General features: G+C 41.5%; 12 protein-coding genes and 1 non-coding gene across 24 annotated transcripts in view; 6 read left to right on the top strand and 7 right to left on the bottom strand.

The window, feature by feature from the left end:
• Positions 1-969: 969 nt before the first annotated feature.
• Positions 970-26575, bottom strand: LOC137598813 (mothers against decapentaplegic homolog 6-like). The gene is made up of 4 exons (XM_068319307.1): positions 25166-26575; positions 23840-23893; positions 23520-23594; positions 970-2203 (listed from the first exon to the last, which is right to left on the bottom strand). Exons 1-4 carry the CDS (start codon positions 25887-25889, stop codon positions 1557-1559), a joined length of 1500 nt encoding a protein of 499 aa, XP_068175408.1. The 5' UTR covers positions 25890-26575; the 3' UTR covers positions 970-1556.
• A 10696-nt stretch (positions 26576-37271) lies between these two features.
• Positions 37272-42205, bottom strand: tmem208 (transmembrane protein 208). The gene is made up of 7 exons (XM_068317663.1): positions 42101-42205; positions 41573-41759; positions 39949-40044; positions 39302-39361; positions 39072-39208; positions 38114-38198; positions 37272-37995 (listed from the first exon to the last, which is right to left on the bottom strand). Exons 2-7 carry the CDS (start codon positions 41576-41578, stop codon positions 37858-37860), a joined length of 522 nt encoding a protein of 173 aa, XP_068173764.1. The 5' UTR covers positions 41579-41759; positions 42101-42205; the 3' UTR covers positions 37272-37857.
• Positions 42206-46892: 4687 nt separating this feature from the next.
• On the top strand, positions 46893-51703 carry slc39a1 (solute carrier family 39 member 1). Its single transcript, XM_068314273.1, has 4 exons — positions 46893-47139; positions 48760-48890; positions 49119-49430; positions 50433-51703. Exons 1-4 carry the CDS (start codon positions 47025-47027, stop codon positions 50784-50786), a joined length of 912 nt encoding a protein of 303 aa, XP_068170374.1. The 5' UTR covers positions 46893-47024; the 3' UTR covers positions 50787-51703.
• A 2908-nt stretch (positions 51704-54611) lies between these two features.
• Positions 54612-60276, top strand: LOC137596348 (retinaldehyde-binding protein 1-like). Of its 3 annotated transcripts, none has more exons than XM_068316765.1 (8): positions 54612-54661; positions 55581-55621; positions 55967-56095; positions 56201-56405; positions 57393-57571; positions 58311-58469; positions 58567-58677; positions 58774-60276. In XM_068316765.1, exons 2-8 carry the CDS (start codon positions 55613-55615, stop codon positions 58918-58920), a joined length of 939 nt encoding a protein of 312 aa, XP_068172866.1. In that variant the 5' UTR covers positions 54612-54661; positions 55581-55612; the 3' UTR covers positions 58921-60276. The 3 variants fall into 3 exon arrangements, with proteins under 3 accessions (XP_068172866.1, XP_068172887.1, XP_068172878.1); XM_068316786.1 differs by lacking the exon at positions 54612-54661 and adding an exon at positions 54684-54742; XM_068316777.1 differs by lacking the exon at positions 54612-54661 and adding an exon at positions 54701-54816.
• A 2534-nt stretch (positions 60277-62810) lies between these two features.
• On the bottom strand, positions 62811-76415 carry LOC137597977 (monoacylglycerol lipase ABHD2). The gene is made up of 11 exons (XM_068318379.1): positions 76236-76415; positions 74697-74769; positions 73719-73934; positions 71410-71585; positions 70772-70939; positions 70066-70249; positions 69063-69155; positions 68492-68593; positions 68241-68310; positions 68066-68150; positions 62811-66457 (listed from the first exon to the last, which is right to left on the bottom strand). Exons 3-11 carry the CDS (start codon positions 73925-73927, stop codon positions 66252-66254), a joined length of 1293 nt encoding a protein of 430 aa, XP_068174480.1. The 5' UTR covers positions 73928-73934; positions 74697-74769; positions 76236-76415; the 3' UTR covers positions 62811-66251.
• Positions 76416-80479: 4064 nt separating this feature from the next.
• On the top strand, positions 80480-89130 carry LOC137594164 (lactadherin-like). Of its 2 annotated transcripts, none has more exons than XM_068313471.1 (10): positions 80480-80637; positions 82810-82935; positions 83014-83145; positions 85395-85508; positions 86209-86390; positions 86478-86633; positions 86774-86918; positions 87447-87631; positions 87716-87871; positions 88408-89130. In XM_068313471.1, the coding sequence occupies exons 1-10, from the start codon at positions 80574-80576 to the stop codon at positions 88549-88551; spliced, it is 1404 nt and encodes a 467-aa protein (XP_068169572.1). In that variant the 5' UTR covers positions 80480-80573; the 3' UTR covers positions 88552-89130. The 2 variants fall into 2 exon arrangements, with proteins under 2 accessions (XP_068169572.1, XP_068169563.1); XM_068313462.1 differs by having other exon boundaries at positions 87429-87631.
• A 4056-nt stretch (positions 89131-93186) lies between these two features.
• Positions 93187-93260, bottom strand: trnai-aau (transfer RNA isoleucine (anticodon AAU)). Its single transcript has one exon. It is a non-coding gene; the product is annotated as a tRNA-Ile (tRNA).
• Positions 93261-97121: 3861 nt separating this feature from the next.
• mibp2 (muscle-specific beta 1 integrin binding protein 2) lies at positions 97122-99436 on the top strand. 2 transcript variants are annotated; one of them, XM_068311987.1, is made up of 8 exons: positions 97123-97386; positions 97872-97962; positions 98140-98188; positions 98365-98551; positions 98643-98714; positions 98796-98902; positions 98991-99085; positions 99174-99436. In XM_068311987.1, the coding sequence occupies exons 1-7, from the start codon at positions 97361-97363 to the stop codon at positions 99074-99076; spliced, it is 618 nt and encodes a 205-aa protein (XP_068168088.1). In that variant the 5' UTR covers positions 97123-97360; the 3' UTR covers positions 99077-99085; positions 99174-99436. The 2 variants fall into 2 exon arrangements, with proteins under 2 accessions (XP_068168100.1, XP_068168088.1); XM_068311999.1 differs by lacking the exon at positions 98140-98188 and having other exon boundaries at positions 97122-97386.
• Positions 99437-107553: 8117 nt separating this feature from the next.
• On the bottom strand, positions 107554-119873 carry bloc1s6 (biogenesis of lysosomal organelles complex-1, subunit 6, pallidin). The gene is made up of 5 exons (XM_068312031.1): positions 119458-119873; positions 117485-117635; positions 115938-116025; positions 109063-109149; positions 107554-108958 (listed from the first exon to the last, which is right to left on the bottom strand). The coding sequence occupies exons 1-5, from the start codon at positions 119519-119521 to the stop codon at positions 108839-108841; spliced, it is 510 nt and encodes a 169-aa protein (XP_068168132.1). The 5' UTR covers positions 119522-119873; the 3' UTR covers positions 107554-108838.
• Positions 119874-120029: 156 nt separating this feature from the next.
• polr2l (RNA polymerase II, I and III subunit L) lies at positions 120030-121943 on the top strand. 4 transcript variants are annotated; one of them, XM_068312047.1, is made up of 3 exons: positions 120030-120210; positions 121238-121352; positions 121688-121943. In XM_068312047.1, exons 2-3 carry the CDS (start codon positions 121258-121260, stop codon positions 121794-121796), a joined length of 204 nt encoding a protein of 67 aa, XP_068168148.1. In that variant the 5' UTR covers positions 120030-120210; positions 121238-121257; the 3' UTR covers positions 121797-121943. The 4 variants fall into 4 exon arrangements, with proteins under 4 accessions (XP_068168148.1, XP_068168155.1, XP_068168140.1 ...); XM_068312054.1 differs by lacking the exon at positions 120030-120210 and adding an exon at positions 120569-120681; XM_068312039.1 differs by lacking the exon at positions 120030-120210 and adding an exon at positions 120609-120741.
• Positions 121944-122399: 456 nt separating this feature from the next.
• LOC137593317 (cleavage and polyadenylation specificity factor subunit 7-like) lies at positions 122400-127179 on the bottom strand. 3 transcript variants are annotated; one of them, XM_068311977.1, is made up of 10 exons: positions 127164-127179; positions 126176-126335; positions 125716-125919; positions 125164-125267; positions 124936-125081; positions 124513-124855; positions 124190-124293; positions 123641-123785; positions 123277-123515; positions 122400-122692 (listed from the first exon to the last, which is right to left on the bottom strand). In XM_068311977.1, the coding sequence occupies exons 2-9, from the start codon at positions 126254-126256 to the stop codon at positions 123281-123283; spliced, it is 1362 nt and encodes a 453-aa protein (XP_068168078.1). In that variant the 5' UTR covers positions 126257-126335; positions 127164-127179; the 3' UTR covers positions 122400-122692; positions 123277-123280. The 3 variants fall into 3 exon arrangements, with proteins under 3 accessions (XP_068168078.1, XP_068168077.1, XP_068168076.1); XM_068311976.1 differs by lacking the exon at positions 127164-127179 and adding an exon at positions 126577-126624; XM_068311975.1 differs by lacking the exon at positions 127164-127179 and having other exon boundaries at positions 126176-126635.
• A 56-nt stretch (positions 127180-127235) lies between these two features.
• Positions 127236-130239, top strand: sdhaf2 (succinate dehydrogenase complex assembly factor 2). Of its 2 annotated transcripts, XM_068312020.1 has the most exons (4): positions 127236-127364; positions 128250-128473; positions 129447-129556; positions 129695-130239. In XM_068312020.1, the coding sequence occupies exons 1-4, from the start codon at positions 127338-127340 to the stop codon at positions 129823-129825; spliced, it is 492 nt and encodes a 163-aa protein (XP_068168121.1). In that variant the 5' UTR covers positions 127236-127337; the 3' UTR covers positions 129826-130239. The 2 variants fall into 2 exon arrangements, with proteins under 2 accessions (XP_068168121.1, XP_068168112.1); XM_068312011.1 differs by lacking the exon at positions 127236-127364 and having other exon boundaries at positions 127371-128473.
• Positions 130240-135823: 5584 nt separating this feature from the next.
• Positions 135824-139849, bottom strand: part of syt7b (synaptotagmin VIIb) — a 62945-nt gene continuing 58919 nt past the window's right edge. For both annotated transcript variants that reach the window (XM_068314924.1, XM_068314917.1), the window contains 5 exons: positions 138172-138439; positions 137911-138080; positions 137508-137622; positions 137164-137363; positions 135824-136111 (listed from right to left, as the gene is read on the bottom strand). In XM_068314924.1, coding sequence (XP_068171025.1) covers positions 136007-136111; positions 137164-137363; positions 137508-137622; positions 137911-138080; positions 138172-138439 — 858 coding nt within the window. In that variant the 3' untranslated portion in view covers positions 135824-136006. The remainder of the gene's footprint in view (positions 136112-137163; positions 137364-137507; positions 137623-137910; positions 138081-138171; positions 138440-139849) is intronic.

Here is a 139849-nt window from a genome sequence, read left to right as displayed (position 1 = left end):
TTATTGTTTTTTGGGGGGGGTCTACTGGACACACACTATCCTCTTCTAAGAAGATTCTTTTTTTTTTTTACTAATCAATCAAACACTTGGTACTGCTACACATACACATTGAATGAAAAAGTGATCTCCAGTCATGCGGATCCATCTCCAGAACATCTCCAGTCTTCACAATAGGGTTAATTTATTCATGGCATACTTCATAAATGGGTGTGTAAACTGGGCTAAACAAAGCATTCTTTCAGTGGGATTTGTACCAATATCTTTGGCTCTGAGCTTGTTCTGTAGTTTTTAACCACTCAGTGTTTTCCACTACTGCCCTGCATTGAGGTGTGTTTGCCAGAAAGACAAAGTGATATGCCTCCATGCTCTGTGTTAAATTTGGAAATGGTTCAAGGTTTCCTCAGACACTGGTTCCCATTTGACTGATACTGCACAGTAGTCTGAGAGCTAGCTTCACACCCACAAGCAAGATGAGTGACAGTTTCCCAGGTGTGGCAAGAAGCCAGTTCTGTTCTACATGTGGCAGCTGATACAGAAACGTCTACCTCAGGCGCAGATTGCAGATTAACTGTATCTCATCTATCAAAATGCTGAATGCTTGGTGGAAATCTGAAAATGAAAGGTGATACACACCGATGTCAAAGATGTGTGTAAGCCAGTGGTGTGTGTCTTGCAGAATTATGCTCATCAAATGTCAGCTATTGGACTATCTTACGGAACATGTAGCTGGGTGAGTTAGGAGTTAACTGGGAAAGTTAGTTTGGGTTGTATCAACTGTTCAGCTCAGCTTGGTTTTAGATCCAGGAGCAGATGGAATAAATAGCATTGACCATTCATATTAACACTAAGAGCCACATCGGGGATGCAGGCCAGAGTCTCACCTTGCGTGCCCCTCAGATGGCAAAGAGGACATGTAAATCCATTGCTAAGGCAAAAGAACTCCAAACGATGGCGCTCAGCTTCATTTGATACAAATACTTTATTGACAATGAGTGTGTATGTCATACTTTTGATGAAATTGCTAAGTCATGAGAACATAAACCAGGTTTGTTTAAGTTTGACAGCTTACATTTGCAAAATGACACTGAGAAACTGTAATGCATATATAGAATCCAAAGTGCATATCCTCATTCCTTTTTATTTTTTCCATATACACATTACACTATACATAAATAATTGCATTGTAAAAATGACTCAGGTATTTACAAGTATAATATATTTTATATAATATATAAATTTTATATTAAATCTAGATAGTTTACAACTCGTGTGAGTCTGTGTTTGTGTGCTATCTGTGGTTGTTGAATGCCTCGCCAGCGGACACAACCTCCCATGGCCGACCTGGAAGACCCTCAACAGACTGCGAGTAGAGCAGGGGAGGCACAAAGCACTGTTGAAGGCATGAAACTCCCTCACAGAGGACATGTGTGGCTGTGGAGCAGTACAGACAATTCCCCAACTTCTGGAATGCCACAATGCCCCCCAGTGAAGCCCCCAGAGCCTGTCTGAGCCGACCCCATCAGCTGCATCCTGCGCCAGACACTGGCAAACGACGTCTAAGATTGCAAAGGACTCGACGAAGACGATCTGTGGTTGTTGAGGAGCACCTCCAGCCAGCAAGGACAGGAGGTGATGAACTGTCTGGAGTAACAGGGGCCCCATCCTTTAGCAAAACTGATACGAACACTGTGGGGGTCCCAGGGCCCCTCCAGGCTGTCGGGCTTCACGCTGTGCTGTGCCATCCAGCTAGAGTGCTCATAGTCAAACACCTTGAGGGAGAATCCTGGCATCACCCTCTTGACACTCAGCCCCCGAGTGTTGGGTGGATCCAGAGTAGGTGAGTGAACAAACACTGGGTGTTGGCTGCGATTGTAGACCCACACTCCATCTGGCTCTTGGCTGAGCATGATACCGTAACCGATTTTACTGCGAATCTGTTGTACACTGCTGCTGCTATTCCCTCCATGTCCGTGGCTGTGATGTCCGTGGCTGCCCGGGTCATCCCGGCGGCTGTGGTAGGCATTGGCGTGGAGCTGGCCGAGTGAGAGTCCAGTGCCCTGAGGTAGGTCATAGAAGATGTTGAGCGAGGACTCGTGGGCTGGATAAAGGCGACCTACGCGTGTGCGCTGCTCCCAGTAGGCCACACTGCACCAGTGAGAGCGATGTCCAGCAGAAGTTGAGGAGCCGAGGGAGGTACCAGTGTCTGAGGGGAAGAACAGAGGTGGGCGAGTTAATATTAGAAGGGCTATTGAAATTATTGTGTAATATAACATCCAACAGGGGCTTGTGTTCAAGTACACATCAGCAAAGGTTGGGGACCAGCTAAATGTTTGCGCAGACATCATCTGATGGCTAGAAAGATCATAATTTCAGTCGATGATGATAATATACAAGGACACTGTTGTTTCTCTCCCAGTCGCTGTTTCAATCATTAGTTATACATCATCGTGTTTCAAAGGTACGTATTGTTCCTTGAAGAGAGAAAACAAGTGTCGTACGCTCTGGATCCATGTGCATTTTTAAAACTACAGTATGATAAAGTTTCAGCCCTCAAACCTTTTAAAAATTCAACAATAGAGACTGAGAACCTAGACAGACAACAATAGAGACTGATGTTGTATTGGCCACGCCCTGTCGCACATGATTGTGATAAGACAAATAACCTCTGGCAAATGGGCGGGGGGAAAAAATATACGAGACCTTGAGAAAATTACACTTTGAAATATTCAGTGACAGGACAAAATACAAACATTGATATATGACGCATGCAATGATTTAAATTGCTTAGCATCCAAACATTATCAAAGAGACAGACTTGTATAATTTTCTAAAAGATGTTAAAAAAGTTGCACTTTCACTGTAAATGAGCCTCATGAAGATCTTTAAATACTAATATAAGAGTTTCTTCGTTCAAATTAATATTGATCTTTGCATACTGGTTGATGGTTGTTTGGTTGGTCGGTCGGTCGTACTTAAAACACATTTTTAAGTAACTTTGTAGCAGGTTGGGTTTTAAGTCAGAACGGATCAGATTTATGCCATGAGTCATAAAAGGGCAGATCCTTTTTTTTCCCCCACTTTTTTTATCAATGTCAGATTTATTTTGTATCAATATTTTCACTAACTTCTCAGGTATAATGCATGGATGAGGATAAGAAAAAAATCAATTATGTTTTGGAGGTTGAAATAGTTGCAAATAAAAATCTTTACCCACTGGCTTTAAAGGTTTGTTTGTTACAAATCCAAACTGTGTTCACAGAGGCCTGAGCTGATTGAATTGGGGGGGGACTGTGAGGCCTCGGCGGCGCTGAGTGCCAATATTCATGTATTTCCTCACTCATCTGTGTGTTTTGAAAAGGTGCCAACTCTGAGCAGCCCACTTCCTCCATCCTCTCCCTGTGTAACACTCCTTCAGGTTGAGCGTTAAAGAGGAGGTGGAGAGCATGAGAGAGAAGAATTGGGATGAGGGGGGAGCATTCAGCTCTCTGTCAGTCTAGCACAAGACCCTGAACCCTTGACCCCCCCCAGTCCTCATGCTATCAGCTCACATTAACTCCCACACAGAGTGATGCCATTATTTTGCTCCAGAGACTCCACTGACACAGAGGATTTGAAGACCCATGCGCCCATGCCCCCACTTCTTTAATATTCTAGGGTGCCCCCCCCCCCATTGACCAGAGGCCAGACTGGCCGTGCCCTTTCCCCCATTAACAAACTGCATTTGTGTGAAACCAGGACCAACATTGGGCTAGGTGTGCTATGTTTGCACAGCAGCCATTTTTATTTTGGGTAGATGGGGTAAAGGCGGTAGTGGTGGAACGCAGAGCTGGGAAGAGGGGGGAAAGACGTGTGTGTGTGTGTGTGTGTGTGTGCGTGCGTGTGTGTGTGTGTGTGTGTGTGTGAGTGTGTGTGTGTGTGTACAGAAATGCACGCACAAACACACACCAAAGATGATGAGATAGGGCCTCACAAGCACATGTACACACACAAATTGGGTCTTCTGATGCAAACAGTATGACTATAACACACACACACACACACACACACACACACACACACACACACACACATACCAGCACACACAAAATTGCACTTCTCATCTGAGGCCCACGTGTGTCATTAGTGAATTCCAGGCTGGCAACTCCTGCGGTCTGGAGTTTTTACAGCTCTCCAATAAGAGAGCAGGCTCAGCAAGGTCGCCCTCTTCTCTCACTTTATCTATTTCTACCTCCCTCTCTCTCTTACGCACACACACACACACATGCGTGCACGCAAACACACAAACACATATACACAAACACACAATCCCTTTTACAAGCCATGCTCTTCCCTGTAATAAGGCAACACAAACATGTCTGGGGAAACACAGCGAGACTTTATAAGCTCACCATCAAATTAATTACCACGAAATAAAACAAACTGGGACTTTTCAGAATGTTATACTTTAATTTCTATCACATAATGAATGACGCTGCAAATTAAATAGAATTAAATCCAAGCTTTTAAGTTCCGTTTTCAAAGCTTAGATAAAATTTTGTAGACAAACAGACGAAAACTCAAGAAAATGATAAGATCAGGAACATACACGGAAAACTAAAGCTGCTCTCCATCTCTATTTACCTTCTAGGTCATGGTTTTACTATTAAATTAAAAGTCAGACAATTTATCTACATCCTGAAATCTGGGTTTGATATTATTTGTTCAGTCTGTCTTATTTTGCTTCATTTAAGCCTATTAAAATGTTAAATTGAGCTATATTGACTTTTGTTTCGTTTTAATAATCCAATGTCTTATTTTAAGGTGTTCAAATTCAATATGCAAATAAATTCTCATTCCCTTTACATGATTCCTATTTTAAAGTCACTATTCAATATATACTAGGATGTGTTTCTCTTTTGTAAATTTAATTCACCAGCTAACATTTTCTTATTAATTATACTACATTCCTGTTGAAAGCATGAGTCTTTACTTCTGTTATATTTCTATGATGTGTCGTTTTCATTTTCTACCTCACAAGACCTTCATGGATGCAGGAAAGAGTCCAGATAGACTAGAATAGTAATCAAAAGGCTTAAGACCTGTTGAGCATGAAGGAGAACATTCCTCCACATTCGACACGAGTACAATGGTGTTCTGTATGATTGACAGGAGATGATATGCTTTTCACCAGTGTTTGACAGCGCGAGTGGTACCGCATGTCATGTTTAATGTTTCTGGCACAGTCCTTAGTGTCATCATACACAGCCTGGCTGCCATCCAACTGAAGGTATGAGCCTGTGTGAGAATCAAGAAGGAGTGCGGGGAACGAGGGACGTAGAGGAAGGAGCAGGCGGTGGGGGATGTCAACCCACTTCTTCAGTGGAATTTTTAAAGAAGGGTTCAAACTGGAGGTTATCACTGTGTTTATGTTCAAGTGGAGGAGGTTGAAGAACTGTGTGAACGTGCATGCCTGCATCTGTATGTGACGGCTGGCAGCAATTACAGTGTTCTGCAAACGTTTAAGTCAACCACCATTTAAAGACTCTGTTTACCAATTAGATAAGTAGCCTTTGTTATTTCATTTCAAAATCACTGTCTCTTAATGCCAATCTGGTGGAAACGCCTGCTGCACTTCACAGATGTTTCATCAGAGGCCAAACAGAGGTGGGAAGATTTAAAGCAAACAATATCCTGCAGTTAAATAATGAATACACAACTTAAACATGTGGACTAGTTTTCCATTTGGACTGATCAAAAGCAGCAGACGTCAAAGTTTAAGGGTCAGACAATCAGTTTATTCCCTGCTATTCACAGTGAAACCTGGACTTCAAACATACATGTTTCCTCTGGTACTTCCTCCTTCTTCTTCCGCCTCCTGTCAAAACTGACCAGACACAGGATCAGTTAAAGCATTCTAGGAAACCCTGTATTTGCTTTCTTCCTGGGAACTTGATGAGAGGACTGATGCCAGTCCTAAGTATGCACTAGAATGTGTAGTTAGAGTTAGCAGATGGTTGGCTTATGAAACTAATACAAAGACTGGAGAGAGAGGAACTTTTAAAATGTCGCTGATGGGTTGTCACAAAAAACACCGGACTCATTTCCCACACACTCTGGTCAAAGGAAAAGACATGGGGCGGCAAAAAAAATCCATGAAATTGTGGCGTGGATTCAGGTAAAATCCCTTTTTTTTTTAAAAACTTAAATAGTTGAGAAACTATTTAAAACTACTTACTTCCACAAAGCCTTTGGGGGGTGTAGGGATTGGTGATGATATGTACTCTACTGCCGTTCTAGTTCCACTTTTTCTTTCCAACAATTACAACCAAGTACCAAATGGGTGTGTTTTACCATTTAGGATGTTTGTTTGTTTTTGTTTCTATGGTTACAAGTTGAACTGAGGCTCTCTTTCTCTCTGTGAGCTGGATTTGAGTCAGATGAGGGTTTCTAGGAAATAATTTGAAAACTGTTCAATATTTTTTTCACAAAGCTTTATTTACCCGTCCAACGCAAAATGATGCCTGTAAATATACTGTATTTCGTGAGTTCTACACATTTTTTAACAGCATTTAAAAACTTTTTCGCAGTTATGCACTTAACAATGACTGCAGTTGACGACATAAATCACTTCTTTTGCGTCTGTCTTCACTGACATGCCGCTGTCATGAGGGAATCATGCTTGTCCAGCTTCAGCAGCACTCCTAGCTGGATTTGAACCTATGGACAGAACTGGACGAGCAGTGTCCCCCATCTCAAGTCTTGATACAAAATGAAGCAAAAGCCCGTACGACTGTAGCTCCACATTTAACAAATCATGAATGAAATGAATGAATGATTTACTCACATAATTATCTGGTCTAAATGGAAAATAAACCCATTTATTAAATTGTACAACTTGCTTTGAATGCCCTAGAGGACTTGTCCAGACCGTTGGAGACTTCCTCCCCTGGTTAACCTTAACTTGCACAGAAAGGAAGAATTCTCAAGGCAAAAGGGGGGAAGTACAGGAGGAAAATAGAGAGACTTGGTGAAAGAAGGAGCAAGAAAATGAAAGGCAGGGAACCTGCCAAGCATAACCAGCATCAATCCACGTAAAAAATGAAGAGAGAGAGAGAGACTGTGAGAAAGAGAGGGAGGGAGAGAGGGAGACCCTTGTCTTTCATCCAGCGCCAAGGATTAGATTCCCCTCCAGTTATTAGACTCTTCCACTGTGCTGAAAGAAGTGGGTATGTCTGGTAGAGGGAGGAGGGTAGGGAGTGTTGGCAGGGGGTGGCAGAGAAACGATAGAGGAGGATAGAGTTCAGTTAATGGCCATTGTCTTCCAGGAGATGCTTTGTTTTGATTTATCTTTCACAAATACATTCACAAGATTCTAAAAAAGTTACAAATGAATTTTGAAAAAGGAGAAAGAAAAAAAAAAGAAAACACCCCTCCCTGCTACAAATGGTAGATTCTGTGTTGTTTGAGACAACTATCATTACAGGACAACTTCAATCCAGCAAGCCACATTTAAGCTGGCGTCTCGACTATCTCTGCCATCAGAGGGCTGTGTTATCACCAGACATGGGCTTTACAGTTGAACACACACACACACACACACACACACACACACACACACACACACACACACACACACACACACACACACACACTCCTTCCGTCTCTTTTTTCCACAGTGAAGCGGATGATGCAGTCCATATAACACAAGAAATACAATTCCACAACATCGCTCCATTATCTCACAGAAACAGCCAACTAAACTCCCTGAACCTGCACTGCAGCTGAACCACAGGAAAGTTACTGTGTCCCGGTAAAATTCCTAGGACGATGTGTTTGGAGGCAGTTTAGAAAACTCCTCAAACAGGAAGAGAGAAAGTGACCAGTTTCCTGCATTTCTGCTGTTACTTCAAAGTGCCAGAAAGCGCGAGCCAAGGAACATTTCAGGTTTTGCATTAATCATTGCATCCTGGACAAAACTGCTGGAATGCTGTATATCAAGAAACAAGATATCGACTTCACTTTGTCCCTGTGTACAGAAAAACACTAGAATAATCATAATCTAACTGAGGTCCAAATGCTGTTCCAGGACGACAGGCTGCTGGTTCTTAATTCATACTGACGATGGCTGTTTTGAGTTTCTTGAAAGCTGGAAATTACAGCGGGTTTCAAGTGATGTTACTTGTTAGTCGTATCCTGAAATAATCATACACCAATGTTGAGTAGTGAGCATCTATTTTCCATTAATGCTACATATTAAGTCTTCATGGCGGCCGACACAAAGATGAAACTGTAAATATTGTTTGTTTGTGGCACCAGGACCCATGAATGCCCTGCGTCTGTCTTGTCTTCATGCAGTGGGTTTATAAAGCCGTAAAAGCTGGGTGACATTATTTTCCTGAAACTCGTTTAGTGTCAGCATTACCAACGGTAGAATTTCAGTTAGACTGCATGAGGAGGGTGGGACTCATTTTTAAATTACAGTCCTTCAGTCGGATGTCACAGCGGAAAGGATTTATTGTTCTGTATGTCGAAATTTTTTGTTCGTTGTAACGTCACTGTCAAAGCAGACCGATTGCTGTGCACTCCTGCCATTCCTTGTATAATCACGTGCATTTGGACATTTGCACTCCAAAAAGTTTGCACTAGAAATATCTCTGCAAGAAGAGAAAAACGTAATCAGATGAATACTTTTAATAAAATGAACACTGGTCTGTTGGTCTTGACCTTTCATATGTTCAGTAACACCTGGCTCCTGTTTTCAATAGGTATAGAAAAGGCTTGTCGACCTCCAGAGAAAACAACTACTGATGAATCAGGAAGTGCTGCAAAGGAGATTTAAATCAAACTGAACTGAGACACTTCACTGCATGATGGAGGAAGATCTCACTCATGATTGGAAGAAAAAAAGATGATGTGAACGCGATTAGAGAGCAGAAACACGCAGAGCTCTACAGACAAGACTTCCCTCCCAACACATTCTTGGACAGGCCTTCTTCCTCAACACTTCCTCCCCCTCCCCCCCTTCAACCAGTCACAGGGGTCACATTCACAACTCTCCCACTGGAACTCATGTTGTCTGAATCCAGCGCCTTATCTCCTCGCAGCATAAACTCACTGATTGGTGGAACTGATCACTTTGTGTCAAATTCTTTTGACTATTTTAGGGAGAATTATTTGAAATTCTCCAGGAGTCTGTTCAAAACGTGTTGGTTTAGAACAGGCTTAAAATGATCAACACCATAACAATGAAAATCAAATGAAGTGACATCTCCTGATTTAATCTAATCAAGTGAATTTCCAGAATCGATAAGGCAAACACGTTAGCATAAAGTCGCTTATCACCTCCATTTCAATCAGGCATCCACCCTACTTTTAGCGATACTTTGGTCTCTGAGAAGAATCAGGCTCTCCAAGCTGCTCGACTATGTTTACTGGCTAGTCACTAAATCTGGGTGTCATTTATGAGCTGGTTTCTGAATCGGTCATTATTCTGCAGAAAACTGTGACCTGGCTCAGTTTAGAAACATCCCAGTGAGAATGAGATCCAAAAAGTTAAGTTATGGGCAGTGAAACCTAAACAATGAGCTGAAAGAAGCTGCTGATGAGGGGAACCTCTGGGTGTGATTTTAGGATCCGTTGCTACTAGCAGCCTCCAGTGATTGTTCACAACGTGATAGTTGACAGTCTGACTGTTTGCATTCAAGACCTGTTTGTGATCACAATTGTATTCCAACATTTTGTAAGCACACAGCACTTGACTGCTTCCAATCAATCACAAACATTAAAATAGTATTAATTTTAACAGCTCTTCTTCTTTTCCTTTTGGCTTTTCTCTTCAGGGGTCGCCACAGCAAATCAGTTGCCTCCATCCAACCCTGTCTTCTGAATCCTCTTCTCTCACACCAACTACCTTCATGTCCTCTTTCACTACATCCATAAACCTCATCTTTGGTCTTCCTCTAGGCCTCCTGCCTGGCAGTTCAAAACTCAGCATCCTTCTACCAATATATTCACTATCTCTCCTCTGGACATGTCCAAACCATCTCAGTCTGGCCTCTCTGACTTTATCTCCAAAACCTCTAACATGTGCTGTTCCTCTGATGTACTCATTCCTGATCCTATCCATCCTGGTCACTCCAGGACAAACCTCCACCTCTCTAGCTTCTCCTCCACCTGTTCCCTGCTCTCACTACAGATCACAATGTCATCTGCAAACATCATAGTCCATGGAGGTTCCTGTCTAACCTCGTCTGTCAGCCTGTCCATCACCATAGTGAACAAGAAGGGGCTCAGAGCTGATCCCTGATGCAGTCCCACCTTGAACTCCTCTGTCACACCTACAGCACACCTCACCACTGTCTTACAGTCCTCATACATGTCCTGCACCGTTCTAACATACTTCTCTGTCACTCCAGACTTCCTCATACAATACCACAGTTCCTCTCTGGACACCCTGTCGTAAGCTTTCTCCAGATCTACAAAAACACAATGCAGCTCCCTCTGGCCTTCTCTGTACTTCTCTATCAACATCCTCAAAGCAAATACTGCATCTGTAGTACTCTTTTTTGTCATGAAACCATACTGCTACTCACAAATGCTCACTTCTGCCCTAAGTCTAGCTTCCACTAATCTTTCCCATAACTTCATTGTATGGCTCATCAGCTTTATTCCTCTGTAGTTGCCACAACTCTGCACATCTCCCTTGTTCTTAAAAATGGGCACCAGCACACTTCTCCCCCATTCCTCAGGCATCTTCTCACTATCTAAGATCCTGTTGAACAACCCAGTCAGAAACTCTACTGCCACCTCTCCTAGACACTTCCATACCTCTACAGGTATATCATCAGGACCGACTGCCTTTCTACGCTTCATCCTCTTCAATGCCCTCCTCAGTTGATTCTGACTGATCTTTGCTACTTCCTGGCCCACAACAGTCACCTCTTCTAGTCTTTGTTCTCTCTCATTTTCGACGTTCATCAACTCGTCAAAGTACTATTTCCATCTTCCCATCACACTACTGGCACCTGTCAATAGACTTCCATCCCTATCCTTAATCACCCTAACCTGCTGCACGTCCTTCCCATTTCTGAAGTCTGCACCAATGATAACTCACCTCTAGGTATGCTCTGCATCACTTCACCAAAGTCCACCCAGAATTTCTCCTTCTCCTCAAGCTCACATTCTACCTGTGGAGCATACCCACATAGCACCCGACGCCCACGGGTATCCACCCTCACCCGCCCTCACCCAGCAGATCACCCGCTTCGGGGAAGCTAACAGGAAACGGACCAGTTGCAGGCAGCTCACCGTCATACAGCGGGTTCGGTACGGAGGCCGGGCGGATCCGCAAAGCGGATGCCTTGCGAATCTGCCCTTCTCAGTTGTTTCGGGGATGCACACAGAAGCCGGGCCGGTTAAGTGCAGCGTAACCGGGCAGTTGCCATTGCGTGCAGTGTTGTGGTTTATACACAAGGCGGAGCACTACTGACTTCCTCCATCGAAGGTACACAGGTAATTTAGAGAAGGTGCCGTTGATGAGCAGCAGGTGTGTGTGAACAAGGAGACGCAAACACTTTGTTGATCATGTGCGTGAAAGTTATCTCACATAGCACCCGAAGGCAGATCCGACCTTAACATGGGCAGTTCCGCCTCGGCGGCTCACTCATTTGGGGAAGCGCACAGGAAACGGCCCGATTGCGGGCAGCGCACTGTCATACAGCGGACTCGCTACGGATGCCAGGCGGATCTGCAGAGTGGATGCCCCTACCAATATAGCACCTGATACCGATGATGATGAGCTGATCGATGATGAGCTCCAACACACCTGATCCTCATTCAAATGATCAGGTGTGTTGGAGCGGGGAGACGTCTATCCGGGGGGCGTGCCCCTGTGACGAAAACCGGCTATATCCTGACATACAAGAGCTCCACGTCGAAGAGGCATCTATGCCTGACAGTTATAAAGTTCATAAATTTAATATTCATTCATTCACGTTCCTCGCCCAAGACGCTGACGCTAGTTCTGTGTCGGACCGGGACATGCAGGGGTTCCGTGATTGGTCAATACATTATGAGCCTGGATAACCGCATTACCTATGCACCTTTCTCCGCCCACAGACGCAGGATGAGGACGAAGCTGAGCAAGGTAAATTCTTTAAGTAGACAACACTCAAATATAACTAATATGTACTTTCGTCTTACTGGCAAAATTACATTCATCATAGATGTTAAGCATAAGTATGTGACGCTCTTAAATTTGGTACTACCTGTTGTGAGCGGAAGCAGTTCTGTTGTATGTGTATATAAATGTGATGGGCTTGATAGGTCTAGTGTGGCATGATTACTGTGCGAGTGTTCAGGTGACGCAGCAGGCGCATGTCCAATAAAGAAAATAGATATACCGTATTGGCCCGAATATAAGAGTGTTTTTTCTGAAAAAGTGGGGGTCGTCTTACATTCGGGGTCTAGACATTATACCCATTCACAACGCTAGATAGCGCCAGATATTGTTAAAACGAATGCTGAACCTAACCCCCGAGGCCAAAGCAAACCCCTGTCACGAAGAAGAAAAATAAAAATAGCGGTAAGAAAGAAAAGAGGTGTGATAACAGAAAATAGAGAAACGTAGCGAGAAAATGTTATTTACAGTTCAAAAACCAGAAGCCATTCATTTACAATTGTGATTGCACTTTAGTTTACATATTTAAATGTTCAGATATTAAGATGTGATACAGTTTTCGCATGATTTGAATGAGGCAAAATAACATGCTTTTTCTCGAATATATTGTTATAATCATTTGTTTGGTGTACTGTAATTATTTTCAGTATAAAAATTAAATTTGGTGTTAAAAAAGTCTTTTTTCAAACTTGAGTCTTGAATAAGAGGGGGTCGTCTTATAATCAGGGTCGTCTTATATCCAGGCCAACATGGTATACTCCACTCCGCTTATAATTCCTCCTGCGCAAGTCGGATATCGTAACGATAAAGGCCACTTGTTTTGTTGTTTCTGAAATGTTCAATTATGGTAAGTTAGGCTTGCTAACAGTACAGACTTACGTCAGACTTACGGCTGTTACGTCATTTGGTCATTCATCAGCCGCTACAAGAGAAAATTAGAACATGTTTTCAGCATGTTTTCAGATACTTGTTAAACCAACAAGTATCTGGCTCTAGATTTAAATTCACTCTTCCAACAAGAGATTTGCTGAGTTTTGTCAACAATGCAAATGGGGGCTAATGTCAGGCAGCAAACGGTCGCTTGATAAGCCAATGGTTATACACATCTTTTTAAAACATTACAACTGGTGTCTGAGTTCATGGAATTTTGTGTGAAAATGTGTTTGTATGATTTCAGATGCTGTAAAAGAGACACCACTGCGTTGGGACTGAAGACATAATCAGACGTGCGATTTGCTGGTTCAGCCTCGCAGCTGACAGGGAACTCCAGAGGCGTCCTGGTTCTTCAGATGAGGACCCACCAGTTCCAAGTTAAAGCAATGTTGGTATGTTTGGTTTTCATGTCTTCCTATCATGATTATCAATCATATTCTTTTGTAATTGATTTCCCAGAGAGACGTGGCAGTAAAATGCTTTGGATACAATTCATGGTTGCGTTTCATTTTTCCATTTCCAGTATTAATAAGGACAGACTGGTTAAGGGAAGTATTCAAGCTTTTTCAGAACAACGTTGATGTTGGATATTTTTGTTGCTAGTTACGGCCAAATGAGCCATTTTGAATTAAGGATCTGGGCGGTTCTGGGGTGTAGTGAAAAGGCTATCTGGGTACCCGCTAACAACATTGACCAGTGATGAGTCTAGCTTCAGACTCATCACTCTATCTGACACTCTTTTTACCTCCAGGACATTCCTAGCAAACTCCTCCTTCAAGATAACTCCTACTCCAATTCTCTTCCTATCTACACCATGATGGAACAACTTGAACCCTGCTCCTAAACTTCTAGCCTTGCTACCTTTCCACCTGGTCTCCTGGACACACAGTATGTCTACCTTCCTCCTCTACATCATGTCAACCAACTCTCTACCTTTTCCTGTCATAGTTCCAACATTCAACGTCCCTACTCTTAGTCCTATACTCTTGGCGCTCCTCTTCTCTCTTTACAGGCACACTTTCCTCCTCTCCTTCTTCGACCAACAGTAGTCTAATATCCACCGGAGCCCTGTAGGGCAACAGCGCCGATGGCGGTCGTTGTTAACCCGGGCCTCGACCGATGTGGTATGGAAGTCATAGGTTTGATTATATTGATATTAATTTCAACAGCTGCAGTGCCTAAATGATAGCTTGTCTTAAATTGTCAAGATTTAAATCAAATGCAGAAAACTTGTGACGTCATTTCAGAATGGACCAGGATCGCCAAAAACACAAATCGTTCTTGCAGTCATCTTAAAGCCACCTTGTGGTCGGCCTGAGCTTTTAATTACTAGACTAGTGTAGGAGCTCACGTAGAGCTGTGTGAGATACGCTGGAGGAGCCCCGCTTTGCCTCACAATGTTACAACAAAACTTAACAGTCAGCATCTTTTTAGGAGATTGAATTATGAGATTATGGCAGAAGTGGAATCCATGACACACAAACAGTAGCTCAGGAAAGAGATGAACATTGGTCAATGGCCATTTATCTCTCTGTCTGTCCATCTGTCTATCTGTCTCTCATTCATCTACAGCTCTGTACACAAGTCTGATAGTGAACTTTGCCAATCACAGATGTGATTGCTTAGCACCCCCCCCCCACACACACACACACACACGCACAGAATATATATATATCGCCTAAAAACTCCTGAAAATGTCGCCTCCCTCCAACATTTTTCAGTATTAACTCAGTGTTTCAATCAGAGCTCACAGCACAGCCAACAGTTTCCAACATTTCATAGAGCCGGAGCCTGTCGACATCTGCAAAGAATCTTTAGGTTCAGCAGCATGGCAGGATTCCATTAAAAGCCAAATTGCGGGTTGGCAAAAACTCTGAGGGAACAACGGAAAGCCACAACCAGTCCTGTAATTTAAACCTTATTTTAAATTGTGATGGCCTGACAACATGGACTGAGAGAGAAAAGAGGAACATAGACTGAGAAAAACAGGAAAAGAGACAGAATGAGAGTGAAAATCTAAAATATACAACAAACAGACGAGGTTACAGGAGTAGACGTTAAGTTAACAGTGAGAAAACGTGGATAAAGAACCAGAAGGAAAAGAGGAAGGTGATGTCAGGTAATCTATACTTTATTATCAGGTTTTTAGGTTCAGCACTTCCTGAATCCATAAACGTGACAGTGAATTATGTGCTCAAAATGAAATACCTGAACATATTTCATTGAGCTACATACCTAACACTGATGAAACTAAAGGAATTAGACAAAAGGTGACAAAAAGATGTCCTAAAATGTGAAGAACAGTAAAGTATAAGTACGTTAACAGAATGTATGGATCACCCACTGCGCAGACACACACACACACACACACTCACACACACACACACACACACAACTCGTTCACACAAGTGATGACTGAAAGGGCACAAAAACAAATATTGACATTTTGAATGACTCAATATTTATTTATGGTCAAAATATCTTAATTCAGAATTTTAAATTAAAAACAATGACAGTGTGACAAATGACTAATTCCGTCTACATGTGCACAGTTCAGCGCTTGTGGACCGAACATCACACAAAACATGGGTCACTTGACACGTCACTGATCAGCCTTTGTGATCAAAACCTAACGGACAGGCTCTGAAGAGTTAGTGCTTATTTTGTTCTATTTATCTCAGACTTGGCCAAAAATATCAAATGTGCTCAGGGTGCAGATTTCAGACTGTAACGACCTTATTTGAGGCATCATTAATTCTGGTTTTCTACTGGTCGATAAGATGAGAAGAGACCGAAGTGGTAACCTCTAACTACTGATTATACAGAGGTGTTAAAGTTCTCAAAGGCTGATTAATAAATTATAAGGGAGGATTTGTGAGATGAATCTTTGCAGATAAATCACTCTTTATGTCTCATCCTCTAATATTTAATTCAATTGAAGCATATTCAATTCACAATTACACAGAACTACCAATCAATTTTAATTCTTGTAGCTGTTCTTAAAATATATGTATATGTATATGTATATGTTTAAGCATGTGTATTTGTATATGTTTATATATGTTTATGTGTATATTCCTTCAATGTTTCTCCATTTCATAGTTCTTTTTAACTTTTGCTGTTTGTTCTTCAGACAAAAAAGCAGCTTTGGGCCATGTAGTGAAACACATTTGCTTCTCATTTTGTAAAAAAAAAGGGATCTAACTCTGATCTTCTTCCTGTCCTTCGAATTGGGACACAAAGGATTTTTGGTTAATGTGGTTTGACGGTTGACGATCACATTGTTTCTGGATTTAAATAGCGGCAGACATTTTCGACATCAGACCGAGACCACGACCTTTCCATAAACCTTAACCAAGTGTACTTGTTGCCTAAGCGTGGCCCTAAAAAGTTTAATAATGCTGGAGTCAGCGTGAGAATCAGTGGGGACATTTGGGGGAAATAATTCAGATAGGTTGCCATTGAACATTTCGCTGATGCATTTAGTCGTTGCCTTGTTCCGACTTGCCAGCCGTGAACAGGAAACACAAAAGATTTCCTTCAAATTGCATTTGCTGTTGCAAATGATTTAATTGTACTTTCTAAGAAGAGGAGTTGTTTAACAGTGTTAATGTTCTGGTATTCAGTCCAAAATGTGAAAACATTCAAAAACCAACTGAAGGAAAAAAAAAAAAGTTGACATGAAAGAGCTGGGCGCTGCGGCCTCAGCTGCGTGCCTCGCTAGCAGCGAGAAAGAGCCATGGTGGAAAATATTTGAGGAAAAGGCAAATGGTTAATGGGCCAGCTCTTGATGTTGAATTCCAGAGTCTAATGTGTCTCAGTCAGGCATAAGAGCAAGTGTTGTACGCGTGCCAGCAAACAGGCTGAAGGTTCAGGTCACTGAGAGGACCCGTCCAGACTTAAACAGATAGATTCTCTCTCAGCGCACTACTCCGTGTGTTTACTTCGAGGCTTTGTATTACTTTTGACAGCTCTGGTGTTTTTCAGTTTTTATTAGTTAATGCAGAAAAACCCTGTCAGCCCTGGAGAGCTTCACACACCCTCTGAACTAAACTCACTAAAACTCAAACTCTTAAAACTGTCTCCCAAACTTCCAAGAATGTCGGTTCACCTCCGTGCTTCTTAAGCATTAACAGCGATATGTTCAAACATGTATCAGATGTCACTCTCCAGAGTCGGACCCCCCACCCCATCCCCCTCCCGCCTCATTCACTGTGAGACCCTACTCCCCCTCACCTTCCCTATTTCCCAACATTCCTGGGCCGTGCCCCATCAGTCAAAGGGCCGATTCATGGGGTTAATATGGCAGCAAGTGCAGACAGAGTCTTGAGACAGGATGTGTGGTTGATACCTTACTCTGCTTAGGCAAACAAGACACCAAAATATGATTACAAGGGGCAGAGGTGAGACTTGTCTTGTCTTACCGCGGTACATCCAATCCACATGAGTGTCCACTCATTGCTTTATTTGTGTCCAAATCCAAAGCACAGAAACAAGGTGGACTGATGATTGACAGCACAATGATGTCATGAGGTAAACTGTGAGGCTTTGCCTCCCAGTACCTCAAATCAGAAAGCTGTCTGATGCATATTTGTCAGAACAATGAGAAAATTCCAGAAAACTAAAAAGATTAAAAGTCTTCAGTCACGCCAGTAAATCCAGATGACACAAAATGTGTGGTGTTGATCAAAACAGTTCAGAAAAGCTACAGGGCTCAATGGTAAGAGCCTTAAGTCTGAGGTCTGTAGTCTGTTAGGAAGGTTAAAAAACATGCAAACAACAGTGAGCACATGAAAATAGAAATGCTAATCTGCTTTAATGTCACTGTGGCAAGTCTTGAATGTAGGTTTGATTTTTGAGTGAATAAATAAAAGGGTCCTGTTTCCAGTCTTTTACCCCAATAACTCTTCACTAGAGATGTGAATCCACTGCTGTAAATATGACGCGTTACAAAAGTGGTCCTCTGAATTTCTCTTTTAAAAGTTTTCCTGTATTTGTTAAAAAAAAATAAATCATCATTAAATACTTTGAAAATAAATATGTCTGCTCGATAGTCTGAGCAGAAGCGTAAACACAGAGCTGGTTTAAAGTCGTTTAATTCTGCAGTGAGTTTTGGTCACCAGGTCTCCTTGTGATGACATAAAAACTTGACAATATACTCCTTGTTTGTCTGGAAGAGGCAATTATTGGACGAGTTAATCAAATCATGCTCAAATCGGTTTCCTTTTTCTAAGACGAGTCTGGCGTGTGTTGTAGTTGTTGTTGTTCACTGCTGGTGTTCCATTTATTACTGTACATTAATGACATCACAATCTCATTGTTAGTGTTCCATGCAATAAAAGATTTCTACAGGAGTGGACAGGGTTCTGTCACTGCATCCACACTTTACTTAATGCAGAGCTATTTGTATTGAGGTGAGCGTAACATCCAACGTCAGTACATGTGCATGACTGGAAAAAAGTAAAACAGAATGAGTTGTGCACACTGTTAGGCTCCCGGAAATATTTTTATTCTCTCTTTATAAAAGAAACATGTTTCTGGGATCCCAACAGCGTGCAGACTTCACTTTAAAGGAACAACCATGTACACGCTTTGGATAAGGACAATGATTTGATTCTTAGTGAGGATGTCTGACTGAAAGGTTTGTGGGGGCTGTAGTCACTGCTGGAGGCAGTCGTGTAAGATGACTTATGGCTTATTTATTCTTCTTTACGTTCGACAAAGAAAACCTTGCACACATTGTCTCTGTCAATGTCCACACAGTTCCTTTGTGCTTTACGCTGGCCTGGCGCCACGAGATGACAGCTGATTTGACTATAACAAAATTGAAGTAGAGGAGGTTGTGATGATGTGCTTGCAAATACAAATGGGAAAACTGGAAGCAACAATGTTATGCTGTGGGATGTGAAGCCATTAAATATATTGAGATAAATAGAGGGAAGTTTTTCATTTCATTATTTTCTTCTTTATTGTATCTTAATACGGCTTCACAGTCAAAACAGAAGTACTACTACTGTTTCATCCTTACATGTAAGATCTCAAAAAATAACACAATGAGCACAATGAATAAAGAGATTGGAGGAAAAGTTTCAACCTTCCATCTTTAACGTTTCGTATAAATTAACATCTAGCTTGCCACAAACTGCGGGCTTACAGCTGTGATACTAACTGAATCAGTGGAATGTCATAATGCGGTTCAGGCTGATTGAAGCTATTTTGGACTTAATGCAATAAAATATGTTTCTCCTTGTTTTACATAATAATTGTGTCAATAAATGAAAGCCGCTTGTTGGTCATTATTGAATTTCATGATAAAATTCTCCAAAATGCAGATTATTCTGTTACTGGCACTGATCAGGTTTATGAGACAGTGAAAAATTGAATTTGTAGCTTTAGTAATTTGTGTTTTGCCACAGGATGAATAATATTAAACATATAAGATCCAGAGAAGAGCTTCGTCATAAGGATTTTAAGGGATAAATGTAGTTTTTGTTCTATAATTACAAATACAAGGAAAAAACAGGGACATTGCCTTCCTCCAACAAATTGCGTGATCTGTGTTTGCGTGTGCATTGTGTGTTTTCCTGATATAACCCCTATGTAAGTACTCTGAGACGATCTTATCACCAAGTCAGAAAGAAAATTCCTCTCTTTTTTCCCTCAGTCTGTCTGTCACACACAAACTCAGACACACACAACACACACATGCACGCACACACATACTGACAATAAGTAGATGAATGGCATGTTTTGTTGCAGTCACACAGGGACGGTCAGAGTAGATATAAGAACTTCCAGGAGAAATCTCTCCTCTTATTCAGAGCCGGGCTGTTTGTTGAGGTTTAAAGGGAACGTTAACTGATTGAATGATAAAAGCGGTAAGGGCAAAGGTATGTATGGGCCACACCCTGTCCCGGCCTTTCTGTTTTTTGTTTTGTTTTGTTTTGTCAAACCAGGGTACACAGCTGGTTTAAAGGGAATAAAAAGATGTTGAAGTGCTGTGTCACGTTTTCAATGCTTGAATTTGTTGAAAAGAAAACATCACAGTCTTTAGAGGATATTCCAAAGGATTACCTGCCTAGAAAAAATGTATTTACTCTCTAACTGACATCAGGATATTTTTAAGCTAGAGGCAATTCTTTGATACGAGCTTCATGTTAACTTATTTCCTGTGAGGATTCTTCTAATCTACAAAAGAACAAAAGCTACATGCAGATTTGTTGGCTGCCTCTGTTTAGTCGAATGTCTCCTACTCATGCTCTTGGCCCGCGCTGCAGGCCTCGGCTCCAGCGTTCTGGTGTGGGGGCAGGGGATCAGAGACCACACACGCACACACGCACACACACACACACACGCACACACACACACACACACATACAACACAAAACTTGCTGTATAAAACTGATCTGTTTCTTTTATAACCAGGCAGACAATGGGACCTTTTCTCACTGCGGCTCAGCCAGATAAAAATCAACTGACTCCTTGATTCCACAGACAGGATTATTTTTGAACGAAGATTTTGCATGCAGAAAATTAGTTTTCTGCATGCAATAATTAGTTGGTGTGAATCAGGGTACAATTCGTTTTAAAATTAAACTGATCTGCTTGAACCACTGTGTCTCGGTGGGGAGCGCTTCACAGCAAAAAGGTCCAAGGCTTGAATCCTCCTGAAGACCTGGGACTTTCCTGGGTTGGGATTCACACAGCTTCCCCTCAGGATCTCTAGGGTTCCTCCCACCATCAAAACACACACATACTTCTTCAGGTGAATGGGTGGTTCCTCATTGAAAGTAGGTGTTAATGTGATTGTGACTCAAATGTCAGCAGGATGGGCTAAAGAACATGATGAATGTTTGAACCTTATGTCCACAGACAGGATTAGCATGATTACATGTAGAGTACTGATAAAAGTGTGTTCAAACTTCTGACTGGAATGAATTATTGATCTCCTGCCCCTAGCTGACATGAAAAACCTAAAGGGAGATATATGGTGAGGTTGCTCAGACTATAAAACATGAGTAGTGCATCCCTGGGATGCGCTTCAACAAAAATTTGTGCATCCCAACATGATGTTTACTCATCCCAGAAGTAATAACAGAATATAAAGTGAAAGTGTATGCAAAGATTGAGTTTTGCTAATACTACAATTTAAAAACTTTGCAAACTGTTATTTTTTACGATTCAATCAATAATGACGTCATAAGTGTTTAAGTAAAAAGTTTCAAAAAAAGAAAGAAATGACATATTCTAATCAAAATGTTATAGCCTGGTGGTCATTCTTAAAAAAATGTAATACAGCTTTTTTCATTTTTGCTTTTCACTCAATAGTTTTCTTTGCCTTTAATTCTTATATTCTCCTGTGGACACTACACCAAGCTAACAGCCTTTTCCACACACAATTTTTATAAGCTGTATTTACTGTGGTCTTGGGTGCTGACATCCAGCCATGTCTCACCCATTGAAACAATCGTGTCCATTGTGATAAAAATGTTCGGATTTTTGCTAGTTTTCACTTGACTTCTGCATCTTTTTCCGTACTGTCAACAGTAATATGTGTCTCTTTCTTTTCATTATTGTTTTTTATTCAGGAAAGCCCTCACTGTCACTTGGGTTTTCTCCAACTTTTGCCTCTTTTTCGGAGGCATGGTGATAATGTCCTCGCTCTGTCACTGCAGCGTGCAAAATGAGCAGACGTCATTGTCACAACCGCTTCGTCTGTTGTAGTGGGTCGCAAGGGGCTGGAGCCTATCCCAACTGAGGCGTTGGGTGGGGGAATCTCCAGGTGCAACGCCAGTGCACCGTGGAGTAACACAGAGACACAGACAAACACACGCGCACACACTCATTCTTACGGTCAATTAACCTGAAGTACATGTCTTTGGAGGTTGGAGGAAGCCAGAGAACCCAGAGAGAACCCACACAGACACGGGGAGAACATGCAAACTCCACACAGAGCAGGATTCAATCCTGTAACCGCCTTGCTGTGCAGCGACAGCACTACCCACTGCACCACCGTGCCACCCCTGGTCGATTTTAATAAGACTGAATCACGTGAGTCTCATGACGAGAGACTCGCGTGAGATCAAAACAGAATAACGATTTCTGGGTTTGAATTTTAAGTGGAGAAATGGATAAGTTGTGAATGTTTTGGTGCATGGAAGTGCATTTTTTTCCAAATATTATATTGCATCAATATTTTTTATTGTAAATATTTAAAGCTTGCTGTCTGATGATCATGCGTCCCTGTCAAAAAATGTACGTCAAAGACGCAAGGACGCGCGCAAACGAGAACACTGAGTATATTAGGTTTAACAACTTTCAGGCTTGAAAAAATTGTATTTGAATTAATAAAGGATGGATGCTTTTTAAAGTTTTTTAAAATCTGAACAGCATGCAGGAACTTTCTACCTTCACTTTGGGAAACAGAACATCCATGAAATTTAACGTAAGAAAATAAAGCATGGTGAAGTGTACTTTAGGACGACTGATGATATCAGCATGTAAAAAGCATGGCCCTTCCCCTAAACGTGTTGAATATCCACACACAAACATCAAAAACATGAACACATTAACAGTGAAGATCAGCAGAGAGACTGGACAGACTAACAAACCCAGATGAAGCCTCCCTGAGCTGCTGCTGACTCCACTTCCTCGTCCACATGAAAACTCTTCTCAGACTTCATAGGTGCCCGTCCACCTATACACGTCACACACAGGTCGAGCCTGGGGAGGCTCCAGCCAGCGGGTTTGTCGGTTTCTTCTAACGCAACAAGGACCTCTCCATCAGACCCCAACAAGTAAACAAATAAAGCTCCAGTTTCATCATCTAGAGGGGGCTGTTTCCTGTCCAAACCAGCCCCCAACCCCCTCCCCTTTCCATATATACGCACACACAAAACTCTGTGCCTCCACCTCATCAGAGCCACAAGGCTCCCCCGCCCCCAAAATGCCAGCCTCTTTCCACTGCTCAATTGCCGAGAGGAATGGAGGGATTTGAGGGAAGAAAGAGGGAAAGAGGGGGATGGGTGGTTCCACAGGCAAAGGGGATTGGGAGTATGCACGGGGATCTTATTGCAGCTTCATCCCACTGAAATATTTGACTATGGAGAAAGCATAGCGAGGGAAACAGAAAGGCTGTGCCTCACTGGCATCCAGAGAGTGAGCGATCCCAGACACCTCCACACCTCCCTGACAATCACAACACTTTTTGGTCGTCTCAACAGCATTTCAACGCAAATTTAGCTGAGTATGTAAACAGGCAGAGCAGATTCACGCACGAGTATGTGTGCAATATGCAACCCTAAAGTCTTTTCCATTTGGACTTCCAAAATTATTTACATCCAAAGTTCTTCAGGAGCTTTCAACACAATACCCCACTGAAGCAAACCCACCGCTCGTGTGTTTTCTCTGTAGTGGTGGAGTTTCTCACCTGTATAGTCTCTTGGCATCAGAGGTGGACCGGAGAGGAGGGGGGGCACAGTTTCAGTGTAAGACAGACTTGAGTCTGTAATAATAAAAAAAAAGCATGGAGGAATCCATTAAAATGAATTAATAACATTTCCAGCTGTTAAACTTTGTATAATCATGATCGCTGTTCATCAGCAGGGAAGACGAGCATAGGTCAAGTCCAACCGAGCCCACGTCTTCTTTAACACAACCGGTCTTTCCAACATAATCTACATTTCCATTCTTCCTCTGTCATTTACTGGTTTGAACTGTGGGGGGGGGGGGGTACGTTTCCAAACTCACCCAGTGGCTTGTGTTCATCTGAATGAGACAGAGAGTATGGGGGAGGAGGTGATTCTGGAAAGGCAAAAAAAAAAAATGAAGTTACAAACTGTATGGCTGTTCTTCAAAAAATGATCAGTGAAGCAAAGAGACTACTGAAGCAACCAGGCCTTACAGAGTATTTATAGGTGCATGAAAATAAATGAAAAGCGTAACCAGGGGTGTGTTCTGATAAATACTCAAATAACTTTTTAGTCATTGGGAACTCATTGTACAAAAAGTTGTCGTCAACAAACACTTGTTTTCTGTTGCCTCTAATTTATCATTAAATCTCAAATCCAAACATCCTATCTGGTTTAGAGATCAGTTTCATCCTCTGCTTCTGCTTCTTTTATCAGAGGTATTTTCATTCACACACACTGACTTGTGTGTGCACTAGTGTGCTGCTGCTGCCTTGGGTCTAAAGTGGTCATGGGTTTGTGGCCGCGGCCCCTTTAAGAGCAGAGCCAGTAATTGCCAGAGTCCTCAGTCAGATACCCAGCGAGTCAGTCTGGCGCCAGCACTATGCAAACTGTATATTATCGGCACTCCTTCACCTAAATAACAAGAGGAGGACCTCCTTGTCAGAGAAAAAAGAGCCTAAGTGCAACTTAAGAGCGACCTTCAATAGGACGAAGTGGAAAGCAGCAAAGTTTTGTACGAATCTGTAACTTCTTTGGAATGTCTAGGAATTTGGAGTAATAGTCAACTAGAGGAAAAGTAGAGTTATGAGAGTATTATACACATATATGTATTTAAAAATAGAGTGTATGCAATAAAACAAATGAAACATGTCGGACACATTTATTCTTCTTTTGATCTTTATTTGTAATCGCCTACTTAATAACATTAATTAGGCGATTACATCAGTGAGACTTTAATGACTGAAGAGAAGTGAACAACTGTATGGGTGTTTTGTGTTGGGGTTTTCTTTTTTTTGGTTGTTGTTGTGACGTTGTTTGACACCTTAATAAACAAAGGCAGTATTATTCTCAAGCTACGGGCCCCAGGCAAACAACAATTTGATTTTATTTGGAAATCCCCATTAATTTCATGCCAATTTTTAATGCTGCATGAAGGCCATCAATCTTACGGTTGTGTAAAGCTAATTCGTGCCGCCCATCACTTCCAATTAGTCCATACAAGGCCCTCCTGATTTTTTCTTTTTTTTTGGGGGGGGGGGGGTCTCTGTGTTCTCCAGGGAATTTCAGGGGCCCCTTGACGACGCGTTGATGGTTTCGTTTCATGCGTAAATGTGGCGGTTATAGTGACAGCCGCTCCCACGCAGCCGCGCGTCAGTGCCCTTACCTGGCCCCCAGAGGCGGCTGTAGTGGTAGGGGTTGCAGCACACCTTCACGCTGTCCGCGGCCCCAAAGCTCTGGCAGTGGCACAGCGTCTTGAGCCGCACTGAGAGCGGCAGGTCTCCCCAGCGGTACATCTTACACAGGAGGTACTGAGGAGAGACGAGATGCGCGCCGAGCCGCAACTCTGCGCTCGTCACCATGACGCACTCGCTGGATCCTCTGGTCTCCACCGCCGTCACCAAGGCGCCAAGAGATCTCTCCTTCAGGCTTTTTAAAAAAGCATGAGCAGTGCTCGCCAGTTCCTCCTCCAGACCCACATGCCTCGGTGCGCTCTGACAAGGAGGCCCCCGTCCATCTTTCCTCCTCGGGGCCAAGTAAGGGCTCCGAGGTCTGACATCCCATTCCCCAAACAAACAACACGTAACCGTCCTACTGTGGCCCTCCTGTCCCCCGTGGGAGCCTCTGTCCTCCGGGACGCACATGGCTCCCCGGTCATCCTCGGTCTGCTCCTCTTCATCCCTTTCCACGCTCCCCACCGTGAGTCCCGGAGCCGGGTCGGCGTGCGTCACCGACCGCAGCTCGTGTCTGTGGGGCTTTCGCGAGTGTCTGCCGCACGGAGCGTCCCGTCCAGCCTCACCTCGCCTGATTCCATCCCGCCCGTCGCTCTCGGTGATCAGACGGCTTCTCCAGAGTCGCCGTACAAGACCCGAGCGTTTGGACCTGAACATACGACAACCTAGACGGCTTTGGATGCGTCCTGTCGGCCCCGTCCGGGTCCTGGAAGATGCCACATCGATTTAGACTCGTAGCGCAGCAGCGGGGGGGTGGGCACGGTGCGCGCAACATGCGCAGCCGGTGGTCGCGGTTTTCCGTGCCCTTCGCAACATTAGAAAGTTATACTCAATCATGCGTGGCGTCCGAATGGAGCGGAGAGGAGTCCACGCAGCCGCCGCTCGGTGGCCCTCCGGGGCCAGCTCAATTAAGACACAACTTCTGGAAGCTCCTCACAAAGTCTTCAACTCCCCAACACTCCGGACACCAAACACAAAATCCACGTATCATCGCTCGACCCCCCCCCCCCCCCACTCCAGCAAGTCGGATCGATTTGCTTCAACACCAGGGGCGCATCGGACCAGACATCCAAAAGTTTCCTTTTCGAACTTTGTCAGATCCACAAGATTTCCGTCAAGTTTAAATCCTCATCACTTTAAAACCTGGATGGTGTGGGTGTGTGTGTGTGTGTATGTATGTGTGTGTGTGTGTGTGTGTGTGTGTGGTGGGTCAGTGATCCGCTGCGGGGCCAAGGGATCAGGTCCGGGTTTCAGGTCCAAACTCAGGGACGGATTCCGTGCTGAGAAGTTGTTTTAAAGAGAACTGCGCTTTCTCCGCTCTCCACTCCCCTACACGCATACAAACAGTGACGGACACACACACACACACACACACACACACACACACACACACACACACACACACACACACACGCTCCTGCTCTCACACACCAGTCAAGACGGACAGCGTGACGCCAGGCCTCCGCGCGCTGAACTTTCAAAGTAAAAGCACAAGCTGGAAAGTTTTTGCAACTATGAAGATTATCGAAAAGTACAAATGGCACAAGGGACATCATATGAGAAGATTTTAAATCTTTTATCAGTGATTGTCAATAAGTCATGTTTAAAACTTTATAATAGAGTTCTGTAAAATTTTCTGGAAATATTTTATTTTATTCTGTGACGATAACTATTTTGAAAGACAGATCTCTACGTCTACTGCGTTATTCTTCCTGCTTTACTCTCTCTCTCTCTCTCTTCCTCTCTCTCTCTCTCTTCCTCTCTCTCTCTCTCCGTCTCTCTCTCTCTCTCTCTCTCTCTGGGCCCCAGAGGAAAGCTCTGGAGCCATTGGTTGATTCCCGCCATCATGTGCCAGTCTAGACACTTTGGCGGCTGGGAGCCGCACTGATTGTTGCGCAAACACGGTTTCAAGTTTCTTAACTCTTAAAGACGCAACATCCTGCTCTGCTCTGCTCACACTGGAAACGTTCTGCAGCGTCCTGACAGCCCCAAATAATCACGAAAATAATAATCCTAATTTCAATCCACGGCAAATTACGGTGAATTATTTTCGTCATTCTGAAAAATTTTTTTAAAAATCCAAAAAAATCAAACGAGCCTTTTGTGGGCGGATACGACGTCACCTTTTCCTTTGTGGATGCAGCAGGTGAGACCTGACTGTACCTTACAGACATTCAGTAATGTTGTGGCCTACAGCAATGATGCCTTTTATTTATATATTTTAATTCATATTTGTTCTAATTAATATGCATCTTTTATAAACCGATATTTTATTATATACTGTATACCAAAATGCATCACACACTGTTAAAAAAGAACGACTATTCTCTCTCTATCTCTGTCACACACACACACGTGTATATACAGTATATATATATATATATATATATATATATATATATATATATATATATATATATATATATATATATATATAGTATGTATATATATAGTATGTATATATATATGTGTGTGTATATATATATATACATATATATATATATATACATATATATATATATATATATATATATATAAACTGAAAAAGCCTCTTGGATTAGAGGTGAACGTTTTCAAGAAACTTTCTTAAAGTCCAGTGGATTGATTTAAACAGCTTTGTGCAGTAAATGTGAACAAAGAAAAGCATGAAGCATAACTGGGGGCAAACAAGGGTTACGGTCTCCCCGGCAGCATGAAGCAGACCCCTCTGCTGATGTCTGCACCACGGTGATCACCTCCACGGTGATCACTCACAACTGATGTCAGGAGAGGTAACCCGTGTGTCGGTAGTATGTCAATTGTGTGTGTTTCACCAAGAACAGAGTCAACAAACTCTTTGGACCTTCTTTTGGTCATATTACCTTGGTAAACTATTATTTAATACATAAAACTCAAGATGAAAGCGATGATGACCTCAGAAGATCCGACCCAAAGTCCAAACAGGTGCTAAGATCAGATAGGATGCATTCAAGGGCTAATAAATTATCACACTGAGCAATATAGCTGCACACATGGTGAGTATCGGGTAAACTACAGCAAACTGATGTTTAACCCCATGGTTCTTCTGTACATTTTAATTCAGTGTCTTCCTGTAATTAAATCGTGCATATCATCTGTTTTAACATTATTAATCTATTCTACACTATAATGTTTATGTGGTGTTAACAGCTGTAATCCTGTCGAACTCAATAAACTGAATCTTGAATCAGTGGTCTGCATACATAAACAGGAAAAACCAGATGGGTGGTCAATTATTGGATCCTGGAAATAACAATCAAAACAATATTAGATACAGCCATACCATATTAGTTCATGTTTACTTCTTATTGCTGTGATGTTTGTTATTAATCACACACAGGTATAGAACCTAGGAATATAGTCATAACTCAGATGATAATTTTATGGTGTTTTATTCCCTTGTTGTTTTTTTGTGTGTGTGGATAGTTTGTCTGTTTTAAAACACTGTAGAAACAAATTCAAGTGCAACTCAAGTGTCGACAGACACTTCTGAACCGCAGACACTTGTTTGTGCTCAGCTCAGTACAATTTCCTCCAGGATTATTAAAGTATCTGTCTGTCTATCTATCTATCTATCTATCTATCTATCTATCTATCTATCTATCTATCTATCTATCTATCTATCTATCTATCTATCTATCTATCTATCTATCTATCTATCTATCTATCTATCTATCTATCTATCTATCTATCTATCTATCTATCTATCTATCTATCTATCTATCGCGGGCAGAGCTGATAAATGTCATAAATGTAGGGCCTAGCAGCTGATAGTTGATCAATTCTCAAAAAAATGTTTTCGGATATTCAGTATATTAACGTTCTAGAGATGACTTAGTCCCACTATGCCCACTGACAGCATGTTCTTCAGACTGTGCTGGGCTGTATATGTCTTTACAATATAAATGCTTCTAATTTGTTCAGTTGACTGCAGAGATTTCAGAGACAATCATTTCAAACTTGGATGCATGATGAATACCAATGAAATGTTGTTGTATTTTCTAGTCTGGTTGAAGTGACCTTTCATTAGAATCTGTGTCAGTCCGGTAATTTCTGTTGACGCCATGTAAGAGCATCCTTGTGTGTGGTGATAAGGTGTGTATGTCGTGAGTGTGGGAAGAGGGTGGTGTAAAATAGCTGGTGGGAGAGTAGACAGGGTGTCCGGCACCAAACCACCACCCAAAATAAACGCAGTCCTTGCGTCTCTCTGTGTGTTCGTCCAGTGGCAGACCTGTGGGCTCCCACAGCTCCTACAGCAGCAGAGGAGGAGGAGGAGGAGGAGGAGGAGGAGGAGGAGGAGGAGTCTGGGGCCAGGCGGCCTGTCACAGGAACAACATGTCATCAGCTTCATCACTCGCCTAATGGTTCTCCTCTGACATGGCAGATAAAGTGTTGCCCCACCAAGGCAGTGGTGTACTCTGCGCGCGCGCGCACACACACACACACACACACACACACACACACACACACACACACACACACACACACACACACACACACACACACACACACACACACACACACACATTTGCTGCCCATCCACTTACGGGCCAGCACTGGAGAGACTAGGAGGCCCCCTTATGAAAACATCCAGTGGCGTTGAAGATAATGTCTCGCCAGACCTCTGGTCTCACGCCAGGACGCCCTCAAAATAAGAGGTCTGTAGGAATCTCTGCATGGAAACACTGCCAGGGTCAGTAACATTAGCCAGTTAAAATATTTATCTGTTTTGAACTGATCCCAAACAAGGGATTGAGGAAAACATTCAGGGAAGTAGATTTGTTCACTTTCTTGGAGAGAATTAAATGAGAAGATCAACTCTGATGTCAACACCAAACACGAACATTCATCATAATTGCGCTGATGTCAATTCAATGGCGTCATCAGCTTAAGTCGTGCAAACCTGTGACGAGTGACGAAAGCTGGAACCAAGTTAAATGCATATTTTAATAATTTTCCACCGAGGTCATCCGCCTGGCGGACTGTTATCCGAGCAGTGGATTTCTCACTGTAGTAACGTACGGCTCTGAAGGCCCACAAGCTACAAGCTCGTCCTCCGTTTTTGAATCAACCTCTCTGGGGATATTTAACATTTTCCGTAATTTTTACGGCTTTGCATCCTTCGCATCATTGGCGTCACAAATGTTTATTCACGGCTTTGCAGTGACTTTGCATGTAGTCACATCATGCAAAAAATTGTCCTAAAGTCCTGTGTGTGTACACAGCATTAAGCATTTGTTAAATTTGAGGCTGTGGCCTGAGGGTGCTTAGTTTAGCTCCACAAACAAGACTGGCAATGAGAAACGGCTCCAGTTTTCACCTTAAGGTTAGTCAACTGTTGCTCGCGTCAGAAGAAATGAGACTAGTATAATTTTTTTTAACCGTTTCTTTTCATTTTCCAACTTAAAAAAAAAAAAAAATTCAGATCAATTTAGCGCCGACAGTTTAGCTTAGCACACAGGCCGGAAACACAGGCCTGGCTCAACCAGAAGATAAAATAAACTGTGCAGCAGCACCACAAAAGCTTACAAAATAAAAGGTATACTCATAAAAACAAAATTAAACACCCAGCAGTTTGCTGTCTGCTTCCTGTCTTTATGCTAAGTTTAGCTGAGTGCCCACTGGCTGCAGCTTTATATTTAGCACACAGGCATGAATCTCACACCTTAAGAGCGGCAGATGAAGTCAAAGAGCCACCTGAACTGCTCTCCTTGTCAACAGCGACCAGGGCAGTGCACGCCCATCTCCGTCGGCTGGACCTCTGGCTCCAGAGAGGGTGTAATCAAGCCTCGGTCTGCCCTCACAGCTCAGTCCACCAGCCCTTTGAAACTGCACTCAGCTACCCTTTCAATGAATTTTTTTTTTTTTTTCCCCCAAGGGTCACGTATTTATTTTCTTTCTCTCTCTTTGTGGCTCTGACTCTCACGCTCACCACTGGAGCCAGGCGAGCCGCTGTCTGCACTAGTTAGATCATTAATCACTCTTCTCCTCTCCTCTGTTCTGAGAAACAGTCACTAATTAATGGAAAGCACTTTATGACAGAACACAGAGGTTTCCTGGAAATTAACTATTAATCTAAGCTTCCATCACAGGTCTAATAGCATGCAATGGTAGCTATTATATATAGCTATATAATAGATGATGGAAAAGAGTGACGGCAGTAACGCAATGCTAGAAAAAAACAGCTACATATAAAATGTGTAAAACCTCATTAAAGTTAACGTCCACATTTGCCAAGTTAATAAATTACTACATTCCAGATTATTTAGGACACACATTGACAATTGTGGCTTTTGTGAAAGTGACAGTGTATCTACGGAGAAACTGAATGATCTGAATATGTCACAGCCCACAGAAATCAGGACATCTGGCCATTAATATTATCACAAGGAGGAAATTATGAACATGCCTGAGATGCTTAAACAGAAATTACACAAGGAAATCACCAAAAGATGTGGGTTCAAAGTAATATTCCAGACCAGGTGAACCACGCTTCTTCAATCGGTAGAGCTCATAGATAAAAAAATGATAGTTGCAGATGTGATGAAGATTAGAGTGTGGTTGGAATCACAGTGATTTGGTTTGGTGTTACCAAGTCCTTGTAGAAAAAAAAAATCAGTGATTTTAAAAAAAAACAAAAGTCATAATGATACCGATGTGATTCCAGAATCTAAAAGCTGGTTTTGTGGTCAAGGAGCCACATTACGAGGGTCAAACTATCATTGGAGCGTTGCTTTCAGGGGCCGCTGTGGACAGTTGTGCTGTTTGTCAGGTCATAAGTATCCTTATTCCTTCCAGAGTCATGTGAGCAATTCTTTTCGATTTGAGATCTTGTTACACTTAAAGGGCATTTTAGGCTTAACGCTCTCTTTTCTTAATCATCCAGTTAATCAGTTAATCTAAAACTGATTCCTCGAAAACACTTTCAGGAGAAAACATTTCCTTCCAGAGTGCATTCAGAAATCAGGCTGACATATTATTTTTGAGAGCGTGGTGTGGTATATGAGCTCTGGAGCTATAGGTTAGCTCTTTTGTGTTGTAGTTATTCAAGTTTGTTTTTTTGTTTTTTTCATTTTTTAAGTTCTGTTCCAGAATCATCCCCTCGATATTATAGCTCACTAGGTGATAAGCAGAACCATTCTCCGAAATCTTATTCTTGGGATCCTTATAAAACCGGGTCTGAGATCTGGTAAGGGCCGAGGTCATGGGACATGATAGTTTTACATTTGTTTACTTTATCAGTATTGTATTATGTTAAGACTTCCATTGGGGTGAACAGTATCTCAAAAAACAAGGAAGGAAATGGGATGAAAACAAAGGAAGAGGAAGGGAATCCAGTGTGATGGAAGCTGTCCCTCACTGATCCTCATCGGGCGCGAGTCCTCTGGATAGTGGCGCCATCGCTGCTGCTGTTGGCGGCACTCATTCAGGACTTGTTTATTTACTTATTTTAAAACAACCAAAAAGAATGAAGAACAGAGGGAGAACTGATGGAAGCTCTGATAGCAGCAGATCAGTTCAACTGTCACTGATGGGCCACCGTAGAAGTTCTGCTACCTCAGAAATGGAAAAAAATAAAATAAAATAAACCCATGAAATGGCAAATTATGCAATAATCGAACTTGTTTAAAGAAACCTGTAATTGTTGAGAATGAAAAAGTGTTTGGTTCTGTCCTCGTGCTTTAGAATACAATGTGATGCATTGGCCGTTCCATGTCAGGTTTTATATCTGTACCTCTTTTTTTTTTTTTGCCTTGTCAGTATTGATTTCATGACGTCTTCATGAAAATCATGGTTTTAAAGCCTGAAAAATCCAAAAATCTTCCCCAAGCCAAGCAGTCACCGAGAGACACCCAGAGATGTGGAAGCTTCCTGTTCTGTCAGCTCATTTCCTTTATCAATGGTCTTTAGTTTAAGGCACCTTTTTCTACTGAAGTAGAATGATAGATGTAGATGAGACGGCACAAGACGTGACAAACAGCATCCACACGGAGGGATTCGTCAAGTACATTCAGTGTGTCCAACCTTCTAAAGTCAGTAAGAATGCAGCCCATTCCTGTGTGCACCATGAATATGTATGGTTAATCTATCTTCAGAGCAGAGCATTCATCATTAATTTGACACGCACATCTGTCCTGTCGCTGGTTTGTCCTTGAATTACCTCTGATACGTGTACACACAAATGAAATATGTGTACAGTGTGCACTCGTTCCTTGCAGTTAATGCGTTCCCGGAACCACACAGATAACGAATTCCGCGATATAGCAACAAACTTTTTATTTTATTATTTACGGTAATTTAAACGTTTATGAACCCTCCCCATACTGATATTAAACCACTTTCTGTCTGTATTACCTTTTCCCACACTCTTATCGACTGTTTAAAGCACTTTTGTGTCTCAGGTAAGTCCGAGACTCACAGAACGTAGCACACTTTCGGATGCCGTCAGCCAATAGAATGCGCGTACGGTATCACATGACTGCCTACCAAATTTCCGTGATGAGGTGAAGTCGCGGGCATTGATGCGCGAATGCATGAAGACGCACTGCAGTGCGTTTCTCTAAATTGAGAATAGGACTACTGTAATGAATTTGCCCTGACACATAACTATTTCCTGTTGCCATGGTGGCAATGTGTTTGCCTTAGCTGGTAAAAGAAACGGTACACAACAAACCTTTCACATCTTCAAACTCATGGCCTTCATGATGTGGATTTAACAGACATGAGCTGAGATTTGTGAATGAAACTATTCTGAGATGCTCAAGACGTCCAGGTTCAAACGAGCTGGGGTCTGGTCTTGTGCTGAGGGCCGGGGGTTGGAGGAAGTCAGACTTTCTGGCTAACAGAGATGTTGCTTGGATCACAGTTCTTTGGTTGGATGCCACCCATCTCATTACAGACATACCCGTCAGATAGATACGAGGCTCTGACGTGTGTTTAATCATAACTTGTCTCAGATGGTTTCCGGAGTGTAACTCAAAAACCTTTTAACAATTTTCTCGTGAATATTACGTCAACATTTCCCACATAATGAAAAGGTGCCTTTTAATTCTTAGTCAGCCTTTAATTTATCTATTTCATGAATGTCAGTGGATGTACTGTAACTGGCACAATGCTGGATGGGTAGTGTGCTTTTTTTGGGGGGGTGGGTGCAACAGCACTTAATTCACACTAAAATGTCCTCCCTAGGGAAAAGGCAAGAGTGACATCAAAGCCTATGAAATAATCTCCATTGAATCAGCTCATAACTGTGGAACATTAACAGATTAACCTCCATGATTTAATGATTGCATCGGCAGTTTAATGACGTCTGTCTTCAGTCTGCAGTCGGTGATAAACAGGAGCAGATGAGTGGCTGGTGGGGGAACGGGGCAAGACGAGAAACAGAGATGGTCTGAGGATGTGTCTCTCTCTCTCTGTCTCTCTCTCTCTCTCTCTCTGTCTCTGTCCCTGTCTCTCTCTCTCTGTCTCTCTCTGTCTCTCAGTCAAACACTGCAGGAATTGTTCACAGCTGCCTTTTAAGGCCAAACTGGTAGTCGTGAACACTTTCATCATATTTTAACTAAAGGATGATGGTCTCTTGCTTTTTTCAAGATTTCAAATTAAAAATAAAAATAATTCATCAAGTGTCAAAGTGTTTGGTCCTGACATTAGCCACTCCTTCACTTCAATTTCCACTGTGAGGAGAGTGTGGATCAGTTTAGTTTGAGTCAAAACAAGGTCAGAACATCAGAGGCTATAAACACGAAGCGGACTACACCCACAGCCCTACCAAACACACGCACACAGCTCCCACTCTGTTTACACAGTGGAGGCTTAATGTTCAAGGGAACACGCTCTGCATCGAATGTAATTGCTTGTGATTCTGTCTCTGGACTTCAAAGACAGGGAGGGTTGTAGTTCAGGGGTCAAAGCCTTGCCTGTTGCCCAAATGCCCCCCAATTTCCTGTTTTGTCTAGCTCTGAGTGTAAAGGGCTCTAAAACCTGACAGCCATCTTCTGCTGGAGCCAATGAGACAAAAGGCTCCGCGTCGACGGATTCTTTCATCGGTTTCTATTTCAGATTTGATCGGTTTTGTTATTTCTGTAAGGTATTCTACTCTTACGATAGGTTTGGACTAAGTTGTAGCAGACAACGTTGCTCTAAAATCCTGGTAAATGGAATGCGGCTTTGAGTCCCTTAAGTCGTCTTCTCGGGATGAACCCTTTTTTACTGCCATGATAAACAAGAACCTCTCCTCTCCTCTTTCCCTCTTAAATCAGCAGCAAAGACATAGGCGTGAGCACGCAGCTCGATGTTTAAGGAGGTACTTCTCTAATCTGTGCTGTCCCTCGAGGTAAAGGTAGTGATGATGGGCAGTTGGTAAGAAAATGGACCATTTTCACATTACACGTCACACAACCCTTATTTTTTAAGGCTCTGAGTACATTTTCCACAGCTTTCAACGAGGAATAGTCCAAGACAAACTATTAAAATCCCCTATTTTTCATATCTGCCCAAAACATACAGTACATGTGTGAGTTTTGAAGGGATGAGGTAATGTTCGAGTACCCCCAGTGCTAAATTACACTGCAACATGGTCCCCCTCAAAGCCCACATCTGGGATTGGCCCTGACAACTAGATGCTGTGCTGCTCTAATTTTGGTTTACTTTGTTTATAACCCTATAATAGAGACAGTATAGGACCACAGGGCAGGAATGGAGGAGGGCAGGACAGACGCAAAGCAAAAGCACTCATTTTGAAAAAAACTTGTGGGGCTATTGATGTTTAGGAAACACGTAAATATAGGTAAAAGGAGCTGCTTTGATTCCTATATGTATGATTACAGCAAACCTTGTGCTTGCTTTGTTGTTTGGTTTCCTTTTGCAGAGAATCACACCACTGCTGTTGATTCCTCTCTGCACCAGAAGCCTGCAAGTTGGAGCTTGTTGAGTTGGGTAAACATGAACGTAACAATAATAGGAAATGTGTAATTATATTGGGAGCTGATCTGGGTTCAGCCAGCCCACTCACTCTGCCTGGAGTCTGAGCATGACTGTAATCACTGAGCATACTTCAACACTGGATAGATGGTACAAAATTACTATGGAGATGTGATCAAGTATTTTCCCTTGAGGCCGTGGACGGACACACAAATGTTGAATGTAGCCGTGAATGCTTGTCATCTCTTCAGACATGGAAATTAAACTGTCATCTTGATTCTGATTTGTTGGCTCCAACTATAAACCTCTTTTGTGAGTAGTTTCAGGGGACACTGAAAAAAGGATGTGGTGAAATCAAAAAGGTTGCAAGTAGATGATGATTCTCCTGTTAATTGATCCACTTAGAAGAAATCCTTCTTTAAGACTGAACTGTTTTCATCCTCCAGGAGGCTGTCGCACCCAAAGGACGGATGAAAAAAAATTCAGATGTCGAACAAAAACATGAAATATTTGTGAATTAATTATAAATCAAATCACTTTTCTGTGCACTGAACTTCAGGGATGTCAGTCATCAGTTTAGGAATCAGTTTCACCAGGAGAGAAAAAGCAAGACAGCCCCTGAAATGGTGAATGTCTTCCCATCCGGTGGTCACAAACATTCTCTCCTTAAAGGCTGGTTCTCTGGTTTCCTCGCTACTGGTGAGCTTGAGACAATTCTCGCAGCCCAGTCTCACATAAAAGTTTGCTGTCTCTCAGCACAGTCTCAATAACGTGGTGAAGATGACCAGGAGACCAGCCGCTACACACCGAGAGCTGGACATCAACCGGTCAGCGGGACCAACATCTGCTCCTGTGTGTGAGGAGGAAGAGGAGGAGCACTGCCTGAGGTCTACAGAAAGACATCCAGTAAGCCGTTGGTGTGCATGAAACAGACTCTCTGGCTCCACCACCAGCAAGCCGTTCTCTTCTCTAGTGAGAAGAGGTTCACGGTTGATTCTGGAGACCTACTATTGATGCCAATTACATCATAATCCCTAACAATGTGTCACAAAATACTTTAAAAAACAGACCCGGACATTTAAAACAAAAGTTTCTTATGTTAAATGGCACAAATACAGTATCGATGATTTATGTCATGGAACAAATGCAAATTAACCAAATAAACACACTAATCCTTGTTGCAAGTGAAAATGAAACTTCTTGAAAAACGTGACCTGCAGACACTGGAGGAACAGGTTTTTTTTGCAAAACAGTACAACTTTTGCAAAACAGTACAATTTTCTGTTAAACAATTTACAGCCAGCGTATTTTTGTTGCTCACAAACAATATCTCATCTCTGTATGAAATCTTACTGATGAACTAAATGACAGAAATAAACTTGACAAAAGTTGCAAAATTTGGTTGAAATGGGGATTTGTTTTTACTCTGTGAGAATTTTTAAAGGAAATCTGCAGGCAGAAATGTCATTAGATTGTGCAGCAACAAAGCTCAACATCCCCCTGAGAACAAATTAAATCTGAACCGTGACATTCTCCAAATAGGAAATATTCCATCTCATAATTAAGGACACCACCACCCCACAGCATCAAAATTGTAATGATAGAATTTCTTCCTAAATAACTTATGAGTACTATCTGTATATTCGATTCAGCATAAAAATACTGCTCCATCTGCTCTGCAGCATCAGAATCTCTTCATCTGCCTGCGCTCCTGTCTTCTTTGCTTCTTCTCGTTCACTTCCTCTGGTGCCGACGGGCTCTCTGCCATAAACCAGGGTCCCAGAAAGTTTACCCACAGCAGGTGCAGAGCACGGGCCGGAGCCTGACACAGAAAACACCACCAAACAGAGACACCATGAAGGCAAAAAAGAGAATCAATCAGAAAAAAAGAGGCTAACTGATTCCAAATAATCAAGGAAACGTGGCACAGAACTTCTCACCAGCAGCCAGAGATACCAGAAGTAGGAGGAGATGGTGCTGAGAACTTGCACAATGGCTGTGAGCAGGATGACATCCTTCAGGTGCCTAAAACCAGAAACCCACAAGAAAATTCATTCATTCATTATTTTTCTTGAAGACGAGATAATCCGTAATCGGGTCGTCTTCAACTGCTTATCTGAATCCAGGTCACGTGTTTACGCTGGAGCCTATCTCAGCTGACATTGTGCAAGAGGTGGGGTACACCCTGTACAAGTCGCCAGTTGATTGTAGGGCCACACAGACTGACATACACCCACTCACACACACCTATATATATATAAACCCCCCAGGGGGAATCAAACCAATCACCTTCTTGCTGAGAGGCCACCATTCTGCCAACGGTGGAAGTTTGGCTTGAAAAGATGGGGAACAGAATGCATTCAAGGATTCTTCTATTGAAAACCTGTTGGTGACTTATTTACTGTGTTCATCTGTTTTTAGTCTAAGAAGGAAAGCAAAACCTCAAAAGAATAGTTTCTTTGACACAGCAGTGACTTTAACATCCTGCAGCGCTCTATTGGCTTATCTGACAACAAATACAATTAATATGCAAAGACCACAGGACTAAAATACAGTACAGAGTTTTTTTTCTCTTTAATTTAGGAGACATTTTCAGCTTTGACTAATGTGGTGAGGCTTTGTACCCACAATATAGTCCATCATTAGAGGGTTCGGACTGACTGCATGTAGCCTGATAGGTGACACCCAGGGCAAAAAAACGACATCAAGTAATCATCATGAAAGCAAAGCAGCATTTGAAGGGGACCTTTAACAGATTGACTACATGCGTTTCTCTCTCTCTTTGCTTTTGATACCACTGGTGATCTACCTAAGCTCTGCTCTCTTGTTCTTGTGTAAAATAAGACATTGTTCCTCTTCGCTCTATGTTTGAATCCATGCATTCTGGAGCCGACTTACTCAGCCATCCCTTGCTCCATGTTTAAGTCTATTCCTCCGTCCAGGAGACTTCCATCCTCGGCAAACACTGCCTTAGCCATAGCAGACATGGAGCGGTAACTCCCAACATACACCGCCAGTGCAAAGAGGAGTAGCAGCTAAAAAGAAAATACAAGGGTTAGGACGGGAAAGGCATGGGGAGAGAGGAAATGATATCAGATATAGGGATTTTACATTTTAAAAACACTCACCCATGTCCAGATTGTAGATGAACTGTAGAAGATTAAAAAATTTACAGCAGCATATATTGCCTGCGGAGAAAGTGCGGTAATGATTTAATTCTCCTGCATAAAATTAGTTGGCATTTATGTGCGAGGTTAGATAATTACTAATAATTAGTAATTATTTATTTATTCATTCTGTGGAAATCACCTGATTCATCTAGATAACAGTTGTTAGTTGCAACATGATCCAGCAATAATTTGTCTATTAATTTTTACAAATATGTCAGCGTCATCACGGAAAGCAGTGAAACAAATGAAGTGTGGTTAGTTTTTTTCCCACTGGATTAACAACCAGAAGCAGACACACAAAAATGGATCGTCATGAAACTTGGTCCAACGACCACTATCAAAAATGTCTTGAAGTAAAATTGACGGCCTTGGCAGAAACTTGACAGAATAAATCGCTTTTTAAATATTTCACATTCGCATAAAGAGAAAAAAAGGTATCACAACAGTTAATGATTAAAATAATAAACGATTATTTCTACTGAGGTTATTCATCACAAACACCGAATCAGTGAGGCATCATAAACATGGTATCACTTGTTCCAAAACTGCAGTCTCCACCCACTGACATTAAAACATTTATTTTAACAACACATCACGGATCTTACATTAGCTCCGAGGATGACTCTTGTGTAGAACTTGAGCGTTGCCTCATTCTCCTCATAAATCTGCTTCTTTCCTTTCGTGCCAACTTTTCCTTTGGGCTGTTGGAAACACAGAAAGAGTTTCAGTAACATCCCGTCTTCCGTCTGATCAACAGTAAAGGCAGACACAAAGCACGCTAAGGCTGCGTGTCATTATGGTATGAGCTAGTGCAAACCTCCTGCTCACTGAAGGCAAGAAATGAATTTTGATATCTGACATTTATCCTATTACCAACAATTAATGAGAATTCACTTTCTGTCCCCCAGTGTCATGTTCATGAATTTTATTTTATCTTTTAAAAATCATTTGCATCAGTTTCTTGAATTGGCGGAAGGAAAACTAGATTGTTTTTAAATGTTGTTTTTATAAATGTTAAATCACACCAACACTACGTGACACATTTTAATAACAGTCCCAACTTTTTTAGTGAGGAAATGAATTAAATGCATATTTTCACGTTAGAAGTTTTCCAGAGATGTAAAAAAAAATGAAAACATCAATGCATTAACAGCAACTTTTGTTGTGGTGTACCCTGGGGCAACATTATTTATCTTTTTAAATTTATTATACTATTTTAACAAATAAAGCACAAACATAAGTGACAGAGTTACTCGATATTTGTATGCAGTCTGCACACATGGTAACTGTTAGGATGTTTCCAACAGCTGCTCAGCGCCTCCTGACTTTCCTCCAACTATTGTGGTCATGACATGCACTCATGTATACTTTATGGGGTTAATATCTGGTGAGATACCAAGCCATCACTGACAAGAAAAAAAAAGGCAATTATTTTATTTTAGAAACTTATCTCTGAGTATTATTTTGCAGGGTTGTTTTTTTGTGTATTAATTCTATTATTATGTTTTACTTTCAGCATCACCAGCCAGTAAACACCAGATGGAGAAAACACCATGCCTAATATTTGATCTCTTCTGTGTTTCTCAGTGGTGAGGAGACATTCTAGGATTAATATTCAACCTGATCTGTGAAGACAGAGCTCTGGTAGATCAATCCAGAGTGACTCCAACTTCAACAATTTCATCTCAAGTTTATATGTTTTGCTGACATTTTTAAATGAATGAAACCTTCAAACCCAGAAGAATAATAGCACTGTTATGAACACTATTATTCATCTGTGTACACAAACACATGAACGATGTGTTTTCACATTGCAAAGCTTTAACTCACCAACCCAGAAGCGTATCACTTCAATAAAATATTATGAGAGGAGTGTCGCAAACAAGTATTCCAATTGAATCGCATAAATATAAATCATGAGTATTTATTACATAAGGACTTTAATGTCAGCACAGCTGAACAGATTTACTACTACTAACACTGTCCTGGAAGGTCACGTTTGTCACTTTTTGGTTGTAATTGGTGTAGTTCAGGTTGTGTCAGGAGAAGTGAACCTGTGTGTGTGTGTGTGTGTGTGTGTGTGTGTGTGTGTGTGTGTGTGTGTGTGTGTGTGTGTGTGTGTGTGTGTGTGTGTGTGTGTGTGTGTGTGTGTGTGTGTGTGTGTGTGTGTGTGTGTGTGTGTGTGTGTGTGTGTGTGTGTGTGTGTGTGTGTGTGTGTGACCGTCTCACCGCCATCGGCTCCTTCTGTCCCGCTGCTCCCTCTCTGCCTGTCGGACATCAACGTGGGTGTGCTCCCGCTGAAGACATGCGAGGACTCCGGTAGGTCATACAGATGGTGCTATCCTTTATGATGCCTTCAATGTCTAGCTGAGCTGGCTTCACGTTTGCACCATTAATTACCACCAACACGGTAGAACTGCAAACAGACACGAAATGACAAAGAACTTTAAAGTACAGAATTATTATTTTTTTTGTACAGAAAACATTGTACAGAAAATGACACAAAACTTTAAATAAAAGTTACACAAAAAATTGCACTGACAATTTTTCCCGCTTGCAGCTCCATAATAGGAGGATGTTAGTTTTTTCTTTATCTTAAATTTGATCTTTTGCCGGACAGTAACTTAAACATGTTGGCTATCCACCTCCTCTCGAACCCTAATCCACATGTTCCTGCAAAGGATCCAGTTGTGGTCAAACAAACAATGGCGGCTACACACAAACCTCGTACCAACAGTATTTGACAGCGGGACTAACCTCTGCTCCTGTCCTTTTCGAGTTTACCAAATCAGTACAGAAGTCACTCACAGTATAGTAACACATCAGCATTTGGCATTTCTGTTAGTCCGCATATCCGGCGCGTTAAAATGTCGTCATCAAACGCGCTGTCTCATGAAACGTAATGCGTTACTGCCACCTGGTGGCTAGTTGAAGAACTACGAGTTTATCCATTTTTATCGTGACTACTGCACACGTCTACTTCTACTTCTTCTTCGTCTTCTTTTCCTTTCGGCTTTTCCCTTCAGGGGTCTCCACAGCGAATCATTTTCCTCCATCAAACCCTGTCTTCTGCATCCTCTTCTCTCACACCAACTACCTTCATGTCCTCTTTCACTACATCCATAAACCTCCTCTTTGGTCTTCCTCTAGGCCTCCTGCCTGGCAGTTCAAAACTCAGCATCCTTCTACCAATATATTTACTGTCTCTCCTCTGGACATGTCCAAACCATCTCAGTCTGGCCTCTCTGACTTTATCTCCAAAACCTCTAACATGTGCTGTCCCTCTGATGTACTCATTCCTGATCCTATCCTTCCTGGTCACTCCCAAAGAGAGCCTCAGCATCTTCATCTCTGCTACCTCCAGCTCTGTCTCCTGTCTTTTCCTCAGTGACACTGTCTCTAGACCAAACAACATCGCTGGTCTCACCACAGTTTTGTACACCTTTCCTTTCATTTTAGCTGAAACTCTTCTATCACACATCACACATGACACTTTCCTCTACCCATTCCATCCTGCCTGTACACGCTTTTTCACCTCTTTTCCACACTCTCCATTGCTCTGGACTGTTGACCCTAAGTACTTATTATCCTCCACCTTCTTGATCTCTTCTCCCTGTCACTCCACTCTTCCACTTGGGTGCCTCTCATTCACACACATGTACTCTGTCTTACTGCGGCTAACCTTCATTCCTCTCCTTTCCAGGACAAACCTCCACCTCTCTAGGTTCTCCTCCACCTGTTCCCTGCTCTCACTACAGATCACAATGTCATCTGCAAACATCATAGTCCATGGAGGTTCCTGTCTAACCTCGTCTGTCAGCCTGTCCATCACCACAGCGAACAAGAAGGGGCTCAGAGCTGATCCCTGATGCAGTCCCACCTCCATCTTGAACTCCTCTGTCCCGCCTACAGCACACCTCACCACTGTCTTATAGTCGTCATACATGTCCTGCACCGCTCTAACATGTTTCTCTGCAACTCCAGACTTCCTCATACAATACCACAGTTCCCCTCTGGGCACCCTGTCATAAGCTTTCTCCAGAACTACAAAAACACAATGCAGCTCCCTCTGGCCTTCTCTGTACTTCTGTATCAACATCCTCAAAGCAAATACTGCATCTGTAGTACTCTTTTTTGGCATGAAACCATACTGCTGCTCACAAATGCTGACTTCTGCCCTTAGTTTAGCTTCCACTACTCTCTCCCATAACTTCATTGTATGGCTCATTAGCTTTATTCCTCTGTAGTTGCCACAACTCTGCACATCTCCCTTGTTCTTAAAAATGGGCACCAGCACACTTTTCCTCCATTCCTCAGACATCTTCTCACTATCTAAGATCCCGTTGAACAACCCAGTCAGAAACTCTACTGCCACCTCTCCTAGACACTTCCAAACTTCTACAGGTATATCATCAGGACCGACTGCCTTTCCACTCTTCATCCTCTTCAATGCTTTCCTCACTTCATCCCGGCTAATCTTTTCTACTTCCTGGTCCATAACAGTCACCTCTTCTAGTCTTTGTTCTCTCTCATTTTCCACATTCATCAACTCTTCAAAGTACTCTTTCCATCTTCCCATCACACTACTGGCACCTGTCAATAGTCTTCCATCCCAACCCTTAATCACTCTAACCTGCTGTATGTCCTTCCCATTTCTGTCTCTCTGTCTTGCCAACCTGTATAGATTAGTCTCTTGCTCCTTACTGTCAAACCTAGCATACAAGTCATCATAAGCCCCTTGTTTGGTCTTTGCTACCTCTACCTTCACCTTACGCTGCATCTCCCTGTATTCCTGTCTACTCTCCTCAGTCCTCTCAGTGTCCCACTTCTTCTAAGCTAACCTCGTTTTCTGTATACACTCCTGTACCTCCACATTCTACCACCAAGTCTCCTCATCTACTTTCTTTCCAGATGACACACCAAGTACTCTCCTACCTGTCTTCCTGATCACATTAGCTGTAGTTGTCCAGTCATCTGGAAGCACTCCCTGACCACCCAGGGCCTGTGTTAACTCCTTCCTAAAAGTCATGCAACACTCTTCCTTTTTTAGCTTCCACCATTTCGTCTTCTGCTCTGCCTTTGCCCTCTTCATCTTCCTCACCACCAGAGTAATCCTACACACCACCATCCTATGCTGTTTGGCTACACTCTCGCCTACCACTACTTTGCGGTCACTGATCTCCTTCAGATTACACCGTCTACACAAGATGTAGTCTACCTGTGTGCTCCTACCTCCACTCTTATAGGTCACTCTATGTTCCTGCCTCTTCTGGAAGAAACTATTCACTATAACCATTTTTTTCCTTTTTGCAAAGTCAACTACCATCTGTCCTTCCACGTTCCTCTCCTGGATACCAAACCTGCCCATCACCTCCTCATCACCTCTGTTTCCTGCACCAACATGTCCACTGAAGTCTGCACCAATGATAACTCTCACTTCTAGGTATGCTCTGCATCACTTCATCTACAGTAAGTCCAACCAAAATTTCTCCTCCTCCAGCTCACATCCTACCTGTGGAGCATACCCACTAACAACATTGAACATCACACCTTCGATTTCCAGCTTCAGACTCATTACTCTATCTGACACTCTTTTTACCTCCAGGACATTCCTAACAAATTCCTCCTTCAAGATAACTCCTACTCCATTTCTCTTCCTATCTACACCATGATAGAACAACTTGAACCCTGCTCCTAAACTTCTAGCCTTGCTACCTTTCCACCTGGTCTCCTGTACACACAGTATGTCTACCTTCCTCCTCTGCATCATGTCAACCAACTCTCTACCTTTTCCTGTCATAGTTCCAACATTCCCTTCGCTCAGTCCTATACTCTTGGCATTCCTCTTCTCTGTCTTCCTACGAACACACTTTCCTCCTTGGTCCTGCACACAGGAGACCAACAGTAGTCCAATTTCCACTGTACTGCACACGCCTTTGAAATGGAAACAAACGTCATCGAGGAATTATATGAGCTATTATGCGACAAAAATAAATAAAATTCATGAGTGGCGGCGAGCACTGCCGAGGCGCCCCTGAGCAAGACGCCGTCCCTCCCTCCACAAGCTGCTCATTAGGGCGCACCAAAGAGGAGCTGCCCGCCAGTCTATCTCCCACTGCATGCTCACAGGGGATTACTACACTACAGTATATAAAAAAAATTTGAAATACAAAAATATAAAAACACATAACAGTATATAAAAAAGTCTTATTATAATTATTCGTATTATTGGCCCTCGTTCTCTTCCGTTCTCTAGGTTCTCATTGATCCAGGTCAAAATTATCCAAAATTGTTTTCACTGTACTTTGTGAAATCAGTTCACTGTACATTAAGGAGTTTCCTTGAAGACGATTCACCTCTCATTCTCAAATTTCCACTTCCTACGCCATTGTGTGTTGGGGTGGTGGTGCAAGGAAACGGGACACCAAGCACCTAGACACACTCATCCGGAGGGCTGGTTCTGTGATCAGTCAGGAACTGGACTCTGTACAGACTGTCCTAGAGAGGAGGACTATGTTCAGGTTTAGATCAATCCTGGGTAACACCACCCACCCCTTTCACACCACCTTCGCCCAGCAGAGGAGCTCCTTCAGTGGCAGACTGCTGTCACTAAGACTCAGGACCTCCTTTGTGCCTCGTGCCATCAGGGGGCACAAACACTCTCTCAGAAGGAAGGGGGCCGAAGCTGCAGGATCATCAAGGTCGGCCGAGAAGGGATAGACTAGGGGGGGCTGGGACGCACTGGGTATGCACTGCGGGATACTTTGTGGGGTCCTTTGTGTCAGTTTACTGCTCGGTACATCCACGTATTCTGATCCTATATCGTCTACGTCTAATGCTTCTTTCCTGTTCCTATGCTTCCTTTTTATGTTAGGTTCTTCTGTTTTTCTGTTGTTATAATTATGTCATTATGTTAATTATGTAATTTATACATCGTCTTTTGGCTGCGCCAGTCACTGTTATATGTATTTATTTTGTATCTTTTGTGAGCAGATGTCACCCTGAATTTCCCTTGGGATTATTAAAGTATGTATCTACCTACCTACCTATCTATCTATCTATCTATCTATCTATCTATCTATCTATCTATCTATCTATCTATCTATCTATCTATCTATCTATCTATCTATCTATCTATCTATCTATCTATCTATCTATCTATCTATCTATCTATCTATCTATCTATCTATCTATCTATCTATCTATCTATCTATCTATCTATCTATCTATCTATCTATCTATGTATGTATGTATGTATGTATGTATGTATGTATGTATGTATGTATGTATGTATGTATGTATGTATGTATGTATGTATATATATATGTATATATATGTGTGTATATATATATATATATATTTGCTATATAAAAAGTGAAATTAGAACTTGTATTGAAAAAAGCACAAATCACGTGGGCAGTGCTGATGTACTGTATATCTGATAGCGGCGCAGACAGAATGTGTTGTTGCGGGTGAGTGCCGATAGGGGGAGACTATTGTGGTTTTGACATTTTATGTTGGACTTCTCGGCCACCGTACCAAACATGACCCTGGCTCAGCTGCTCTGTAAACAGCGTCGGGGCGACTCACCCATTATCTTGTCAGTCGGCAGGAGGTCTTGTTCTGCAGCTGTGAGCTGTGCGAACCTTTAGGAGGTTGTTAACCTGCGTCGGACCCCAGGATGGACTTCCTGCTCCAGGTGAAGCTGGGCGCTCTGATCGGACTGTTGTTCCTGACTTTGGTGATCGGATTCATTCCTGCTCGGGTCAGATGGTTCAGAGACACGAACGGAACAGGTCGGACTGAAAACATGTTAAAGATAAGAACGTTCTGTAGGCTACGTGTGGTTTTACATTTAAAAACCTTCAATCAGTTTTGGTTTAATTATGTGGACTAAACAAGGGAAGTTCATTGATTAATGTGTGACATTCGATCATTTTGAGTGATGTTTAATACAAGTTATGCTCGATAGATTTAGTAAATAATAATAAAAGCAGATTCTCCAGACCCGTGTGATCAGATGGGTCTGGAACAGATAGTTCTGTCAGTGATTCGATCAAGAGTTCTAAGAGTTGAAGTGGTCAACAGAGATAGTGGTAAACCTGTTCAGATTGTAATGGTTTCAATCAGTGGTCAACAATCACAGATAAAACCATCCAGAATGTGGAACATGTCCACTCAGTCCTGGGGGGGCTGCAGTCAGCTGACTGAAGCCCAGACCCTTCCTCTGTCTGCCCCCAACACTTCAATCGGATTCATGAAGGAGAGAAACCCCCCTGGCCTGTGGGTTTATCTGCAGGAAGCGAAACTGAAGTCCTGGTCATGTTTGTCACATGAGCTCCAGTTCTTCTGTCTTTGGATGGATTAGGAATGATTTCATTTAGAGTCCCATGACGGAGAGTTTCCATCAGTCATGATCAGGCTAGTATGTTAATAATGTTCTTTATTCAAACAAGCAGCAAGTTTGGTAAGGGTGGGATACCTGGACTGTTTTAGTGGAAAGCCTCTGATGTTTGGCAGCAGGAAGTCTGACTGATGGAACGTCTGAAGACGTTTATTTCTAGAGGTCACCTGTACAGCAGGTAACAGGCAGGCAGCAGTCTGAACTTCAACCACGTCAATCTGGACTGGTCCTGGAGTTTTTTTACTCATTTATTTTTATTTAAATTTCCGACCGGCTTGCTGAGGCGTTGAAGTGCAGGTGTTCTGTTCCTGCACCAGATAGATAGATGCTTTAATAATCCCAAGGGAAATTCAGGATGATTCAGGAAATTCAGTCAGATGATGAAGACCCTCCCCCTCCTCTTCCTCCCTGCAACATCTCCTCCACCCCAGTGTGGGTTGTTCTCATCAAACATCTGAGTCTTGTCACATGAACGCTACGCCTCAGGCCTCAGGAGGTCATACATGTAGTTTTCTCTTCCCCTTTCAGAGTCTTCACTTTGTAGACGCATGATGGAGTGTGTTTACTGGCTGAGATGCTCCTGAGTTCATGTCCCAAAATGCTCCGTGGAATCTTATATTATTTTCATAGCAGGGCCCCCTGAGGGACTGGAGCTCTCAGACTCTCTTTCTGTATCCCTATAGGGTAGAAGGTTCTATAGGTTCTCTGAATCACTTGAATTCCTCGAATTCCTTGAAGTCACATGTGGAGTAATTTCTTGACCCGTTGGACGGTCCACTCATGCAGATTTTCACAAAGTGGGGAACTTCTATCCAACTTTTCCTTTCTTTCCAGGATATCTCTTTCGTGCTCTAACATTACACTCTGACCCGTCACCAATAAAGTGTTTTACCTGTGGAGTGATGCAGTCAGGTGTTCTTGAGCGTTGCACAACTTTTACAGTCTGTGTTTGGTTTTAGTTCATGTATTAAGAAATGTTGTGTGTTTTCGTGTTTTATCCCTACGTTTGCAGAAACCCACCGCACCGTCCTGAGTCTGATCAGCTGTTTTGCTGGTGGGGTCTTCCTGGCTGCTTGTCTGCTGGACATCATTCCAGATTATCTGTCAGACATAAACGCTGAGCTCGATGCTCGGAAATTTGAGGTGCGTACAAGTAGGGACTGATCTGACAAATGTGGTCATTCTTCTAATTCTGCTATTTCTGTTAGAATTTTTTTATTTATTATTTGGTTTATAAATTGTCAGAAAGTAACTCAGTGAGCCCTGAAATGTAAAATATCCAGTTGACAAAAAGATACACAAAATACCCCCAAGAAATAAATTGTCACAAATCACATCCTGCAAACTGTTAATTGTCTCTGTCTGTCTCAGACCAACTTCCCCCTCCCAGAGTTCATCATGGCTTCCGGCTTCTTTGCTGTCCTCATAGTGGAGAGGATTGTTCTGAACTGTAAGGAGGTTAGAAGCCCTCGAGGGGAGACTGAAGCCCTTTTACCCGGCAGAAATGGACATGGACACCGCCATGGACATGCAGCCGACGGCGATCTGGAGGGCAGTGGTCACCATGTCCACGTTGATTTTCAGGCCCACTCTCCCTTTCGCTCCTTCATGCTCTTCCTGTCCTTGTCGCTCCACTCAGTTTTTGAGGGTCTTGCTATTGGCCTGCAGAGCACTGACTCAAAGGTGAGGAGACATGTGATGTCAGTATGGTCATATGAAGGTTTCAGGCCCTTCCCGCCATTCTTTTTATTGAAAACTTCTCAGTAGTTTCCTCAAAATATAAGGAGTTCCTTGTTTTCTCTGATTCTTTTTACACACACAGCCTAGAGCTTCAGAACTGGTCAACAGGAAGTTAACCCTTCTGTGTTTTGGTCACAAGATGGCCTTTGCAGGCTGAACATATTGTCAGTGTTCCCTCAGGACCTCATCTATGTTGTTTGTGTTCAGATCGATATTTTCCAAAGGTTTCTATGTCACTAAGTGTATGAAACACTTAAATTAAAGATTAAAATTCTGGTACAAAGATATGTGAGCAAATCATCACATGTAGGAGCAGACAGAACATGTCCTTCTAGTTTCCTGAGACTATAAAGAGAGTGAATTAGACTTCATCTCTTTATCTGGATCCCTATGAAGAACAAATGTAGCAGCAGAATGAATAAAAAAAAAGTATTATTCATATTTATGACATGATATATGATGGTCCTCTGTAATGGTTATGTTTGTTTGATGTGGATACTGGATGTTGGTGTAGAATTGAACCAGGAAGACAAACCTTTAACTTCTGACCACAACAAATTTAGGAAGCCCAGGCTTGAGTTTCGTTTAAATCAGCAACATCAACCTTAAATGAGGAAAAAGTGAATGGATAAAAGAGCAAGTTATGGATGTGTGACTTGGGTTAATTCAGCGAAATGAATATACTTATAAAATTCAGGGAACTTCAACCTCAAAGCTCATGTTGTTGTAAATCAGACGACAGCAACCTGCTGTGTAACAGGAAATGTAATAGATGTCAAACACAATGCAGCCCCCATTTGGTGAAAAAACTATCGTTTTGAAGTATGTATTGTTTTTTTTCTACCTAATCTTACTTACAGACTTCTACTGTTTTCCTATTTGACTGTTATGTTAAAGCTATTAATGGAGGTAGAAATAACCATACTACGTTTTTTTCCCCTGCAGGTTTTAGAAATCTGCATCGCCATACTTGTCCACAAGAGCATCATCGTGTTCAGCCTGTCGGTGAAGCTGGTCCAGAGTGCAGTTGGGCCGTTGTGGGTGGTTGCTTACATCACAGTGTTCGCCTTGATGTCGCCGATAGGAATTGGCATCGGTATCGGCGTGATGGAGGCTCAGCTAGCGGCCGGACCGCTAATCCAGGCCATCCTGGAGGGGCTCGCCGCCGGGACGTTTGTCTACATCACCTTCCTGGAGATCCTCCCACATGAACTGAACTCTCCCGGGAAGCAGCTTCTCAAGGTCGTCTTCATCTTGCTGGGTTTCAGCATCATGGCAGGTCTGACGTTTTTGGGCTGAGACCAGTTGTCATTTCACTTTTTCAGGATGTGATCTGTTTTGTACCGACTCCTGCAGCTCTTTTATCATGGTACACTTCAGGACAGAATGACAGACTGCCTTTAGTAAAAAAAGAAGAGCTGATTTCGTTCTCCATGTTGATTTTTTTTTTTTTTTAGGTGCAAGAGGCTTAAAAATGACCAAAGATGTTGGCGTTTTATTGCTTTCATTTTAAAAGCATTTTATGCTGGAAACCAGTAATATTACATTTTAATTTCTTTTAATGTGAGGGGGGAAAGACCACAATAAGTTTGTTGAATGAGTGACAGGAGCATTGGGACAAATCACGAAGCCTGTTCGATTTTTACTGGTCCTGTATTCAAACATACTCTTGACCCATAAACAGACATGTCTGAGTGAGGAAACCACTGGATAGAAAAGGCTATGTTCTTTGTTCATTTCATTCAATCATTTTTACCTTTCTTGTTTTTACATCCAGTGTTTCATATGGTACGACCTCTGCGACAGGCTCAGCTAGCTGGCTGGGCTTTTGAAAGTGTTAAGAATGTTTGCACTCACTGGGTTTATTTGTTGAACAGTAGTCCCGTGTTTTTAGACATCGTCTGCGACCTTAAGATTTTTCACTGTTCAATATAAACTGGATAATCCGGTCCAGGACACTGGTGTAATTTTAAACTGACTGCATGATGCCTTAAGAAGTTGTGAACCACAGTGGTGAGAATATGTGGTTTTTGTCATTTGCACTTTCCTAACAAAGAATCAGTAATCTCCATAACTAATGTCAGCAGATATTCGCTTTTATTAAATTATATTGACGTACATCCTGATCAACGTTTAGCTGATGTTTTCTTTATCTGCTGTAACTAGACCAGACTGTTACCGTATGTCATACATACTGACAAAATACATCAAGATTAAATCAACATCTGTGTCGAGTGCTTTTGGTTCTCTTTATTTACAGTGTGAACAGAGAAATGGTAACTTCTCACTGAGAGTGTTTCACTAGCAAATATACTGATCTTATCAACAGAGTACAGTATGCTCAGTTTATCATTAGCTATATTATTTAAATATTTTATTATTATCCTATGCAGGACTTTCCGTATAGAATAAACCGATACCTCTCTCATCATTTGTGATGCACCAAATGTGTGCAGTGGTGTCTTTAAATCCAGACGTCTGTCCTCTGCCTCGTCATTCTCTTCTTATTTTACATATTTGTGTTCAGGATGTTTTTTGTGTTAACAGCTGATTGCTGAGGCTGGGTTTGAAATTTCAACCTGCAACAGGCAAACTCTGTAATTCATGAAGAATGATCCAGTGTACAAAATAATTTTTCATCGTGACTACATTGTTTTTCCTTCATGACAGTCACCTGACAGCTTCAGTTATTAGTTACTTTTTTAAATCACAATTTTCATTTAAATTAGTACAATTTGTCACTGTATTACCTTCACTAATAATTTAGTCAATACTGTGAAATTTAATAACAGGTCAAGGAATCAGGATTTGGTGCCCCTGGTGGTCTTTGAACATTTTCTAATCTTGTTGCTTGGGTGACATAACTGACGAGAATTCCTTTCCATCACAGATCCTTGGATGTACAGCAGAAACAAAAGCACAGCTCTGTCTGATGTGACACCGAGGCATTGTTAACCCCTGTTTGTCTTTGGCAGGGAAAAGGAGGTCATTCATGACTACCCACTAATGAGAGGGGCTGATAGAGGAGCACCAGCAGAATACAGTAAGTCTGCCAGGTCTTAATGACAGAGGCCTCAGTGTGTGTGTGTGTGTGTGTGTGTGTGTGTGTGTGTGTGTGTGTGTGTGTGTGTACGCGCAGGGGGGGGGGCACTTCCTCTGTGACCCACAGTTCATTAACCTCTTCCTCCAGCTCAGAAATGCCTCTCTCTATTCTTTTTCTCAGATATGAAGCAGATGACGTTATGAGCAAATTGAAAGGTTGTTTTTTTTCCTGGTACGATACGATGGGGTGTTATATTCTGTGGATACACAATGTTAAAGAGGAAAAATGATAATATACAGATTAATATGACCATTCTGGACACACGATTGTCTAAATACATGTCGAAGCTTGAAGTACCTGAGAAATGTGTTTGTATGCTTTCTTGGAGTGAATAGGTGAGAAGATCACAACAGTCCGATATCTGTCCTTCAATTATAGATATTTATCTCCACAACACAATTATTAGTGCAGACATCAGTCGCACAAGTGGTAAAATAATAAAACCATATGAGATTCAGGGCCAGTGCTAAAAGGGTTCACAAATATTTTTTTTTACCATTTTCCTTTTTCTACATTCAGAAGTCTGATATAGTATATCAGTATATATATATATATATATATATATATATATATATATATATATATATATATATATATATATATATATATATATATATATATATATAATAATGAGCCTGGTATTGAAGAAATGTATGTTTTGATGAAATGGGTGCGAATGTTTGACCAACATGTTGAGCTGAATGTCAGATCAGGTAGCAGAAAGCATGTTAGCTCATCTAACAGCAATACATTTAATAATGAATGTCCACACTGGAAGTAAAACCTTCTGCTTTAAGCCCATAACAACAATGAACTTCCCTTTAAGGTATTAACACATTTATATAAACCTCGATGACTGAGAGTATATAAAACTATTAAAAGTTGTACTCAACACCAATCACATCCAATGAGGTGTGAACAGGCTTTCTGTTCTGTCATAAATCATGATTTGAGTCTGATGATGCTATAAGATACTAAAGCGTCACCAAATTTGCTGTTTCAATTCATTCTGAGGTGAACATTAATAAGTTCCAATTTAAGAAGAGTTACAGACATTTCACTCAAAAATACAAACATCACTTTTCTGGTGGAGGAAATCCTGGAGGATATCAGCGGGGTATATCCTCTGAGGAGCCTGACCATCTCTATCAACGGAACCATAAGCCATAAACCTGTTGTCATGCCTGAAAGTATACATCATACATATTCACACTGACAATTAATAAATATATACTCTAAGAAGAGGCATCAGTGTTACCAGAAAAGATGTGTCTGATGTTGTTTAATCATGGATAAATAATTTACATCCATAATCTGTCTTCCAAAACAAGAAATTCTCTCCGCTCAGGATTCCAAAGAACATGTGATGTGAAGCTGAATGTGTGAGTCCATCTCAGCGGTGGTCTCACATAGGACACGAGAGCGCGCACAATCCCACCACTCAAGTCACATGTGCTGTTTGAACTGGACTGAATGGGTGGCTACAGGCATACCAGAGGAAATACTTTGGAAGTCTCTACTTACAAACATTCTGATGTAATGTTGGAACTGGATTCTGTGAGGATAGAACCTGTCAGACACATGCTCTTCATGTGTAGCCTCTGTCTGATCAAACAGAAGCTACACAATAACAGGTTTGATTACTTACATTTCAAAATAAAATGACTATCAAGACAAACCATAGGCAACAGAACTTGACAAAATACAAGAATAAATAGTTTGACAGCATGTTATGCTTAGTTTTTTTGTTTTACTTATACATTATATTGTTTTCTGAAAAGATGATGTCATCACCAAAATGATGTTACTTTTGTTTATTTGATTAATATGCATTATTGTTTTACCCCCCAAAATGACACCAGGAACGGCACTCCTCTCCACCTTTTCTCCACCTCCTCTCCAGCTCCCCTTCATAGTTTGCTTCACGTAGATTAGCCCCTCATTGTAATCTACTTTCATGTTGTAATCCTACTTTGAGTGACGTTCTCAGTTACTCCTCCCCTCACGCTCCTCTCTCTCCCTCTCTTCTCTCCTGTCAGTCTCTCTTCTCCTCTCATCCCGTCTGCTCAAGGTAGGTCTGCTTGGTTTTTTACAGCGATAGAGCTGGTTGATCAGGAAATATCACGGAGAAATGAGCTCTGTGTGGATGTTGGTATGCTTTAATGTGATAGCAGACACCCGTGGAGACCGGCAGCTCTTTTGACTGACAGACAAGCATTTATTAGTGTAATAACTGGTTTGTTCTTAAGTTTCTTGTGATGGACATTTTGTATTTTATTTAACTTCCAGAATTAGTTTTTCAATCTAATTCACAATGTTAAAACAAACAGATTTTAAATGCAAGCTGTCAGTGTATTAAGACAGCAGCTTTGATTGGTGCCTCTCCTGTGGTATCGTTACAATTCAGGTCACAGAGGTCAGCATCAGACTTTACAGCAAATACAATGACTTCTAAAAAACCCGGGTTTTGTGTTAATGCTAATGAAATAATTACTATTAAATATTGTTTTACTGAGGTTGCATGTGTCATACCTGGTTACTGCATTATGAAATAGAATCTTTAGAATGCATTAAACAGTCGCTCAGGAATCCAGGATTCCTTCAGGGCAGCATTCTATGCTTTGAAATGATCTTTACTCAAATCTAGCTCAAATAGCACAAGGTTATTTATTTTGGGGGATAGACTTGATCGGGCCATTAGTTTTTTTGGAGAGCTCAGAGGTCGTAGATTCTGATGTTTTTTTTTACTGCACTGAGATTTCATGTAAAAACCCCACAGACAAGTAAAAAAAACCTTTTTGCCTCTTCAGCATTTTATCTCAAATACAAAACTCCTTAATTTATGGAGCATTTATATAGAATTAATTCAAGCTAATTTTCATGATTTCTTTTATTACATTAATTATTTATTGTGTTACATACCAATAACTGGATTAAACATTAAAAAGAGGTTTAAAAATGGCTTCACACTGATTCGTCTGTCTTTGCAGTGCTGGTGAAGCTGTTGTGATTTGCTGTAACCATGGCCGCAGTAAGTAATCACTCACTGGTGAGGTCTGCTTTGAAAGATGAAGATGATTGAAGATGATTTTATAATTGTGCCAGTAGATTCTGGCTCTAGATTCTGGCTCAAGCTGTTTTTAATGAGTACCTTTAGAGGTCATGTAATCATGTGAAGGAGATTACCCAGCAAGCCACTGGGGGGGAATCATTTGGGGTGTGCATGTGTGAAAAGTTGCAGTGATGAAACGCCCTTGAAGTATTCAAACGGTAAAGAAGTCTTATACTATTTTAAAGCTCCAGGTGCTGCGAGAGGGAAGGGGTTCACCTTATAAAGACCTGATCTTGTCCTTTCAACACATGTGTGCTCATGCAGACGGGATCTTATCGAATGGTGTCAGAGGATGAGCAGGCCATGAGGTCGAAGCTGGAGCATTTGACAGTCAAAGACCACGGACCGGTGTTTGGGCCATGCCACAAACTGCCTGGTCACACCGTACAAAAGGTAAAACACAACTGGATGAGTTCATTAAAGCTAAGTCGAAATCGGTTGTGACATTTGTCTGATGCTTTTCTCCAGTGAGGTCATCTGACATGTTTCATCCTGCAGGCGAAGGATGAGCTGAATGAGACGGATGAGAGACGGGCATCGTCCCTGAAGGAGCTGCGGCTCATGATGAAGACGAGGGCGGCGGAGGGGGATGACCTGGCCAAACTGGTCCTGGAGCGCTTTGGGGACAAACCGGACTCCCTGCTGCTGCGCTTCCTCAGAGCTCGCAAGCTGGACGTTGTCAGATCCCACGAGCTCATGAAGGGTCAGACAATCCATTCATCCCTACTTCATATCAGTGAAATATGCTTCAGATGACAATCTTAATTTTTTTTTGCCTACATATGCTTTGATTTAATTTTGCCGATATTTTCAAATAGGTTTTCTGCTGACAGTTGAGGCCTCGTTCGTTTAATAAACAGGTTTTATAAATCCTTCCCATCAGCGAAGGAGAGGCATGCGCTCATTAAACGGGGCGTTTAGATGCTTCTGAGCCCCCCTGACAAAGACTTCCTTTGTCTTCAACTGGGACAGCAGTTTTACTTTACTGGGGAACCCACAATCGTTCTCCTGGGAACTCAGAGAGAAGACACCAGGCTTATAATTTGATCAGCATTCCTTTGTGTGCTCGAGATGCAATACTGCTATTGTTAATACTGTATTTATAATTGCATGGTGTGAATTATGTGTCCTATAGTGCAAACCTTTAATTAACAGTAACTGATACCTTCAATCGTATTCACACCGATAACCCATTTACAACCACCATCACCCCTCATCTCCAACGGCAACTACAGATGAAACGCGTCCAGCAGTGACAGCAACACTTAGTGATAGTTGATGGTTAGTGATTGTAGATAGTTGACTGATTTGAGAAAATATGGTCCTGACAAACATTTCTGATTGTAGCAAGAGGAGGAAATGTGAACGGGAATTTATACAGGGTTAACCTCTGCCGCACACAGACACACTCACACACACACACACACACACACACCCTGGGTTAATTGGTGCCTCAGTATGAGGTGCCCCACAGCAGCGCTGACACAGTGGTGTCTTTGTGTTTTGTGCATCAACAACCCCCCAATAAACTCCCAGACTACAAAAAAAAGGTCGTGAACCATTAGTGGCAGATAAGAGAATGCCGCCGATCATTAAATAGTGATCTGTTTGTGTGTGTGTGTGTGTGTGTGTGTGTGTGTGTGTGTGTGTATGTGTGTGTGTGTGTGTGTGTGTGTTTGGGGTGCTCTAGGTTACGTGCGCTTCAGACAGGACTACCCTGAGCTGTTTGAGAACCTGACCCCTGAAGCGGTCCGCAGCACCATCGAAGCGGGGTACCCTGTGGTTCTGCCCAGCAGGGACAAGTACGGACGCGTAGTCCTGCTCTTCAATATCGAGAACTGGGACCTGGAGGAGATCACATTCGACGAGGTAGCTGTAAAGCATCAGTGGCATCCATACACAAAAGGAGAGCAGATTAGTTACAACTAGTCCTCCATGGTTTTACTCCAATAAAAGAAACAGTATCACAATGAAAGACGCTGTGAAGGAAGGACGCCCAGCATACAGGATACAGAATCCATCGCTGAAAAAAGACACAGACCTGGTACAACTGTTCCTATTAATTACAATTCTTCTTGACAAGTAATATACAAAATCAACAAAAAAAAAATCTTTAATAGCAACAATAACTCCTTCAGTACTTGACTGATGTGTGAAAAGAAAGTTGGATAAGAACAGTTTTTGAGTTTTGCTCCAGATGTGAAAATCCTCTCAAATGTTTTTAGTGGCAGAGATCATAAAAGCAAATAAATATAACACTGAAAATGAAAAACTTTTCTTCAAAAGCTAACTTAAATATATAATTATAAAAAAGGAAAAGAGCACAACATGAAACATGGACCTTTCTAAGTGGTAAACTATGGAGCTGGAATTTCTCATTTTAACTTTATTAATAAGGGATAATTTGGGCGAACATGCTTTTATTGTATGAAATACAATAAATAAAAAACACAGAATGTGAGACAGTTCTGCTGCCAGGTTTATATCCATTATTTGTAATACTTGGGGAAGAGGGTGCAGCATAACTGAAAACACCATTTTTAGTTCATTATGTTTTTTACTGTATTTAAGTAGTAGTTAAAATGTATTTCGTGTTTCTGTCTTGCAGATCTTAAGAGCATACTGTGTGATTCTGGAGAAGTTACTTGAGAATGAAGAAACCCAGATTAATGGCTTTGTCCTGATTGAGAACTTTAAGGGCTTCACCATGCAGCACGCCTCAGGGATCAAACCGGCCGAGCTGAAGAAGATGGTGGACATGCTGCAGGTCAGAGGGAGCATGAAACGAGAGCTGAGAACCTGTTGATGTGAAAACCTCTTAAACATTTCTAACACTGTCAACTGTTCTGTGTGGTCTGGCTCAGGATTCGTTCCCTGCACGCTTCAAAGCAGTCCACGTCACCCACCAGCCGTGGTACTTCACCACCACATACAACGTAGTCAAACCCTTCATGAAGAGCAAGCTGCTGGAGAGGGTATGGATGAAGGATAATTCCAATCTGAAGTCAGATCGTTTATTTGATCATTTTCTAGCATCCACTCTTCTAATTGCTGTCCGTAACTTTCCTCAGGTCTTTGTTCATGGCGACGAGCTGGACAACTACATCAAAGAATTTGATTCCGAAATCTTACCTTCAGATTTTGACGGGAGAGCCTCTGTAGCCGACTGCCAGGCCATTGCCAACAAGCTTTTTGGCTCTGAGGACACTGCTCTCTGAAAACCCAAGAGTTCTAGAGCCCTTTCTAGATGCGTCTTTTGTACTCATATCAGATACAGTACATGGTCTATTTTGAAGATAGTTTGACATTTTAAGTTTTTATCCAGGCAGTCACTATGAGCAGAAGAGAACCTCTGGTTAGGAACAGGGGATGGTTTGCATATATAAGGTATACAACTGGCTTTTAAAAAAAAAAAAGATAAAATGATTTTCAGAGCGAATAATGGATGGTTGAAGGTTATTTTACAAAAGCATGGCTTGATGATGGAAGATTTCTTGCCTTAAAAATCAGCCTTGATGAATGAGTGCAGAAGTGTACCACAGTCTGGGATTTTTAGAAGTGTCAGAAGTTGGCAAAGCTCACAAGATGTTTTAGGAGCAGCAGCCATGTGATGCAGTGCCATGTAGACAGATCTTTATCTCTACAGTCTCGTTTAAGGTTGTGACACTCCGATGCCTCAAGTACGTACCACAAAGCCGTTTGCAACTTGCTGGATTTTTACTTCAATAATTAAATAATTTTTATGTGTGTCTGGAGTTGAACTAATTGTCATGAATTGTGTGCATGTTAATGACATGTTTCATGAAGCACTAACAGGCTTAGTGAATTCAGGTTTATTTTCTAGCTTATTCTATTTCATTAAAAAAAAAAGTGTTGGTCTGGCTTATTTAAAATTTGGAGCCTTTTGTATTTAACCAGAGAGGTACCGTACTCAAATGTACTTTAGTAAAAGTTTTAAAATCACTATGTAGAAAATTCCCATTAGAATTAAGTTCTGCATTCAAATTACTGCATACAGATACAAACACTCTACTTACCAACATTCGTGCATAGGAACAATCATGCACGGCCATATTCAACTAGTTCCCCTTCCTGCCACAACCCAAGCCAAGCAGCGTAACATTAACACGCCAAGATTTCATGTCATGCCAAAATAACTGGCAAATATCTGAAATTTGTTCTGATATTAGACTTCATGTGGCCTTTTAGGCTTTCCTGTCAATGAGTCGTCTGCAGGGTTTCATCCTTTTATCCACATCTCTGTGAACTTCTGAAAAAACCCACAATGTATTTATGTCCATGGACACATTCGCATACATTGAGACTGACATGATGAAAATGAGAGCCAGCAATGTAGACTATAGACTACCTGTAAGAAAACTCTGCCTGTTATTTCATATTTTTTTTAATTATTGATGGTGTCTTCCTCCTGTAGGAGCTAAATGATGTAGGAACCAACGTTGACTGGGTTAGGTTTGGACATAATAGCTGTTCTTTCGCCACTGAACTCTGAATGTTTTCTATTTGATGTTAAGTGTTGTTCGCATTAACTGAAAATCTTAATGGAAATAAAACAGAGTAATCGAGAATAAAGTGGCGTGTCAGACTTTTGATTACCAGCGTGTCATTCATTGGTGTGGTCGATTACCTCAATGGATGAAAACTTGGCTTAGCTTCTACACCCCCGACGATAAAATGTTTGTTTCTGGTAAGTCTTAGGGAATAGTACATTGGTACTTACAGTAGTAATGACATGTAAATAAACTCAAATGGTGATTATAAATTGAAATTTAATGAATAACGACTTACGAACAATTCAACTTATTTACAGCCTCTCCGAACCAATTATGTTCATATGTTGAGGACTACCTATATCTGCAAGACAGAACTTGCCTTCTACAGCAGCAGAACTGTGATGCACGAACCCCTGACAAGGAAGGATGATGTAGTTTATGACAATGAGGAAGAGGGACTGTCTTCTCAGTAAGCTAACTGGCTAGTTAGCCGCCAATATTAGCTTAACCCTCAGGACCTATTAAAATGGCTACACACATCGCCTAATAGGGTCACAAAACGGCCGTCTCATAAAAGTGTTTAAAAAAAAAAGTAATACAGAAATGTTTTTTTCTTTCAATGAATCAGATCTTTTCCCTTACTTCAGACCAATCCATAGATATATGGTTTATTATATTTTTTACTATTATATTTTTTTTACTATTATTGTTTGGAATTTGCCATTAGAACCCTGTTTTTCTTCCCATGGGAAAAACACAAAATATGGAATATTTCCAAAAGTTAGTGCATAACGATATTACTACTATTGGATGAATGGAAAAACATGTTTTTGCAGGTGTCTAAACAAGAGACAATGGGTCTGTGTCTGGGTGGTGGGGTGATTGTGGGGGCAGTGTCTGTTTCATTATAACATGTTAGCGTTATTGCATTTTAGTAATATATATATAATATACATATATAATGCATAAATATTATATATGCTGTATATGTAATATACTGTATATACAGTATATATACAGTATATATATGTACGTATATACTGTGTGTGTGTATGTGTGTGTGTTTGTGTACACACACACACACACACAGGTATTATAGTATAGTATATGAAAATTATGTGGTTATAGTGGGAGTCACTTGAACCATTTTTGTGTGTACACAGTGAAAATATACTATTCTAAACACTTCCAATGACAGGCATTAAGAAATTTCAAAAATAAAGATGAAAGAAAATTACAAACAAAATTTCATATACAGCATATCGCCTTTTAACTGATTGATTTATTGAGAGACACATAAAAGCAACACAAATGTCACTTTTGGGCCCAAACAGTTGCCAAGGGTTAAACAGAGACGTATCTTCCTACTTACTCGTATCGCTGTAAAGGTTAACATTAGTGATGATGATTTATTAGCTGCCCTTCGCACAGCTAATATGTTTTCATGTGTTTTTCCTAATGTTAATAATGTTAATAACTTCGAAAAAAATAATCAATGATTAGTTGACTATTAAAGTAATTGTTTTTGGCAGCCCTACTTTCCTTCTCCTTTATTTTTCTTCAAAGACACTCTAAAATTTAATAAAACAATACAAAAATAGAACTTGAATGTCTAATTCCTAGAGATGAGGGTAGACTACCTGACTCCCCAAAGCTGTGCAAGGATTATGTGCCTTGTGAAACAAACCACAGTTTTCTCAACTGAGACTTATTAGAACTGTAAATTACTCGTAAACTGTGGGGGGGGGGGGTTGGCCCCACAGACTTGAACTGGGAGGCCGTTCTGGAGACGAAGAGCCTGATAGCTGAAATCTTCAAGTAACCTAAAAAAGAAAGTACTTGAATAAATCTACTTTATAATTCTATCCCCCGACCCATAAAACTGCTCAACACCTCTCTGGGGGTGGTGAAAAAGAAAGTCCATACGAGAGCTGAAGGATGACACAAACAATACAGCAAAAACAATGCAAACACTATAGACATTTCACTAAACCCATACTTAACTAGGCCTGTTTTTTTATTTAGTTCTATGCCTATTTATGTTTTTGTATTTGTATATTCTTGATGGGTCATTTATGAATCTTTCTATTTGGTGTTGTACTACTTTCTATGTGCTGGTGCTTTCTGTGTGCTTTTTCTGTGTTTTGTGTACTCACTGTGCTGTGGGCGAAGGAGAAATTAATTTCCTCCTTAAGGGATAAATAAAGTTATACTCTACTCATGTCTCCAGACTAATATAGTTCTGGTTTCTATGGTTTTAATTGTTGTTGTTGTTGTTGTCGTGTAGGCCTGCGATGAGCTGGCGTCTTACCTGGGGTGTACCCCTTCTCTCGCCTAGCCTAGTGGTGCACACCTCTGACACGCAAGGCAGATCTGCAGAAAATGTATGGATTGTTGTTGAGGTGTACAGCGAACATTGTGAGGTCTTACAATGAGATCTCCACAAGAGGGCTCAAGTGTGTTATAAATATCAAGGCCTATATTTCAAACCTATTTCCAAAAATGTCATCATAGCAGACATAAAAATAACATTAATCTGAAAACTTCTCCCTAAAATGTAACATGCAAGTGGAGAGAAAAGGAAACAGTTTGTCATTTGAAAATAATTTATTTTGGAACACACCAACCATATTTTCTCACACAAGTAGATCACATACGCCAATGATTTCCTCAACTTTCAGCGAACATGATGATGTGTGACTATATGAATCAGTTTACAGTGTCACAACATCCCTTAGCCATCATTTAGCATCAAAATATGTGTTCAAACAAAATTAAAGCTTTATAATTTTTTTAACGTCATCCATAGTTTGGGCTGACAGACACCAAATGCAAACGTTTTCAACACGACGCTGAGCAATGCTCATCACAATCTGTGGTGTCTTGGTAGATTCAGCAACATTTAAATTCATTCAATCAAAGATGAGCCCACAACGCTGAAAAACAAGATGCTTGAAACACAGAATAAATACAGAGGAGCACATTCTCATATCATCATAGTAAAACATTTTACGTCCCATACTTCGTGAGAAAACATTTAGTCTTGACACTTAACTTTAAAATGACAACAAAGAATCCCTCCTGATTAGTTATTGCCTTTATTTTCAGATCTGTTCCCTTAAATATTTGAATATACATATCTATACATATATTTTCTCTTTAAATTTCTCATTGTTAAAGTTAACAGGTTTTGGTACTCGTCCATTAGAGCTGGTCATGTGATACAATACACAAGTACTGTACTCATCAGCTATTACTCTCTGATGCATTTGCACAACAAAATAACACAAGAAGTCATATTAAAAATACAAAATATTTTAAAAAAAGAAAAACTCAAAATAATCAACTAGAAAAAAATACATCCAAATAATAATCCAAACCTGCATTTTTGTGCAAAGTTGGCAGGAGGCAAAAATCTTTAAAAAGAGGAGAAAGGGCTCAGACTGCAGAAACAATGCTGGTGATGTCAACTTTCATCTGATTTTTTTCTGAGCCAGACTTAAAAAATGTCTAAACCACAACTGAATTTTGTGAAATAAGAAGTGCGGACAGAGTGAGGCATGGATCGTGTATCATCTCTCACGTAAACGAGAGTACATTTCATGACTAAAAGCTGTAGTCTGGTCTCCCTGACAAAGGTGACTTATAGTTGGTACAAGACAGGATGAGACCTCTTTAAAAGCAAAGTAAGATGACATCCACGCTACTCAAGAAGGGACACACTGATCCTCCTTCACTTCGCCAGTGATCACCAGGAATGATCTTCTCCCTGTCAGTGTCATGACAGCGTATGTTGCTAACAATCTAAGATTCATCTATTTAACCAATCAGCTGCTGATTTACTGCCACATTCTCATTTTAACCAATCAGAGCAACAACAAAAAAATGTCACCAAGTGTCATACTGTCAGAAAGAGGAAGCATTGGCATCAGTTAGTTTTTGGTTCTGGCAGAGGGGGGAAAAGAATAATTTTAGCAGATCCATATTGATAGCCCTGCCAGCATTGGGGGAAATCAACCTAGATGTTAAAGCTTAATCTCGACGAACAGAGGTTCATTCTGAGACAAAAACATTTAAACAAAACTGGCTGTCTGCTCAAAATATCTCGGAGACAAAGGACAACTGATTAGATTCCAATAGAATCACAATCAGTTTACTGCATTGTTCATTTGAAAAACAAAATCAGAAACCAAACCAGTAGTTCCGAGGTCAAGGTTAAGCAAGTTCCTCCTGTTTTGCTTGCAGGCAATAAAACAAAAACTCAAACATTGTTTGGCATCAAAGTTTTTTGAGCCTAATCAGTAATAGTTTTGGAGGCGTGTTCTAATTTTGGATAGGATTTTCCATGATATGCCAAATGTCCTGCCAATTGAACAAATGATCAAACTACTACATGTAAATGTTACCAAACTCAGCGTTTGGCTACCCAAGGAGCTCTTTCGTCAATCACCGGATTCCCCTCATGGTTTCAAACACCCTTCAGTCTCGTCACAGTGACCGCTTGCACATCGTAGACTATGTATTACTTGGCTGGACTGAAAGAAACTTCTTTAGCCCTTATTACAAGGATGAACAATTCTACAATTAGATTCAGTGTTGGAAATGTTCAAAGGTCGCATTATTGCAATATGATGACAAAACACATAGATGGATTTCAGTAGTCCAACCTGGTCTGTTGTGAAAGTTTTAACACTCAGCACACAAGCCTGGTCTAGAAAGAAAGACGAGATTCTGAATCAGGTTTCTTAAACAAACACGTCTCCTTGCGTTAAAATCATGCACCGTTTTTGTTTTCTATCTCTTCAACAGTAGAGCGCTCACAAACATGACACTGAATTAAAAGTCTGGTTTGGAGTCGGTATCGTTTGCCCTCCTGCTCATCACACCTCACAGCTCAGATTTAAAGAAGAGAACGACTGCCACACGCTGCACAACCTTCCCTTTCACACAGCATCGCTGCTGCAGACCGAGACGTTCGCCCCAGATGAGGCGTTTACAGGGTTGAGCAATCTAGCAGTTATAAAGTAAGAGAAGCAAGTCTGAATCTCTGCTGGATCTGCAGCTGGTCAAAGGCAAACGACAGTGAGGAGGGTTCAGACACAGACCGAGAACAACACAGAGAACACTTGGGTCATTAACCGTTTCGTTACCACCCTCCTTCTCTCCAGAGGAGCTAAAGTCGACCTCTGTGCCTTCTTCCGTAAAGACGATGTGTGTCCGACAGGATGTCAAGTGCACAGAATCAAAGTGAGAGAATGTGACTGTGGGAATGTGCATGGACCCCTTCTGGGGTTGATCCCTGCTCATGTCTGGCTAGAGCTGAACACTTCAGGTTTAAGTGTCAGGTGGATGTTAACAGCTGGATTAAACGTTTCAAAATAACCCCGACATGACACTTTTTGTGTACGACATGTTCTACAAACAACAGAAGAACGGTCCACCCAAAACAACGGACATTATAAGGGCTGAGAGAAAAGAACACAGACATGCTTCAGCACTGGTCTTCAAGTCTCCAGAGACACACACACACACAGACACACACACACACACACTACAGAGCTGCTGTGCTGGTTGAGACAGCAGACTAGGCTATATGGCCTTGGCGGTGATAAGCAGTGAGCCTCTCATGTGTACCAAAAGTGGGCACTGGCTGCAGCACAGTCAATAGATTGTTTACAGGAGGCTTTTTCTGTGCTCTTGGTTTCCTACTGATCAACTATAAAGTAGTGCTCTCACTTCATGGCTCATCATACATGACAAACTCCTTCATTATTCACATGGTTATTATTGTGAATAATTCTGATTTCCTTGGAAGTAGAAAGGCAGTTTTTTTTTAAATTTCTTTCACACACTGCAAGGAGATTACAAAGGAGCTGTGGAGACGGGAGCAGTGAGGAGCAGCGAGGAGCACCAGAGAAGGCAGAGAAGAGACAGTTTCCGTTCAGGCCTTTCCTCAGCGCCGTGACGGTGGATTGGAGAGGGTGAGAATCAAGAGGAAGCGTGACAGACAGAGAGAGAGAGAGAGAGATGGAGGTTTAGGCTCTGCCCTCTGCACAGGAGCTCTCACTGAGTGTGTTTTGGCACGGTGGTTTCTGCTTCTCCCACTGGCATATGGAGTTGGCGTAACCCACAATCACTTTGTCCATCCAGGTGAGGGGCTGTGGGAAGAGCACCGCGCCCTCGAAGAAGCCCAGGTGGCCTCCGTGTAGCGTCAGGGAGAAGATCACATTTGGCTTCTTTGCTAAAGGACGACAAAACGTACGGTTGCTAGGCATTTGAAAATAAACACTGGACATGTATCCAAATATGGGCTGGCCACAGACTCTAATGCCCATTATAAATGGAGAGAGTGTGTTTGCATGGTCAGAGAGAGAAAAGCGTGACTCAAATTTTGCAGGTGTGTTTAAGCACCACCTACTAGCTCGAGGTTGAGTCAGTGTGTCTCAATAGATCCTCCTCAGCCAGTAGAAACATAGCAGGAAAATATTACCTCTGCTTTTTGCAAAAGGCAAACTGTTAGTCTTTCTGTGTCCACATGTCGCTGTGCAAAGAGCTGCAGCTGGGGGACGACCAGGCAGAGTGGTCTCTCGACAACGACTGGCCTGGATCTCTTTATTGCCTCCTATCTGGGTCAGTGGGTGAGCTTGATGTGATTCACTAGTGATTAAGATGCTGTTGGGCATTCACCACTGTGCACGATTCATGACAGCTGCTGAGCTGCAGCGGGATGGCTGAGAGCTCAACCAGACACCGTCTCAGCAGGCGCCGAGTGACAGGTGGGAACAGGACGGTCCTGAGAAAGACACGCACTAAAAGAAGCTGTTGTGGTTGTTGGCACGGCGACAAGGAGTCACAAGAACATATCAGAGGGTATATTAAACATATCACTGTGAGTCTATGAGCACTACCACTTTAAAGTGAATATTTATTCAATATGACAGATTTAATTATATTTAACTGATTAGTGGTGAATGTTCACTCTCTGATCACATTGTTAACTGCAGAAGCAACAAAGTGACAGAATTTCTGTTAAATCCTCTCCTGTAATCATTTGTCTGAGTCACTGTATCACATTTTAGGCCAAAGGGCAGCTGATCCTCTTTCCTGTAAGTATTTCTCTCTGCAGACTCATATAGGATAGAGTCACATGCTTCCAATAAGGACGCCTCCGCCCATACACACTTATTACAGGAAGGACATTTTCCTTCTTCTAATAAATGGTCAGCGAGTTTAAATATAGTGCAGGCTGAGGAGAAGAATGATAAACACCGTCATGTGGAAAAGTGGGGAAGGCCTCTTCTTGTTTATTCTAACAGACGTAAAGTTCATTCAAGAATAAAAACATTCAGCTGCAGAAGATGCAAAGGCTTTAAGCTTGCTTAAAATAAATGAAGGGACACTGTGGTATTTATGTCAGTGAGTTCCAGCAGCTGTAACTCACTAAAGGACCATTCTTAACAGACCTGGCCTTTTAACACACCCTGCTCACCAGAGGACCGTTTCAGGTTGCTGACATGTTTATGACAACTGGAGCAGAAGCACTTTAGGAACGGTATGTTGTACTAAATATTTAGTAGATCTGAACATCGCAGTTCAGTTTCTAACATCTGATTTAATAACCACATAAACATATCTATTGTAATTTTTATATTAAAAAATCACTTTATACTGCGTTCATATTCTGTGTGTTTCTATCAGTTTAGTGCCTTCTCTTATTCACATTCATCTGGTGAACATTCTGTGTTGCAGTGTCCACTAATTTCTTGTCACAGATTATAAAATTAAAATATATAAAATAACATGAGACTGAAAGTTGCTGCCGCCGCCACCTCAACGTGCAGTATGTTACCTGCGAGTGTGCGAGGGATGGTGAGCAGTGACTCGTGAACCAGGGGATCATCTGCAGAGTTCACCAGAAGCAGTGGCACCATCACCTGTCAAAGAAACATCCACATATTAGACAAATACACAAACAGGCCAAATAAAATACGCTTAGTATGAGATGATGTGAGGTGTGCTCTTACATTGTGAATATAATGAACACAACTCTCCTTCTCGTAGTACTCTTTGAGTGAGTTGTGGTTGTGGAATTTTCTGGTGAAATTCAATGACAAAAGAGACAACATTAAAAAAATTCCACTTCACATACACGTCAGATGTTTTATATATTCATTGGCAAAACGGAAGAACATATCCGTCGGTACCAGGTGATATGAAAGATAAACACCAGAACATGACATCTGTAACTTTCCTTTGTTTCTGCACACACACACACCTCATGATGTTGTCGTCTATCTGCATGAGGGACGTTGCCGTGTACAAGCGACTGAGATCCGCATCCACCGTTTTCGCTGAGCCTCCCCCAAACAGACTGTGTCTGCAGCAAGTAAGAACACAAGTTTACATCTACGGTGAACACACAACTCACTGGCGTCACAGTGTGCAGTAAATGACTCAACCTCTAAGGCAATACAGTGAGGTGTTGTGTAAAACGGATCCCAGACTTCAAGTTCAACTTTTTAAACAAACAAATGTCATTAAATTTAGATTTTCAAAATGAAAAAAATTGAGGAAAATGTACTGACATCAGTCACTTTGACATATCTGACACATGACTTATGACCCCGTAATCTTGATCAGCTATGTCACTGTTAGCAATTGTAAAATGTCAATAAAAAGTGGGCAAGGACGTACTGCTGATAACAATAATCTGCCAGTTCAGATACAGTAGAACTCTCCACATACCATCATAAACACACAGTTTTTATATTTTTATCTATAAACTAAAGGTTATTGCTTTTTAGGTGGATGAGAAAACTGGTCGTATGCAGGAGCAACACTGATACCTGTGTGACAGAATGATTTTCTTCATGTTGTCAGCCATGAGAAAGTTATAGAAGCGTCTAAACTGGTCCCACTGTAGGAATGTTTCCTGGGCCCTGAGTGATAAAGACAGAGACAGGAAGTTAGCTTTGTGCATTCCAAACAGCACAGCAACGTCCCGTGTAATCCACCAGACAAAGAGTCACACCGGTGGAGGGTCAGGCGTTAGCAGGCTAGACCAACACAACTGTTAGACTATATTTAACTAGTAATTGACCATTAGGTTGTTTTTCCTTCATTTAAAGTCAAACGCTTTATTAGCGACTGATGTTTTCTGGAGAAAGGTGACACATAGAGTTCACGATGAGCTCTGACAGAAAAAAAAGGGAAAAAGCTGCCCATTAAATGTCGGTCCCTTCCACACACTCTTCCCCACTGCCTGCATCCAAACTTTAACAGAGCCAATCCATCATGTCTGCCAAGAGATGCTGGCTCTATTTAAAACAGATGGGTGTGACTCAGTCCAACACACAGAGCAAAGTCTACTGTGGTGCACGAATGCACTGGTGGCTTAAAACAAAACAATCAGTCAACATTTGCTTGTCCGTCGTGTGAAATGAAAGCATTCAGTCTCTGCTCCCTCAGCTGGTGGCTCAGTTCATCGCATTCTACCTGGACAAACATCCATAAGGTAGAACAGCCTGAAAACAAACAGGCTGCAAAATTGGAGTAAATGGAGTTAATATATACATGAGCAGCAAACTGCTCTGAGGATACGCTCGACGCAAGTTCTCTTATTGTTTGCATTAGAAAAGTCTTAGAATTTGACTTGAGCAAAGAATGAGATTTGTGAAATGAGTTGGCTAAACAGGACACAGCAGCGGAACACAAATTTAAGAGCTGATTATATTATATTGTTATTTTGAGACACTATGCTGAGCTTCATTTGCACATGTAATGGGCTGGTTAATGATAAGGCTGTGATGAGACAGTGTTTTAATTAAAACATGAGAGGTAACAACCCACCTGAGAGCGCTGTACCCCTGACAGATGCTGACGCAACACAGCACTCGCTCCTGGTTGGTCGTGTTCTCGCCCAGGAACTTGCACACAATGTTTCCACCCAGACTGAAGCCCACCACGATCAGCTGGGTCTGAGGGTACGCACGCTTAATGTAGCCAACCATAGAGGCGAACTCCCATGTGCACCCTGCACAAAGAAGAGGCAATAATCAATATGTAATGGCTGTACAGGACAATGTGTTCGCTGCTCAGCGGCTCCAGCTGAAGGTGTCTTTAGTTATTAGGTTTGTGTCCGTCACAGCCTGAAACAAGCCCGTGCCTGCCTCTACAGATACTGATTGTAGTCTCTCTGCATTTAATTTGTAATGATGTCATACGATGATGGATCTCAACGCAGGCAAATCGTGATTATATTAAAACGCCTTTAGCTAAAAGCAGATGAAAATAACATCATGCATCAGAATGTCGTGGTGAAGTCTTTGTTCAGGTGTGGAGAGAAACGCTTCAGGCCAAAAGAAGGAAAATGGATCAGAGTGGCAGATTGAATCAAATAATTGTTATGCCACATTACTCATACCCCCCCCCCCCCCCCCAAAACCTTTTATTTTTATTTCAAAAGCTGGGTGTTTATTCCCCCATGTGTCATGATGATGGCAGTGTGGAAGCATCCGGTCTCTATATGGCCCTGAAATGAGCTCCTCGGTCTCACCGTAGGTAAACATGCGTGCCGAGGTGAGCTCGATGTCGGGGAGGGCCCCCAGGTGGTTCAGCACGGCGCAGCGGTATCCGTCCTTCTGAGCGAGATCCACAAACGTTCTGATGTAATGCTTCTCACTGTGGTTGCCAATACCGGGACATATCACCATGGTGATGTCGTCTGGTGAAACAGGCAGACGGGTCAGACAGACATTTGCCTGATATGACATATGTAAGCACAGATAAGATGATCAGCCTGTTAGAAGCCGTGTGTGTGAAGAAGCTTTCTGGAAGGATTATGGGATGTAGAGAGAGGCCGTGAGGTGAGGGTTCAGCTGAGGCATTCAAAGACAGGAGTTCATCGTTAAATCGCTCCTCAGACAACTGCACGGCAAACATTCTATTTAAAGAGCAATTTAGACTGAGTCACCTAAATTATCATAGCTGAACTGCACGATCTGACTAAATGACTTCATCGGCTTGTTCCAGACATCAGGTCAGGTTTATTTAAAGGGGAAGGTCCCACAGGCTTCTGTGCGGCACGAGACGCCCCCAGTGCTTCATTCTCAACCCAGATACAAACATTTACAAGATACGATGTGGGCATTCAACAACAAAAAACAAAGATTTGAGGAAAATCTAATGTATCACCTCCTGTTCGATGGTCCCCCATTGGTTCAAAGAGGTCAAAGGTCGAGGTGGCCCCATCTTGCATGGGTAAATACTTCCTGACTCCGCTAGGGTGAGGCGCGCTCACCCGACCCAGTTTGCCGTACAGGGCAGTCTGGAGGTGACCGCTCTTACCCCACAGCAAGGGTGGAATGTACCTGGAAAGGAAAAGACAAGGTCCACGCCACAGAAATGAAACACAACATGGTGTTATCCAGAGGAGAGACACTCACAGTGGTGTGTTTCTATCATGACATGTAGTTTGTAGGCAGTCACGTTTGTGGAGCAGCTTTAGAAAGGCAGTGACTGATTAACGTCAGTCCGGTGTCACGTTCAGAGCGGTTACGGTGAACATGTGTATCCGACACCTCTATAGGAGGTCGCTGTGGGAGTCAAGTCTGTCTTATGTAATGTCTTTTCAAACCATTGGCCTGAGGCTGTGTTTTACCTTTAACTACCACACCACACTGAAACCAAATGGATGAGCTGACGTGAAAACACTGGCAGGTCCAGCTTTACCTCCAGCTACACATGGCATTATAAAGTACAGTTCTGCTACGACAACGTATTAATAATACGCATTTCACGTAAGGTTGAAGCTAAAGAAGGACGTCTTCAGTCAGCCCCATGCAGACATTTAAATATGTCACCTTAGCAGCTTTTGCCTGCTTCTCTTACATCTACTCTATATTTTTCTTGTCAGACTTGCTGTAAGTGAATCGCAGGTTATCCTGGGAGATCACGAGATTAAAACCATGGACTCTGCGGTGACATTGACCCAAACACACAGACGGTAAATTGCAGCAGAGAGCTCGATGTCATCAAGTTTCACAAGCTTTCAGACCTTCAACCTTGTGTTGTCACATCTCTTGTTGTGCAGATATTTACCACATTCAGAAAGTACACTCTTACTTAACAGACCTGCCAAATGAAAGCAGACTACTTCCAGTCGGAGATAATGTAATCACCTCCACCCATGCACAGCAAGAGCAGTAATATCTGCACTACACTTGTGTAGAAGGCAGTCGGCAGAGTATCATCTACGAGTCCAGGAAGCTATCGTTGTTACGTAAAAGGTTGTTTAAGCACAACTTTAGATTAGTCCAGTTCATCGGTGGGAGATAACAGATTAAAAACACAAACGCATGTTATCGCTGTGGAATTATTGCTTCTGATCAATACAAGCGTGGAAAATATTATACTGTGAGAAAAATACTTTACCGCTGAATTGAAGCTCACTTCACGCAAAGATGTTTTCTTAAAGTCATGTTTACACAGAAAACATGTATGTAAACATTATTTTTGTGTTTTGTTGTCTTAGTCTCTGGATTAAAGATGTCGGTAAAACAAACTGGGTCCATTGTCGTTTCTGCAGCTGATGATGGTGCGACGGGTCGGTGCACAAGGGGGGGGGTCTGCGACATCACCGTTCGCCCACTTACAATCAGGTCCTTTACAATCAGGTGATGTGTCTCATGCTAATGACCCTCATTAGCATACAAAAGCTCGGTGAAACTCACATTTAAATGACCCCCCCTTTGACAACCCCATTAACCATTGTTGAGAGGTCAGACGGGTTTCAACTATTCAACGTTGAAATGTGAAGAGCACTGACCACACCCCACAGGGTTAACAAGCTGGGACAACACCAGCCACCTTCAGAACAGAAGAAACCTCTTGGATGAGAGGCAAAATGTTTTCGAGGAACATTCTTTAAGTCCAGTGGATTAATTTAAACAGCTTTGGACATCATCCTCTACAGTAACCAAAGCTCAGACATACACCTGAACCCAACTAAACTAAAACACCTGACAACATCCCTGTTAGGCTTCACTGTCACTGACCTCAGTTACACACCATCCCCAGGTGTTTTAAAAGACCTAAAAATGTGACTTCTCGACAACAAATACCACATAAATAACACCACTGCTGACAGCTTACGTGTGTAAGGGAAAGAGTTTCGTAACGACCGGTCAGAAGCTTGAAGTGAGCTGTGCTACAAGACTTAAAGTTACGATGGAATAACGCAACACCGCTGAACATGGACGGATGGTCCGTCAGGACAAACAAAATCATACATCTTGCAAAGCAAGTGTGACAAACTCAGTCTAACTTTGGGATAACCCCCCAAAAACACATTCTGGTGTTTAATTAATGCCTGGAGCAGACACTCAGGAACACTGATGACAGACGGACCACCGCCAGACAAACTTCCATCTTCCCTGCAGCCCCAGATGGCTTACATTGCCATGGTAACGCCTTGAGTGACAGATCCACAGCTGTGAACTCACTCTTTGGTCAGCTGGGGACAGGACTTCAGCAGGAAGCGGTTGAGAGCCGTGTCCTGGTAGGTCAGGTCCGGGGGCGCAGTGGGGCTTTTGAGGTTGAGGCAGCGAACGATGATGTAGAGCACCGTTGCCACGGCTGCCAACTTCATGCCATCAAACATCGCTGGCAGCTCCGGAGAGATGGTGTACACATCTGATTCGTGGGTGCTCATGATTGTTCTGCAAAACAAAAACAGCATTGTTGGGTTTTTTCTGTAAGTTTCTTCTTGAAACTCTAATAAACCTGGATTTCAAGTTCAGTAAGTCAGTCAGCTGTTAAGGCCTCCAGCCTCACAACAACTGCTTCCTTTCATTGTCTAAATATTTGTTCACTTTAAAAATCTGTACAAATGGAAGTCTCACACAAAGATGATAGATTTCAATCAATCAACACATTTAGCAAAAACACTTCTAGACTGAACGACACAGGTTCTATCTCGACGTAGTACTTTTAGTTTAAATATGCATGTATTCAAAGTAGGTGTCACGGAGGGCACCCCTGCCACCTCACAGCGAGAAGGTTCCGGGTTTGATTCCTTTCTGAGCAGAGTTTGTATGTTCTCCTCATGTCTGCGTAGGTTCTCTCTGGGGTTTCTAGCTTCCTCCCACCTCCAGAAAACAATTTAGATTGAATTGATCACTCCGACAGCCATCAACCACAAGGTTGGAAAGCAGCTGAAGACGATGGATATTCAAAGTAACAAAATGTTACTGTTATGGTTCAGGATGACCAGAGCATCTCCTGCTATCATAGAAAAAGGAAGTTATGGTGTAAAATTCTCTAGAAACAAATGAAAAGGTTTTCCACTGCTTGGAGGAGGTGGGTGCAGGAAAATGCCGTAAGATTTTTCACAGACTGTGTCCTGCCACTGGCAAAGAGGATGGGATTTTATCAAAAATGAAACACAAAATCAAACACAAATGACTAAAGAGTTTACTTACATTTTATGTTCAAGTTTCCATCCAGGAAAGAAAAAAAGTGTGAGAATGTGAATTCACAGTGATCAGGTCCACCCTAGAGACAAAACCAGACAACACATTTAGCCTTAGTGGTCAAAGAACAACATGCTGTTTAAAGTCTCATCTTAATGCCTTGATTTCACAGAAGGGTACTTTATGATGTTGTTGAGTGTCTGGCCAAAAACTAAACCTAACACAGACAGCATTCATAGAGAACTAATATGAAATAAAAATAAAATCTCAAAGCATTTAATTTTTACGTGGATCAGACTTTTTTGTAAACCTAGTAACAAATAGACAAAAACCAATGCCAGCAAAAACATTAGCTTCTTAGCAAAAGTATAAAGACCAATAAGCATAATGTCATCACAGTAATTTGATTTAGTGACTTAACATGTAATCAATCTATTGATTCTAACAACAGATTAACTGGTGGCCAATAAAGTGAACACTCTACACAAAACAGTGTGTAATTACTTTTCTCTACTTACACTGATCCCATTTTAATCATTTGATTATTTTTTTAGCTGGCTGTCAGATGACATTCAAGACAAAATCATAAATTACCAACATATTCAGTCTTCCTGACATCTGCATCAGGAGCTGGTGAATGTATGGACCTACCCACACATTCATGTTGTATAACTCAATAATTGTGTGTTTTTTTTTTTTTATTCTAGTATTCCCACTATTGATAAAATGGAACAATCTGTTGGATCTAGAGTCCAGAGGTAAAATCTCAGTGAATGCTGGTGGTCAAAAACCTGACAGGGTTGTCCATTCATTTAGGAGTGTTACCACATGGAACAAGTTCTATCCACTCTGAATTTAACATCATCACATATAAATAGCTTCAGCCTCAGAGCATTGGGTTTATAATACATCAGATGTGGACACGGCTCAGCCTCAAACACACAGTAACACAGTTAATACCCCCTGAATGACATTAATGTCAAACAAATAGCCCCCACCTTCACCCACAGCTAACGCCCGTCTGGACAGTGCAAACATCCAGAGAACACATCTGGCTTGTTTCCACACACACTGGTTTCATTATCGATCATAAAGAAGGAAAACGTCCAATCTGACTGGAACCAGCCGCCAGCTCGTCCTTCTCTGTCACGACTCAAGCACGACACGATGACTTTACCAAAGACACACACACATGTTGAGGTTACATTAAAGCACTAATTCATTTGTGGATGCAAACAAAGACATGAATGTCGTGTCTGTTTAATAGCGAGTAACGATCTGGACGCGTATTCGTTCGCCATAAAGCGGTCCAGAAAATTAAAACGACATTGCCTTTAGCTTACTGCCCACTCAGAATATCTTCAGCATTAATTTAGATTCATACTAATGTAATACTCGGATTAAATGCCTCCCCGTTAAGCCCTTCTTCGTCTGAACTTTAGGTTCACAGCCCATCATGGGGGGCAGTGGGAGATGAACCATCGATCCGCTTCAAAAGGCAGCGACACACAGACATAGCATTAGCATCCTGCGTGCTATCTCTCCTACCTCGCAAAAAAAGGATTCAATTCCTCGCCTTTTGAACGCGACCGGGCTTGTTTATGTTGGGAGCATTCCGTTCGATTGTTCCTCTGGTCTAAACCATGTCTGTCTGATAAGTACAACGCCCTCTGACGCCCAGACTCGAAGGTAACCACGGCTGAAGCAGCAACATCAGCCCCAACATCTCCGGTTCCACTTCCGAGAAGATTCCTAATTTGCATAACAGCTCGTTCATTGGTTAAAACTGTGAGTGCGTCATATGAGCAGTAAATCAGCGATTTTCCACGCCCCCTACCTTGACACAGTGCAGTGATTACACCCCGCTTCAGAGCGGTGATGCGTTGTAATTGTCAGTGTTGGTCCGGTAGTTTGTCCACCAAATATCTTCATAACCATTGTAGATAGACAGATGAAACAAAAAGCTGATTATTTCTTTTAAATTTTAAATTTAATTGTATATACAGTACTGGGCGGCACGGTGGCGCAGTGGTTAGCGCTGCTGCCTCACAACACGGCGGACCCGGGTTCGAGTCCCGCTCTGTGCGGAGTTTGCATGCTGTGCGGAGTTTGCATGCTCTCCCCGGGTTCTCCGGCTTCCTCCCACCTCCAAAAGCATGCGCTTCAGGTTGATTGGCCGGTCCCAAATTGACCATAGGAGTGTGTGTGTGTGTGAGTGGTAGTTTGTTTCTATGTGGCTCCGCGGTACACTGGCGTCGTGCCCGGAGTGTCCCCCGCCTCACGCCCTGAGACTGCCAGGATAGGCACTGGCTACCCCGCGACCTGCGTTAGCGGATTAAGCGGGTTGGAAAATGAATGAATGAATGAATATACAGTACTGCTGTGATCACCGTAGGAGAAATTAGATAGATAGATAGATAGATAGATAGATACTTTAATAATCCCGGAGGAAATTGCACTTCAAGAATGAAAGAAATTAAGAATGCACACCCTGATATGTTACTAATCAATCACACGCATGCATATTACAGTAGTGTGTACAGGCCCTTGTAATACACACAACCACACACAAGGGGGCCTGTAAGCATACAACGGAAGGTAGAGGGCGGGCAGCCACTTTGTGAAGCGCCCAAAGGGGATGAAAATGAGATGATGACCTTGACCTTGAGAAAACTAGGTCAAGGTCAAATCTCAACTTTTGTACACTCAGGAACCATATAAGATAGAAAGACGAGGTAGAAGGCCAGTGTGAGTAAGACCATATAGGTCAAAGCTAGTCAAAGCTATGCACTAGCTTTGACCATAGATCAAAGCTAGTCCATAGCTTTGACCTACCCTGAAAGGTCAAAGCTGTGCACTTGTCAGATAGTACTTTCAGGGTACCATGACCTACTTCCAGAGTAGGTCAGGGTAAGTCGCAGGATATTGCAGTTTCTACCTGCCTTGTTTTAATGTTGATTTTTCAATTTTCAATATGGGTTTCGTTGTAAACAAATCTTAGAAATGCTATTGTATTTCATTTAAATTGTTCAAGACTACATGCAGGAAAATATTTCAGTGCATCACTGTATGTCACATATATTCAGAATAAAAATCGTGAAATCGTTGTCTAAGTACATAAAACATTGCAGTTAATTCTCTGTGGATACAGCATTTGGTTTGTTGGAGATCCAGTCGACACTGTAGTAACCACAGTGACCACCAGATGGCGACAGAGAAGCCGCTAACTGTCATGAAAGTCTCCTCAAAATACTACACGGTAAATTGTCTCAAAATAACATGTAAATGAGTAATATAGGTAATCTGTTTTTCCAAACACCAAACATGAATGAATGATAGATTGTGACTCCTACCGATGGTTCTAACCAAATGGAACTTGCCTGATTTTTTTCTTGCCAAGGCTCAAACACAGACCTCAAAACGGGATTGTTTCAAAACAGGCCAACATTCTTAATTTCACCTCCAATCTGCCGGCAGCTGTAGCCTTGCTCCGACCTTAATGTTAAAACAGGTTATTTTGTAGTTTGCTTAAAAATAGTTTTAATCTGCAGATATTTTGGATTTCACTCAGAATGTCAGCCAGTTGGCGTAATAGGTGCTGTCGCCTCACAGCTGGAAGGCCATGGGTTCAAATCCCATCAGTATTTATATATCTTGTCTGCATTTAACTACCTGTAAAGGTAAATATCAAATCATTTAAATATCATTTGAGCCGTATGAGTAATTTGTAGCTTTTGCAAACATAGCCAATGCTAATCCTTGCTAACTCAACAAGTTTGTATTTTAAGGTTTTGATATGTTTTGTTCTATACATGACACAAGTAAAATGTTTTCAACTTACTGGAAACAAAGTCTTGCTGATCTCACATCCTTACTCGTGATTTCTTTTATTATAAAACATTATCTTGACAATCAAATGTGATCTACATGGAATTACAGTATTTACTATAAATCTCAGAAGATGGGAGGACTCCTCATTTAAGGCTATCTGGTTTGACCACACAGATGCAAAACACAGCTGGCTGGACCGCAGTGGTCTGAGTGGGTGAATCCCCGAATGAATCACGAACGAGGGTGTTTCACAGAGGGAATGGAATTTGTGGTTGCTCCTTTTTTTATTTCCCTTTGTGCAGCACCAGTTGCAACAGTTGCCAACGCAATGTTCCAGATGCTCCAGTTGATGAGAAATAGAGCGAGGATGTATTAAACACATTATATCCTTGGCTTTACTGTGGAGAAAAGTTGCTTTAAATGAACTGTGATCCCGAGTTCAACTCTGACATCGAAATAAAAAGCAATGAAGTAACAGAAAGACAAAAAAAAAATCATAATGCAGGAAGCTGTCACAGCTGGTTACATATGTTTGTGCAACACTTTAACATTACTGTACTCTGCTGGAATAAAAACTGATATTTAAAATGTCTTGACAACTGGAACAAGACTGGCAACAACATCAAGTATTTTAAATGTAAAGTGTTGTGTGTTATTATGTGTTGTTATGTGTTAGCAAGATCATGAGGTTAAGTGTTTTCACTCACTCTCTGATGAAAAGATTTAGACTCCTTTATTTCATTATTTTGAGAACCAAATGTTGAGAGAGTAATGAAGACAAATAATTACACTACCTAAACTTTCAGATTTACAGAATAACCATATGATGTAAATCAATCTCAGCAATCTATAATTGATCCTTGTTGCAAATGTAAAATACTAATTTCAAACCATCTGCTATCGTGGATTATTTGAAATTTAATATTTTCGATCAACATCAAATAATCAGCTGCAGTAAGAACCTCTGCAATTATTAAAACTGCTTATTCCTGGAGAATGAGAATCCAATCAAAGCAAGGAAATAAACTTATTCTTAACTTCTTCTTCTCCTTCTAACAAATGTTTTTAATATGTTCGGTGAAAATTTTAGTATCAGGAAATTCATCTACGGTGCTGGGTACATTTAATCGAATCAAAGAAAGTGGCAGCTTTTAAATTTTATCTCTGGAGAGGCAAAACTCGCAATTTACGTGACCAGGAAGAGGAGAATTGAATACAATACTGTTCAAGAAGCAGAAACTGTTTTTTTGTTATAACATCAGATGTCGCTTAAAACTAGAATTTGGTTTTTATAAAATGACAAAAGACCTAAATAACTTGAGGAACATCTGGTGTCACAAAAATGTCCTATGCACTTTAGTTGATGATCAACTCACTTTTGCAAGCTTCCTGATATAATGCACTAATTTTTAAATTGTATTTCCTTTTATTTATAGGTTTTTAGTGTTTTTGAAGCACTTTAGTATTTTCATCTAATGTAAAATTGTAAAATGTTCTGAATGTGATTGAAGTTTTTTTTGCACAAAATCTTCTTCTTCTGAAGCACTTTAGTGCTTTCATCTAATGTAAAATTGTAAAATGTTTGAATGTCATTAAAGTGTTTTTGCAATAATCAAAACATCTTCTTATTGTTGTTGTTGTTGTTATTATTATTGTTATTATTATTGTTGTTGTTGTTGTTGTTGTTTTGAGAAAAAATACATGTATGTTGTTGTATGTATGTATTGTAAAATTCTGATGAGACCTTCATCATCTCGTGTCTTTAGTCTCTGGGGACGGACAGACCATCGGAATTAGCTTCCGTTTCAAATTTAACCTCTTCACCTGCAACCAGGAACGTCAGCGTGAAAGAACCAATAAATCGTCCTCGCAGGTCTCCGCCCATCTAACGTCACGTGTCTGCAACTCGGGCTTTATCGGTAAATCTCGGCTCTCTCATTTATCACTTACCGATCCTTCGCCTCCGTTCGGAGTTGTGAGATTTCCCACAGCACCTAAAGGCAGCAGTGAACTCCAGCGGGACAAACCCGCTGAGCGAAGCGAGGCTCCACAAATATGGACCGGCACGGACATTTGGGACTGATCGCAGTTCTGGTAGTTTTCCTGTATCCAGTCAGAGGTAAGTCCTCTCGGAACCACACACTCATACAATCCAATCTGATAACATTCAAGCAGAACTCGCTCTCCATTCCTGTGTGTTGGAGTGTAATCCACAAAGAGGTTTTATAATCCATCGTATTCTCTTTATTATAAAGAGTGACCCGGTCTCACCTTTGTTTTACCTGTTGTGTCTTGGTGATGGGAAAACTGGAGATTGAATGACAAAGTGTGGGTGTCATAAGTGAAAATACAAGTCCTTCATAAACCACTGGGGTTTACCTTATTCTTATTTATCTGTCTTTATCATTTCAACACATTACAGTTTACATGTTGGGTTTTGTTATGAAATATTATATTTTTATCCTGAAACACTAATATGTCATTTGTAAGTCCTTGATCCCTGGTTTCCTTCTTATTAGTGTTACAGGCTGCTCTGTTATTACACAGAGACTCTGTTATTATGCACTACGTTCAGTTCTAGTCAGTGATTTTTATGTTTGTTTTTTGAAGAGGCAGGTTTATTTTAATGTTCCCAGCACCACCATCTTTGGGACTTTTTTTTGTTGTTGTCTGCATGTGCTGTATTCTCATAGTTTAACCCCATAAATGGGATCACCTTTTTATGAGATCAATGCTTGTTTTAGTCTGGCAGCAAACTCTTTTATATATTATATGTTTTATATATTAAAGTCCCAAAATATATAACATATTTTGGGATTTTTTCTGATCAACAGTGGGTTTATTCAAATTTCTTTCATGCCTGTATTTAATTCAGAACCCTGTGGACAACTTTCTGGTCAATGATAGAGGTTTCAGAGACGGAAAACAGCACCATATGTGCACTTGTGTGCAGCCAACATAAAGCAGCTGTCAGCGCACCACCTATGGTTCTAGCAGGAAATGAGCTGCCAGCATGGAGCATTTAAAAGTCAGATTATGAGAACCCTGTGTCTCCACCATCTTTACTCTGTGTGGCTGGTATCTCACCACTACTGACATGTTTTTTTTTTGTATTCTGCGATGTGCCTTTTTGTTTATAATCCACCTGTTTGTCAGGTGTGTTGTGTGTCAAACACCACCTGTGGGATGTCATATTGTCATGTTGTGTAACTGCTCACTCCTGAAAGAGCTGCATGCATCTGTGCAGCCTAGCTAATCCTGCAAGCTCTTAATCCCACAAGAGACCACATTCAGTGGGCCGCACGAAAAGGAGATGTTAGATTTAAAAAAGCGTTCACCATTTTCAGTAGACGTTTCTTTTTCAGCATTTACTCTCAGCATTCCTGTTTATACATTGGATTTCACTGAAATCATCAAATTGTTGTTTATGCTCAGATTTGCTGTCATGCTGAAACATGTCACTTCTTTATGAATTCTGGTCTACCCAGTTCTCAGAGGTTTAATAACTCACAGATGTGTCAAACTATGAAATATTTACGATGACAAAATCTGAAAAATTATGTTTCACACACAATAAAAATCACATTTATATGCTTTGGGGTTTTTTTTGGTAGAAGACTTTCTCTAAAGAGAGTCCACATTGTTCACTGAGGTCCAGTAGATCAACACTTCCATAAATCCCATTGTTCCGCCTGGAGCCGCTTACAGTTTGAGCGGTGACTGACGTGGCATGTTGTGAGTCACAGGGCTGGTCGAAAACTAGGATTTTAAGTGTTATGACAGCTTCAGCATGACTCATAACAGTATTTTCCTAATCCAGCCAGGATCTTTGAGTCAGCACTCTGGATCTCACATCTAAAGCAGCACAAGTAATAATTTAAGGAGTGTGAAGTTTGACAGACACAGCAGTGGATGTGGTGTTTAGCAAGATGCAGTGCTGAATTGAATTATGGGGAATGTAGGGTAGAATGTTTTTTTTGTCTCGTCTACTTGACAGTTGAAGTCGTGTCAGCTTTGGCAAGTGTTTTTCTTAATCTGTCTTTTATATCTTCCTGTTTTTCAGGAATGTTTTGTGACGACTTGTTTTTACTCTTTGTTTAGCCCACCCCACCTTAGTATCTTCCTAGAAGTACTGGAAGCTTATTCTGTTCAGCTGTGGCTTAAAAACTGATAGCATAATAAGATCAGGAGGCCAGGAGTTTCCCCATTCAGACCTCAAGTGATTCAAAACAACATGTTTTGTAGCTCCACTTTGAACACCTACGTGTTTCTCTTACTTTCATTTACTTAGGGGACTACTGTGAGGTGAATCTGTGTCATAACGGAGGGACGTGTGTGACAGGCGTCGGAGATGATCCGTTCATCTGTATCTGTGCCGACGGCTTTGGTGGAGACACCTGCAACCTGACAGAGACAGGTAAAACAAAAAGGGAATATTTTTGGAGGCGAAGCATAATAACGTCTTATTTTCTAATAATATCTTTCCTTCTGTCAGGACCCTGCAGTCCTAACCCCTGTCTGAACGATGGGTTGTGTGAGATCATCGCTCCAACAAGACGAGGAGACGTTTTCAACGAGTACATCTGCAAATGTCAGCCTGGCTTTGAGGGAGTCCACTGCCAGATCAGTACGTTCCCTCCCCTTAATGAGCGTGTTCCTGTCTTCACTGTCAATGCAGTGAATGTGGAAAAGCTGTTATTAACCCAGTGAGGGCCGACATGAAGGATGTGATGTGAGAAGATTGTATGTTGGACCTTTAAAGCAGACGAGCTGGAACCAAACATAAAAGTGATTCTAATTCACGGAACAGCAGGTTTAGTCTGAACGCGTCAGTGGAATACGAGCAGCAGTGTGCTCCACTCGCAGAAGTGTGAACGCATGAGGATTTTCCATCCTGTCACTGAATCAACAGGGAGAGAGAAATGCAGTCCGCTCAGCAGTTTGATGAAAGGGTCCCATTCAGTGGCTTCTGTGGTCATTCTGTTTGGCTAATTAGCAAAGGACCACTCCAAGTCTCTTAGCATGCAAAGGCCTTCCACACAGGCTAAACGCTGCATCTGTCTGTGATCAAGCTCGACCCATCACATAGTGAATTGATAAGTGGCTTTCAGTCTCTAAATACAAAGACCAGAACAAGTAAAAAAAAAAGATGTACAGTATTTTCTGCACTATAAGGCGCACCTAAAAGCCTTTCATTTTCTCAAAAACTGACAGTGAGCCTTATAATCCAGTGCACCTTATTTGTGAAAACATTTTTTTAATATAATAGGTCTTTTATAATCCGGTGCGCCTTATAATCCAGTGTGCCTTTTGTATGAAAAAAATGTTTAGAATAGGTCATTCATTGGAGGTGCGCCTCATAATCCAGTGTGCCTTATAGCGCGGGAAATACTGTAGATGCTAGACTTCCACAATGTCAGTCATTAAATCCTCCATCGCAAAAGAAGTGACTGACATTGATGTTTTCTAATTGAGAGAACCCAACCTTGGTGTGTATGACTGTAGAGAGTAGGTTTATTACATAATTATAGTTATTTAAAGTGAGCCCTGAGGACTTTTGATTCATGTTATTACTGGAGAGGTTCTCTCCGGAGCTTCTCTCCAAAGCCCGAAGCCTGACCACCAATTGTAGAGTTTTTGCAGTGTGGTCGTCTACTCCCAAACCAATTCTGAATCAGTCGGGTGTCATAGGTCGGGGTAGAAGTGCTGGAATGAGGGTGAACCCATTCTGTATTTGATGTTCAGTGTGTATTCATACTATAAACTCATTATATGAAAGCAGTATTTCAGCAGAGGTTAACAAAGCTAAGTAAGAAATTAGTAATTGCTGCACATCATCCAAATTAATTTCAAGAAAAAATAATGACTCCTGAAGTCGTGCACATTATAAATGGACTGTTCTTATACGTATAGCGCTGCTCTAGTCTGACTGATTCCTCAGGGTTCTTTACAATGCTAGCCAGCATTCACACAAACACATTCATGCGGTGGTGATACCAGGCACCACCTGCTCTGTAGGAGCGGTAAACATTCACACAACAGTGGAACAGCCAGACGATACTCTGACCTGTGGGCTGCAGCCCTGGGGATTGAACCAGCGACCATCTGGTCGCTGGTTTGAGCCACATCTGGTCCGAGCCTCAGCCGACCCGTATCTGGAATGATTCCATGTATTTCAGAAAGCTTTTCTTGGTAGGTTCACCTGTGTGTGGGTGTCATTAGCGATCTTGTGTTTCTAAGTTGTGAACAATCCTCTTAGTGTTGACGGGAACAAGAATTATGGAGTCCCGTGTGCGATTACGTCAACCTGTCATCTGCTTTAGTTCTGAGGTTATATGGGGTTAATGAGACAAGCGAAAGAAAAGGGTTTTTCATTTTTGACTGAAAACTAAAAAATCAATAGACAGTTTTACAATGTGATATAAAGCTTTATAGACATTAATCATGCATTATGGAATAAATAAATGTACATTGATATGAATACAATATATAAGTGTATAAACAAATGTAAGATGGTTGGATTTCATATATATTCATTAATTATAGTAATGTGGACACAACATTGACACAATTATATTGTGTTTTTGGCAAACATAATGAGATCGTGATCATCAATGGATGTTATAAATAGGTCTGCTCTGTAAAATGTTTTACTGTAAAGTAAAATGTTATTCTGTACTTCCCAATGTTCTAAACTCTGACTCCAAAGGCAGTGTGATTTTTGGGACTGATATGGATGTAACCTCATGAAATGACTAAACATTCGCACAGCCTCTGCACAAAATACCATAACCAGCAGTAAATTTATTGTTGGCTTCATCCCTGATTACGTTAGTTTGGAGTTAAAAATGTTATAGTAAGATCTTGTCTTTGCAGACATAAACGACTGTGCTGTCCAGCCCTGTAACAATGGAGGGATGTGTCGTGATCTTGATGGAGACTACTCCTGCCAGTGTCCGTCGCCATACGTTGGAAAGCAGTGCCAGCTACGTACGTTCACCATCACTGTCACAGATCACTGTCACTTCACCATACTTTATACCTTCAAAACCTTCAGTTTGGACGAAAACACTGAGAAACATCAAAACCTGTATTGTGAAATTTGCCAAATGATAATTTATTATGTATATCAAATTTATCATTCTTAAGATGTATTTGATTTATTTTTAACCCATATTAAGTGAAAGTAAATTAGATTTTCTTTTCTATTATATGGAAAAGGAATAAACACAATGTATTTATTGTGTTTATTTTTATTACTGCAAATTTCCCCACTGTGGGACAAATAAAGGTATGTCTTGTCTTATCTTATCTTATCTTATCTTATCTTATCTTATCTTATCTTATCTTATCTTATCTTATCTTATCTTATCTTATCTTATCTCATCTCATCTTATCTTATCTTATCTTATCTTATCTTATCTTATCTTATCTTATCTTATCTTATCTTATCTTATCTTATCTTATCTTATCTTACTTTATCTTATCTTTTTTAGCACCATAATTAAATGTCCAACATGGTTTACCAGCAGACCTTCTATAAAAATCACACTGCAGATCAACTTATTTCAACTGTAGATGGTATAAAATAGATATAGCAAGTAGCAACTAAACCAATCTGAATTTAATACAGGAGTAAATACGATGACTGTCTTCCAATTTTAATCATATCTAAATGATCGCACCACAGGTTGCATTTCCTTGCTGGGGATGGAAGGAGGATCAATCGTCGAGTCCCAGATTTATGCTTCCTCTGTGCACTACGGCATTATGGGTCTTCAGCGTTGGGGTCCGGAGTTGGCTCGACTCAATAATCAAGGCATTGTCAATGCCTGGACGTCGGCCTCCCATGATAGGAACCCATGGATCGAGGTGAGAAGAGTAGGAGTTTTAAAATCAGGAAGTTGACCAAGAAAGTGGTGAAGATGACGAACACTTGACTTTCCATGTTGACGACAGATCGACATGCAGAAGACGATGCGTCTGACGGGCATCATCACTCAGGGCGCCAGCCGCATGGGCACAGCAGAGTACATCAAGGCCTTTAAGGTGGCGAGCAGCTTTGATGGAAACTCTTACACTACGTACAGAGCAGACGGCCAGCGAAGAGACAAGGTTGGAGTACTTCCCTTGTAGTGAATGAAAGTCTGTTCTCACAGTAGCAGTGGTTTTTATAGCATCTGAATCACCAGATGCCACAGAAATGTCTTTTTCTTCAGCTTACCCTCCTAATTTCCGGTGTCTGTGTGCTGCAGGTTTTTGTGGGCAACACTGACAACGACAGCACAAAGACCAACCTTTTTGACCCCCCTGTAGTGGCCCGGTACATTCGCATCATTCCTGTAATATGTCGCAGGGCGTGCACGCTGCGTATGGAGCTGATTGGCTGTGAGCTCAATGGTAAAAATACAGAAATTATGTGCTGTAATGTCCATCCACCCAGCAAGATCTCAGAAAGTGGAAGTACAGAAACACAAATGTGATACCCAACCTCTGTAAACTTTAGTTGGGCTTTTGGCTTTTTTTTTTCTCTGCGTTCACACTGATAAGACAGTCACAGAGTTTATTCCAGCCTCAGATAGCTGTGGCTAGTTAGAAAACTTACCTCCAAGCTTTGGCCATTTTCTTTTTTGAACTTAGTAAATATTTTGTAAAGAAACGAGGGGTATACCAGCTGCATAGTCCCTCTCTGCACTTCACTGCCTGCATTCTTCCATTCTGCATCCCTCTTTCTACTTCACTTGGTTACTGTTGGGTGTCAAAGCTACTTGAATCACATCTATTCCTCTGAATTTTACTCATTTCCTACATGGATGCCTTTTCTTTGGGTGTATTGATTTTCCCCCCCTTTCTCTTTCTGTTGCTTGGGTTTTCCCACCCTCCACCCTTCTGTCTGCTTTTGATTCACAGTTTATTCAAACACGGCAGGTTGCTCAGAGCCTCTGGGAATGAAGTCACGCCTCATCTCAGACAGCCAGCTTTCAGCTTCCAGCACTTTCCGCACGTGGGGCATTGATACCTTCACGTGGCATCCTCAGTTTGCCCGTCTGGATAAGCAGGGGAAGACAAATGCCTGGTCCCCTGCACACAACAACCAGTCAGAGTGGATACAGGTGAGGGAAACATTTGTGGTGAAATGTGTTCATGCATACAATAAAAGGTACCAAAGTGTAGAGGTTTTTTTCTTTCTTCATCAGGTTGATCTAGAAAAGACAAAGCGCCTCACAGGTCTCATCACTCAGGGCGCCAAAGACTTTGGGGTGGTGCAGTTTGTGTCAGCGTTTAAAGTTGCTCACAGTAACGATGGAGTGTCGTGGAATGTGGTGAAGGAGGAGAACACCAGCAATGATAAGGTCAGACATGCATGAACCATCCTGATGGGGCTCCCTTTCAAAATCTTCTGATTGTTTTTATTTTTAACAGTTTTTTTTCAGTCTGTCTTTCATGATAAAAATGCTTCTAACTCTTGTGTTAACAGTAATACATAAAGTCACACTGAATATCCGTATCTCTTAACATCCCCCTTCTCTTTGTGTGACGATGCATGTTTTTAATCTAGTTGAAGATGGCGAAGGCCTGTTCCTCTCATCATGGCCTTTTTATCTAAGATGATCCAATGAAAGTGAAAAATAGGCCCTGATGGTTTTACAGAACACAGAGTTAGTGGCTTCCTGAGATGGACATGCTGCTTGTGGTGTCTGAATGTCTGGGTCAGTTAGGATACAGGTTTTAAGGCTCGACGTCATTGAGTGCAGTGCTAAAGCTTTTCTACTGGCACCTTATTTTCTAAAAAATTAACACAGCTGAATAGAACATGCTTTAAGTAAAATAACGTTTGCTTAATAAGAAAGTATAGTATTTACATGACAATTGTCACATGTATTTCCAGCTTTTCCAAGGCAACATTGACAACAACACCCACAAGAAGAATTTATTTGAGCCGCCGTTCTACGCTCGGTATGTTCGAGTGGTTCCCTGGGAGTGGCATGAGCGCATCACTCTACGCATGGAGTTGTTGGGCTGTGATGACTAAAAACTCATCAGTGGACAAGTAACAGTGGTCCATCTTCATCCAGTCAGTCCAACTCCTCTTCACTACAGCTGGGAAAATGACCCTTTCAATCATCTTCACTTCGTTTGTTTCTCGGGATAAAGATCTTGTTGGCTGCTGAGACTGTAACACTTCTAGCACTTTCTGACTAGTGACTTATGTTAATGTTGAGATCCTTGATTTGAATGTCATTAGCTCTGATTATAAACGCAGTTTGCATAGATTTGCTTGTAGTCTGTCAGTCTAAAACTGCTTGTATCCTTCCTTTGCATTCACGCACCATTGTTGAACTTCTATTTAGCAGGTTAAGCATGAACTAGCATAATTACACAGGGCCTGTGCAATATAAAAATACTTTGATGTGTTGTTGTTTTTAGAGAATGACAAAGTAGCAGAATTTTCTGCTTCAGTCACAAATATAATCTCATTTTAATTTAATCCTTTATACAAGAAATTTGAAATATGTAGAAATTAAAATTGTTTTACATTCTTTTTTATGGATTGTTTGTCGTTAACCATCATCATATATTAAATGTCAAAAGAAATCTTTGTCTTTCTCTTTAATCAGAAGTTTGAAAGTGTGAATCTGTCAAACTTAAAAATTATGTATCTTATAAATGAATATGTGGCGCATATGTGGTGCAGGGGGTAGTGCTGACGACACACAGCACGGCGGTTCTGGGTTTGAGTCCCGCTCTGTGTGGAGTTTGCATGTTCTCCCCAGAAACATGCACTTCAGGTTAATTGGCTGCTTCAAATAGCCCATAGGTGTGAGTGTGTGCGTGCATGTTTGTCTGTGTCTATTTGTGGCTCTACAGTGGACTTGGAGTGTGCCCTGCCTCACACCCCCAGTCGGCTGGGGTAGGCTGGGAAAATGAATGAATACATGAAGATCAACAATTACATTACATTTTCCCCACCAAAAAATGTGATTGCAGCACTTTGACGGAATAAAGTTGTTTACAAGAATGTACTGTAAGCTCTCCTGTAAAAAGCAGAAGTCTACTGAGTTGTATAAATATCACAAACCTTAGCTATGACAGCTGACGTTAGCTGGATTCAGTTATAACCAGCGAGCATTAGCTCAGGTATTTAAATTTATTGATTGTTTGCTGTCATGGTTTAAATTAGTGCTGTTTGCTATGATATCTGAATCATCCATGAAGTGACTTATAACAGATCGCTGAATTGCAATTACCGTATAGATGGCATTAGCTACATTTAGCTTCACGGTGCTTTTTTTGTTCCTAAGTTTAATAATACATTGCTAGCTGCTGCATTGATGTCTTACTAGAAATGTAAAATAAATTGCTGAAGACTAACAATAATCCAGTCTGAAATAGAAAAGCTTGACAGTGCATGTTGCATCTTCTTTTCCTTTCGGCTTTTTCCTTCAGGGGTCGCAACAGTTAATCAGTTACCTCCATCTAACCCTGTCTTCTGCATCCTCTTCTCTCACACCAACTACCTTCATGTCCTCTTTCACTACATCCATAAACCTCCTCTTTGGTCTTCCTCTAGGCCTCCTGCCTGGCAGTTCAAAACTCAGCATCCTTCTACCAATATATTCACTATCTCTCCTCTGGACATGTCCAAACCATCTCAGTCTGGCCTCTCTGACTTTATCTCCAAAACCTCTAACATGTGCTGTCCCTCTGATGTACTCATTCCTGATCCTATCCTTCCTGGTCACTCCCAGAGAGAACCTCAGCATCTTCATCTCTGCTACCTCCAGCTCTGTCTCCTGTCTTTTCCTCAGTGACACTGTCTCTAGGCCAAACTTCGATGGTGTCACCACAGTTTTTTCCACCTTTCCTTTCATTTTAGCTGAAACTCCTCTATCACACATCACACCTGACACTTTTCTCCACCTGTTCCATCCTGCCTGTACACGCTTCTTCACCTCTTTTCCGCGGTGGGATAGCATTGTTGTCTCACAGCAAGCGGGTTTTGGGTTTGATCCCTTTCTGTGCAGAGTTGATCCCGTGTCTGTGTGAGTTCTCTTGGGGTTTTCCAGCTTCCTCCCACCTCTAAAACATGCAGCTTAGTTGAATTGATCATTCTAAATCATCTGTAGGTTTGAGTGTAAATCATCGTTTGTGTTTCATGTGGCCCCGCAATGCGCTGGTGTCTCATTCAGGGTGTAATCAGAACCAGAATACTTTATTGATACCCAATGGAGAAACTATTTTTTTTAGTTTCCTTCTCAGGGGTCAATAAAGGATTCTGATTCTGAGTACACCCTGCATGAGATGCCAGTACTCAGCTGTGATAGGCTCCAGCAGACCCATGACCTACAAGTGGGATGAGTGGATGAAGACAAGACAATTGTGATCGTTTTGTCCACCAGAAGATGGATGGATGGCTGGATGGTGACGTCTAGCTTAAGTTCATGATGGTATGCTGGCCTCTGCTGGCGCTGTGCTCTCACCACAGCTGACATGGTGACAGGAACAGTCTTACTTGGGGTCACCAGCTGCCCCTCCCCACCCCCCTCCAATCCACAAAATGCACATGATCACTAAAAATGATTTGTCTGTCTATACCTTTTTGCTCTTTATTGTCTAAATATGGGGTCTGTGTATTTCCAAGGAGATTCTTTACTTGTGATGACCAACTTCTGGTTGAATGGAACATTATTATTTATGATGTGATCAGCAGACAGTAAGACATAAGCCCTTCAGTGTGCTGGAGTCACAAGTCATTGCATGTCCACCAACACTGATCACATGACTATCCCAGTATACTGTACATATCCTGTGTACCGGAGAGATTCGTGTTAATATTTTGAGAATTTAACATTTATGTATTTAAATTTTAAAAGGTTAATTTTATCCCAGATATGCATTCAATAAGAATGACTATTTACAGAGACATCTGTCATAACTGTCTTTAATGAGACTATCCCAGGATGGCACCGTGGTGCATTGAGTAGCGCCTCACAGCTGGAAGGTTCTGGGTTTGATTTCTTTTTGTATGGATTTTGTATGTTCTCTGGGTTCTCCCTCCAAATAAGACATTGGAGGTCACTGGTGTACACTATGTTCACCACTCTTTCACGTCACGGTACTTGCATATCAGAACATTCTGACTAATGAAATTAGCGTTTGTGCGTGAGCTATGGATTGTATGAGCTGATGGAGACCTCATGAGACTGTTAGTAGAGAACAACGTTTACCTTTGGTCGGTCTTCAAAACTTTCAAAAAGGTCCTTTTCTAAAAAAAAAAAAAGATGATTATGTTCCCATTGGCAATTGTGTGTGTGTGTGTGTGTGTGTGTGTGTGTGTGTGTGTGTGTGTGTGTGTGTGTGTGTGCATATATATATATATATATATATATATATTTAAAAAAAAATAAATAAAAAAATATATATATATATATATATTATTGGGTTTCCTATTAACATTCTTGAACAGCAAAATAAATGGAATTTTCACACAGATAAACGTTGTGTAGAAGAAAATAAATTCAGTGATTCTACAATAGCATAGAAAAACAGCACAATGGACTTAATAATTTCTTCATTCATATTTTTGATGCTGTCACAGGGGTTGCTGGAGCCTGTCTTAGCTGGCTTGCGGGCGAGAGGTGGGGGACGCCAGTACACTGTGAAGCCACCCGAAGGCGGTGACGTCCCATCTGATCGGAACGAGTTTTCATGTCCACTGAAGATGCAGTGAACTACCGAATGTGCTGCCAAATAATATTTGTGGGTTTGTCTGCAGACACGAAGTCGGCTTTTTTAATGAAACATATAAGAAACATTAAACAAACAATTTTATTTGTGTGTGTTCGAACTCTTTTGTAATAAAGCCCAGCTTCAAAGAGGAGTCTTTAAATTTGCATCTGTGTTTTTCTTAAGTTTTTAACCAATGTCAGAAGGCTCATGAAACAGCAGTCGTCTAACCATGTGTCTGTACATGTCTGTCTGTACTGTTTGGCTATATTTAGAGATTTATGTGTTTCTTTCCTTTTCTTTCATCATCATCATCCTATTCATTGTCATATTCACAAAATGTAATTTTTTTGTAGGAGTTAGTTCTGCTTAAACAGAAGGTAGAAGCACAATGTGCCAATCAATCATTCCTATCTCTTTCACATGTTATCTTTGCATAATTTCCCATGTAGTAAAGAGTACATTCACCAAACTAGTGTAATTTTTAAACTAAAAAATTCCAAGCTTTTATATAAGAAATCTTTTTTAAAGGAGTTGCAACTGTATGTTCTGGAAAATAATGATAATGATAATTCCAACTTTATTGATCCCCAGAGGGGAAATTCTCTTTTCACTCTCAGTACATGCATATTTGTGTTAGTTTTTAGCACATCACAGTGTTGTGAACAAGGCCCCTGAAACACAGCACGCTGGGGGCCTGTAATCATGGGAGGAAGAGTGACGGGTCACGCACGGAGGTCACGCCCCAAATGAGCAGCTTGTGGTGGGGATGGCGCCTTGCTCAAGGGCGCCTCGGCAGTGGCTGGGAGGTGAGCTGACACCTAACACTATCAGCTCACACTCCAAGGGATGTCATGGCGGGAGCAGGAATCGATCCACCGATGGCCGGGCGATCCGTCTTCAAGACATGTGCTCTACCGCTGAGCCACCCCAAAAGTTGTGGCCCGTACGGGGATCGAACCCGCGACCTTGGCGTTATTAGCACCACGCTCTAACCAACTGAGCTAACCGGCCAGTTAGCCTGAGAAGAGAAATGGGGAACATTTTACTGTTTCCAGTGTACAGTAGGCCTGTTTTTCCAGGGATGCTTATGTCTGAGTTGTTTCCATGTTAGTTGATCATTTTTACTACTGAGATAATTTTTTCAACAGAGTGAAATGTTTTGTGAATGATATCCAGGAGAAAACTTCTGTATACAACTTTTGACATCACCATATACTGTCATTTACTTGAATGCAAGTTTTATCATGATAATATGATGACATTTGAAGTTGAGGACAGAAAAAAAGGCAATGAACAAATAATGTGACGTGGATGTGAGCCTGGAGGTCAGCCAGTCGGCTTCTCAAATAAATATTTAATCACAGCCAGCAGGTGGCAGACATACATTAGGTGACTTTCCATTAAGAAAAAGAACATAACAAAATGTTCAGAAACATCTGTGTTAACTTAATTTGTCATGATCAACAAACTGTATCGCATAGCAGCATTGGATAATAGAATTATTCCTAATCCTGATAACTTTGAACAAGAAGATCAGATTAGATGTAAAGAAACAGTGTGACACAAATGTGACCTCAATATCCCTGAGCTGAAATGTGACTGAGACTGAGGAGGAAAGGAGAACACGTTGTACAGTAACCCATGTGTGTCCACAGCCTCTGCAGCATCTCTCAGCCTCATGAGACATTCATGTGTGGGACGATGTAATATTTATTTAACAGATGATTCAGCATCTCTGGGCTTGTCAGGTGTATGTCAGAGAACAGTGACAAAATCCTCACGTACAAAACCGGCAGGGCCGACGTGATGACTGACTTTAATTAGTAAATCTGTTCAACCTGATGGTTAGTTTGTGTACGTTTGACAGACGTCATAGAAACAAGCTCACAGAGACACTTACTGTCCACAAGTGTTAATGTGAGAGATTATAACAGGTCTTCCCACTGATTGAACTACATCTACAGGATGTGTGTGAAAGATTAATTGTGTGCATAAATACACTTATAATGTTGGTCGTTCAGACTCAAGTTATTGTAGCTGTACTATGGAGAAAAGGAAAGGAAATCCAACTTTATTTGTATAATTTATAATAAAGAAATCCAATAAAATGCAGAGAAGGTAGGAAGTTAATAAATGAAAATGAACAACGTGCAGGTAAACAATACAGGAGGAATTTTCAAAATGACTTGGCACTTTGTGACAGCTGATAGTGGATTTAAATGTAAATCAAAATCAAACAACATTATAATACTGTTGAACTGAATGACTGTTTCCACCCGTGTGCTCTCACACCCTGTGGGTTTGTTTGTTGGTTTCACTGAACACGTGCTCAAGAGTCTTGGTGGGAGGATGGGGCTTCATCTTGTTTTTTATCTTATCTTTCATTTTTCCAGAATCTTAATTAAAGAATTATTATTTTCAATCAGGCATTTTTGTGTTATATTTGTGTTGAGTTTGGGCAGTTTGGTGCAAATCCTAATAACAAGTGACAATACTGAAATCCGGTCACTTTCACCTGTAAATTATTCTTACAGGATAACTTCAATTTTGGACAAAGCTTGACTAAATTAAAAGGGATTGGCGGAGGTTTGCCCTCTAAATCCAGTTTATTATTGTAAAGTAGGTGAAATACTTTTAAAATGATCAGGATTAGTCTTATTTTATATAAAATAAGAGATTATTTCAGGTCACAGAGGCCTGATAACAAACTGCTGCTTCGCTGTGTTTTGTTTTGTCAGATGGTGCCAGTTTGCAATACTCTGGTGTCTTGAGGGTTCTGGGAGGTTCAGATGTCACAAGTATTTCAGAAAGGTATTTCAGCCAAGAGCCACAGAGAGATTTTTAAATGATACCAAGATTCTGAAATCGTCTCTGGCGGCCAGTGTAAATGTTTTAAAATTAGTGTCATGCGGTCACATTTCTTTGTTTTTCTCAGGGGTCTGGCAGCACTGTATATAAATGACTCAAAATCATTTTTGAAAAAAATAACTCATTACAAAACAAAATAGAACCTTGTGAAAAAAAATGCACAAAAAAGCAGAAAATGAACAGAATAAAGCTTGATGTCTCACTAGCTTCAGATCACATAAAAAGCTTCTAGCACCATAAAATTGAAAGCTGTAGTTTACACTGGCACTGCCACTTTTAAATAATTATAGTCGCAAAATTCTTCCAACACTATGTGACATAACAACAATCAAACAACCTTTTCCTGTTTGACTGCATATGCAGGAGTAAAATAACATACTGCACATCAGAGGCAAGCAAAATAAATGATTGCATAACATCACACAATGGCATGAAAACCATCAGAATGCATGCATTAGACTATCAGTAAATATAACATTTTGTAGGTGATGATACTGACATAACATCACATGAAAGTTAAATGAGAAGACAAGTCAGCAGAGTTCATACCTATCCAGTCCTGCAAATTGTACATTTCATTAATCCTATGCGATCTTTTGTTTGACCAACACTAATGCCAGAATCAGTGCAAATTGTAAACATTTTCAAAATTCATGAAAACCTACATTTCAGGTTTCAGATCTCCAGAATCAAGCTGAGTCAGTCTATTAATATAGGCCCTATGAGCTGAGCTGAATTCCACACTTCCTCTTCATAGTTGAGGTTCTGGAGGGTGTAAACCCAAATTTAAGTTGTATTTTTGTTCAACCTCAGGAAAGTGTGCCTTGTGGTTGACTGGGAAATTTTGACAGAACACAGAGAGAGGTCAGCAGCAGGCTGGTGAAATAAACACCACTGCCAGTGTTTTCACATATGCTGCTCTCTGTTGATTTCATGATTCGTGATATTTATTGTTTACTCTGCCACCAGTGGATGCTGTGCCCCTCATACTAAATGAAGATTAATATAGAATGACAAGTTAATAAGACTGACAAATGCAGTCTGCAAAAAAAAAATAGTTTAAGTAAAGAAAAACTTAAACTTCATAATGCCCACCAAATGAAACTTAAACTAGAAGTGTTCTGATAGAACAAAATTACAGATGAAAATCTGTAGATCACAGAATGTCTAAGATCCAGTTCAGTCAGGAACGCATTGTGGAACTGTAGTCTAGTAAATATGGGCTGATTTAAACGTATCGACAGAGATACTTACCAATGTTCTCTTAAAGCCTAACATGCACACTGCAAATAGAGACAAATTAGGAATATTTCCTGCTGAAAGGGAGTTTTCCTCAGTAAAAGAAAATACCAAGTAAGCAGCCAGCGCCTCAGAATGTTAGTTTATGATATGAATGATGCATTTTGTAAAAATTTGCTTAAATTTAGGTTAATGTATATTATTAAGATTAAATCAGAATTAGTTAATAAGTTAGTAACAGTTAATAAAATTTCTGTGGCGATAGTTATAAGTTATTTATTTATATATTTAAGTAGTGAAGTACTTAAATATTTTTATTTATTTAAAAAAAATTTTTTAAGTAGTGCGTTCACAACTTAAGGATAATAAACCAAACCCCAAAACGCACGACTAATAATATGTATGAAATGTGACATGTTGTTTAAGACTGAAACCGGTCACATTGTTATTACATTTCGTAATTTTGTATTTATTTATTTTTTATCTTACTTGATTTGACTGAAAGTAATTGTAGACTGTCGCTAACTTTTAAGTATTCCAATAATTTATTTGTGCCTAATGACGCGAACAAGAGCTGATGACAACGCAAACTGGCCTGTCATGGAGTGAAGTCGTTAAATTTGTTTTGTCTTCCTTGATTTAATGACATAGGTTGGGGTCGTTCGGAGGAAGTGGGAGGGCCCTGCGGCAACGGTGGCTTGTGATTGGCTGAGGCGGCCTCTCCGCGCAGCTCGGAGGTGTTTAAATAGCCAATCAGGCCGGTGTGTTCAGTATGTCTACCGGCTGCAGTGAAGGATCCATCCTTTCTCGGTGTAGACCGCGTGAAGTGACCTCCCGGCTCTGCTGTACCTTACCTACTCAATTCAAGCGTCATGGAGGAGTCGAGTAGTTGACGTTTCCTGCTGCCACCTTCTCTTTTAAGCTTTCTTCCCGTCTGATCACTGAACCGGCTTATTGACGTTTTGAACTTTTTTCTTCTTCCTGAGCTTCGATCATCCCACAACATGAAGTACATCATCGGCATCGGCGGGTGAGTTCGCTGGGATGAGTGAAGGGCTGCTAGGCTAAGCTAGCTGCTGGAAGGCCCGGAGGAGCCGCGCACACGTGGGAACGGCGGACTTGACATCCGTCTAATTGCTGCTTCACCTTCATGATCAAAAATGACCGAGATTGTACAACGACCCATCGTTTCTGCGAACGCGTAATAAAATGTTGAAGATCGAGGTTTTATTAAACGGATTTAACCAATCAGCTTTTCGCAAGATGTAGATAATGATGCTCCAGAGCCAAATCAAATGAGTGTTGAAGAAAAATGTGACCTGGTGGCTCTTGGTAATCCTTAAAACTGCTTGTTTTGTTTTTAAATCGGTAATAACATCGGATGTCATGGTTTATGATATACTTATTTGAAAATATGCGACCATTTCTTAATATTTTATGTACAGAAACACATTTCTGTGTGGTAACACAATTCTCATTTTTTGTGTGTATTTTTATTCACATGTCTTTACGCAGCGTAACCAATGGAGGGAAAACCACCCTCACCAACCGGCTGATCAAGAACCTGCCCAACTGCTGTGTCGTCCATCAGGATGACTTCTTCAAGGTGAGCCACAAACACGCAGGTCTCTTTGGAATCAGACAGAATAGCATCAGTTTTTTTAGGCTGTTGCTTGCGGCTACAGTTTGATGTAGTGTTTGAAACACTGTCGGAGCCTTCCATAGAGCAGAGAGGAGCACTAGTGGAATGTACACGGGTACATCTTATCAATGTATGTTTCAGCCCCAAGATCAAATTGAAGTTGGTGAAGATGGCTTTAAGCAGTACGATGGTAAGCCTGGGTTTTTATGAAAGGGTTTGTGTGGGTGTGTGAGTGTGTGTTTGCTCCTGCTTTCATGTTTTGTCTGTAATCTGCATGCATTAGTCAAACGTGAATACTGAATGTATTTCTCACTGATTTCTTTCCCTTTTTGTTCCTCCATCCTTCCTCCTACTCGCCTCCTTCAGTCATCACTGCTCTGGACATGGATGCCATGATGAGTACCATCTATGCGTGGTTGGACGACCCGGTGAAGTTTGAAAAGTCTCATGGCGTCAATAACACCCTGGATACTGAGATCATCCCAAAGCCTGACAACAACAAGGAGAAGACTCACATCCTGATTGTGGAGGGCTTCCTGCTTTACACCTACGGGTAAGAAAATGAGCTGCTTGCGTGTCTCGTCTCTCTCCTTTTCACAAATGGAACCAGAATACCTTGAATTAGTGTAGTCTCTGCTCTGCAGGCCTTTGATCGACGTGTTGAACCAACGTTACTTTATTTCCATCCCATATGAAGAATGCAAAAAGAGAAGGTGGTAAGTGTTCAGAGACTTGTGTGAACCGATGTGTCTGGTTTAGCATCATTACCATATATAAGTGGTATATTATGTCTGCAGCTCTAGGAACTACACGGTGCCAGACCCCCCCGGCCTGTTCGACGGCCACGTCTGGCCCATGTATCTGAAACACAAGAACATCATGGAGGCATCAGGTGTTGACGTCTGTAAGTGGACACTGATCCTCACGTAATTTGCGTTTTCATATAGATGGATGGGTTTCTCATTCATTTACGTGTGTGTGTCCAATTACAGTGCAGCTAGATGGAACCAAGTCAAAGATACAGCTGTTCAATTTTGTCTATGGTGACATCCTGAACAACATCCAGGAGTCTCTTTAATAAACAAAGGTACGTAAAGCATCTTATTTGATCCGATTGTCCTGTTATGTATTTGCTTCTACCCAAATTAGTTTCTGATTCTTTGTCTTCATTGCAGGTCATTCAATCAGCTAATCGGAGTATATATTCATCCTGCAAGCAGAAGACGATCTTGCCTTAAGCTTCTATCTGGCAGCTCATTTGGCTGATGATTTCTTTTTTTTATATGAAAAAAATGAACCTTTTTTTTACTTGTGGCATCAGTGCTGTCTTGAATTTATATATCGACCATATTTATTGCTTTGTTGCAGCCTACACTCCAATGATTTTATGGATATGTTCAGAGGATGGTTGCATGTGCCAATAAATGACCTCCTGCCACTTCTGTGCTCATGTGGTTATTTTAAAGTGAGATTAGTGAACATGAGGTTCACTTCGGTAAAAGTGAAACCTTGACAGCCCTTGACATCCATGTGTAGCTGCTTCTTTTGAGTATATTATGTAAACAGCCTTCCCTATCTTGCACCCAGTCAGCAGTTGGCGTGGGTGATAAGTAGAGTCACGAGGTTAACCCTTGTGACCCTCAGGTTGAGTGTAACTTTTATCTCTATCCAGACACAGGCATGTTCCTGTGAATGAACCTCCAGAATAAATTTAGAATTACATTTGCACCTTTGAAAAAGTTTTGTGGAGTATGATTGGTAAAGACATTGGAAGCCAATGCCTGACTGAATAAAATACTCATACGTTAGATATGAATAAGATGCTGATCCGAAGTAAAGCACAACACTCAGTATTTATGTTCATTGCATTTAAATGGGTCTCTATATAACTGTCCAGAAAGACTGAATTTAAAACAAGTTTGATTTTTCTGCTGCACTGTTCCCCTCACTTAGGAAAGAACTTGAGGGTAACATTTGAATCTACTGAGCTAAGAAATTTTTCATTGCAATTCTTTGACCTCATGCAATAAATTCTCCTTAAAACATAACCAACACTGCTTGATGACTTTTTCCCGCAGCAACATACGTAGATAGTCTGTAAACACGCTGTGTATTATACACTGTGGTTAATGTTATACTTGACATGGGAAGGGTGGAAGCTGGTTGTGGAAACACAAGATAAAAGTTTTTATATGTGCCACACTCTCATGATAAGGCATCACATGCTTGGATTCAATTTGCATGTGGGTCAGTGTAACTAATTTCATGAGCCCCTGAGGTCTAGTATCACGTGAGTCACCGGTGTGTCCCTCTGAGATACGGTATGAACGTTATGCTGTCCTCTGTTCAGTACTTTAAAAGTGTACACTATGTTGTCATAGCAGCCTTATAAACGTAGGTCAGGACTGTGTTGAATAACCTCCAACCTGTATGAGGCATTATTTACCTAATCCATCATAATTACATTTTCAAGATGAGTTCTAATGTCTTTGTCTTCTTTATTTACAGTAGTTTTAAAAAGTCTTAGCTATTTAGTTAAAAAAAATAGTCTTTTAAGCTGATTTTTTATAAATGAGCTATGAAAATTTTTGTCTTGAAGAAAGTTATATTTTTAGATCTATTGTCTGAATTCTGCTGTGTTTTAATACACAACATCTGTGATGATATGGAAGTGTGTTAGTGGCCAGTGGGTTGTGTAACATTTCATCTGCAAGATTCCACTAATGCTGACAAGTTCATACATATTTGGAACATTTCCGTTCATTCCGCCAAGTTTTTAAGAAAATTCCTGCTTATTCCAAAGTCAACCTTTTATCTTCGGAGTATAGAAGTCCTGGTATCAGACTGGTCTACCTGCAATCCAAACTGATTCTCTAATGAAAATAGTAAAATGTCAGATGGGAATAGGACTTGCTTTTCACATCGTCTCTTCCCAAACGATGATTTGACGGTTGTTAAAAGAACAGGTGATGTAAGAAAATAATAATGCTCCTGTCATTAATTTCAGAAAGAGTGCACATCTATAAAACAAAATTATTAAGTTCATCAGTTTGAAGACTAATATTTCATCTTTGGAGTGTAATCAATTGAATTCTGTTTCATCAGCTGTTTTGAAATGATTTGTGTTCATGAAAAACACAACATCAAGTTGAATAAGACAAGATTCACGCCAGGCCTGCCACTGTTCACACTTCAGTCAGGTGTGTTGTACAGTATGGACTGTTGGAACAGCGCATACCAGCAATCCATTCAAATGCATGGAGAGAGAAGGGATCCTGTTACAATCCTACCCCTCATGGGAATGTCATGCAGCCTACTTTAGCACTGAGCAATGCAAACAGTTAAATACTTCACCCTTCCTCTTCGCGGCACAATGACTTTAGCTGCGGTCACACTTTTTGGGTGTAATTTTGGTGTATTTACAAAGTCACAAAGAAATAGAAATAGTTTTTCAGAATCTTCTGTGTTGCCCACAGACAGACATTCTTGAGAGGATTAAATGATGAATTTTGCACGCAGAAATCACTTGGACATTATGTTACTTTCTTCAGAAGGGAGCTAACTCATTTTACAGAGGGGCGTTACTTGGAGTCATGCACAGGCTGGTCTTCCAGCCTTGAAAAAAGCAGATAAGCAGTTATGTAACCTTGACTGCCACTGGCAGCGCCTCTTGTGGAAAAAAGAGTAGAGTGTTGCAGATCTGCTGCAAGCATGGCTGCATGTACATTTCTGGCCTCTATTTCTGCACCTCTTTACATTTCTGTGGCTTTGCCTGCCAGGCGCGACGACTGGATGAGGTGTTCACGGACATCTTGAAAACGATTAAACTAACAGTGCTCTCTTTCAGTGTATTTAGCTTTTGTTTGCAGAAACTGGATGACTGTAAACTCGTTGTTCTCTGTTGCTGTATATCATGGTGGAACAACACGTCTGACACCCGTACTGCCCCCAGACGACAACAAACCCTGCAGTTGGTCAAACCGCACCGACCACCACACAGTGGCTGCACAAAACTGGTATATACTGGATCTTGTTTGTGGATGTGAGCAAGTGTGCGTCTGCCTGCCGTTCTGTCTGCGTCCTCCTGAAGTGTGTCTGTGCTGCGCCCGATTGTTATTGTCTGGTCGCACACCTCTCTACAGTTTATCCAACGTAAGAGAAAGCAACAGTCTGCTGTGGTTGACTCGAATACGAAGTATATAAACAACACTATAAATCGTCCTGTCAGGCCTCTAACTCCATACAATTAAGGCTGATTATCACATCTCCATGTCGAACGGACATGGCCGTGGGGCCTCTGTCCGCACGTGCAAGTGGGGGTGCCTGTTTTCTGTGGGTGATTGTCTGAAAACATTTCCTTTATCAAACTTTCTCCGGTCCTGATTTTTTTCCCCACCCAACAAATTAAAAGTACACAGACCGTCTACAAGTCGTTTCTATATTTACTACTTTTATTACAGTCTAAATGGAGCCAATGAAACCAGTCAGTCTCACCAGAAAACCATTGGTGACGATTGGAGCCGGGACTTGTTTTGAAAATGTGATCCACTGAATCCTACGTGACCGTGAGATGAGCAGAGTTAGTGCCACACCTGGTGGGTCAGCGTGAAAACACCTTCCCACCAGCTGTGGTTCACCAGCTCTGTCTGTGTTTACACGGAGAAAAACACGACTGGAGAAATCACACCACAGCTCAGACCCAACAAGATGTGAGTGACCCATAAGACACTTTAATGGCTTTCATTTAAATCACTGCTGCTGCTGCTGCTGCAAGTATTTAGATCCTTCAGTGTGGTAAAAGTAGAAATACCACAATTTAAAATAAGTACTCACAAGTCACAAACTGTACTCAGAGTTACATATACATTATATAGACGGGACATTAAAGTGGTTTGAAGAATGGTCTTTTTTGAAGTGTTTCCAAAGGCTATACTTTATAATTGTGTTGTTATTGCTGAACATGTGTATATTAAAATGTTGTGGTCCTGGATGAGTGAAAACGTGTTCAGAGACATTCACCACTGAAGTCTGACTTCTGGTTTGTGCTGTTGTTACATGAAATGTTCGGAGAATGCTAAGTTTTCTGACACCAATGCTCCATTACATGTCAGAATTAAATACTGTACGGAACTTCTCACTGGATAACATTCATTAATTCTGAGGAGGATGTTAAGTAAGCCGTTCTGCTGCTTGTTAGCAGGATAGCAGTAAAACCATTTGTGCCAGGTAAGAACAAATTTTATTTTGGAGTAGTTGTGGATAAAACAGAGTAATTTTCCAATTATTTGACCATTTCAATGCCAATTTATTTCTAGGTTTGCTTAAGCCACTAAATGGACTAAAATGAAACTGGATGGGGATTATCCTAAACATGGGACTATTACATTTCGAGGATTTTTTCCCCCCACTTTCTTGCAAGACCACTGACTGCAGCCATCTAACTACTAACTAACTTTAATAAATACTCACGGGGTAGAGTGAATTTTTTCCTAAGTTTACATAAGGGATTCATTTTGGAAATAATTCACCCAGTGCAGCAAGAAATGCTGACACCTCTGGAACAATTGCTTATGGATGGCTCAGAGTTCAAAGTCTATGTATCAACAGTTACACGTCCATGAGGAAATCATCCAGACTCTTAGATATAAATAGAGTATAACTCTGATCAGAACCTTTCTGAGAATGGTTCTACTTTGAGGAAGTTTTCGGTCTCTGAAGACTCATATTTGACAGCTGTGGCCAAAAACACAAAAACACGGAAAAGGTAACTTATTTTTACCTGTTTTTGTAAACATTTATTTTCATAATTCTTTTTTGCTGAAACTTTGGTTTGTTCTGTTTTCTTCTTTGAATCGCCAAATGTGGCCCACTTGGGATGGATGGATGGATGGATGGATGGATGGATGGATGGATGGGCAATAGGATGATAGACAGACAGGTAGGCAGACAGGCAGATAGACTGATAGATCCAACTGGCCAGAATGATTGGTAATGTTATGAAAATGAGTTAAACCAAAATATAAATACGTAACGCTTTTCTTTTCCTTGTCACCCTATCTCCAGCATCCTCCTCCCTAACACCGACTGCCCTCATGTCTTCCTCACTACATCCATCCACCTTCTCTTTGGCCTACCTCTTGCCTGGTATCTCCATCCTCAACACTCTTTTATCAATATATTCACTATCTCTCCTCTGGATGTGTCCAAACCATCGAAGTCTGTTCTCTCTAACTTTGTCTCCAAGACATCTCACCGTGGCTGTTCCTCTAATGAACTAATTTCTGATCCTACCCAACCTGGTCACACCTAGAGAGGACATCAACATGTTCATTTCAGCCACATCCAGCTCAGCTTCCTGTCTTCTTTTCAGCACCACTGTCTCTAATCCATACAGTACATCATGGCTGGTCTCGCCACTGTCTGATAAACATTGTCCTTCAGTGTAACAGAGGCTCTTGTGTCACATCAGACACCCGAAGCTTCACCTCCTTACCACACTCTCTGTTGTTCTGGACTTTGAACCCCAAATATTTAAAGTCATCCACCTTCACTATTTCTTCTCCCTAAAGCCTCACTCTTCCTTCTCTATTCCTCTCATTTATTCACAAAAATTCTGTTTTACTTTGAGTAATCTTCATTCCTTTTCTCTCCAACGCCACCACCTTCCTAAATGTGCCCTTGAGCAAGGCACCCCCCCCACACACACACACACAAGCTACGCTACGAAGGAGCTGCCCATCAATCTGCCTCCTAATGAATATACTTGCATGGCTACAGGCCCCTTGTGTGTGTGTTTGTTTCAGGGGCTTGTACACACATCCTTCTTCTTTTCCTGTCGGCTTTTCCCTTCAGGGGTCGCCACAGCGAATCGTTTGCCTCCACTAACCCTGTCCTTTGAATCCTCTTGTGTCACACCAACTACCTTCATGTCCTCCCTCATTACATCCATAAACTTTGGTCTTCCTCTAGGCCTCCTGTCTGACAGTTCAAAACTCAGCATCCTTCTACAAATATATTCACTATCTTGTACACACATATATGCATGTTTAAAAAAACAACAACTAACTAACCATGAGTTACCCATGGGTTCAGTTCGGTTCTGTTATGTCCATTCATTTGTTTCAGTTCTGAGTTCTGTTGGTGTTTAGTCATATTTAGTTGGCCTCTTTTACTACAGTACTTAATTTGGTCAAACTTTTTTGTTAAATGTTTTGCTTTTTGGGAAAATGTAAAAAAAAAAAAAAAAAGCCTGTTTTGGGACAAAAAATCTCCTGTGTCCTGCTGCCTTACTGCTTGGTCCCTGACAACCTTCATCTAGAATTTCCCTTTCTCCAGTTCACATCCTACATTGAGTCATAGAAACCAAATTACAAATGTTCTCCCTGTCCATCCAGATGTCCATATGGAGAGTTATATAAGCCCTGGCTGAGAAGGGAAAGTAACCTCACTCACTGTTACTGGTCAGAAACACCACAATGACATGTTTTCCAGAGCTTTGAATTCAGCTCTTCACACGGTACACGGAGCACACGCATCCAACCGCACCAACCAACTGGTAAAACCTGGGGGAAATAATAACACGATGCAGCCGTCATCAGTGTGGGCCCATGAACCATATCCTGTTATGGTGGATCTGGGTGAGGCCTGGTGCTGCCAGTCTGAACAGACCACAGCCTCCCACTCGCCAGCCGTCTGAATCACTGTTTACTTGGACAGGAAGACCATCCGCTCACTGCATCCTCATCATCTGCTGCTCCTGCTCCTGGCCTGTGACTCACTTGCGGCTTTGGCAAAACGGGGTTTTGTGTTTTCTCCGACGGCCACGTTTCTAAAAGTAGACACAAGCTAAAACGCTTGGAGGAACAGGGCCCAGCCTCGGAAACCACCGCTTGTCTGAGACGTCTACCTCAGAATCCTCCATCGCCCCCTCCCCCTGGAAAAACACAGAACTATTCAGCCAGTGTTAACCAATTTAAAGTCCATCTGGTTGGGAACCAAATTTGTGGTGTGTGACTGTGTTTTGAAGGCAAAGATATTACCCTATTGGAATAAAAGTGCTCAAATATTGTAAAGATTAAATTCATTAATAAATCTGAGAACCTTCAGATGCATCTTAATATTCAGTATCCGTCTTTCTCCCACCTCCAAAAACATGTGCTTCAGGTTACTGTAATTGGGGGCTGGGATAGGCTCCAGCCCTTGCGACCCATGTCAGAGAATGAAGTGGTTGATGATGAGTGAATGAATGAATGTGTTATCTGATTTAATTTGCTAACCCCCTTCCTTCATAAATTTAAATTAAAAAAATAAAAACAGTACAATGATACGGATTTTTTTAAATTTAATATAATATATAATTTCTGGGATATAAATGTCAATATTTACCAAAAATGACTGATAATCTAAGATAAATTGAAGAATATTATAGCTGTAACAATCTTCCTGTTATTTTCAGGGATGATTCTGCCTTCGTCGTGACCCAGCCAGATGATGGACAGGATTCAGCAGACCTTTTATTTTTGGTCTTCGTGTTGCACTAACCCACCTTGACAAAAAAAAAAAAAAAAGAACACTAACAGCAGTGAGTTCTATAAAATGCATTCATATATAGAATCACTGCATTTAGAAACAAACAATGTTGCTCAAACCCCAGACTCAAGGTAGTGGGAGCTGTATTTAAATGCGGTTCCTGCCTCGCTTTCATCAGCGTGGAGTAAGGTTGCCCCTGTCCCTGGGCTTGGAGCCCTCCACGGCCACACTGTGGTGTAGTTTGTGCTCCCACAGAGACTGGGCGGAGGTGAACCAAGCCATGTTGGTTTTGAGTGAGTTTCCTGCTGTAGTAGTAAGGGTAAAATTAGAGTTTTATGTAAATGTGACGGGGGTGTGGGACAAACCCATGCTTGTGTTGGAATACACAGGAATGTAACCTACTTCTCTGTCAAAACAAACTCCAGTTTGTATGGCTGGTACGTGACAATAGTGTCACAATGTGTTGACTACATTGGACCAGTGTTTACCAAGTCAGTGACAAGTTAAGGGTTTGTGGAGAGAGAAGGTAAAGGTGAATGGAGAACTAGCAAGAACAGGGGTCATGAAGCAAAGACCAGTTCTATTAGGTTACTAATAACTGATCATTACATACCCTGGGCAACAACCACTCATCAACAAATAGAGGGATATAATTAACAGTAGAGAAAAGGCGTTCTAAAACACTGGTTTACATCCTGCAGGTTTAAAGGTGCGCAATAATTTAAAAAAATCACTGAAGACAGTACAAAAACTGAAGTCACCAATTAGATATTCTTCTGATTCTTGGTGTCCCAAACAGAAAGGACAGCTGAGAATACAGTATTCCGCATGTGGACATCAATGCTTTGGTCTATGCTGACAGCTAGTGGACCGACAGGCTCAATGCAGGCTTGGTGCTGAGCAGAGGAAGCTCCTGTCAGATATGAACAGCTGATCTCACTCTGGAATCTGTGTGCATTCCTCACACAAACAACAGAAGCTTTACCTACCTGCAAACCTAGAAATAAAAATCACTTAACCAGAAACCAGTTTGTGCCGTTTTTATTATTAATTTTACAAATAATGGCATTTCAGGCATCAGTAGTGCGTAGAAGCCTCTGTAGAAGTCCACGGAACTAATTTATAGTTGTCTTTACTAAACAATATTAACAACAGTCACATTATTCATATCTCATACAGTGAGAAGAGTTTTTTTTAGTGCATACATCTATTTGATTTTAACATATGTTGTAATACATTCAGCACTATCAGAGTATTGAGCCCCACTAACAACATACTGTATATTAACAATTCATCTTTAGCAAAAGCATTGATTCTCCTCAGAGTTTTTGTCTGACAGCAGAAAAGTATATCTTGAGCAATTTGTTCATCTCTCAAGGAAGTGCTTGATTTGGCGTGCATTGTCAGAGGGTGATGAAAGGAAGTACCAGCATTTCTTGATCTTCTCAGTGTCTTTGGTCGGTGGGTCATACTGATGTTGGACATGAGGAACAGCTTTTGCAAGTTTTAGCCCAACATTCACAAGTAACGTCTGTGAGGTGAACCATTTTCCAAAGCCATGTTTTTCAACAGATTTTTCTCAAATTGTCAATTGTCACGTACTTTTTAAAAAAAAATCTCTAAATCAAGTCTCTTTCACAGTTTGAAACTTCATGCTTGTTTCTGGCTGCAGTACAGGGTTATGGATTAGTTTAAGAAAGACACAAACGCACAAAACTGTTCAGAACAAAAAGAAACGGTGAAAAAACCTAAAGCGACCTGACACTGTGTTTTCTATAATACTGTTAGAAATAATGACAAATCAAAAATATTTTTGTAAGGTCAGTCTCAACCTCATTTTAGCAATAGCACATCTGATTGAAGAAGCTGTCCTGCAAATACTGTTTGTAGCAGCCAAATTGGATTGAAGTTCAAGTTAATATGGCCAGTACCATAAAAATCTGCTGATACATCAATCCATGAATCTACACAGGGCAGTAAGGCATTATGAAAAACAAGATCACTGCAGGTTGTGCAATTATTCGAAGCAAATTTGTCACATCAATCAGCACCAAGAACATTATTTATAACAGAATAAGTTAGTAAGAGTCAAACGTTGTGATAGTAGTGTCTGGATGACGGGAGCAGATTCCAAAGTCTAGACATCCTGGCACTACTTTGTCTTATTTACTGCTATATTCTGTCAAAGGCAAGAATGGCAAAAAGAACTTTAATACTTGCACTTTGGAAAATGGTCTGTGTGATTTCATGCTCAAATCAGGCTAAAACATGCAAAATGTATGTCCATCAATACAGCGATCATCTGCAGGATCTATGTTCTTTTAGCAGGTTTAGCAATGAGCTGCCTCTCTCTCTCCAGCTCTTTCTCTCGTAGCTGCTCCTTCTCCAGCGCCTCCTTCTGCTTCTGCTGCTGCAGCTTCATAGCTCTTTTCTGAGAAAACAACAGCTTATCAATGGACACATTCCTTCATTTGTACCCGTCCACCAACATTTGCTCCTCATCCTTGAGTGTTGAGCGACTGAGGTGAGAGGTACCTTTAGTTTAGTCGTCTTTTCATGGATTGTAATCATCTCCTTTCTTATGTTGACTAGTTTATTGTGGTAAACCTTGGCCTCTGCAAACTAAAGATAACACAGGATTAGAATTTTTCCCACTGTCTGTACAACAGGTAAAAACACATCCAGTACATATGAGGTGCCGTTAGGGACAAAATTCAGAATAAAGCTCTCACACACACCTGTAATTGTCTCACACACACATACACTAGTGTGTAGTAGTGTTTGTGAAAGCATTTATTCTGAATTACAAGCAAACCTTGAATGCTTTAGACATTGAACAAATTGGAATTCAACCAAAATATTCGGAATTTTTTTGTCTTAGAAGTCGGAACAAAATTTGGAAGTCGAACGCTAAACAAACGCAGTAACATCCATCATCCTCCTCCTCTCCCTCTCCAAAGTTCACGTATGCCAACTTCTCACCACCACAAAGGTAAAAATTCTTATCTTTATTGTTATGCTTTAACTGTAATGTGCTTTTTATTTTAGTTTAGTGTATTCATTAATGTTTCACTTAATTTGTGCTCCATTGCCTATTGCGTTTCTGCTGGATGTAAAGCTGGTCGACTTGAGAGCACACCAAGTGTTCAAGACAGTAGTGACAGTGATGATTGTATGTCTGATTGCAGTCACTGCCAGTCAACAGCACGATTTGTACCCTGAAAAAATGTTCAAATTGTTTTTACAACAAACTAAAGGCATGAAAGGTCTGAATCTAGAAAAGATTTTTCCTGATAAATTAATTTTTTATAATTTGGCAAAACAACTTATTAAAAACAGAGCCACATCAGAACTCAGTGACCAAGAAATATACCGATTCAAAAAGAAAATGAGTAAAGTCCGTAAACAACTGAGTTTTCAAGTTTGATGGGGCTGACTGTTCTATTATATTTCCTATTTAGTTACTATAAGGTTCTTTAACTTTTTCCCTTGTGGATTATTTTAGAGTGGCAACATTGAACGTAAATGGAGCCAGAGAAGAAAGGAAAAGGTCACTAGTTTTTGACACAGCAAGGAGGAAAACTATTGATGTTTTGTTTTTACAAGAAACACACAGTGATGAGAACAATGCGGTGGACTGGATGAAGGAGTGGGAAGGACAGGTGGTCCCGAGCCATAACACCACGCTGAGTGGTGGAGTGGGCTTCCTGTTCTCCAGAACTTTTAACCCAACATCTCTGGACGTCGAGAATGTCGTAAAGGGGAGGTGTCTTTTAGCCAAGGCACATTTTGAACACCGCACCCTGGTTTTTGTGAATATTTATGCTCCAACAAACGGTGCAGAGAGGCAGAGTTTTTTAGAAAAAATACAAGCTAGACTGGATTGCTGTGGCTTGGAAGATTTTTTACTCTTGGGTGGGGATTTTAACTGTACTGAGGACGGGATGTTAGACCGTAACCACGCAGAGCCTCACCCAGCATCCCAACACACTCTGAAACGGCTGGTCTCTTCTCGTGGCCTAGTGGATGTGTGGAGGAGGATGCATCCAGACCGCTGACAGTACACTTGGTCCCACCTGACAGAAGGGTATCTTTAGCCAGGCTGGATCGTTTTTACTGTTTTAAACACCATTTCAATGTTTTCAAAGACTGTAATATAATGCCAGCTGCTTATACTGATCATTCTCTGGTTTTATGTCGCGTTGTGATGAGAAATATTTTAACTAGGAGTGCATACTGGCATTTTAATTCAACTTTAGCTTTAGACAGAGGCTTTAGAGAGATTTTAAGTTATTTTTTGAGCACTTTTAGACTTAGAAAAGCTGATTTTACCTCTCTTAGGCAGTGGTGGGACTATGGCAAAACAGATATAAAACTCCTGTGTCAGTAGTATACTCTGAACATTACACGAGACACCTGCCAGTCTATGAAACACCTAGAGGCTGAGATTGTGGAGTTAGAGACAAGCACTTCCACAGGAAATCAGGTGTACTGAAATCCTCAAGTCCAAGAGAATGGCTTTAGCCGACCTGTTGAATACTAAAGTACAGGGTGCAACGGTCAGATCCAGGGTGCAAAACATCAGAGACATGGATGCTCCTTCTAGCTTCTTCTTCGGCCTGGAAAAAAAGCATGGACAGACCAACGTGATCCACTCCCTGCTGTCTGACACAGGACAGGAACTGACAGAGCCTGGACAGATCAGAAGGCGAGCTGTGAGTTTTTATTCATCTTTGTATGACAGTGAATACCGAGAAAACCAGCCACTGTTAGAGGAGTCCTGTGTAGAGCTACCTCAGGTCTCCACGGAGACAAATTCACAACCTGACCGGCCGCTGGAGTTAGAGGAACTCCACACTGCCCTGCAGAACATGCAGGGACGACGATCTCCGGGTATCGATGGTCTGACGGTCGAATTTTATAAAGACTTCTGGGACATTCTAGCACGTGAGTCTATCCTCAGGCTCTTTGCCACTGTCCTGCCGGAGGGCGGTCGTTGCCCTCCTGCCTAAAAAAGGCAATCTGCAGGACATCAAGAACTGGCGCCCTGTGTCACTGCTCTGCACCGATTACAAGATTCTGTCCAAGGCTTTGGCTACCAGGCTGAGGGAAGCTATGGAGCAGGTCATCCACCGGGATCAAAGCTACTGTGTACCCGGCAGGTCCTTGGCAGACAATGTCTACCTAATTCGAGATGTTTTGGAGGTTTCCAGATCATTGGGTATACATGCTGGTCTTGTTTCATTAGATCAGGAAAAGGCATTTGACCGTGTTGAGCACAGCTTCCTCTGGACAACTATGGAGAGGATTGGGTTCAGCACCGAGTTTATTGCCAAGATCCGGGTGTTGAACAGTGATGTTGAGAGTATTCTGACATTTAACGGCAGTTTGTGTGCCCCCTTCAGGGTGCATCGGGGCATCCGGCAGGGCTGTGCTCTGTCTGGGATGCTCTATGCACTCTCTCTGGAACCCCTCCTCTGTAAAATCCGCAAAAGCATCGACGGTTTGATTTTACCTGGTGTTAAAGAAGAGCCTTCTTTCATCTGCCTATGCTGATGATGTTGTTCTTCTTATCAAAAACCAAAGGGATGTTGATATTTTGGTGGGTTTGACGAACTCATTCAATGTTTTGACAGCTGCAAAAGTAAACTGGAACAAAAGTGAAGCCCTTGCTGTTGGTGAGTGGCATGGCAACCTCCCGGTTCTTCCTCAAAACTTGTGTTGGAAGACTGATGGTCTCAAATATCTCGGTGTGTACCTGGGAAATGACACAACAACCAGGAAGAACTGGGAGGGCGTCATTGACAAAATAGAAGGGAAACTTAAAAAATGGAAATGGTTGCTCCCCAGAATGTTGTACAGAGGTCGAGTTTTAGTGATAAACAACCTGGTGGTCTCACAGCTGTGGCACCGCTTGGCCTGTATGGAACCCCCATCAGGGTTTCTAGCCCAAATCCAGACGAAACTTGTTAACTTTTTCTGGGATGGGCTGCATTGGGTGCCTAAAGGAGTATTGTTTTTATCAAGAGAGGAGGGGGGATAGGGCCTCATCCACCTGGCTAGCAGAACAGCCACGTTCAGATTACAGTTCATCCAGCGGTTTCTGACTGGACCAGAAGGTCTGACATGGAGAGAGGTGGCCAGCTGCATACTCAAACGTGTGAGTAACTTGGACCTGGATGCTGCACTGTTTTTAATGGACTCTAAGTTTCTAAAGTTAAATGGTTTGTCTCCGTTGTATCATGGTGTTTTTAAGTCATGGGCCCTATTTAAAAGCAGCCCAGGAAAAAGCTCTGACTCTCTGTTCTGGTTACTGAAGGAACCACTAGTGCATGGGGCCAGGCTGGACGTCTGCAGTGGAGCCACACCTGGTCTGTCTGCAGCGCTTTGCAGAACCAGGACCATGACCCTCCAGCAGCTGGTGGACAACGCTGGGCCAGCGTTGGCGGATGCCCAGGCTGTGAGCTCCCTGCTGAACATCCAGTCCACCAGGGTGGCTCAGAGGGTGCTACGACTGTGGAGGCAAAGACTCTCCGGGAAGGAGAGAGGCTTCCTCCTGGACTATAGTACAGGGACTGTGCCAGACAGCAAAGATCCTTTCCCAGAGGTCCACATCAGTCCCCTGTTTGGAGAACTGGAGGCAAAAGACCTAAATAACTTTGGGAACATCTGGTGTCACAAAAATGTCCTGTGCACTTTAGTTGATGATCAACTCACTTTTTTTTTTTTGATTTTGCAAAAACACTTTAATCACATCCAAACATTTTACAATTTTACATTAGATGAAAGCACTTAAGTGCTTCAGAAGATTTTTTGCAAAAAAAACTTCAATCACATTTAGAACATTTTACAATTTTTCATTAGATGAAACTTCAAAAACACTAAACACTCAAAAAACACTAAACACCAATAAACAAAGGGAAATACAATATAAAAATTAGTGCATTATATCAGGACGTTTGTGAGGTGATCATCAACTAAAGTACATAGGACATTTTTGTAACACCAGATGTTATTTAGGTCTTTTGTCATTTTATAGAAACCAAATTCTAGTTTTAAGCGACATCTGATGTTACAGCAAAAAACAGTAGCTGCTTCTTGAACAGTATTGTTTTCAATTCTCCTCTTCCTGGTCACATAAATTGCGAGTTTTGCCTCTCCAGAGATAAAATTTAAAAGCTGCCACTTTCTCTGATTCGATTTATTGTACCCAGCACCGTAGATGAATTTCCTGATACTAAAATTTTCACTGAACAAATTAAAAACATTTATTAGAAGAGTTTGCAAACTTCCTGATATAATGCACTAATTTTTAAATTGTATTTCCTTTTATTTATTGGTTTTTAGTGTTTTTGAAGCACTTTAGTGCTTTCATCTAATGAAAAATTGTAAAATTTTTGAATGTGATTAAAGTGTTTTTGCAAAAATCAAAAAATCTTTCTTTCTTCCTTTGTTTGCTTTCATCTTCTCCTGTGAGGAGCGCATGAGGTGAGAAAGGAAACTGTCGAGTGGTTTTCAGTGTTTTTTTTCTATCTTTACGTTCTGTTTTTGGGTATTGTTAATTGTGTTTGTATTGAGTGTTTAGCGTTGTTTATTGTCACTTTTTGTGTGTTTTTTGCCGACCAGGTGTGTGCTGGTTGGCGGCCACTTAGACTTCGTCATGGCGTGTGGTGGTTTCGATTTCACAACGCTGACAAGGAACCACGGGATTAGAGTGGTGTCTCATTTCAGCGTGGAGGAGGTAGCACTAGCGGTGGGTGAAGTTATTGGGTATAGTGCACTGAAATCTGCCGGCCGGATGAACTGGGCAATTGTTATCTTCGTGGAGAAGGTAGAACAGGCAAAGCTACTGGTGGAACAGGGGATAAACGTTAACGGACTGTTTGTACCAGTTATGCCGTTTTCCTAGCCGGCGTCTAAGATCACGCTGTCAAACGTCCCCTGTTACATCAGAGATGAATTCGGTGATGAATTCCTCTCACCAGCAGCTGGTGGACAATGCCGGGCCAGCGTTGGAGGATGCCCAGTCTGTGAGCTCCCTGCTGAACATCCAGTCCACCAGGGTGGCTCAGAGGGGGCTACGACTGTGGAGGCAAAGACTCTCCGGGAAGGAGAGAAGCCTCCTCCTGGACTATAGTACAGGGACTGTGCCGGACAGCAAAGATCCTTTCCCTGAGGTCCACATCAGTCCCCTGTTTGGAGAACTGGAGGGTCCTGGAGGGTCCTCAGCCTGCACACGGCCAACACAAAAATACTGTACAAACAACGCGTAACAGTAATCAACAAGAAAAGCCTGTGTGACAGAGCACCTACTACCTGGGCCAACAGGATGACGGGAAATGGACCTGACCCACAGTGGAGACTTCTGTACAAACCTCCCCTCAAGAAAAAAACAGCCGACCTCCAGTGGAGGATTTTACATGGTGCCATGGGTTCCAATGCTTTTATCTCTGTTTTCACCCCTGCGATGTCCAGCCAGTGTCCCTTCTGTCCCCTTCAGGAGACAGTCTTTCATGCTTTCAGTGAGTGTAAGAGACTTGCGGTGCTCTTCACTCTTCTAACGAATGTTTTTAATCTGTTCAGTGAAAATTTTAGTATCAGGAAATTCATCTACGGTTCATCTACAAATCAAAGAAAGTGGCAGCTTTTAAATTTTATCTGGAGAAGCAAAACTCGCAATTTATGTGACCAGGAAGAGGAGAATTGAAAACAATACTGTTCAAGAAGCAGCTACTGTTTTTTTGCTGTAACATCAGATGTCGCTTAAAACTAGAATTTGGTTTTTATAAAATGACAAAAGACCTAAATAACCTTAGGAACATCTGGTGTTACAAAAATGTCCTATGCACTTTAGTGTATGATCAACTCACTTTTGCAAACTTCCTGGTATAAATGCACTAATTTTTAAATTGTTTTTCCTTTTATTTATTGGTTTTTAGTGTTAATGAAACATTTTAGTATTTTCATCTAATGAAAGATTGTAAAATGTTTGAATGTAATTGAAGTGTTTTTGAAAAAATCTTCTCCTGAAGCACTTTAGTGCTTTCATCTAATGTAAAATTGGAAAATGTTTGAATGTCATTAAAGTGTTTTTGCAAAAATCAAAAAAAAATCTTTCTTTCTCATGTTTGCTTCTTTTACATTTCTTTGATATGTTTCATTACAATACAATTTGATATATAAACGACATTATGAAATAACATTATGTTGAAAAAAGGTAGTTTTCTAGCGTCTTGGAATGGATTAAGACAACTTACATTATATGTAATGGGAAAAATATTTGGAATTCGAACAAATTGGTATTCAAACAGCCTTCCAGAACGAATTGTAATCGGAAACCGAGGTTTGCTTGTGTGTCCCTAACGGCCCCACATAAGTACAAGTAAGATTAGCATCCGGTCCAAACGTACCAGTGAACTGAGGTCCAGTAAAGTGTTACACTCTTTGAATTTGGTGACTTCTTGATCCAGTGTGTCTAACAGTACCAACTGATTTTGCCTGGTTGAAGAAAAAACAAATAAAACAAATGCAGTTGTTTTTTTTACGTAAAACGTTACTCTGAATATTTAACACCATCATGGCCAGGAAGAGCAGAAATGTACCGCGGAGCTGCATGTTTGTGAACAACAGTTTAAGTTGCTTTACAGAACTTGTTGCACTCATCACTAATTGCATTAAGACAACTGATCACCGTCTTCCTGTTTGGCTCGACTGATTCTTAGCAGAGGCTCCGTTTGTCTGCTGCACACTGAGGACTTTGTGTGTCAGCTTGTTTGTGTTGGAATCTCATAACTGACTGCCGTCCCAGCAGCAAAGGCTGGTTTAAAAGATGCTGATCATTCATTCCACAGTCCCATCTTTCCTCTTTTAAGACAAATGAAAACATCTGCCATTTACTTCACATTAGCAGATACCTGCCTCATATTAACACCTAGCCAAGCCCACTCCCCTGCACCTTCTGAGGCCTGTACCATAAAGCTGGATCACGGTTTAGCGAGATAACTTCAGGCTTAACCCTGGTTTTTCGGTACCGTAAAGGTGGCTGACTTTTTATCAGGCTACGTTGTCGCGGTAACCTATGCTGAACACCAAACCTGCTCTGGAGTAGGATAAGTTCAGGATAAGAGCTCAGCAGTTATAACAGCCCCACCTACTGACCAATCAGAGCTCAGCGGGTACAACAGCCCCACCTACTGACCAATCAGTTCTCTTGGAAAATGGGCTGTCCGTTTTACGAGAACCCGGTGGATCTTGGTGCACAGCTTGTGCGAAGAGCGCTCAGGCACAAGAGAATATTTAGAGATTGCTGTAATCCGTTCGAATTGCCTGAACTGTTCGAAAGGTACAGGTTTCGGGAAGAACACAGTATGTAGAGCTATTCATAAAGTCGCGGGGGCTACAATCTCAAGCCATAACGAAAAATGTCGTACACACATACAGTTATGGAACACACAAATGTTACTGTAGTCAGATATACAAGTGCAGTCATAGTGGGGAAGTAATATTATAATGGCACTAACTTCCGCATTGACACAGTCAGCGATTTAGTGCCAGCGATCCTTGGGCCGTTTGGCAGCTGCAACTGTGTTGCTTTTTGCCTGGATTATTGATTTGCATTGCTCATATTTATTAATTATTATCGTTTGCTCCTCCATTGTGAAATATGCGGCTCGGGCCAGTTTGTTGCATGTTTGCGATTGGTCGCATGCAGCGACCTCCGCCCTTTTTATGTGAGCACCCACAGATCTAGAGTGGACAAGCCTGAATTGAATTAGTGAGTTGATAGCCGGCTTTATGGTACTGAAATCCAGAGTGCGGATGTCTCGGTAAGTGAAGTCAGATAAGTAGGAGGAAGCCCGGCTAGGTTCATCAAGCTTTATGGTACAGACCTCTGGAGTCTTCGTCATTGGATAGAACAGTGTTGCTGTGTGTTGTGAAACATGAAGGAAATACTCACGTGAGCTCTTGGAGCGCCCGTTTTGAGTTCTGCAGATCTGGCAGGTAGTGAGAGAGTAACCCTTGTGTGAGTTTGGCCACAGCTTTCCTGTCCACTAACACGTCGTCTGCAGGGACGGAGCTCTCCTCACTCACTGAGTCCTGCTGGAGATCTGTCAAAAGTTTCAGAGAGAAGAGCCAAACAAAGCAGGGGGGTCACAACACTCCTGCAGAACTACCATGAAAACTACGATGAAAAGACATTTTTACTTTCCTCTGTTTGTGAACATTTTTTGTTTGGAGCAGAACAAATGATAAAACATTGTTGTGTATTCTTTCATGACACCTGGCTAACATACTGATGTTATGATGTATTGATACCTTTTTCAATTTGGAAACTTTACAACCATTTTATTTACTTTATTTCCATGTAAACTAATTACTACAGTTCTTGAAGCACATCATATAAATGATGCACTCTTTGGCTTACCAGGAATTCATCTTTTGGTAATAAAAAGCTATTATATATTTTTTTAGGTTCCATAGAAACCATTTGCTGTTGGACTCCTTTCCAAATCTATCCTGTCAATTCTACATGTGTTTGTATTCATGTAAATAAACTCAATAAACTGTCAACTTTTTAAAAAGTTTTCATTTTCTTCAGACATTACAAATTACTGTTTTGTCGTTCCTGGGTGTAATTTGTTCACAAACACACTGAACCTAATTCATTAAATCTCACCCAATGCTGGAGAGCCATGAGTAGTAGACATGAAAACTGCCATTTCATACCTCATGTCAGAGTCAAAGAATGTGTGGTTACAACATAACACGAGTCAGGAGCGGGTCATTACTGGACGTGAGATGAGAACAGAAACGACAGACGGTCCAGTGTTTCAGCAGCTCCACTGACAGCAGGAACTAAACCAGCTCTTAGCTGCTGTTTCTTCAGCTTTGAACAATTAAAAAGATTCAATTCATGTTTGATCACTCAGTCAGTCTTAACAAAATGTTCTGTTTGTCAGCTTTTGTCAATGACAACATCATAACAGAACAGTTTAAACCACTCAATGCATCAGATTAGTTTTGAAACGTTCAACACACATGACCAGTGACGTGTCCAAATCCATCAGCCCTCTGGATATCACTCCTCATGATACACATTTATAAATCTAATGTTGTTGAAACATCAAGCTGAGAGTCACTGATTTACCTGACAAGACCTACATTTATATAAGGGCTACATGAACAACCTTCACAACGTCCATCAATACAAGAAATACCAGCTCCAGTATTTAAAAACCAGATCGATGAGACAAGACAGGACGTTTTGTGATTCTCTTCAGCGTAGTGATGAAACAGAACTGGACCTTCTCAGGCGAACAGACCAGATGAACATGAGGAGGAAGAGTGACGCTGTCAACAGTGAAACATGGCAGAAGTTTGATGATGCTCTGAAGCTGCTTCGTTTCCTCAGATACTAGAAACCTGCAGCCGAAGGTGAGATGGATTCCATCCAGCATCAGGAAATAATAGAGGAAGGAATCTCACCATCTGTGAGGAAGATGGAGCTAAACGTCATTGGGACAGTGATCCCAGAGGCTTCGAAGTCTACCAAAGCTGGGCTTCTTACTAAGTCCTGGAACATTCCGGGGGCAGATCGAGTGGTCTGATGGAATACCGATCTTCAAGTGGGATTTGAAGAAGGTGGTTACTGCATATTGACCCTGGATTACTGCGGAATTTGTGGCTTTCATCCCTGAGATTCCACAGGAAAGTTGAAAGCAGCTGGCGTGTGGACACACATCGTGTTTACAGCAGCTAAAGGATGCTGGACTGAACACTGGAGATGCTAGTGGTTTGTGAGACTGGATGAATGAAAAAGCATTCCAAACAGATCTGAATAAACACACCAACACAGGGTGACAGTGTAGATTGTGTCAGAGCCTTCTGCAGCTCCCGTCTCCACCATGATGACCCGTCAGGAGGACCTACCTTCTGTTTGCTCTGGTTCACCGCGGGACGCGGGTCCGTCTCCTTCCATCACCCCTCCCTCCATACGCAGCGACGGGTCGGCCCACACTTCTTTTAGAATCTATAAACTAATCGGACAACTGGATCTCAAAGTTGTGTCTGATGAAACCCACTCGTTTACCCCTCAGTCATCGCGTTAGCTTCCCCACACCAGCGACCATCCGTGGGTCCAGAGGAGGAGGGATCTAGTTCTCTTCCTGGGCGGAGGGTTACACACCAACAACCTGCCGGCGTCTGCAGCGAACCGGCCAGAATATGTCCTTTTACCTATTTTTACCGACTGAACGTGTGAAAAGTTCTGTTTAACTAATTAGACGAGCCCACGGGAGGTTCTTTTCTTTCGTGACTGCTTCGGAAGGAACGTCATGTGACGCCTGCGTCGTCACGTGACTGCGAAGGAAACCAAACTTGCTGGTGTTGCTTCAGACCGCGGAAGGAGCGACTGGAGAATTACACCAGAACTACTTTGACAGGATGTAAATGTAATAACCTGATGGCTGTTGGTCACCTTAGCACTGGGCGCTTTCGTTCTTAGATTAGCAATAACTGATCGGATGCCATGGCTTATTATATTATTATTTAGCAATAAGCGCCCAGGAAAACCTTGAATCGTTTCCTAGGTGAGGGGTAACACCATTCTCAAAGGAACAGCTGTTCAGTTTTGTCTATGGTGACATCCTGAACAACATCCAGGAGTCCCTGTAATAAACAAAGGTACGTAAAGCATCTTATTTCATCTCTGATTGTCTTGTTATGTATTTTCTTCTATTCAAATGAGAGTTTACGAATTTATTTGGCTGCCAGATAGAATACATTTGGAATCACATTGAAAACGGGTTTAGTTCAACACCGACTTCAGAGAAATTAACTGCTATAGTCAGTGCTAAGGGGGGGGGGTGTTAAATGTTGTTTAGTCAATTACAGAGATTTATGGCGATGTTATAATTGGTTTATTATTTTCACATTCAAAATTACAAAAGTATAATTTCACTCCGATATGTGGATGTCTTGTCAAATCCACTGGGTACGTTTAAATCAATTAGTGTGGATTGGAGAATGATGCTCTTATTCTGAAATATCGAACACAGGAAATCAGGTCTGACCCAAATCAAAGAAGAAGAACACGAACAGGAAGTCGTGGTGTTGTGGCGGTTGTGTAGTGGGGAGGCACGTTACTCTGTCTGGGTTTGTTTGGTTACGTAAAATATTTTATTTAATCTGTCAGTGTGAACTTGAATTGTGAAGGTTAGTTAACAAAATAATTGATATTACATTTCTGGAGTATATTTTTACAATTAAGTAATTTACCTGTATATATTAGCGATGAGCAGCAGGGTACCAACAGCTAAAGTTAGCTAACATTACTGTTGTGCTAATCGCGTGCTGCATAAACGTGGGAAAACAGCGCTAATACAGCGTTACTGTATTAACACTGATGTACATTAACTGTGTTGTGTTTCAACGAGAATACCTTTATATAGTATTTAAATTAACAAAACAAAACCATCTTAACCTCGGCATTACCGCCTGGATAACCTCTTGATTCACAACCAGGAAGAAAAGGTGTCATTTGACTTAACATTTTCCAATTATTAAATTGATGGTAGCATATCGTTCACAAATATTTATTCCATTATCGTTTTTGTGTCGAAGAACACACAATCACTTTAGTTTGCTATTATTTAAGTTACACTAACTCAGTTAAAACCTTCATCGACTTGTGCTTCTTCCTCTTTCTCAGTTGTCCTCAGCTGTCACACCATGATCATCCCTGTTCGCTGCTTCACGTGTGGGAAAATCGTGGGGAACAAGTGGGAGGCTTACCTCGGCCTGCTGCAAGCAGAGTATACTGAAGGGTAAACTTTAGATGTGCTTGTAATCATTACTTGTTCGTTTTTGTTAGCTGTAAATAAATTGCTGTACATTTGTATTTAACAGTTTATTGCATTTAAGTCAAGTATGTTGTTTGCTGTCTCAAGTTGTTGATGCCCAACCCTACAACATTGTAAAACCCATCAAGCCCTTCAAGAGTACAGTATATTTCCTTAATGATTTAAGTTGATTTCGGTTGGGTTTCAGTGCAGTATATAATGGCCTGAAGTCAATCCTGCACAGATTAGTGTCCATGTACTTCACTTATTCAGTGATCTGTTTACCATGCATTGAGTCTAACATTAGAATCTCTCTTAAGTGATGCCCTTGATGCCCTGGGTCTGAAGCGGTACTGCTGTCGGAGGATGCTGCTCTCTCACGTGGACCTTATTGAAAAGCTCCTGAATTATGCTCCACTGGAAAAGTGATTGCAACTGGAAACTTTCCAACAACTTGCAAGGACGTTATGGGGCTTTGACATGGACAGATTTGTGCTAGAATGTTGATGTGTGACCACAAATTTTGAACCTCGTGCACCAAGATGCTTTTGTCTTAAATAAAGCTGTTAGATAACATTCTTTTTATTTTCTTCACTGTCTACCACAGCACTACGTCCAGAAGTATGAACGTAGTGAAAATTATTTCTCCCCATTTAGTTCTCTATCGTATCGGCCCTTTATGTTACTTCATTTTTGGCAATTATTCCCTTCAAACCATCGGAAACTATTCAGGATTCCCTGTCGTTTATTTATTTTAGTCGCAAAGCTGTCAAACATTTCCAGTTTAAAATGGTGTAAATGTCAAAAGGCTCCTAACACTAGTTGACATTCTGCTTTGGAAATCCGTCTTGGACAGTTCTGACTGCCTGAGCTCAAATCCAACTTGTCGGCATGGAAATAAACAGTCAATTTCTTCATATAGGTTTAAATGTATTGATAAATTAACACGAATGCTTTACATTGATCCTTTGTGAGCAGATGCAGTAGAACGTCAGTGACTGTTGACATGAAACACTGAAAATATTCAGGGAATGCTTTTAATTTGCAAATTTAATACAAAAGAAAGTGATGAAAACATTACATTACGAGTGATTCAGAGGTGTCACACATGCAAGCAATGAAATCTCATTTTCTAGCAACGAATTACAACCATGTTTACTTATAGCAGATAAAAATCCTTGTATGTACAGAGGAGTGGACAACACAAACAAGACCCAACTTGCTGCATACTTCAGTCTCACCTTATATTCCTCCAGACTTCTATTCAGCTTGGAGCAGAACAATACAATCCAGCCCCTCCTACTTAAAAAAAACACTCCATCAATCTGAAAGAAAAACAATAAACCTATCAAAGCCACGTTTACATAGTTATGCTCGTAACAATAGCAGTGTCTTTAAAAAGGTGGGTAAATGTCAAAATTCTTCAAATAAATTGTACTTAAATGAAGACAAACACATTGGGGACACTGCACATTCAATTTCAAAGCAAGAAAATTGTAAAAAATACAGTAGTTAAATTTTATAATATTTCACTCAAGAAATGTAATGTTCAAAAAATTGCAGTGTTGACATCTGTGAAAACTCAAAAATGTACAGTATAACTTTGCTGAATATCCTAAACTAGTATTTTGTTGCATAACCATGGTTTGTGAGAACTCCTTCACAGCTGTGATGCACGGAGTTGACCGACTCCTCACCTTTTTATAGACACTGCTATTATTTTGAGCATAACTGTAGATTCAAAAAGCAAAAACACCATAAAGGCACCTTTTTAGTTTTTTAACACTATCCTGCAGACAATTTGTTTTTTGAACACTTCTTCAAAGTGAACATCAAATAAATGTAGGCTGTAAATCTTAACTGATTTTTGCTTCTTGATCAGTCTCTTGTGTAGGATAAACGAGCTTACCAAGTTAGCGGTATCGGTCCCTGTGATCTCTGTGCCGTTCTCTTTCCCGATCCCGTTCTCTTGAACGTTCCTTGTCCTGCTCGCCGCTCCAAGAGTGATCCCTGCGTCTTCGGGACACGCCCACACCATCCCAACCTGCGGAATTGTCTCTGTCTCGATCTCTATCGCGATCCCGGTCTCGATTTCTGTCGCGGCCACGATCCCGGTCCCTGTCTTCGTCTCCAGATCGGCTGCTACTCCTGCAGAAAAAAGTGTGCGTTCATGTGATATTAAAAAAGAAAAAAAAAACCCCAAATAAAACAAGCAGCAGCTTCACTTTCTGTACAGACAAGACGCATCACGTCTGCACACATGTAACACAGACCTGCAGTCGTAGTTGCCCTGGATAGAAACCAGACAGTCTTTGAGAGACGTGACCAGAGTTTGGCAGCGTTCATCTCCATACACTCTGGACTGTTTAATGATGGCGATGGCCGTCAGCAGAGTCTCCATGGCCATCCGAAAGTCTCCTGCATTAGCAAAAGCAGCTTAAGTCAAACCTTGGAGGTAATTGTTTGTAAGAAACTAAACAAATTTCGAGAGTGAGACTTATCCATCAATGTCTAGAATTTTTACATGCTTTAAGCGACACAAAGGGGTGTGTCTCATTTGTGGCTACTTCATTTGGCTTAGTTTTTACATTTCCAAGCACATTTGAACTTAGTGCTCTTCACTGTTTCCTCACATTCACCCATGACAGAAGTCAGGGTCTGTCATGAATTAAGTTCTTCCTCTCGTTCGGTGCATCCGTGTCCTTAAGACACAAACTGTCTGGCTTAGTGTTCAACTCCCATCAGCCATGAGTCAGAATCAGCTCCTTAGTAAGTCTCGTATGGTTTCTCCCACTTCACAGGTTGTGGTATGTGGTACTTACCAGCTGTTGCTACAGACACAGCCTTGCTGATGGCGCTGCTGGCAATAACTTTATTCCTGTTCATCAGCTCCTCATAATCTCCCCATGTGTTTTGACGAGTATCTCTGAAAAATTCAGATTGCCAGAATTACTCAATCATCCAGGCAACTTGATTGCTCAAATAAAAATGCTCAATCAAAATTGGTTGAATTACCCTCAGTGTGTTTAATGATAATTAAAGTTCCTCTGTGAATCTTTACATTTTCATTCCACATCAACATTAACAAACTTGTTCTCATCTCATAGCTTGTGATATTCGGACAAGAAGTAGCACAAACTCTTACTTTTGTTGGCTGTAATCTTTGCTGCTGTGTCCGTCTTGTGCCGGGGTGAACAACGCCGGATTGACGTGCAAACTTGTAGAAGGTGGGTTCGGGATGTGGATCGGAGGAGGCGGGAACAACGGGGATGGCAGCGGTGCAGGCATGTTTGGTGCCATGTGTGGGAAGAGAGGTGGCGGCTGACTGAAGTAAGGGTTGGGTAAATAGGGATACCTGTTTGGGGGGGTTTGTGATGGAAAAAGGGGAGGTATGTAAGGAGTGTCTGGCTCCTGGGAAAACAACGAGGGAATCCTGTCCGGAACTTCGAAGTCCTTTGTATCTTTGGAAGGAGCTCGCTGTGGGATGCCTGCAGAGAACACAGGGTGATGGTCACATTGGAAATTTGCATCAAAATGTAGAATCAGATGTATTTTCTTACACTCTTACGTTTATTTGCTTCATCCTCAAATATGGCAAGGTTCTGGCGAGTAGCGAAGCGACAATCTATCTTTTCCCCGTTGAGTTCACATTGGGGTATTTTTTCCAGCAAAACTTTCAGAGACTCTTCAGAGGTTATTGTCACTTCTGCGTAGCTGCGTTGCAAAGAGGGAACAACCCACGTCAACACAAGCCTCCACAAAACCATTTGTTGACACTCGGAGTACAACGACTCACCCTCTCGACTGGCCGTTAGCTCTGTTCTCAGAAAACTTGATATCTGTGATGTCTCTCACACCCAACATTTGCGCCATGTACAGGATGTCGTTATCAGATGTCCACTGGAGGTTGTAGCACATTTAGAAAGAGAGGATGAAAAATTGACAGGAGGATAGATGGTCACTTGTCATATTGGTGAGGAATATCTGAATTTTGTCTTTTTAGAAGTGCCTATATTATCGCATCGACATGAGTACATTGCGGATCTTTGGGGAAATACGAGGAAAGAAAGAGCATTTTGCATTCCAAATAACAGCATAAATAATCAATTTAATGAAAATTTGTTTAAAATTTAATATAGAAATTGTTTCAAGCAGATGAAACATCTTTTAGAAAAACTACTTAAAATAAAGGGAATCTACATTTCTTCAAAATTTGTCTTTTGTGAAGTCTAACAGCACAACTATTGTGGATCTGTGGATTGATGAATACTACCTTCTCTATGCCAATGAGAAAAAAAACCAACATCGGAATTACTAAAATGAACCTAAATTAAAGAGCGATACTCACCCAAGGAAAATTTCCTATGTATAAGGACAGTTTCCTTAGTGAGCCTCCCTCCTTGTAACTCTTCCCTGGTGCTGACTGAGCCTTCTCTTTGACTGCTTTCTCCCTAGGAGGCGCCACTTTTTTGGTCACTTTCTTGTCCTGATTGACTGAGCCAGTCAACACAGCGTCAAAAAGTTCATTTGCTTCTGCAATTCTATCCAAATCCTGGGTGGGATTGAAGAAAAGAATGTCAGTACAGTGTTATCTGGTACACGTGCAAAGCATCAACACAACGTTACGTAGGAATGATGGATGAAGGTTCTTCCACCGATGTAGCTCAGCAGTACTCTCAAGATTTGTGATGAACTAAAACCTAAAACGTTCTCTAAAGAGTGACGCTTTTAAACTTTACGTCTAGACCGCGGTGTTACCATCGTTACTGCATTCACTGTCATTACAAACAAGTAAAAGTGAAACTCACTTCGTCGTTTTGATTAGCGTCATTTAGCTCCCACTCCTTGTTGGAGGTGCTCGGTCCGGCTGCACGTCCTGCGGCAGCCATTCAGTAGGCCGGTACACGATACCGTGGATGACAGATGAACCGTTTCCTAACGGAATACCCACACTCAGCAGGTCCTCCTCTGCAGACAAACAACGGGAGCACGGCCAATTCTGAATACAGGTCAACGTCATATCATCCTGATATGTTACGTTAATTCACGTTAGCTAACATCCCACTCGAAACCGAAAAAAATGAAAGCGTAGCTAACTGTCAGCTATAATAAATGGCAAACGGAAAGACAAAGGGGGTGTAGATAAATAATAATTCAATTAATTAACTGAACACGGATACTCCGTTTCTTCATGTACAACTATACATACAATTAACCCTTGGCTCGTTGTTTGATGTGAAAATGCTAATGATGCTAATCGACAACGCAAGTGCGTCAGGCATATTTTACCGGATAACAACAACAAACAATATTGGTTCCTTTGGTCAGGTTGTACTGAACGGATGTTTCAGGTACAGTATTCACCGAAATTCATTCATTTAATTTTTTTTAGTTTACACTGCGGCTGTAATTTCTGATACATATGTATATGTATGTATGTATATATGTATGCATGTGTGTGTGTCTGCGCGCATGTATAATATAAATTATTATTTGGGAAATTATGAACGATTCATTTGCCTTAAATTCTTTAAATTCTTAAGCCTTCGCCTTACATTTAAGTTCGGAATCATTTTAGAACCTATTCACGCTCCGGCATTTCTGACCCAAACATGAAGACATCATGGAAAACTGAACTTGGTTGATAGCTCCTTAACTAAATCTCGCGAGATCTGGAATTCAATCGCACTCCTATATTTGTTTCACATTTCCATATTATTCTTTACTGTTTTCTCATGAAAAATGTAATAGAGTACTCAATTCATTTTCACATACATAATTTTTTTTCCAGTTTACCTTTAATTCTGCCACCATGGAATCATTCTCTTTCTGTATCCGGTCCCCCCTCGTTACCTTTCCGCACTTCCTGTGACGTCACAGGCGTTTTGTAATTTTTCTCTTGTGTTGGTCGGACAGAGGAGTTCACTCAGAGGCGTTCAGCTTGTCGACCTTTAGAGGAAGCGGGTCAAAATGTTGGCATCTTTTATATCAAAAGGGGTGAGTTTCTGTCTGGCATTATATTTGTTCACATGTTCGTTTCTTAGCTAAAGTTTTAAAGCCATCGTCGTCGGAGCGTTTGAGATTTTTGGGGACTTGATTTATATTCGATTATTGAGACTTAAGTGTGATGTAGAAATACTATTTGACATGTCTAAATAGTAGAAACGTGTTTAGATGTTAGATGTTGTGTGAAGTGGTATGGTGTTGTTTCTGGAGCCTAAAGTTTGTCCTACTGAGAACAGTTGCACTATGAAAGCGGCGTGGATTTCACGAAGCAACCTCGACCGAACCCTTGTAGCGTTAGATGATCAAAACAAAAGTCACCAAGAAGCACATTAACAGCAAGGTTTCTAGAAAAGAGAATACTGGACACTTAAAGCTGGCCTGACATCAACTACATCAAACACCACTCAAATATGAACTATGAGATCAATACGGTATGTTTTTTATGTTTTTTTATGGTGTAATGTGCAGGTAAGTTGCCCAAAATAAGCCTTGACCTATCCGTACAAAACAGAACATAAGTTCTAAAATGTCAGTCTGGCATGGACACTGAAGGGTAATGGATCACTGATCAGGGCTCATTGTCAATATATTCTCTGATGTATTGTTTTTGTATCACTGTTTTGATTTGATTTTGTTCTTGTTTTCTTGTATTTATAGTTAGTATATACTTGAACCTTTTGAACAGAATTTTGTTTTACACTTGTGTATAATGACATTAAAGGCATTTTGTTCTATTCCATTCTCTTCTCTTCTATTTTATTCTATATCCTACAGATTTTATACAGATTACTCACTAAATTGTTTGACATGAATGAAATGATACAATAAAATATGTTGGTGATTGTTAAAAGGTGTACTTTTCCCCCATTTGTTAAGCTGGTGAAAGGCGTATGCCGGGCAGCATGGAAACCAGCAGCTGTGGGGCTGGCATCAACTCGCGGTTACCGTGGAGACTCACCTGCTGACACCAGAGGTGACCTGATTGAGATCCCTCTGCCTCCTTGGGAGGAGAGGCTCGGCGAGCCGACCGACATCAAGAGGCGCCGCCTGCTGTACGAGAGTCGCAAGAGGGGCATGCTGGAGAACTGCATTTTGCTCAGGTTTGTTTAAGCCGTACTGTTTTCATCTGAAGCGTCTGGCCTCGGTTCCCAGAGTGTGACGTTAGCTAGGAGTCACCAGCTGCTCAGTTTATTACATTTAGAGCAGTGGTTCTTAACCTGGGTTCCATCGAATCCTAGGGGTTCGGTGAGTCGGTCTCAGGGGTTCGGCGGAGATGGAGGTCAAGACAAAACACTCGACACGATGTATTGGGTGTTTTTGCCGAACATACAGGAATCACTGTGTACGTTTGACACATCGTGTCAATTCGTGATGACACGCCCCCTTAGCCATCACTGGCTGAAGGTGATCACGTGACGCTACATCGATTAGCTTACCTGTGCTACAGGAGATTTTTGTGCACTCAGTAGTCGATTTATGCCTGTCATGATGGTACGTCGTCTGATTGCTTTCTTGATATTTTAATTAATAATAACTACGTTGAGCAAAAAAAGAAAGCGGTCAGATGAATATGTGCAACATGTATTACATGTACTGTATAACGGAACATGATGGGAGTCAACGTTCTGCATGATTTGCATTGTCAAGTTCAGCAACTCTAATCTCGCACTGGCAAAAATAAAGCAACACTTCCTTAAGCTGCGTGGAAAACAACAGAAACAGACTTTGCTGAGAAAATGGCATAAGAGTTGCCAAGGTGAAGCCACACATATCTGAACTGGTCTCTCATTAACAACAGCAGAAGTCACACTGATTTGCAGGTAGGTCATTTCATTTGAGTTCATGCACTGTCTTGGTTTTGTTCTTTGAAAAAGGTGGCATTAGTGCACATTTCATTAAATACACCAGTAAAACATATACTTGTGTCTTGAATTTGAAAAAACCCCCCCAACATTTTACTAAAGAAGGGTTCGGTGAGTGAGCATATGAAACCGGCAGGGTTCGGTACGTCCAACAAGGTTAAGAACCACTGATTTAAAGTAAAGATTATCTAATCCCACATTTCTCTTGCAGTCTTTTTGCAAAGCGATACCTGAATAGCATGAGTGAGAAGCAACTGATGCAGTACGACAGGCTGATCAATGAGCCAAGCAACGATTGGGATATCTATTACTGGGCAACGGGTGAGAAAAGAGCTCTGTTTTATATATCTGAGATTCCTTCTTAGGATATTAAATGATGAAAAAGGATAGAAATGTTTTACAAATTAATAAAGAAAAGGAGTGAAAAGAATTAATGTGAGGGATCTGTCATCCTTACAGAGGCTCAGCCCACCCCTGACGTTTACCAGGGAGAGGTGATGGATATGCTGAAGGAGTTCACGAAAAATCGCAACCAGGAACAGAGGCTCGACGCACCCAGCTTGGAGTACCTGGAAAAAGAAGTCAAGTGAGGCCCACAAGACTTCAAACCTTCTCAGAGACTGGTCTTATCTTTCTGGGAGGATAATAAAAAGGAGGCGGCTGTGTTCCTCCAGTCGCACACATCATAGAGACTCAGAATACAACGCTGCATCAGGCACATCGGTTAAATACGATCACGGTGAACCCAGTTTGTTCTCTTATTATGCATTCTTGGAATTCATTGGATGTTTCTGCGTCAGGGAAGATGAAAGCTACATAATATTTATAATGTGTTCTGGGCATTCTTCCTATAACTGTATTGTATATATTTGTAATTAAAGTGGATTAATAAGCTGCTCAATGTGTGTGACTCACGCTGAACCAGCCAGGTAAATAAGAACCAGGTGATTCATTTATTCATTCATCTCTGTCCTTTATGGGTTATTTAATAAACAGATGTTTTGCTGTTATTTTCTGGTTGTGTACATTCTTTTATTGCTACCTTCACATACCTAAGGGTGAAAAGGTCACACGCTGGAGGTGGCCATGACTCCTGTTATGTAATGATTCTGCCTCTTGCAGTGCCGGCTTGGGTCGGAAGGTGGCAGCATAGCAACATTTTAATTGACAGTCAAATTGAATCTGATGTTCATCCCTCTGGAAAACTGCTCACCTGTAATCCACACATAAACATCTATATTTCTATTTATTTCGGTGCACAAAAGTAATACAAGCTAAAAGCCGCTATATTTGCAGACAATCTTTATGCATTGAGCTACTGATCAAAGCTCAGATTCAAGCTGCATAAAATAATTTTATTTCTACTTTTCAGAACAAACTGATTTTAACCATGTTGTAGGTGCCGGGTTTATATTAAGACTGAAATGAGACAACTTTTGAGCAAAATGCTCCTTTTCCCATTAAATTGCATTTAATTCCCATTCATAGCCATGCAAACAAGGTCACAAGTCTTTCGCCGCCCGTGGATCAGTATGGGTTAATTTATCTCGCCTGGTGGTGTATCCTGTCGTTTCTAGAAGAAGCTGGTACGGACAGCAAGAGGGAAATGTTCTTCGGCTGGGAGATGTGCACGGAATTTCAAAATCTGATTACAAGCCTACTCGTGCACACCGGCAGAATCATAATGCACACACGATCCGGTGCCAGCTGTTTGACAAACCGGAGGATGGGAGACAAATGATGATGTGGATTTTTGTTCTCATCACTCTGGAGGCTAAAGAGTAAACACCCGCTGTCAGGTTTTACATCCTCCCCTTGTCCTTAGACGGAGGATGTCAGAAAGGATCCCTCTGCTGTCTCATCGTATATCTTCACCAGCGGTGGGAGGAAACTGGATGTGTCCAGCTCACAGGATTACGTCCTCTGGACGCTGTGCCAGTTCATGTGGAGGAGGATTACGGCCTCCGTTCATGTTCCTGTGGGAAGCTTATTACCTAATATTTAAAATGTCGTATGCTCCTGTGTGTGTAGTATAAAACAATCATTAATAGTTAATAAGTGGCAAAGCACAGACAGCTTTGTGCTGTGTTTGCTTGCTCAATCTTTTAGTAAAAGATTTTAAGGTTTCAGGTAAAGCTGCCATTTCCTCATCAGTTACTTAAATATCCCACACAAGCTCTGTGACAGAAGTTGAATGTGAACTTTCCCGGCTGTCACGATCCACTGCCTTGAAGAGAAGAAGAAAAAGAAAAAAAGACTCAAAGCAAAATTAACATCTTCATTGGTGTGAAGCTTGTTTAGAGTGTATTCATGTTGGCCCACGCACACCCACTGAGCCTATCTGGAGCACACAGCTCCTGTCATCCTCCACCGTTGCTTCCTGCGTCGTGACGGCTCTCTCGGTTTCATCCTCTGCTCCCCTGGAATTTTAATCTCAAGTACTCTTGTTTCTTCTTTCCACAACCTTCACCATCATCTTCATCTCATCTGCCAGGGGAGTCGTGAACGCAGGAGCAAAAAGGGAAATGCTCTCAGATGATTCTGCAAGGTGGAACCCAGGATGTGGGTAAATTAGGTTTTCTGAACATTATGCATGAGCAAAGTTTTTCTTTTAGATCATGTCAGAAGGGGAGAATGTCTTTAATGACAGGCTCCTAGTTGGGCAACCCCCCATACTGAAGTACTAAACTATGTAAAGTATACAGTAGTTGTTAAAACTCCCTCCACTTAAAGCTCAGAAAATAAATGTAGTAAAAAAGGTTTTAATTTAAAAAAAAAATCTAGAAAAATGAATAATTTAAATAAAATTCTAAACTTCAAAAATAAAATAAAATAAAATAAAATAAAATAAAATAAAATAAAATAAAATAAAATAAAATATGCTGCTGACAGATTTCTGCATCACTTTGATTTGAAAACTCATCCCAGCTTAAAATTCCTTCTATTTTAAATATATCACAGGACAGAATGGAAACTTTCTTTCTTTGGTCTTTTTTGGTAGGTTTCACTTTTTTGACGTAGTTCTAAGAGCGGGAAGGACAGGTGGTCCTGAGCCATAACACCACGCTGAGTGGTGGAATGGGCTTCCTGTTCTCTAGAACATTTAACCCAACATTTCCAGAGATCGAGCGGGTGCTACAACTGTGGAGGCAAAGACTCTCCGGGAAGGAGAGAAGCCTCCTCCTGGACTATAGTACAGGGACTGTGCCAGACAATAAAGATCCTTTCCCAGAGGTCCACATCAGTCCCCTGTTTGGAGAGCTGGAGAGTCCTCTCCTTGGAGATGAACGAGAAATCAGCCTGCACACAGCCAACAACAAAATACTGTACAAATACTATGTAAAAGTGAACAAGAAAAACCTGTGTGACAGAGCACCAATACCTGGGCCAACAGGATGACGGGAAATGGACCTGACCCACAGTGGAGACTTCTGTACAAACCTCCCCTCAAGAAAAAAACAGCCGACCCCCAGTGGAGACTTTTACATGGTGCCATCGGTTCCAATGCTTTTATCTTTGTTTTTAACCCTGTTGTGTCCAACCAGTGTCCCTTCTGTCCCCTTCAGGAGACAGTCTTTTCATGCTTTTAGTGAGTGTACGAGATTTGCAGCGCTCTTCTCTATTTTAACGAATGTTTTTAATCTGTTCTTCTTCTTCTTCTTCTGTGTTTTAAGTCCTGTACTTTGAATATGAATGGAGCATGTTCAACATGGAGACAAGAGCCTCTGTTTTCAGTTTGATAAATGTTAGTTTTCTTCATTCAGGAATGTTTTTGATGTGAATTCCTTTTTGTGTGAATCTCTTTTGGATTTTGTGTCAACGTGATTATCTTGTAATTTAGCTTTTATGAATAAATGTATTTTTTTAAAATCAAAAAGTCATCTGCCAGGGGAGTCGTGAACGCAGGAGCAAAAAGAGAAATGCTCTGAGATGATTCTGCAAGATAGAACCCAGGATGTGGGTAAATAAGGTTTTCTGAAAATTATGCATGAGCAAAGTTTTTCTTTTAGATCATCTCAGGGAGAATGTCTCTAATGATAGGCTCCTAGGTGTGCAACCCCCCCATACTGAAGTACAAAACTATGTAAAGTATACAGTAGTTGTTAAAACTCCCTCCACTTAAAGCTCAGAAAATAAATGTAGTAAAAAAAATTTAAATAAAAAAAAAAATCTAGAAAAATGAAAATGAATAATTTAAATAAAATTCTAAACTTCAAAAATAAAATAAAATAAAATAAAATAAAACAAAATAAAATAAAATAAAATAAAATAAAATAAAATAAAATAAAATAAAATAAAATAAAATAAAATAAAAGAACAAATTTCTGCATCACTTTGATTTGAAAACTCATCCTAGCTAAAAATCCCGTCTATTTCAAATATATCACAGGACAGAATGGAAACTTTCTTTCTTTGGTCTTTTTTGGTAGGTTTCACATTTTGTTGACATAGTTCTAACTTCTGAATGATTCATAACAGTACCAGAAGTATCTGTTTTATATACACATTTATATTTTTATATACACTGTACAGGCTTGAAAAATAAATAAATAAATAGATAAATAAATGCTTGATATTTATCGTTGTGCACCACCCCACGGATGTACCTACAAAGAGAAGAGGGACTGAAGGGGGGGGTGGATACCAAGGACAGACAGAGTTGAACAACCCCACTCGGTAGTGATGATTTCTTTTTTATCATACAGGACACACCACGATCATTTGTACAGAGTATAAATGAAAATGTTGCTGGTTAACCTCATTCCTGGAGTGAATGTTCTCAATTAACCAAGATGTGAAACCTGCAACTCTATGGTATTTGATCAGTGACCCCCCCCCCCCAGTGTTACCCTGCACCAATCCGAGCGACTTCCACATGAGCCTTTGGAATGTAAAGTGTCATCAGACAGAGGACCGCGGCTCAGTTCTGACCTGAGACCCCCCCCCCCCTTCCAGAACGAGGCATATGATGAGGACAGGGCGTGTGCACACAATAGGGTGGGGGTAGAGTGGGGGGGGGGCTTTTTGGGGAATGTCAGCTGTGATGTTAAGGTTACGCCGAATCGGAGCAGAAAGGAAGGTCAAACAGGGTGGGGTACAGAACCTCTGGTCTCATATGGGATTTTTTTAAAATGGGTCTGCCTCCACTTGGAACCAGATGCCCTCTGACACCAGACCGGGGGGTGGGGGGTGGGGGTGGGGGTTGTGAAAAGAGGTTTTTTCCAGCATTGTTTGCAACAAGTGCAGAGAGTCTCAGAGAAGAAGCAACGTAAGGTTGAAAGACTGGACTGAATAAAAACAGCAAAACGCTTCCATCTGGTCTAAACAGGCAAAACGGACACACACACACACACACACACACACACACACACACACACACACACACACACACACACACACACACACACACACACACACGGAAGCTGGCATTTTGCTTGTTTTCTGTCTGGAAGAACAGTTCGATTCTCTTTTGAAAACCCAAAATAAAGCACAATATTAATAAAGAAACCTTTTTTTTTTCTGTCCACTGGGATTTCTTGCACAGAAAATAATTTTTTTTTTTTTTTAACACTAGTCTTGCCGAACCAGCGTTTAAGGTTCAAGTTCCTGTTCTTTTTTTTTTTCATCTGGGGTCACGTCACATCACCCACATCACGCACAGACGACGAAGGGTTCCAGCCAAAGGGAGAATTATTACAGCGGTGTCAGAATTCAGATCCAATGTGAGTCCCATTCCAGTCTGATTCCATTTTTAAATACAACCCCTCCACCCCCCCACCCCCCCACCCTCTTCGCCTGTCGCTGAGGATGCTCCTCAATTCGAATTAACAGCGACAGAAGGGTCGAAGAAAAAGGTGAAGAGTACAGTACAGGGGGAGGGGGGTTAAATGGTTCGCATAGGTCGGAGCCACTTGAGGTTGGGTGTACACAGCATCTTCAAATCGAGGCCTTCGAACGTCACAGGGGAGGGAGGACAGGGGAGCATCAGGTTGATCAAGGGTTAAAGTGGGATTTGGCAGGTAGGGGATCCCTGGATCCCGCAGCAACAGAAAGAACTGGAACTCTAAGGCTAAATTAAGAAGTAGTGAAAACTAATAAAGTTATACAATACACTGTATATAAAAGAAAAAACACATGCTTGAACAGATTCACACTCATCTTAACTTTGACAACCTCTGCAGCAAAATTCACCTCGTTGTTTAACACCAGCAGCCGACGTTGTGTCGTTAAAACGTGTTTCCGTTCAGCTGAAACTTGAGCTGGTGCAGCTTTATTAAGAGAGAAACGGGACATCAGATTGATTTGCTTCCGCGTCGAACGCTTCGGAATGCCGCTCCGGACCGTTCCGGCCCACTTTAACCCCTGAGTTTGTTCTGTTTTTTTGGTCGATTGTTCGTATTTGTGATTGGCAGCAGGTAACGCTCCGACACAGGGAATGTTTTACAAGGTGGAGAGGGGGTTCCCTTCCTGGTAAATCTCATTGGGCAGGAGGGGGAAGTTAGTGAAGACATCACATTCATTTGAAGTTCAAACAAGGGATGGGGGAGTGGGGGGTCAGGCGGGAATCGCGATTTGACAAAAGTCGAAATTTAAAGATGGCGTCAGGAGGACTGGAGGCAGAGGATATCAAAGAGGCCTGAGAACAGAGAGATGACACACATATTTCAAAGGGCTGCAGTTTGGCGGTGGGGGTATGTGTCGAGGGCAGTGGCTGAGAGGATTCTGGGGGGGGGGAGTAAAACACTGTAGGCAGGTTGGTTGCTGGGTTGTTTAGGCCTTGAGAGCGTGCCACTGGGACACAGCGTTGCGTGGACGACCCATCATGTCTTTCCAATGCTTGACCTCTGCAGGGCCGCTCTTCCACGAAAGATAAATCTGCAAGAGAAGAAGTCAAAGCAGATAAAGAACCACAAAGAGACCAAAGGGGTATTAAGTAAAAAAAAAAAAAAGTCCTCCCTGAGAGTTTTAAGCCGTGAAACCTGTGAAACGCTGCTCTAATCGGACTTTAACTGGAATCCAGGGCAGGTAAAAAAAGCCATTAGAGGAGGAGGATACTTTGAGAAAGGCTAATGCCGACGCTAATGAAGACGAAACACTGCAAGTCTCCAGGAGAAAGAAGTTCTTAATCCGTTCATGTCAGAGAAAAGACGGAACGAGTTTCCATTGTCCTTCTCCCCCTTCCAGTTATTTATGAGCGCGGTATAATAAGCAACATGTTATGATTGTTGCGTGTGGGCAGATAATATACATGATTGGGATGTAGCACCTATTGTTGTAGTTGCGTGTGATTGGCAGAGAGCATAATAGTTAATTCACGCTGCGCACAGCTCATGTATTATTATTACTGCAGCGTCTGAAGGCAATCCGAGCTCAGCTTTTTATTACAAGATGTTTCAGTGCAGGATTTTCGCTAGAAGTCTAACCTGCAGTTAAAAGGGAAGTGGGTTTCTTTGGTTTGCCATGACAGGGATCAGGGGTCTTGTTGCTGTTGGGTTGAGTAATGGGATAAAATGACGGCGCGACAAAAACGAAGGCGACGCTATGTTGAAAAGGTCTCAAATTTCTAATGATTTCCTCGGAAACGACTTGAAAAGAAAGTATTAATTTGGCGGCAATTATAGCTGAAGCAGAACACTATACACTTCCAGTGAATTAATCCAATTCATCGTCGAGCGTCAGCGCTTTCGCTCAGGGCATAAAAGCCTGGCCGAACAAGCGATGATACGATTTTGTCGACAGGAAATTGTGCAATTGAACAAATACGAAGGGCTGAAATGTCACACAATGAATAAATAGGAACTGGAAAAAAATTGATCAGCGTTCTCCAGCAGGGGGCGGTAGAGACTGGCTCTGTGGTCTACAGCTGATGGTCTGAAGAAGAAGGAGAAGAAGCAGAAGAGAGGGACGAAGAAGAGGGAAGGAGATACCTTTCCAATGACATCATTGCGACTGAGCCTGTCCTTGTCCATAACAGTGATAATTATGGTGGTCTCCCTCAGCACGTGGGCCGGCACGTCAAAGGGGAAGGACTCGTTGAAGACGGGGTTTAGACAGCGCTTCATTACCACCGTCTTCTTCTTCTCCACCCTCTTGTCCTTGTGCATCAACCACACTTTAACATAGGGGTCTAAAGGAGAAACGAATGAGTGAGTTTGCAGCAAAATGAACATAAAAATCGTTGCCTTTGTGTTTTATTTTTTTGAAACTTATTTCTTGATTTGAAGGATTGTGATGAAATCACACGAAAAAAAAAACGGAAGAGCTTTCGTACCAGAGGTGCCTCCGATGTCCATGGCTTTGAGATTGCGTGCTTTGATGATGCTCACAGTGATGGTGTTGGCTGTGGGGTTGTAGCACAGAGACACCAGCAGATCCCCCCGACTCCCCTGGAGAAATTAAACATAAACACCAGGGTTATGCGATTTTTTTTTCATCGCCTTTCCATATTTGTCACTGCTTTGTCGCTTCTTCATTTTTGCCGCCGCTGTTCTCTCTATCTACCTGACAAGCCTCTACATATTCCTTTCCATCTCCTCTCCCACCAGCCCGCCGCCGCGTCTCCCCTGGGAGCATCGCCACAGCCAGGAATGACATCACCCGTTACATCCTGTCCCATCTTCTCTCTTCCCTCCCTTCCTCCCCCCCACCCCCACTTTCCTTTGCTTCTTACTCACGCTGCCATCGCTGCATGGTTTCAGCTCTTTCCAGAAGGTCTGCATGTTGGCGAGGTCCAGCTTGTTGAGGGGGATGGACACCTCCCCTATGGGGTCGTTCCTGCTGAATCGGTCGTAGTCGAGAACCTGCAGGTACAGAGTCCTCTGGACCACCTTCTCGTACGGGAAACCTGGGAAGAGAATGGACAGCTTCCTGTTTCATCACCCGTCAAAATAAAAGAGAGTCGACATGAGAACTACTGAAATCTGTGGACGTCAAACCTTCAAACAGGAAGGTCTCGTTCCAGTGGGGGTTCAGATTCTTCCTCTTGACTTTGGTCTCCAGTTTGTGCTTTTTGTCCGGCAGCAGGTAGAGTTTGACAAAAGGATCAGAGGTGCCGGAAAAGTCCTTCGCCGGCAAATCCTGGCCCTTGAGGATTTTGACAGTGAGGGTGGAGTCCTGGAAACTGTACCCGACACTGAACTGAATGCGACCCAGCTTCTCACAAACCGCCCCCTCGTGCTCGTCGTCCTCGGAACCCGGAGACAACTGGAGGAGAGAGGGCGAGCGAACGGCCTTTTAATGCGTTTTGTGTTTATTGGTTTATTGCCTGTTCATCGCTCAAGTTTGAAACAACATTAGGAGACTTAATAAGTATATAACATCAGAAGATATACGCGGAATCGCAGGCGCTCCTCAGAGGAGAAAACAATCTCTACTGACGGAAAAGAGAGAAAATGAAACACAATATTTGTTCAAGACTGTGTAGTGTGATGATGATAAATGTCTGAAGCTGGGGTTCGATTCTGAAACGACGTCTGAACACGATTAACTTCATGCAGGAAGGGTTTACTGCAGGACTGATGAATTAGAGTGTATTAATTTTAACCAAGTGTACCTAATGAGCTGCTGGAGCGTAGGCCGATAAGGGCGTGCAGAATGCCCTGCCAAGGGAATCGCACTACTATTATTAACTCTGTATTCACAGCATGTTCGCACAGATTAAATACTTCCAGAAGAGCTGAAAGATGGTATCTCACTAAAAATGAGTCGTAGACACCATTTCACGGGGGACAGTGAAGTGTACTTCATTAAAAACACAGTTCCTAACCAGAGGAAGCGTTTAAAGCTACACGGCTGACGGTACCACGACGTGATGAAGGCAGATATCGTCCGCGGATGAGAAGACGATCTGGCCCAGCACAGAAACCCAGTTGAAAAAGTATCATTTTGTTGGTAGAGGAGGTAGAGGTAGGAATCGAACATCTGATTCTGCACCCTCCATCATTTTTCTGACGGTGCAGTTTGCCTCATTCTTCATGCTGAATATGATCCCTTTTCATTACGCGCTCCTCCACCCAACAGCTGGCCTAAATTGCTTTTCTGCTATTTTCCTCCTTCTCATTCAGTCCCCAAATTCTGCTCTTCCTCAAACTAAAGTATCGTCTGTGCAGCGGAGGCAATACCTGGAGTAGAAAAGATGGACGGGACACATCTGGTGATATGAAAAGCGTTTTTTCAGTGAAAATTTGCAAAAAAAAAAAAAAAAAGATGCTAAACAGCTAGAAATGTTGTTCCAGCAGCTATGTTTTACCCGAAATGTCTGATCTGACACAACAATGACTTCTGTTAGCTGTGGTCGAGTTTTAGATTACCAGTTGGGGGATTCTTATGCTAATCTGAAATGGACTGCAGTGATTGGTCCAGACTTTCCAGGTTTGGTAATTATTGTGTATTTTCTCATTAAAGTTTCGTCAAGAAGAAGAAGAAGAGGAAGAAGCAGAAGAATTATACTTTATTCATCCCGAAACGGGAAATCCTCTGTTTTGGGTTAAGTTGTAAAAGTGGGCCCCAAACCCTGAGACACCCAGAAGGGTCAGATGTAGACATCCTCGAATTTTCAGTATAATTTCTAAGGATGATTCTTAATCCCTGTAAGCGAATCTGTTGTTGTTTCTC

This window comes from Antennarius striatus, chromosome 1, assembly GCF_040054535.1.
Source record: "Antennarius striatus isolate MH-2024 chromosome 1, ASM4005453v1, whole genome shotgun sequence".
NCBI classification, from domain to species: domain Eukaryota; kingdom Metazoa; phylum Chordata; class Actinopteri; order Lophiiformes; family Antennariidae; genus Antennarius; species Antennarius striatus.
Note: the sequence above shows the minus strand (reverse complement) of the source record. Positions and strands in the feature narration are given on the sequence as shown.

What these genes read in the sequence shown, in the direction of transcription:
- LOC137598813 (XM_068319307.1), bottom strand. Translation starts at nt 25,889, where the DNA reads ATGTTCAGGTCCAAACGCTCGGGTCTTGTACGGCGACTCTGGAGAAGC. An exon ending in AGATGAACACAAGCCACTGG is followed by an intron (nt 23,595 to 23,839) that starts GTGAGTTTGGAA and finishes TTATTATTACAG; the next exon opens with ACTCAAGTCTGTCTTACACT. An exon ending in GATGCCAAGAGACTATACAG is followed by an intron (nt 2,204 to 23,519) that starts GTGAGAAACTCC and finishes TCTTCCCCTCAG; the next exon opens with ACACTGGTACCTCCCTCGGC.
- tmem208 (XM_068317663.1), bottom strand. An exon ending in CATCTACAATCTGGACATGG is followed by an intron (nt 39,209 to 39,301) that starts GTGAGTGTTTTT and finishes TTTTCTTTTTAG; the next exon opens with CTGCTACTCCTCTTTGCACT. An exon ending in TCTGGTATCTCTGGCTGCTG is followed by an intron (nt 37,996 to 38,113) that starts GTGAGAAGTTCT and finishes TTTCTGTGTCAG; the next exon opens with GCTCCGGCCCGTGCTCTGCA.
- slc39a1 (XM_068314273.1), top strand. Translation starts at nt 47,025, where the DNA reads ATGGACTTCCTGCTCCAGGTGAAGCTGGGCGCTCTGATCGGACTGTTG. An exon ending in CAGAGACACGAACGGAACAG is followed by an intron (nt 47,140 to 48,759) that starts GTCGGACTGAAA and finishes CTACGTTTGCAG; the next exon opens with AAACCCACCGCACCGTCCTG. An exon ending in TCGATGCTCGGAAATTTGAG is followed by an intron (nt 48,891 to 49,118) that starts GTGCGTACAAGT and finishes TGTCTGTCTCAG; the next exon opens with ACCAACTTCCCCCTCCCAGA.
- LOC137596348 (XM_068316765.1), top strand. An exon ending in AGGAGATCACATTCGACGAG is followed by an intron (nt 57,572 to 58,310) that starts GTAGCTGTAAAG and finishes TCTGTCTTGCAG; the next exon opens with ATCTTAAGAGCATACTGTGT. An exon ending in AGAGCAAGCTGCTGGAGAGG is followed by an intron (nt 58,678 to 58,773) that starts GTATGGATGAAG and finishes AACTTTCCTCAG; the next exon opens with GTCTTTGTTCATGGCGACGA.
- LOC137597977 (XM_068318379.1), bottom strand. Translation starts at nt 73,927, where the DNA reads ATGAGCACCCACGAATCAGATGTGTACACCATCTCTCCGGAGCTGCCA. An exon ending in TGTCCCCAGCTGACCAAAGA is followed by an intron (nt 71,586 to 73,718) that starts GTGAGTTCACAG and finishes TTTCCTTTCCAG; the next exon opens with GTACATTCCACCCTTGCTGT. An exon ending in GGGGGACCATCGAACAGGAG is followed by an intron (nt 70,940 to 71,409) that starts GTGATACATTAG and finishes CTGTTTCACCAG; the next exon opens with ACGACATCACCATGGTGATA.
- LOC137594164 (XM_068313462.1), top strand. Translation starts at nt 80,574, where the DNA reads ATGGACCGGCACGGACATTTGGGACTGATCGCAGTTCTGGTAGTTTTC. An exon ending in CTGCAACCTGACAGAGACAG is followed by an intron (nt 82,936 to 83,013) that starts GTAAAACAAAAA and finishes TCCTTCTGTCAG; the next exon opens with GACCCTGCAGTCCTAACCCC. An exon ending in ATAGGAACCCATGGATCGAG is followed by an intron (nt 86,391 to 86,477) that starts GTGAGAAGAGTA and finishes TGTTGACGACAG; the next exon opens with ATCGACATGCAGAAGACGAT.
- mibp2 (XM_068311987.1), top strand. Translation starts at nt 97,361, where the DNA reads ATGAAGTACATCATCGGCATCGGCGG. An exon ending in TACATCATCGGCATCGGCGG is followed by an intron (nt 97,387 to 97,871) that starts GTGAGTTCGCTG and finishes GTCTTTACGCAG; the next exon opens with CGTAACCAATGGAGGGAAAA. An exon ending in GAATGCAAAAAGAGAAGGTG is followed by an intron (nt 98,715 to 98,795) that starts GTAAGTGTTCAG and finishes TTATGTCTGCAG; the next exon opens with CTCTAGGAACTACACGGTGC.
- bloc1s6 (XM_068312031.1), bottom strand. Translation starts at nt 119,521, where the DNA reads ATGGAGGGAGGGGTGATGGAAGGAGACGGACCCGCGTCCCGCGGTGAA. An exon ending in TGAACCAGAGCAAACAGAAG is followed by an intron (nt 117,636 to 119,457) that starts GTAGGTCCTCCT and finishes AACTTTTGACAG; the next exon opens with ATCTCCAGCAGGACTCAGTG. An exon ending in CGGGCGCTCCAAGAGCTCAC is followed by an intron (nt 116,026 to 117,484) that starts GTGAGTATTTCC and finishes TTCTTCAACCAG; the next exon opens with GCAAAATCAGTTGGTACTGT.
- polr2l (XM_068312047.1), top strand. Translation starts at nt 121,258, where the DNA reads ATGATCATCCCTGTTCGCTGCTTCACGTGTGGGAAAATCGTGGGGAAC. An exon ending in CAAGCAGAGTATACTGAAGG is followed by an intron (nt 121,353 to 121,687) that starts GTAAACTTTAGA and finishes ATCTCTCTTAAG; the next exon opens with TGATGCCCTTGATGCCCTGG.
- LOC137593317 (XM_068311977.1), bottom strand. Translation starts at nt 126,256, where the DNA reads ATGGCTGCCGCAGGACGTGCAGCCGGACCGAGCACCTCCAACAAGGAG. An exon ending in GCTAACGGCCAGTCGAGAGG is followed by an intron (nt 125,082 to 125,163) that starts GTGAGTCGTTGT and finishes TTTGCAACGCAG; the next exon opens with CTACGCAGAAGTGACAATAA. An exon ending in TGAGGATGAAGCAAATAAAC is followed by an intron (nt 124,856 to 124,935) that starts GTAAGAGTGTAA and finishes TGTTCTCTGCAG; the next exon opens with GCATCCCACAGCGAGCTCCT.
- sdhaf2 (XM_068312011.1), top strand. Translation starts at nt 128,205, where the DNA reads ATGTTGGTGATTGTTAAAAGGTGTACTTTTCCCCCATTTGTTAAGCTG. An exon ending in GAGAACTGCATTTTGCTCAG is followed by an intron (nt 128,474 to 129,446) that starts GTTTGTTTAAGC and finishes TTTCTCTTGCAG; the next exon opens with TCTTTTTGCAAAGCGATACC. An exon ending in TATCTATTACTGGGCAACGG is followed by an intron (nt 129,557 to 129,694) that starts GTGAGAAAAGAG and finishes TCATCCTTACAG; the next exon opens with AGGCTCAGCCCACCCCTGAC.